Below are 111,413 nucleotides of genomic sequence, written 5' to 3'. Positions count from 1 at the left end.
CAATCATTTCAATATTGTTCTTCATGAACATAACTTCTCCAGTCACCCCACCCATGTAAACTACATGTACTCACGGCAACAGGCTATTTAGAGGTCTATATGTCATTTAACAATCTTATCACAACCATTACTATCCATACACTGTTTACTTCACTGGGAACTACATTCACAAACATGTCATAGAGTCTCACACATGTATGAGAAAAGATGTTTCGTAACATAAGCTACATTTTGTTTGCTCAAAAGTAGTCAAGTGGTTCTGCCAGCATGACAAAATACGGAAAGTACAGTGATAGTATCAAGATTGTGCTGCACATAGCATGCATCAGATATGACATACAGACTGACATAAAAACCTGTCTGAGAGAAGTAATCAAATGTCAAAATTCCAAAACAGTACTCTGTGATGCAAGTCACACCACAAAAATGATAATCTGCAAGATGTTAGCTATTTTCTATCCAATCACAAATTTATTGATTACTTTCCTCCAAATAAGTATTGGAGATGAAAGCCAAAGAACTTGTTAAGAAATGGAAAGCTGAAAAAGTCAGATTTTAGTATAGCAAAAACAAATGCCATGTGAGTAACAATGGAATGGATTTGTCAATGGGTTATAAATGAATGAACATGTAAATGATCATGTTTCGAACCTATTCACTCAGATCTATGGTAGTGAGTCAAAAGTGTAAAAATCCAAAAAGTAACTTATTTTCCACCATTTGCTTGTGATCATGCAGTAAAAGTACAACCTTAAATTCAAAAGTAATATATTTCTTAGTTTTGTGTATATTTCCCTCTTGAATATCCATCTATTAAAGTCCTTGAATCTTCAGCCCAGGAATAGTGTTCAGTTCAACAACAACAAAAAAGAGAAAAGGAAATAGTGTATTTAACACTAAATAATCAAGTAATTATTTGGTCTTCATTTTTTAAGTCTGACCAGTCGAAAGAGTGATACAAAAATGGTAAACAACACTTCAACTTCTCTCAAGAGTACAAAATGAGTTATAAAATCCAACTTAAGAACATTGATGTGTCCACAACTACTTGCTTTGTTGCACTACTGTTGCATGATGTGGGCATGTACGCAAGCTGGAAGTCACTTTCATTACTCACAATATCTAGCCTGTTCCATTGTTTCAAAAGGAAACCTACAAAATAAATGCTTTTCACACATTTAAATAACTATCTACACCTTGCTTGATGAACCATCAAGTCTCATTCAGTCCAAACAGTTATTCAATAGACTTAGAATTACAAAATTGTAATGAAAACATTCCATTTACATGCTGTTAACATAAAATGAAGCCTCCGAAACATCTGGAAAATTAATTCGGTATGCCTTATGTTTTTATGAAAATTATGTATGTTATGAGGAAAGTGATGGGTAAATTGTGTCTTTTTTGGTTGATATACAACTGTACACTGTTTAAACATATTTGTGGGCCAACATCCTCATCTGCCAATATTTCATTGCCGAATGAAGAGGTGAGTAATGTATGACACGTCTGCACTGTTTAGGAAAAATAGGTAAATCGTATAGTAAATCTATATTGGTGAGTAAACAAAGCAGCCAGAAAATGGAATGTGATAAAATATCTTTGGATATGTCATAAATGATCATTGGGTGGGTGAACAATAAATCTAATTTGATTTTATCCAGAGAAAATCACAAAAATGCAGTGTTAACATCCTTTTGAAGCCTCCGAAACCACTTTTTCTCTTTAAAGTGTATTGGCTCAAAAAATTATTGCAATATCATATTTTTTAAATTATTTTTGTTGTCTGTCCATGTCTGTTGATGATTTCATGGCATAATTTGGGGCAGACACTAAAAGAATTTATCAGAAATGTCAAATTAGATGTTTTTGCTGTTTCGGAGGCTTCAATGTGTTTCGGAGGCTTCACGTGTTAACGGAAAATTTGTATTGTCTCCTATTTTCAGAGAGTTTGGCGGATCCTAACTATTTTTGGTTTATTTGGTTAGGGCCCCATATCCTACTTTTTGACATATAGATTGGGTCACTTCTCTTATCTATATTCATATTATTTGACTAAACATTTTGTTTCGGAGGCTTCAAAACTGCTAACGGAAATTTCACTCGATGAAGTAAAATCATCACAAAATTTCAAATAGCCGTAGAATCAAGTAAACTTTGATATAAGTCTAAAGTTTAGCTGTACCTTACTATTTTCAGCATAAAAGAAAGTAACCAAAACACATCCTCTAATCATTACTGTCCATCAAAGTTTGCTAACAATTGTTAACGGAAAAAGAAGCCTCCGAAACCTCAAATTTGAAGACATAGTATTCTAAAATACAGGGCCAGCTACCAACCAAACTAATTTGGTCATTTCAATTGACCATACAACTATGCTTTTAACATAAAAAATTAGATCTCTGCAGTTGCTGTAGAAAATTATTAACATTTCAAAAATTGTATATAAATTTCAATGCAACAAAATGGTCATTTTTAGGGTACATATGTGACTGTCAAAACAAAACGCATCAATACCTGGACCTGACTATGCTACCCAAGGTGGCTACTCATGAGGTGACTCACATGTGAAAAAATCTTTGAGATCTGTAAATCTATGTGTTCAGGGTGGGCCAAAAGGCTAAAAATTGAAAGTTACACCCTTTACCGTAAAACTGACCATATACAAGAAGTAAATTTGTTATTGCTTTCAGCCGGCAGCATAGCTTTCGATGGTTTGTGATATCATTAGAATTAAAACAGTGAGCTCTCCATATCTGACAATTGTAAAGTAGTAGCCCGCCAAAGTTGGATTACCTTTTTTTGATACGCACTGTATAACCTGAAAAAAAAAAAACAGATTTATTGGGTTTTTATCAATTGTACATTATAGCCACTCATATAATGATGTATTGTTTGAGTTAGTCTTCGTACACCACTTAATTACCAACTGCTAATAATAGTCGTAATCTTCGTTGTAATATTAAACTAGAAATGTCGCTATGACGACTGGTATGCCTCCGCCATAATGCATGATTCTCCTAAATGGTCTATAGTACATGTGGACAATGTGTGATTACATTTTCACAAAATTGGCAAAATATTATAATGGCATGTTTGTCACAAATGTGTTGAATGGTCACCTTCCTTGACCTAGGTTTAATTGGATGAATAGGAGAGCATGTATTTCACTTGATCTTTGACCTTTGACCTATCGTAGATTTTTTTTTTTGGGGGGGGGGGTGCACGGGGACCATTTCTGAAGAATTTATGATGTAACCCAGTATGGGCCGACATGAACTACACAGATACTTCCCTTCATTTTGTTATGAAAAAATAAGATAGCCATGTTTCATTTTAAACTCTGAAAGGCCATTTAACAAGTTTTTTATTTCTTAGGGCTTTTAGCATGAGATTCTTCTTTTTTTTCACTTTAATCTTCCAATAAGAGGAAACTGTCACGTAAATGTTTTTTCTTTAACTTTTTAATATCAGATAAGTTGTGATTAATTTCACGTTCTTGGAGGGAATCCAAAAAGACAAGAAACTGTTCATATGGGAAGCTGAATGGATTGAGTTTGGTAACACAGAATAGAAAAAAACATTTTTATTTCATATAAGGAATAGAAAGTGTAATTTTTCTTTCTTTCTTCGCCGATTTCGATGAGATTTGATCAATAGATAGCAGTGATCTACAACAAACCCCACATACAGAACCTAGTATACGCAATTGCGCGCGGAGACATTATAACCCTTAGATATTGCTGTAAAACCTGTTGAACCATATCCCCTTTAATGTCGTGTAACTTTTAAAGGAATTGATGTATTGGAAAGCCGTTTTCACATGATAATAGCTATGTTTGGGGGATAATTATAGGAAAATTCAAATGTTATTTGTAAATGCATATTAAATGTATGGGAAAGAACATTATAACCAAATTCCGGATCTTTTTAGAAAAATGCTAAAAAACATAATTCCTTCCTTAATATTTCATGACAACATCTATTTATCCCATCAAATGGGGTATCAGCTTGTAGGAAATTTAATTCTCTTCAAAATGATACCATTTTTATGGTAATTTGTTATTCCTCACTAAAGTTATTCAAAAATAATCCGTCTCCTAGCAACGGGCGGCGCCCATCTTAGAAATATGCAAATTAGACGCGCGCGCAACCTTTTTTTCCACTGGCGACAACCGGATTCGGAAAATACAGGTTCTGACGATCTTCGAACATATCGTAGAATTTTGTTTTAGGGTGGGTGCACGGGGACCCTTTCTGGCTGCTAGACTAAGTAGACAACATACAATACAATGTACATTATACATGTGTACGCGTGTTGTAACTGTAAGTCGATTTTTTTCGACTTACGCACAAGTCGAAACTCGCCTAAGTCGATGTGTTTTGCTCAGTCCCGAGAAGATCGACTTATGCGAGTTTAACTGTAGTAGACCTAGACTAGGAGAGTGATTGCCATTCAATAACACGCAGAAGATGAGGAGTGAAGCAATACGGACGCTTACAAACCTGATTTTAAGGACGGATTTCGGTGGGTTTTTGACGTAATTAAAAAAAATATGCATACCGATTATTGAATGATTATCATAGATTACGGGGATTTCTTATATTTTAGTTTTCCACGATTAATAATGATATTCATGAAGGAAACGTACACCCACCGCTGAAGAATAACAACGTCTGCGAAGGAGTAGATGTGCAGCCACTGTCGCAAAGCGACAGCGGCTGCGTGTAGTTACAGTACTGTAGGGTATACTTGGGTGACCCGCACCTCGTCATAGTTAATGTTTGTGCATATTTGAATCACATTTCGCCACTGAAATTCTTTGAAATCCAACTCATATACAGGAAAAATGCTGAAAATTCCAATGGAATCACAAGTTTACTGATCGATATCGAAAATTTGCAGCTATCGTCGTCAAACGTGAACGATGCAGAATAGTAGTGCGCTAAGGAAGGGGCCCGCAACTCATCACCACGCTCCCATAGACTTAGCACGTAAAAGACATGCGCGGGTGACCGTGATGCTCCCATAGACATACACGTAAAAGATGCGTGCGGGTGACAGTGATGATACTTATAACACGTATTCGTATTAAAATTTCAGATTTTCGCGAAAACTGTTCAGTTTTCAACACAATTTGCGTGGTTGTGGTAGCCCTGCTAAGTTTTAAGAAGATTTCGTCACTGAATATGAAATCCCACTCACATACAGGAAAAATGCTGAAAGATTCCAATAGAATCACAACTGACACAAGTTCACTGCACTGATCGATACCGGAGATTTGCAGCTATCGTCCTTGGACACGAATGATGCGGAATAGTTGTGCACTAAGTAAGGGGCCTTGCAACTCGTCACCCACGCTCCCATACAGACCAGGGAGGTGTTACAGAGATGGAGTGGCAACTCTTCGTAATTCATCCAATCACATGTTTGGGTTCAAGGCGTTACTATGGGATGTCTAGCATTCCACTGCGCTTTGAAGTCATGCTAGCTCGGCACCGCTCTAGTTGCAGGACGAAGTTCGGAGACGAAGAACGTATTTCACCTTTCGTTGAATTAACTACAACTTGCAGCTTTATTTCCCCGTAAAATTTTAAATAAAATACTCGAATTGATTTAGAATAGTTTAGGAAAGAATTCAATATTATAAACATGTATTTCTAGTTTCTTCGTAATGCGCAAATCGAAATGAAATGAAAATTAGGCCCTCTTAAAAACCTTATATTTTTCTATAATAAGCACATATCCGCATGTTAGTTTTCTATCTTTTTATCTGGGATATTTTGATCTTTCAAATAAATTAATCCGCTAAAGCGTGTACCAGCGTGCTTTTAAACTATTTGCTGTTAAAATTGTCAGTTTTTACACTGCATTTTGATTCGCTGCTCCAATTCAAGGTACACAAATTCATTGTTGCCATCACATTGAAAAAGAGAGCGAATTGCAGTTGGGGCAAGTATTTCTAGATGTGAGAGCGCTAGTCCCGATTATTGATGCTCTCTTTTGTCAAAGCACATGGGTAACACCTGTAGTTGAACACATGGCTAAAGAGAGCAGTAGTTGTCTCTCCTTCTCTAGCACCTCCCTGCATAGACAAAGCATGTAAAAGACATGTGCGGTTGACCATGATGCTCCCGTAGACATAGTCGGGTACCTAAGGGGGGGTCACCGTGCATCCCCCCCAGGACTCCTCGAAACTTACATTTTCAGGATCCTCATGACATACCAAAACATAATCGAGATGTTAACAGGAGCGAAAAGTGGCTGTTCTAGGTGAAATTTAATGTATTCTATTGTTTTTCATAATTTCTTATGTATTTCTTTGTTTTTCAACTTTTTCAACTTTTGTTTTTTCTTTGTTTTTCTATTGGAAATTGTCACTGACCACTTTTCTACCATTATTAGCACAAAACTAATCAATGAAAGTGATTAATTGTAAAAATAATCAGGTTTTCATGACTTTCATGACAGAGCACTGTTTTCCATAGGAAATGTACACAAAAGCACAAAATTGTGCCCGTTTTGGGACGACATTCCGTTACAAAAATGGGCGTGACTTTGCAAAAGTATGCGGGGAAGTTGCAAATATGGTCTCAAAAGTTGCGTGAGACTTGAACAAAACAAAGTCAAGTAAGTTTTGAGGAGTCCTGGGGGTGCACGGTGACCCCCTCCCCCCCTTAGGTACCCTACTATGTAGGCCCTACATGTAAGCACATATTATATATTACATACATACATAAGGACGGGGGGGGGGGGGGATGGGGGGAACCGCCCCCCCCCCCCTCGAAGTTTCGCGCTATAAATCTGTCGCGAGGCTTCTTGACTTTGTTTGGTCAAGTCTCGCACAACTTTTGAGACCAAATTTGCAACATCCGCGTATACTTTTGCGAAGTCACGCCCATTTTTGTAACGGAATGTCGTCCCAAAACGGGCACAATTTTGTGCTTTTGTGTACATTTCCTATGGAAAACAGTGCTCTGTCATGAAAGTCATGAAAACCTGATTATATTTATAATTAATCACTTTCATTGATTAGTTTTGTGCTAATTATGGTAGAAAAGTGGTCAGTGACAATTTCCAATAGAAAACAAAGAAAAAACAAAAGTTGAAAAAGTTGAAAAACAAAGAAATACATAAGAAATTATGAAAAACAATAGAATACATTAAATTTCACCTAGAACAGCCACTTTTTGTTCCTGTTAACATCTTGATTATGTTTTAGTATGTCATGAGGATCCTGAAAATGTAAATTTCGAGGAGTCCTGGGGGGGATGCACGGTGACCCCCCCTTAGGTACCCAAGTAACAAGCATGTAAAAGATGCGTGCGGGTGACCGTGATGATAGTTCATAACACATATTCCTACTGTTAATTTAAGTTTTTCGCAAAAAACTGTTTGGTTTTCACCACAGTTTGCTTGGTTGTGGTACCCCTGCCAAGTTTCAAGCGTTCTGAACACAGTCCCAGGCATAATTTTTTGTTCAGTGCGCTTGTAATAATTTTAAGCAGGATGACGGTATTTGGGCCTCTGGCGAGGTGCGGGCATCTCACTATACACTGCAATTTATCATAGTAAACCATTAACCAACATCAATCCAACCATCACCCAACATCAACCCAACCATCAACCAACATGCATCCAACCAGGCATTAACCAACACCCACCAACGTCCACCCATCCATTAACCAACATTAGTAACATAAATTACTTTATTTAACCATCAACCAATGCCCACTGACGTCTATCCAACAATCAACCAACATTCAACCATTAACCAACCATCAAACTTATTGATACATAATTCAACCAACCATCATCCAACATTCACTCAATTGTTTACCATCTACATGTTACTGACCTTCACACGTATCCATTGTTCCACATTTTAATACCAACCTTCACCCAGCCTTTAATCAACATTTAGCTGACATGTGCCCAACCTTCACTAATCCAGTGGCTTGGTTGTAATTCGGTTCACATACGTTGTAAACAACTGCACAGTTTTATATAGAATATCACAATTTTGTACAAATAAAATACAAGGGGAGATAAGAACAAATTATTTGTATATCTACAGCTAGCTGTATAGGACTAGAACTTACTTTATTAAATTTCTGTTGCAAAATGTGAAAACTAAGAAGATTTTTATTTTTCATCAGAATGATCAGAAGGATTTTTGTTTTTCATCAGAATGATCAGAAGGATTTTTGCATCAAATTTGTGAGAAATGGAGATGCCTCCCAATTCAGCCCCCCCTCCCACAAAAAAAAAAAATCTCTCCAACATAATGGTTTAAACTAAAACATTCTGTAAATAGACAACATCAACAAGAATTTCTTAAATTAAAGCCAGATGATAGCTATTCTGAATAATAATAATAAAAAAAAAAAGCCATGATGTTCTTTCTCCTCTTTCTAGGCTCTTCTTCTGCCAAACAACGATCCATTTAAGGACTACATACACATGGTGTCACTGCAAATCTTTCTCCCTCATTTACTTCACCATGCAATCCTTCAAGCAACACATAACCGAGCTCTACGGGGAGCAAACTCAACGATCTTCTTGCCTACTTCAACGAAAACCCCCTTCTCCCTTCCTTCTCTAAACATAGTCTCATCTCTCTTCGACTTAGCTTTCCTTCGCGGGATTATTCATCCTTTTTCCGTTGATTCTGCATTCCATAGTCCACATTGTTCGGCGACTTCGTTCTTCTCTTGGTTTTATGAATCTTCACTTCTCTCGCCTATGTCCATGATTTTCCAATCTTCGACTTCTCCCTCTTCCTCTTCCCTTTCATTTCATCTTTCTCCTCCTAACGATGTCCGAACATATTACTTGATTCTCACTCTATTCTTCCTTACCACTCTATTCTTCCTTACCACTCTTTCTCTGTTCCTTTTTCTACCGTCTCCACTAGTGCAACTTCAACTTCCAGCCCATTACTGTTTCCCACTCTTCACTTTTTGCCCTCCTTACAGCCCCCACATGTCGCTTCCCTCTTCAATTCTCCTCTTTCTAGGCTCTTCTTCTGCCAAACAACGATCCGGTTAAGGACTACATACACATGGTGTCACTGCAAATCTTTCTCCCTCGATGTTCTTTCTTTTTGTTATTGACACTACATATATGCATTACTGCCTGATCAGACTGTCACTCAGTCTGGTCTGTGCATAGAATGTTATAAAGGCCTATGCACGCTTGTGAATTTAGGCAAGTACTACATTTACTGTCGTGCAACGTTGGCAGACTGTAAATTGTTGGTTGATGATTGAGCTATTGTGGCAGTTTCGACGAACAGATATCAGATGGAATGCATGGGACTGACTGAGTGTGAGATGTAGCTTGTGATTTGACTTTGACGTTGCAATTAACAAATTTCAATATCAGAATTCCATTTTAAGGTTTTAAATTCATGAATATGCTTGAAATACTAATTGTAGACCTCGTTTCTGTGGTTCTAGATCTTGGAACACACTTTGTATAGATCTTTAAAACATTACTTCTCATGAAATGGTTTCTTTATTTACCGGTAACAAGTTTTGCTTCAGTCACATACTTTCAGTGACATTGGGAATTTTGAGCAGCACATTGTTATGTACCGTCTCGTGCTTCTGTACAGTTTTCAGCTTCTAATTGTGTTGAGGTCAATTCTGAAAATTTAAGCTACAACATGTATACTTGTGCTGTATCAATATCTCTCAAAAATTGTTTGCTGATAAGTGATGTATGAATGCTGCAAGGCACGTTCTGATGTTACATAATATGCAAGTTATATTTTGTCTGTTAGCATACTACTAGTATTTGAGCCAGAGTAGATAAACAATGTGTGTTACAAGGTACTGCTACACCATGCTGAAGTAGTGTATGCCATGCATCTTCGTGCTACAATGTATAGAATATGTGTGGGATGCTATGTGTTCATTGCCAGCTGCCTTGATGTAGTAACTTAAACTGATACCCCACTTTTTTTTTATGCCTCCGCCACAAAGTGGTGCCGGAGGCATATGTTTTCGGGTTGTCCGTCCGTCCATCTGTCCGTCCGTCCTTAATGAATTTTGTGGACAGCGTAACTAAAAAACCTTTTGAGGTATCCCAATAAAACTTGGCATGTACAGTATGTGTATTAGGGGGTGAAGTTGTGCCTATCAACTTTTGGGCGCACATGCTAAAGGTCAAAAGGTCAATGTCAAATGTGTAAAATTCACTATTTCCGCCATATCTATGCAATGCCTGAAGATATCTTCTTGAAACTTAGTGTATACATGTATTACGCAATTATAGGGCTTTTTACACTTGCAAAATTTTGCTTAGCCCCGGACCAACGGTGGGGCTAAGGGGGGGGGGGGGGGGGGCCTTAGCTGGCCCTGCAAAATAGCAGGGGTTAGCACCGCAATTGCCGTACCAAGCAAGTGAGTGTAAACAGAACGAAAAAATAATCCTGGGCTAAGCGACGGAGACGAAGTCCGACCCTCAATGACCAATTAGAGACGAGGTAATCAAGTGCTGCCGGTGCGTGCGTGTACGTGTACAGTACACAGCGTAATTATGAATATTCATGTGGTTTGGAAAGTCCGGGGCTAAGAAATACGAGTGTAAAAAGGTCAGTTTTTTCCTTAGCCCCGGACAAGAGATAGTACGGGACTAATTGGCGAGTGTAAAAAGCTGGAAAAATTGGTACGGGACTAACGATAGTCCTGGGTCAGAGAAAGTCCGGGGTTAAGAAACACAAGTGTAAAAAGCCCTTAAGATTCTCTGGTGAAAGTTTGGGGTATTGAGGTCAAAAGTCAAAGGTCAAATGGTCAAGTAAAAATATTAAAATTTCACTTTTTTCTCTATACCTTGAAAATTGTTCAAGGTATCCTCATGGAACATAGTGTATATACATGGACTGACTGGCAGTGATTATCTAGAGAATTTAGGGTTCTTGGGGTCAAAGGTCAAGGGCAACGCGTCAAAATGTTACTTTTTCCCTCGTATTTATTCAATGCCAGCAGGATTATTATTTTTTTTTACACTTGGTGTATGCATGTATAACCCAATAGAGATTCTCTGGGAAGTTTCTTTTTTTTTTTCTTTTTTTGCCTCAAAGGTCAAAAGGTCAAAGATCAAGTAAAAGTGCTGAACTAACTTTTTCCTCCATATCTCGGAAGTGGCTCAAGTCATCTTGAAACTTACTACATATTCAATGCATGTTCTGCCTGACAGTGATTATCTTATGAATTTTAGGGTCAAATGCCAGATGAAAATGGTAACATTTTTTTACTATTCAATACAGAAATTGCACTTTTTCTCCATACCTTGAAAATTACTCAATTGATGCATAAACTTATGAATCGGTCAAAGTCAAATTAAAGTCCTAAAATTCCCAAATACATGCTCTCCTATTCATCCAATTAGACCTAGGTCAAGGAAGGTGAACATTCAACACATTTGTGACAACCTTGTCATTTTAATTATTTTGCCAATTTTGTGAAAATGTAATCACACATTGGCCACATGTACTGTAGACCTATTAGGAGAATCATGCATTATGGCGGAGGCATACCAGTCGCCATAGCGACATTTCTAGTTTTTTTTTTTTGTTTTTTTTTTTGGGGGGGGGGGAGGGGGAGGGAGGGATTTGAGTGAATGCCACAATTAGTTAAACAAATCAGGAAATTTGAGGAGAATCAGACTATTTGTACAAAAGTTATGAATTTTAAAAGTTTTGGTGCCACCATTGCTGGATGAGAAAACTACAACATTTCATGACGTCACATGCATGTACCTTGTATAATGATGCAAAGAAATTTCTAGAGAATTTAAAAGAATTTTTAAAATAAAAAGTACTCTTTCACGTAACTTTGCTACTGATATACAACTGAATAAGGTACAGTATTATTCCCCTGCCTTCTGAAAGAGGTTAGTCCAAAGTGCTCTGTCACATCGGAGAAAAATAAAAATAATGCATGTTGAATTCTCCTCATAGAATATTTTCTTGATATCGTTCTGCAGTGACATAACTTTTAGAACTGTTCATAGTCTTCTCATACAGCGATGATGGTACCAAAACTATAAAAATTCATAACATTAATTTTGAAAGGATAGTCCGATTTTCCTCAAACTTGCGTTCCCTGATGTGTTCTACTAATCTATGAGGGTCTTTCCGTAGGGTTGGGGCACATAGGCAAAATCTCATCACCTGCACATACAAATGCAACTTCTGTAAATATACACTACCCAAAGCTCAATGTTTTTAGTAATTATGGTATGTGTGTATGTATGTTACAACATGTGGTACAGAAATTGAATCTTCTGTTTTTGTTGTTGTTGTTGTGTTCATTTAATGTTTGGTGTCCTACCCTATTTTGGGGGTACCAAGTGTAACACAAATGTATGTTGGGTTCAAAACACTGATACACAGAAGTGCCTTGTGATAGATCATATTAGATCATTGCAAATACACTATTATGAGTTGTCTCACTCACAATAAAAATTCTATTTGGCCATCAGAAAGTTAATATTAAAAAATTACACATGAAGATTGGTGTACCTATGTGATGATTCACATTGATCCTTTGAATGTAGCATCACATAGGTATGCTGGCTATCCCTTCAGAAATGTTGCATTGTTCAGAGCTGCAAAACCTATTAATGAAATCAACCCTGGGCCATAAACATATGTGCCAAAGATGGAAGTGATTGGAAGCTTAATGGTTTCATAATTGCAAGAAGTAGAAGCCATTTTGGGCTTTGGTGTCCGCATCACATAGGTACAAGGAAATGTCAAAAGTCACTTTTTACACCAAAGTCTTCAAAACTGACTAACTTCATACCCCTCAAGGACTGTGGAGTTGGATAAATTTTTAGACTACAATTACCGGACATTTGAAGAACGCTGTAGTTGGGACCAGGGCAAGTTTGAGGGTTTGGTGTCCGCATCACATAGGTATTCTAGTCATTTATTATTGCTTGCTGGATGCCAAATTTCACTATTAAATTCAAAACTATTGCTTTTTAACAATGTTTTATGGTAGGATAGATCAATTGAATACAGAATTATGTGCACAAAAATATTTCTTCTCAGAGTTTGAATACCTATGTGATGCGGACACCGTGTCATAGATTTTTGCATCACATAGGTAAATCCTGTTCATGTTCATTATCGATCACTTTAAACAAATTATTAAAAAATAATACTCAATTTCTAGTCCATTCCTAATGCTTTTCAGTATATAACAGTCAAAGAATAATGTTTTAGCTCAAGAAAACACACACAAACCTCTTTTTATCCAGAAATATGTACCTATGTGATGCAGACACCAACATTTGGTGTCCACATCACATAGGTACATTCATTTGTCAGCCATGGCATGGTTACTGCAGATATTGCATTGAGTGTTTCTCAACTAATTGTTTCTAGCAGTTGCTTCAAACATAATGCATTTTATGGTCAAAATAAGCATATTTAGGCCTCCTTTGAGCTCATTTTAGCTCAAAATAGTACCTATGTGATGTAGACACCATTGTGCCAATGGTGATCCCATCATCCTGACATCCTTGCATTTCAGTTCTATTCCTGACTCTTTGCACTTTGTGACTTGTATTCCGAGTCTTCAAGAACCAATTGCTACTGGAACAGTAGGACTCTGTTAGCTGTGAATTTCTTCAAAAATATCAAATTATACCTATGTGATGTGGACACCGTGTCCACATCACATAGGTATCATCTTCCGTTACTACAAAAAGGACTAATGAGACAGAATTCATCCTTCTCAAAAACTTGCATAATTACATTTTGTTCATTCTGGTCCATTCAAAATGTTTGTAAGGCAAGTTTATGACATTTTTTTTTCTTAGTCAAATTTGACCCTTAATGAACCTAAAGAGCACTAATACTACTCCTATGACAGGTTAACTTCAGTATTTTGTGAAAAATAATGATGTTACTCAGGAAAAGTGCATCTAATGAGGATGCTACATTTAAGAACTTGTATCGCTGAAATGGTTTGATGTTCTAAACTCTTTTAATTGGAATTCTCACGAAAAAATTCCTCAAGAGCTCAAATTTGGTGTCCGCCATCACATAGGTATTCATGATTTTTAACATTTGGCCATAAAATTCTAAAATGACCTTTGTTGTCTAAAATTTTTGTTGAATCTATTGTTATAATGACTAATAGTTTCAAAGAACTTCATTTAACTTGAATAAAATGATGATGAAATTTTGACCTCTATGTTACATTTCGTGCCCCAACCCCATGGAAAGACCCATATATATAATACGCGAAGTTGTTGTTGTTGTCGCGGCCTTATGTATTTCCTGTTTTATTCCGGCGTTGCTGGATTGTCTATCTCCTCCCGAGCCGTCGGCTCCGGGCAGCTGCGACTGGTGCCGTCGGCCGCAGGAGAGTATCCTGCATCGAATAGCGCGGGTTTCGTCCCCTCTCCGCCTCCGTGTCGACGTCGAGGACGAAAAAGAAAAATTAATTAGAAAGAAAAAGAAAAATTAATTAGAAAGAAAAAGACAAATTAATTAGATAGATGCATAATGCATTTTTGTGCGTGACGAAAGAGCCGAGCGTTTTAATATTCACCAATCCTGCGCTGGACTCCTACTTTCTCGATAGTGCATCTTTTAGCTTGCAGAGACAGTGGGATACTAAAGATGATGGGGTGCAGCGAAATCTCTGACATCTTCCGGCGGACACGCACGCACGCACACAATGTACTCCGATCCACAGAACTCTACACACAGAGTGTGTGTAGAGTTCTGTGATGTATACTCTCCGGTACGGTATGCCAGTGTCTGGCCTGCGCCTGTGTATGTATTGACGATGGTCACGCCACACGAAACACTATCTGCGTGAGCGTAATATGGACTCTCATATGGCGGCGCGGTCGTCATACAAGGGCACTTCACTTACAGTGTCAGTGACGTTCGCCATTGGCGATTGTTGAAAAAAACAACGAATGCTGTTATTTTATTGTATTTTGCACAACTGCAGGATACTATGCAGCTCAGGTACGTCATTTAGTTTACTCTCAAGTCGGGTATCATTGTACTCTGACTGTTCAGGACGGCGAAATATCCCCTTTCCATATCAGATTACATGCGCCGCTGTCCATTCATTTACTGCAAAACTGCTGTAAACATGAATATTCATAAGATGAGCGGACGTAGACGAAACCCTCGCTTTGCCGACCGCCTATTTTTGAATTTACAAGTGGAAATAAAATGGGTGATTCTATTGTCAATCAAACCAAGTTTTGATGATAAAAATAAAAAAGAGGGAGCAAATGAAGACACGAATATTCTTCTTTCTCCCATAACGTGGGAAAAAGAATTAAAGAAAAATATACCAGGCCATGAGACCCATGGATTCCCACGGGTGCCTACTTATTAAACCAAGTGACTATGATCTCCCCCTCCCTGTATAATACTGATTATTATCATGATAATATAATAATGATAATAATTATTATTATTATTATTATTATCATTATCATTATCATTATACTAATACTACTACTACTACTACTACTACTACTACTAATAATGTTATTGATAACATAATAACAATAATAATAATAATAATAATAATAATAATAATAATAATAATAATAATAATAATAATAATAATAATAATAATAATAATAATAATAATAATAATAATAATAATAATGTACAGTCTGAAGCAGATAAACGGGTGGTTCTATGATCTATCAAACCAAGGTTTGGTGATAAAAACAAAAAGAAGAGAGCAAATGAAGACGAAAATATTTTAGTTCTCTCAGCACAATAGCAACAAAAACACAACTGGGGTAGTCCTGCTCGGCACAAGATTACGTATGTTAGTGCAGTGAAGCAGTTTTTTGGACAGCTTGCGCAGGACTGTCTTGAGAAAAGCTTTTTATCAAGAGCAGAAAAAGGGGGGAAACAGATTTGTGCAATTCTTAACAAACTAACATTTCCGCCTCCCTATGTTGATCATCCCTATATTATGATTCTACTCTCTCCTCTCCCCTAAACAATAATAATGTTAGTAATAATAATAGCGATAATAACAATAACAATAATACACTGAAATAATGATAATAATACAATGGGCCAATGCAAATGAATGGGGAGGGGGTGCTATGATCCATAACTAAGAGTGGGCGGAAGAGACACAAACAGGTACTGGATTGTTTTAATGTTTAAAATGAAATATCAGTGATAATGAAGCTATTTGAAACGTCTATCAGTCGTAGAGTAACCTTGACATGACGGAAAAAAAAAAGATTTACTATCCTTGACCAATAAACTTTTTCCTTAGTTCCCTTGATTCATCCCCATGTCAATGAATTATATAAAATGACAATAAAACCGAATGACTGTGATCTCCCCTTCCACAAAATTACAATTACAATAATGATGATGATAATAATGATAATAATAATAATCATAAAGATAATAAAAACAATTAACAGTATCAATGAGATAAACGGGCTGTTCTAGATCCATCAAGCCAATTTTTGATTATGAAAACAGAAATGAGGGAGAAAATGAAGACAAAAATATTCTTTGTGTATTTCATCTCTCAAAACGTGGTTGAAGAAATATAAAAGAAAAAAAAAAAACAAAGCCCTGAAACCCGTGAATTCCCATGGGTGCCTTATACTTAATAAAACCTAATGACTATGATCCCCCTCCCCAAATAACAATAATAATCATAATAACAATATAACACTAGGGGCCTAATAAGAATAATAATATATAATAATAATGACGATGTAGGCCTATAGTCTAAAGCAGATAAACGGATGGTTCTATGATATACGTGTATCAAACCAAGTTTTGGTGAGTAAAAACAAAAAGGAGGGAGCAATTGAAGTCGAAAATATTATATTTTTCTCTCATAACGTGGGAAAAGAAATAGGAATGAAAACAAAGCGAGGTCTTGAGACCAGCTGTGGATTTCCTCGGGTGCCTGCATGGATGCAAGAGGGGGGGGGGGGTATAAATAATATCAAAATCATAGTGTCAATAGTATTTCCCCGTTCAGAATGGAAGAATCTGTGGGCAAAACTTTCGGAGAATCTCATAGGCGTTTTTGGTAATTTGTGTGTGTGTGTTGGGGGGGGGGGTGGTCATGGGTAGAAGAGAGGACAAGTAACGAAAAAATGAGAAAACTTTTCTTTTTATTTCATCAATAAAGATGTGCAAATCGTATATAAGAGAAAAAAAAATAAAACCCCTCAGACCCGTGGATTTCCACGGGTGCTGCTAGTATGTGTATATTGCTGCATTCACTCAATGCACGTGATTAGTGATATATCGCTATTTGGGTGACAAAACCTTGTATCTCAAAAATGTCACATAATATCTGTATGTTCAGGAGAGTGAAATAACAGCAGACGAAGCATTACAAATAGGATTGTCTTTCGTTTGATATGCAGTGGTGGCTTCATTTCTGGGATAAGACAAGTAGGGTTTGGGGAGGACATCACTTTATTAAATCTGACAATTACAATGTAGTCCAAAAAAGTAATTTTGACCAAACTTTGACATACATGATCTTGTCACTTCACCGACAATGTATGTTTGGCTTTGGGTGTCATTCCCTTTCAAAAGATTGGATGTTGCATGTTTCTTGTTTTGTCTGTCAAGAGATTGAAAAATTGGGCACTATCAAAATTGTATATATTTTCATATTTTTTTCTCACTTCGCAAATTTCATGATGTGATTTCATCATGGCTTTAACAGCATCCCACTGCCCTGAGCACAATTCATAATCCAGTTTTCTTTTTTGTGATTGTAACTAAATGACTACATTACACATCACGATTGTCAAATCAAAACCCTTGTAAGGATGTGTACAAAATGTAGGGACGTATAGCAGCAATAACTTTCAGAAGAGGGCTAAATTATCGAGCAATGACAGTTTGCATTGTATGTAAGGAACCAAGAAGAGTAGTACAGTTGAACCTCTCGTAACCGGACAAGTCGGGACCGGGGCTCATCCGGATAAGGGATTTGGCCGGATACGGGAGACTCAATGCTTTATACATGTACATGTACATAAATTATACATACACATGTACTGATGTAGCCCATTGTAGTACCACATGTAGTAATGTGTATACTGCAACCTTTCCATTGTTACACTCAGTAACAGACCCCAAAATAGAGGTTCGTGTTTGCAAGAATGAAATCATTTTCTTTTATAAATTCTTGGAATGATTTACCTAAATAATTATTAAGAAATGTATCAAGTAGATCTTGAAAATAAACCGTACTTGGCAAAGTCGGCTGTAGGTCGCCATTGTTAGATTGAGTTGGGAATCCCCCTTTCCTCCCGTAATTATTTAAAAAAATCACGGCGGGATTGCGTCCGTATAATAGAGAGATCCGGATAAAGGGAGGCCGGATAAGAGAGGTTCAACTGTATGTGGTGATGTTGTCTGTTTTGTGAACAGATGTGAAATCTTGAAACTCTATATATTTTTATTTTTTTTTTATGTCTGGTGTTGATAAAACTTCTTCTATGCTGTTTTGTTTGATTTGACTTGATGATACACATCAGTACAGTCTTCCTGAACGTGATCATAAGAAAAGAAATTTCATTTTAAATCAATACCCCATTTATACACAAAGTTGGACTCAAGAGTATTCCTGAAGTGCTTGACACGTGTATGTCCCAGTAAGCAGGGCTGCACACTAACCCATTTTTCCCTGTTGGACCAGTTGGTACCCAGTTTTTTTCATTTTTTTTTACTGGTCCTTTCCTGAAAAGTTACTGGTCCGACAGTGATTTTTACGGGTCTGAACAGTCGGACCAGTGCCAGTGTGCAGCATTGCTGTAAGTTTGTTCACACAGTGGGTCATCACTTGCAGAGAACGTACGTGAAGTGGCTGAGAAAGTCATGTAATACAGCTGTCACGTGCACGGGAACTTTGAACATGATATGCACAGCGCTGTATGCTGCATGCAGCTTCTAGAGAGGTGTTAACAAAGACTTCTTATGCATGACTTCAAGCACTTCAGGAGTGCTCCTTAACATACCATCGAAAAGGGCGTAACTTTTGAGTTTCAGAACCACGTTTTCTGTTCATGTACGTGTTAAAAGTTTAAAGTGCCCCAAATATTAAAATTATTTTCACATGTTGTGGAGATGTAAAACCCTGTGTGTGGAGTCTTCACACGCCTCCCAACATTCAGCAAATTAACTGAGACAGAAGACAACTGCAAACAGGAATGGGAGGTTAGCCGAGTGTGACGGCAAACATATTTCTGAGCAGACAAAAAGGGCATCATGAGCATCATGAGCTGATCTTGTCTATTTCCTGAAATCTTTGTGTAGAGGGGGATCTAGGCTCATTTAGACTTTAGTTTAGATGTCCCAATTGTTGTGGGATTGAGATACTGATGGGTTAAGTTGCCTCCCTTCCCCCCCCCCCCAAAAAAAAAAGGAAATCTAATGTTCAATGTTCATTGTCGTTCACCACTGAATCAAAAAAGGGATGAAGGAAAAGAAATGTCAAAGCATTAAGTAGACAATTTTGATAGTACCCTATGAGGCAGATTGTCCACCTGATGCAGCAGTGTCTGCTTTGGCATGAAGGAAATAACCACTTCTTTGCAATGATGAAATAAATTTATAAGAAATTCTCTTTTGTGAATTTGATGTTCCGTTTATTCCCTCTGCAGGTTTGTCAACATCAATTAGCTCATCATTAAACTCGGGTTTACTTCATAGAAAAAGCAACAATTTCATTTCTATTATTCTAATGAATCAAGATTATCTTCTTTTTTATGTGTCAAATTACATTTTGATTAGTTTTAATCTGCATCGTTCACATGATCAGAATGTGAGCATTTGTTTGCTTGTGATAGGAGTATTCAGTTTGCTCCTTGTCTGTTCTTATCCCACAGACACTGAAGAGACTGAAGACGTCATTTCGGGTGGCTGCAGGTAATCTGAGAAAGGTGCCCGATTCGTCACGGAGACGTGCACCTGTAACATTTACAGGATGAAAATCACACTTCGTTAAGCGACAGACACATAAACAGACAAGCATACAGCTGTACACGCATTCACACGCACTTGCATACACACACACACTGGAACAACAGACCCACACAAACACGCACACTCATACATGATAGGTACACACACTCCAACACAGAGTGGCTGCTCTGCTTGAGTAAAGTTTGCACTGGACAGCTCCAGGGCTCCACAGGAGTACGTTTACCACAAAAGCCTTTGTCGGCCTGAAGTCCAGAAGAGGGAGAAGAGAGAGAGGGTCACCTATTGGGCATGGGAAACCGGTCTGCTCTAAAACGCGTAAGTTTGATGGCAGTTTGGTGGTAAATAGCCAGCAGAGGTATATGCTGCCATTTTTTGTTTGACCAAATGCAATTGCAATCACAGAAATTTTTCCTGTATCTGGAGAGAATTTGCAGTGTGGATAAGTATTACACTACTGTATACGCTGAATATTTCACGAGGTTTTTATTTTTGCGAATTTTGCGAGTTAGGTGCTATTCGCGAAATTAAAGACACGCAAAAATATTGACTCTGATCCCGATGTGAATGCAACGTACGCGTGTTCACTTCTCCGTTCCAGTGCAGGACTCCACGATCATGAATTTAACTACTCGCGAAATTGTCGGGAGTTCCCGATTCGCGAAATATGTGGCGTATACAGTATTCCACAACAAAATCAATCTATTCTCAGTTTTGTTGCAAACTAATAAATGATGCTGTGCCAATACATAGGTAATTTGTGTAAAGGAGAATTCACACTGTATAATCAAATATGTTTCAACCATTTATCTTGTGCTAAAACTATGCAATAATTGCACATAGTGTTTCACCATTAAGATATGAGTCAAATCAGATTACATTTTGATATTATGACATGATGCATTTATAATTTATTACTGTATAGAAAAGGCATATTTGCTGACTAGACATGTATTTGAGAAAAGAACCCTTCTGTTAAAGGTAGTGTTGATGTAATTTCAGGTGAAAAAGATTGATGTCCACCTTTCAGAAGTGGTTGCATTGTGTTTGTTCGTTTTTTTTTTTTTTGTCAGTATGTTAGTTTTTGTTGACCCAGTTACTTCTGTCTCATAGTTTTCTCCATTTTTCACCTATGAAGTATGGACTGCATGCAATCCCTAAAGAAGCAGTAAATTGCAGCTTTCATACTTTGGTGTAATATTGCATAATGAATAGAATTTATCTTAATGAGTGCCGCTAATCCTTACAGGTTGATTTGATAACCCCTTATCCAGGAACTATCAGTTTCAGTAGGCAGTATACAGTAGGTGATTTTAAAGCTAAAGAATATGCATACCAATGTGCAGAGTCTGACTGTGGCTGTAAAATGTTATCAGGCTCCCTTCTTTGTTGGTTTTGTGAGTACGGGCCACAAATTGTCTGCATTGTATGGAGATGGCACCCAAGAGATTTTAACTCATCCAGCCAACTATCAGGTAGTTGATGCGGCCATAATGACTCCACATGCGTTAAACTAATCACTTTTGTATACATAGAGACCACCCATGTAACAATATCAACTCAAATTGAGGTGCATCAGTGCAAAAGGGAGGTGTGAGCACACAGTGTTCACTATCGTAACAACATGCAGTTGTTGAAAATGATAAAAATTCTTGCTTCGAGATTTTTTTTTTTTTTGCAACTGATAGACAAACTGCTCTGCATATCCTTGATGTACATGTAAATAAGCACTGAATTACTGTAAAACGAGGAAAGTTCGCATGCATTTTCATTTTGCAAATTTCGCGAGCGCCAAGATTCGTGAAATTAAAATGCACACTAAAGTTCTTGTCTTCGCTATATGCATTGAATGCCAGTGGCAGTTTGCGAAAATTTCATGCCGCAAAAAAAGGTTGTCAGCTCCAATTCGCAAAAAGATCATGCCGCAAATATATCATGTTTTACAGAAGTCAGTATTTTAGTAGTAGCCGTGATGAAAAAATCACAGGCACACATGCCCAGCTGGATTCAAACCAACAGCCTCCTGATCACCAGTCAGTGGTCCAGTCAGTGGATAGAGGTATTAAAGATGCTTGTCTGGTGATCAGGAGGTGGTTGGTTCAAATCCAGGCAGAGTATGTACACATTGTATGCCCATGATTTTTTGTCATAGCTAAGTAAATACTGCTTAATTTGGTGCTTGTTAACGTAGATGGAAGGCAATTTGTCCAACAGTTGGAACATGCAGAACTTGTCTAGGACCCCGTTTACAGTGCGATGCTTTGCAGCGGCCGAGCCGCGGCCAAGCCCAGCCCCGCTTCAGTGTAAACGCGCAAAAGGCCAAATGCGAGGCCAAAATTGGCCTCGCATTTGGCCTCGCTCTGGAGGTGGTCTCGGCCGTGGCTGAGCCACGGCCGAGCCCGGCTTCTTCTTGGTGTAAACGCAAACTGGGCCAAATGTGCGGCCAATTTTAGTCTGGCTTTCAGACCCTCTGCCTGTACTATTTCGCTATTCACGATATTAACCCCCTCAACGTGGAAAACTAGTATAGTTTAAGGTGGTTTTGTCCTGCAAAGGATTTTTCCTTCGGCAAAGGCCTTTGCCTGAACGGCGATTTCGTCGCCACGGAATCCAGTTGGCAAAGTGTCTGAAAACCACGCTATACCAAATTGCGTTTGTTTACAAGCAGAGCGCCACTACGACAAAATATTGAAAGGTCTGAATTAAAAGCGCGGCCGAGCTCAGCAGTGTATACGGACAAAATTGCGAGGCTCGGCCGCGCAATTGAAGCCGGGCTCGGACCCGCACCATAAACGGGGTCGTAGTGTAGCAATGTACAATTTATACTTTAGCAAGGACTGTAAAGCATCCAACCTATAAGCTGTTGAATAGCCATGTGTACGTGATCTATGCAATGCTCTTTAGGAATCCTCAAAAACTTGATGTCTTTGATATGCAATCTCAGGACTTCTGTATTAATCGGAAGTTGTCCATGATATTAGGTTTGCTAAAATATCTGCTCTATCAGCCATGCCATCTCAAAGGTAACTTTGAATGTCATTGCAGTTGTTTTCAAAATATACATTTACTGCTCTTTCTCGTATGTATCTGTCTGTTTCAGGGAAGAATGTCGGTGCAGTACAGTAGAACTCCCAATGCCAACAACCTGCACGTAAGCAACTTCTGATATACACTTTACTAACTTTTTAGTATTCAGCTTATTGTTACATTCGAAACTCTTTCCTCATTCCCTCCACTTCCCCATCCAGTGTGATAACATGCACTTGCAAATGCAAATACAATGTAGTCAAACATGCACGATACTATTGTTAAATTTTGCATTGAACTGATTTCCTGTAAAAGTGGAAATTGCGCTATGTGGAAATTTTCACACATTTCATGCGACATGAAGCTTGTGCCAAAATAGAAGCATGTAGATTTTTTTGCTAGTGATGTAAAGTATTTCATCTCCTTGAATATGGGGAATAAAAAACATGTGAAATTGATTTTTCCCAAGTGAGTGCAAAAAAGTTGTGCAAATATTTCCACTTTTACAGTATACATGTTTTCATCAGGTACTCATAGGCCCGAATTCACGAAGGTGGTACAAATGAAACCATGGTTTAAACCATGGACAAAAACCATGGAGCGCCAATTGTCGCATGGAATATTTAGTTACGAAATCAGTCATTTCGTTGACGAAATGATTATTTTGTAACAAAAGGACAACATTTTGTAACTAAGTGAACATTTCGTCCACGAAATGATAATTTCGTTAACGAAACGGTCATTTTGTCGACGAAATGACCAATTTCGTAACAAAATATTCCGTGCGACACTTGGCACCCCATGGTTTTTGTCCATGGTTTAAACCATGGTTTCATTTGTACCACCTTCGTGAATTCGGGCCATACAGTGTACTTTCATTTACTCTAGTATGTCAAATGCATGTCACGTCTGTGGGTCTTGTTTGTTGTAACATATATTTTGCTCTGTTCTTGTTCAAATCTTCAATTTTCTCACTGTTGCATAAAACTGCAGAGAACTAAAAATGTGTAATTTTGATGTTTGAATGAAATGGAGATAACGTTTACACTCTGGAAACTAAATCCTTCAGTTACTCTCTGTTGTTTACTCATTAGCAAGGCTCTTTACAAACACAGTGGGTTCCTTGTTGTTTGGCTGCAAGAATTTAGATTATTGAGTAGCAGCAATATTGCACCAAGGATATAATTCAGCCTCAGTTAGTATAGCACAGGTATTCCAACTGCAATGAGGGGCAGGAGTGTCTTGAGAGGGTCCAGAGAATAAAGTGGGGCTAAGAGATCTCAGTGAGTTTGTGTAAAATCAGCCGTACCAGGTACATTACAAAGCTTGTATGTCAGTGTAGTCTTAACATTTTGTCGCCTTGCCCAGAAGTAATCTTGTCAAACATGGATAGCAAATATGTATGCCTTGTCTCGGTATAGACTCTGGTTTCATTGTGCGTGATGTGTTATTTTGTTACATTTTCCTACCAGGAAATTGTGCTACAATAATGTACAAGCAGTATCAACTGGCTTTATTTATGAGCGTCTTTTTTGGGGGGGAGGGGGGGGGGGATGGGGTGGGATGGGGTAGTGCAAGTCCGGGAAGGAAATAGAACATGTAGCTGGCAAACCAATTCACCAAACATGACGAATTTTTGCGTGGATTCCCCTATGGTTCAGGTACAACCATATGGGCATAGACAATTTAGGGGTACAGAATGAAAGATAGCTGTATCGATGAAAAAGATGTACGAGTTTTATATGAGGTATTATACTTTGCAGTAGTGCAAGCAAGGTGAATGGTTTAATATGTGCAGCTATGTGAAACTGTGTATTGTGTGTCACAACAAATGATTTCCTCTTATTTTTTTTTTTCAATTCTGTCATAGTATGGAATGTACAATTGTAATCAATAGCCCATTCCTCCCCCTCCCCCTTTCGCTACAGGTACGTGCATAGATTGCCTCCTACCATTTTCATTGGATGTTTTCATATCTGCATTTCTATGCTGGTCAAAGAGACACGAACAAATGTGTCTGTGTATATTCAAGTAGAAAATTCATTGTTACTGATCAATATCAAATGATATTAGAGCTTGAAGCTGATAGTGAAACACAGTTTGTCTCTACAAATACTAGAAAATTATATCCTTCTTTCATTATGGCACTGGTGTTCTGTTATTGACTCTAGAACTTCATAGATGTGTACATGCGAAGCAAATTTAGAGAACATGAATATGACGACACAACAAAGCAAATCCCCCTTCCTTGTTTTCTTCCAGAGAAACAGGAAGTATACAAGTTTATTAGTTGCACAAACAGTTTATATGATATGCATTATATAAGTAATCTTAAAGCATAATTGGTTTCACATACTTGCATTTGATGCATGCATTTGCTGAACCGCACCAAATGCACATTTTTGTTTGTTTGATTGTGTGTTTGTGTGTTTTTTGTACACAAATTACCAATATCACGGACAACATGCTAGTCTTGAAAACTGTCAGTGAAAATAGTGAGAAATCAGCCAAGTTAGATGTCATATTCTGTAGCAAGCTGCGACCTACAATGAATCTTAATTAGATCATTAATGTCTAGGAACACTGAATGGTGAAATTAATTGTAATTGTGTGCATGTGCACATATAGACATTCAGTGTAATGCAAAAGGCTTAAGATTTGAAGCATAGTTCTCATACGCCTGCAGAAACTGTTGATTTTTTTTTTTCTCTGAAATTGATACATGCATACATGTATGAAGCATGTGAAACAATGCTGTGATAACATGATTTCAGTTGGGTAACGACAAAAGTGTGAAACACTTTGACAGCAAAAAACAAAAGTAAGCTGACCGTATTGCAATCTGAGAACCCAGCTGAGAACATATTTTATCCAATCTTGGTTCCTACATTTACAATGTTTTTTTATGTTTTCAATCTAGTGTAGATTACAAATCAGGCAATGGCAGTATCCATCAATCTTCCATGCTACAGTTAATTGCATGCAGCATGCTGGGAAATATGGTACAATCAACCATCATGTAATATTCTACCTACCCACTACTTAATGGGAAGGGCACTTCATGAATAAAAGTTGGATTTTGACCAATACGATCTAAATTATTCACACTTAATGATCTTAAAATACTCTAAAACAACTCATTATCCAGACAAATTGTGTCAGCCAGACAAGTTTCTTGTTGGTTCCTCTTGATATACAGTAGTGCAATCAAATTCTAGATGGCGGAAGATGAATATTAAGCCCCCGCTGATCTCTGTGATTATACCCCCGCATACACGAAGTGTACAAGGGGTAATATAGGAATCAGAGTGTGGTCGGTCGGGCAGTCGGGCAGTCAGTCAGGCGGTCGGTTGGGCAGTCAGGCGGTCCATTGCAAATCTTGCGCCACAAACTCCTACAGTTTTGGAGCAATTTTGATGAAACTTGGGGTACACGATGACATTAAAGTGTAGATACGAGTGCAAGACATGTTTTTGTGTTTGTCAGAGAAAATGTTGCCATGGTAACCAAAAGTTTCCCAAAACCTTGTGGAGTGAACTACTTCCACAGTATTGAAGCAGTATATTTCAAATTTGGTATGTGTAATGATCTATAGTGTAGTTATGCAAGACACACTTTGTGTTTGTACCCGACAAGGCGTTGCCATGGAAACTGCATATTTTCTGTAGAATTTTGTGGAGTAAACTACTTTTACAATTGTGAAGCAGTCAAACTCACAAGGTACTTACAAGGCACTACATAGACAGACACACACACACACACATTATTAACCTTTTATCAAACCCTGGTTCAATTCTTTTTCATAGGAATTTGGACTGCGGGAGCGGGGATATTAATCACCTTTACTTCTGTAGTTTACCTTTAATGAGGCACATATGTCAGTATTGATTTGAATGTTGCTGCAGCTGTGTATGTATTGATTTAATGCATGAATAAACAGGCCGTCATATTAAAGATATACAGTGAGTCATGTCACATGAGCCCCCTCCCCCTCCCCATCACTCTCCCTCTCCCTTCCCTTTCCCCTTTCCCTTTTCCCATTATCACAAAAAATCCAAAAAATGTTAGCAGTGACTATGAGAACAGTATGCATCACATTGTGTGTGTGTGTGTGTGTGTGTGTGTGTGTGTGTGTGTATTTACCCATGGTGAAAAACGAGGACACACACACAAACTTTACATTTAAACAGATACACAGAGAACCGAGGACGTCCTCGCTTCGCAGACCATTCCAAACGGTCTGCTTTTGCACGTAGGGGTACATGTTTGTAGGTCCTCGATTAGCATTATTGTAATAAGTCCTCGGTTGGATGGTAATATACGAATGAGTCCTCGGTTGACAAGATTCCTACTTACACACAGGTCCTCGGTTTCATGTATGTGGTAAATTCTTGTGTGTATAACAGGTCCTCGGTTTCCACCATACTGTAAATGCGTACATGTGTGTGTGTGTGTGTGTGTGTGTGTTTGTGTGTGTGGTCAAAGCGCACATATGTTTATCATTATCACAATCTGTACTTAAATTCATTTCTTGTGTTCGTCTTAGGAGAATGCATTCTAGTCATTGTCTATTTCAGTGAATTAAAAAAGACAGTTTAATGTCCTATGTTGTGGTGTGATACGAGAATCCTTTTACAGAATTGTTGTGTGATACGAGAATCCTTTTACAGAATTTTTGTAATTTCTTTCTTTGGTTTTCATTTTCAGTTATTAGATTCTCCATAATGCACTGTACACAATCTGAAAATCTGAATCTGAATAGTTGTTCGTGCCACCATTCAATGGGTCAGTCCTAAAAAGTCAATATTACATATAACTTCAAAATGGATGTACTGCATTAATAGTCATTATTGATTGAAATGTGTATTATCCATACATGGTGTTTGATGGCTATCTCTACACATTGAGTCAAGTGTGTAGAGATACTGATGCAATCTTGTAATATATCTATTTGAGAGATAATTCTTGGTTTCGCTTCGATTGTTTTCTTTTTCGTCCAAGTTGAGACACCTCCAGATTAACTTTAATTACTGACATGATATGTTCTTCAGTTCAAACGATCTAATGTTATCTTTTCTCTCTCCATCCACCTCTTCCTGTCTTTTTCCTTTTTTTTTTTCCTCTTTTGTTTTGGTTTCCCTCTCTTTTGCTTATTTTTTCTTGGTCTAGTGCGGTTGTCACATCTTTGCAGCTGTGCTGGTCTATGGCACGATGGCTACTGTGGCAGCGGTGGTCTTTGTGTATTTCTATGCTTCTTCTGGACATCAGTTAGTAACACTCTTCCACTAACCTTTCACTAGTGCTCCTCTCCAAGGCTTCTATTGTTAGTCTTACTTTCTGCCCCGATCCAGTGCCAGAGGAATTATGCTCCTTTGGTCTTGTTTTTATGTTAAGTCTAAAAGGCAAACAAACCCCCCAAAACAGAGGGTGAATGTTTCTAAACATCTGAATGAGGTGTGTATCAATTGTACGTAGGGCAAACATTTCTCCAGGTTAAAGATCACTTTAGCTTTGATCGAAAGATTTCTTCTTTTTTTTCAGTCATAATGTCAGCACTCAGTCTTGGTATATTTTGGCAGGCTGGATGAAAGTACTATATACGCCAAATATGTTGCAAGATTTTTATATTTGCAAATTTTGCGAGTTAGGTGCTATTTGCAAATTTGAAAACATGCGAAAATATTAATTCTCATCCTGACATGAATGTGAAGGATGCATACATTTCTATGGTCAGTACTGTACTCCACAATCTGGAATATAACCACTTGCAAAATTGTTGGGAAGTCCCGACCCGTGAAAGATTAGCCTTGCTAAATATATGCCGTATTGTACAGTTGATCTACAATTGTAGTTACATGTAGTATAGTTTTGATACAATGACAAGAAAGAAAGGTCAAAGCCGAAGGTCACTGAACTGTTGTGCAAAGTTCCATGTCTGGCTAGAGCTTCAGTCAGAAATGTCCAGTGGAGGTACATACAGTAGCAAGAATAGATACTACAAAATTATCTAGATGAGGTGATGTGGGTGAAAGGTCAAATGGCAAAGAAGGTGGTTACAGAACTTTGGCTTTATAACATCATTTTCCAGGTTTGGAAGGAAAAGAATTGCTTGCAACAATCATTCAAATGGCATGATGGAGGTTAAGCTCTAAATTTATGGTTAACAGGTGATTAATTTTGGGCTTTGAGCTTTGATTTCTGTTCAGATTTAAAACAAGTAGACAATGAAGAACACTTTCGTCTAGCATTGCCTGAAAGTGGAAAAAAGGGAAAGATTTATTGCACAGAAGTATTTGATTGTGTTGAGAGTAGAAATGAGAAAAGTAAGAGTATGTCGTATCAAAATGGTTTTGTAACAAAAAGAGAGCTACTTTAGAGTATAAATGTAGGCTGAAGGACCAGCATATTTAATATCAAACCCTCGATAGAGCACATTCAACCTTTCATCAGATCTTGATTACATTCTAACCTCAATGCTAATTGACACTAATCCGCACGGTTCTACATTGGTTGATTTAATTCTTCTATTACACCGATTTTCATGCAACAAATCTCAAGAAAATTTTGCTTGCCTTGGCACACTAAATCAGTTTATGCACTTCTCAGTCTTTCTTATCTCAACTCTTAATCTTCAGATTCATCTTCTGATATATTCTGATTTTTTAGATATAAACAAGCCTGATTTTTCTGCATTTATCCAGACTCTCTCAATTATAACATCCACTTATGCAAATCTTGATGAAGTGGTTGGTGAATATGATATTCTGTGCTTCTGAGTCTTTTTGATAGCACCATGAAAAGCTTTGCAGGATCTATTCATATCCACCCAAGTCGATTGCCAATGCCTCTTTTTTTTTTCTTTTCTTTTTTGTTGTTGTGTCCATTATGGTTCCCGTGCTCTCATGGCGTGGTATAGCTTTCACGGCAAAGGATATCAACTGCAGCACAATCTTTTTTGTAATCCAGTCACATGGAGTGTCAATACATGACTGAAAAACCCCAATCAAAATAACACAAAAGAAAACGATACTGAACAGTAAGGACTAAGATGAATGAGATAAGATTCGGAAATGTTCAGATTCCCCCAATGTGCAAGTTAATTCAAAGTGCATAAGAAGGAAAAAAACAAAACAAAACAATAACCAGATTATGATGAAACTAGTTAGAATGTTTTTGAGAAATAAGAAGGGAAGAATATTTGTTTTCACACACACAAAAAGAAGTTATTAATTTAGGATGATTTATCTTTCTCCTTTTTTCTCAATATGTGAGAATAATGTGATGGATCCATTTCTCAGCTGTGTGACCACGTACCCACCTCACCTCAATCTCCTAAACTGGACACACTGCATACTTGAAAAAGGAAAAGCTGATTTCTGCTGCTTTTGACTGTCTTCCCCCAATGTGGTAAAAAAGAAGAAAACTGATTAAAGAAGTGTCCGCTGTCTTCTTTAGACACTTACCATGATTAATTGTGCTGCTGTTGTCATGTCTATTCTGCATCATGCAATGCAACATGTACACTTGTTGTATTTTCAGGAATCCACTCTTCTGATGCAAAGCAAATATATACGCATACTGTGTACTCAGCTCTAGCATGTGATTTGTGTGTTAGCATTCTATGCCATAGGAAGGATTAGCTTCTCGCACACAGGCTTTGCAGCCAATCTCCTATGCCCATACATTCCAGTCATCCATGCCCATGCCTAGTGAAAATGCCATCATGATGATGTACAAATGCCACAGGTATGGCAGTGCGGCGGACGACCCCTTCAGCGCCAGCAACTACTACCGCAGGAAGGTGAAGGGGGACTCAGGCTCTGGACTGGGGCTGGAGCAGGGGCAGGGGGTGGGACCGGCGTTGGGACCAAGACTCGATCTGTACCACCCAGAGCAGAGCGAGGACCACGCTGCGGAGCTGCAACGGAGGCTCACCGACCTGAGGAACGACTATCGAAATGTCAAGGACCTCAAGGTAGGGATAGGCAACAGGAGCACTGGGAACATATAGGGTGCATGTGGGGAGGTTACATAATGGATCTAGAAAAGCACTTGGAGAGTGCAGACTGCTGCCAAGCAGCTCATTTCCGCCCATATAAACATATGCTGAAAACGGCCTGATGCGCATCCAATACATGCATCTTGAATTCCCTTGTTCTTTGGCCCTATTTGCCATTGAAAAGGAATTGATCCTTCAAAAGATTCACAAAAATCCCTGGATCCAGATGGGTGGTCCGGATCACTACCAAAACTTAATCATCTATTCCAAGTGTCATTATCATCTTTTCCTGTAAATTTCATCCATACCTGTTCACAACTTTTTTGAGCTATTTTGCAAACAGACAGACAAACAAACTGTCAAACCAATGCTGGCAAAAACATGAGTATCCTCTTGAAGAATAGTGGAGGTGATAATCCATCCAAATTTTTGGAAGTGCTACTGAAGGAGGTTATAACCTGCTGGAAAATGGTACAGTCCGAATCCTGAGGTTAGAACATCCTGTACATTTCCAGCAAAACAAGTCATATCTGTTACATGGGTTTATCTGGAGAGTGCTGTGAGAGCAACAATGATATGCATAAACCTTCAACTTGAATTGCCACGGGACCATCAAGACCACAGCATGCTAGCTATGCACGCTCATCGACTACGTGCAGCTTTTATAGTTTATGCCCCCTACATGCATTGTATGAGCATGAGCAAAGAAGGTAAATGCCCTGTTTTTATTACTGGTATGAAATACTTCCCATGTTTGCCATTTGGTGACATGAGACTGTTTTTCCATGATGGGACAACATTTCCAACGTGAACTGCTCTCACATGATTGTGGCTGTCCAATCACTTACTAGTATTTGGCTGTTGCCATACCCTCCTTTATCATTTTATGCTCGAATAATTGCTGGCAGGGGAAGAAATGCGCAGAATGATTTATTTGAAGGGTTTTGATGTATGCCAAACTTTGCAAGTACTTTGTTGATATTAAAGGTAGCAGTGAGACTATGTGAATCCAGTCAAGTTTGGCAACTTATCAGCACTCAATTTTGGGAATTAGTTCTGTATGTGATTAGAGGTTGAGGCTGAAGGTATACATGACACAGACTTCATTATCAGTAGCCATTGGATTTGTGTTTATCATGGAATAATTTAGATTATACAACACCTAAAAAGATTCTCGCTGCCTGATTGGTCAAATACTCATCACATGACATGCAGGTAAAAGTTCAATTGCACGCTGTCGCTGTTGAGCCATGCAATATTGTTTGACCAAAAATGGAAATAATTGCACAGCAGATGTCACCAATTTACATTTTGACTCCCATGTTAAACTTGTGATCAATTAAGTTTTGCACCATCGCACACCTCTGACGTCACAACAAAACATATGTTTTTTGTGTGCACTTAATCAATTACTAAGCGTGTATGCAGTCAGTCATTTTACTGTCAACAACTTCAACTCAATATCTAGAATCAATGTGGACCACACCTGTTGACGTCTAAAGGTGTTGCATAAGACGAATAGTGTATTGTTTTTACTTGAGCAGTGGAACAAGATTTCGCACATTGTGAAAGATGAGGCACACTTTTCAGCACAGCAAATTCTTCTCATCGATTAATGTGCCTCTTTTTTTCACCTTGTGCAAAATCTTGTACCATCGCAGTCATGACCATTTACAATTTGTGTATTGTTTATACATGTTGAATGATTCCATTGCCACAATTAAGAGGAGATTTCAGTCTTGCCTCCAAATTTCAAAGACCACCAATTCTCTTTCAGAGTGTGTATAAATCTCACTGCAAAACCTGCTCCATCGTGGCGAGTTCGGGGCAGCTGCTGCGGAATCGGGCCGGGGAGGAAATAGACTCCGCGGAGTGCGTGATCCGGATGAACAAAGCCCCCGTCGTGGGTTTCGAGGACTACGTCGGACGGAGGACCACGACGAGAATCGTCTGCTTCAATTCCGTGGGCCTGTTGAAGAAGGGCGTGCTGGCTGGGGCTGGTCATACAGATGAGGTTTGCTTAAATTACCTCCCCCGTACCCTTGGCTCTCTAGTTCAATGCTTGTCTTGGGGCATTTGAGACAATTCATATTATTTCACTCGTGTAGTACATAAATTGATAGTGACTTGCGTAGATTTGTAGAATTTATCATGGTCCTTGAGCGGAGAAACCAATACTCTAAAAAACACAAATATAATATGTTACCGTTGCATCACAAAGCCAACAAAAAGTCAACAGGGTAGACTCTGAAAGAGCAGACTCTAAGCTTCAAAGTAACAAATGACTGAACAAAAGTGAACTCTCCTAACCTAACCGGTATTCAAAGATATAAAGAAAGTACACCTGTAAACCTATTTTACTGAGAGAGAAGGCTTTAAAGTTTAGGGTCTATTCAAAAGCTTAATATGATCGGTGGTGCTCAGTGCACGGAATGAAAGAAAAAACAGGAGATAAAACTCTGTAGCAACCACAATGAAGGGATTATGAGATTAAGCTGAAATTAGGTATTCAAAAATTGAAAGTACACCTTCTGCAAACTTGTTTCACTGAGAAAGAAGGCTTTAAAGTTAAGGGTCTATTCAAAAGCTTAATCTCACCAGGTGGTGCTCAATCCAGTGTATGGAACAAACAGGATATAAAACTGTAGCAACCACAATGAAGGGATTATCAGATTGTGCTGAAATTAAGGTATTCAAAAATAGAAAGAAAGTACACCTGCAAACTTGTTTTCCTGAGAAAGAAAGCTTTGAAGTTAAGGGTCTATTCAAAAGCTTAATCTCACCAGCTGATGGAGCTCAATGCAATGAATGGAACAAAAAGCAGGATATAAAATTCTGTAGCAACCACATTGAAGGGATTGTAAGATTAAGCTGAATTTTCTTCACTCATTAAGCACATTTTGTTCAGGACTACCACCAACTTTAAATGCAGTAGCATCATCCTTTCAAAGAGTTATTAGAGTTGAAAATTATGTTTGTACTGTATGTGTATAGTTCTTTTTTTTTTCTAGATTTATTCTTTAGTTTCTTCATTTTCTTTTCTACTGTGGAAAAGGTGGCTGTTAAGTAACACAAATCTTATGCAACTTGTGACAAGTGTAGCATGTTTTAGGGGAAATCTATGTTTAGGAAAAATTGGATGTTCATAAAATTCTCTCATATTTCTCATGCAGAAGCATTGCAAGCTTCAAGTTTATTTATATTCCACAAGTCAGGAGATATGAAATTTGATCAGAGAATGTTAGAAATGTTTTTGTATAGAAAACCACTTGATGTCATCCTATAGACCTTGTGCCTGCAATTATGAATTCTTTACAACATGATGTGCAAATATGTTGACTCTATTTTTTAACGTGCATCACAAAACCAACAAAAAGTTGAATGCCCTTATTTGTGATGAGGACTCAAACTTGGTGAAATGGGTCGACCTAGTCAATCTTGAGTTTTTCATATTTCTGAAAGAGCATTTCTACATTATTCTAACATTTTGGATCTTAAAATGAATGGTAAATTTTGGTTCTAGCAGTTTTTCTGATTTTTGGGTTTGTTTTTTTTTTTTGTGGTAGAATAGTGTGGTTAGGCATGTTTTAGGCCCCTTTTCATTTCTTAAAGATCCTTTACTCGCCCTTCATTTTCAACTCTATTAACTTTTGAAAGGATGTTGTTACTCCTTTGAAAATTGGTATCATTCATAAATAAAGGGGTATTCCAGACAAGTTTCATAATTTCACATCATGTAGTACATGAGTGAGGTGAGGCTGCATGTCATCATCCTTGTTCATTGCAATTTGTTATAAATTTTGAAAACATTCTCATTCCTCATCCCAATCACTGTAAATTCTGAAACTCTGTACTCAGTTTAACTAATTTATAGTTGTTCAAATGTAAAAGTCTGAAAGTCATCCTGAGGTCCCCTTTAATGAAGCATGCTCAATTTCAGCTCAATCTGATAATTCCTTCATTGGTGTTGCTATGGTGGTTAACATCCTGTTTTTGTCCCATTCATCGCATGGTTAGGATGGCTTGGTATTAAAAGTGCTTGAATAGACCTTGTACTTTGGAGCCTCGTTTCTCAGTACAAACTTTTCCACACTGTGTGCATCCTCTCCAAAATTTAGAAAGGTTAGGAGAGTCCATTTGAATTGAGATATACATCATTTTAAAGCTTAAGTCTGTTCTTTCATAATTTGTCCTTAACTGAAAATCCATGTCTGGCGACTTTTTGTTGGTTTTGTGATGCAGGGTCACATTTGTGTCCGTTTCTACAGACGGATTTGGAGCTGCATATTTAGAACAACTATTTATTTCAAGCTTTACAGTAATACATCTTTTTGAAAGAAGGTGGGGGGGGGGGGGTATTGTAAGGCAGCATTCTGAATGTTAAATCAAACAAAATATTTAGCAATCAAACCGTGTACTGTACATGTGATGGACTGAGCTTGTGTTGCTGCCAGACTGTATTAACTATGTATCGTGTCAGCATGTGGAGTCTGAATGTAGCTGGGATCTCAGCCCAATGTGTCACGTTTTGATCCGTGCATGCAGGTTGTCGTATGGGGCACTGAGAATCGAGCGCACGGTAGCTACAGCATGGTGAAACTTAAGATGCTCGCCAAGCAGTACCCTGGCACTCGCTGGTACTCCCTCAAGGACACCGGCGAGCAGAAAGCGAGTGCCATCTTTGAGTCTGAGACGGGCATCTCCAGGTAAAGAGCTTTGAGTCTTCTCACTTCAACATACACGGGTAGGCTGTTACTGTGACACCTTTTTAGTTGTCATATGATCATCAGTTGTTAGCATACATATGTACCATGGCAGTTTGTACAGGGGGCTTCTCAAAACAGCCTTCATATTTGGAATGATCATGAAAGATTCAGGTTACTGGGTTATTAATAAACTTCATAAACAGAATCAAAAGCATTGTCATTGCCATTATTGATTCAGGGTCCACTTCATTTGTAAAGACATCTACTTTTTTGTTTTCATTGTGTAAGACAGTTTCTGTGATGTGAGAGCCACTATATGGCTTTTGCACAGTCATGTTGACCTTTGTATTGATATTCCGTAGGTAATTAGGCTTCACTGATATATATTGCATACTCAGACAATTAAAGTCTGACTTACAGATTCTATGCTATGATTTTTACGAGAAATGTACATATTTTTGAAGTTGATTTGCTAAGTATTTCTAAACGTTCATATTTTCGGGTGATTCATTTTTTGCGCTGAGCGGCTCAAAAACATATTCTTGGGTTCTCGAATTTGCGCTGCACGATTGTCAAGCCATTTATAATGTGCAGAGCAAATTGTGACAATATTTTTGCGGGTTTTAGAATTTGCGCTAGCCAAAAGTAACGCAAAACGCGCAAAAATTAATACACCACAAAAGTTTGTGCATTTAGTGTTTTCATGAGTGTAATTTTTGTTCAGAATGGTCATATCAGCTCAAGTTTTATCTGTGTTTCTCAGGAGCAAGTCCAACACATGGCTGTCGACTGGCCTGTTCACTATGCTGTACGCACTGGAGACTTGTGACAATATCACGGTGTATGGCATGATAGACGAGCATCACTGCGAGTATGTATCCTGTCTGGACTTTCAAATACGAATGATAGAGTTAAAGCAGAGTTTGTAGTGAGAGGAGAGAGAGAAGAGAAATAGATATGAGCCAATGCCATCCTATACGACCTTTAACCCTTTACTATACTTTCTTTTGTTATCTTTTGTTATCCCAAATCTGCACATCTGCTATCATCATGCTGGGTTTGTTTAATCAGCACAAATCTATTACACCAAAGGATATCATTATTGGACCAATATCTGGTAGAATTTATGGCCAGAAAAAGACATTTCAACAAAATATGGATTACACTTCATTTTGACTGTTAACTTATCACCCCTGTCATTTCAGGCACTTCTTGGTATCTTTCTTTCCAGATATTACCAGTAGACATTCCTGTGTGAAGTTTGGGCTCAAATATGACATTTCAAATAAAATACAGGGACCACTCCTATGTTCATGCAAATGATTGTCAATTAATTTGTGTACACACACCAGAAAATGTGTGTATGATGCCAACTCCTTGTGATTGGTCCTGTGTGACTAGGCAGTTGCCAGCAAACTGTCGGTCCAACACATGGTGCCATATGAGTGATTGAGCCTAGAGCACTTGATATTCTGGCTGGACAAGGGTCTTTCTTGTGAACAGAATTCTTACGCAGTGTGTGAATTGCAATTGTTCTTTCTTTGCGTGCAGACACAAGTGAATTCTTTTAACATCAGTCTGTTTCTGTGAAAAGCATAATTGATAAATATTGCCAGAATACCATGTGATAATGGATTTTTACATTCTCTTTGCTTTTTCTGCTGCCTAGTGTCCACGGTGACCAGAATGTCCCCTACCACTACTATGAACAGCTGCCATGGAGCGAGTGCGAGTACATCAATATGCATGAGAAGGAGAAGAAAATAGGGCACCGCTACCTGACAGAAAAGGCCCTCTTCAGGCGGTTCAGCACCATGTTCAACCTCAAGTTCAGCCACCCTGCATGGAACCTGTCTGGCAACCTGTCCACAGACTTTAAGAGCCCCTTTCACGAAAAATACATACGGGAACATCCAGCAAGATGACGATAAGCGTGGTAAGGGGAGAGTGTAGGCAGCTCCAATTAGATTAGGCACTCAAAAAAGTGAAACAGTACTCTGTACATACAGGCGTCTTTTTTTTAAAGGATTTTTTAATTTACCTGGTATTTAGAGTACCTCATATTGGTAGAAGGTATTTGATCTCAAATCATGATATTGCTGAAGTGTGAAATAATGATTTGGTTGTTTAGGTCAATACACTGAAAATGATTCAGTTTGCGTTATTGGCAATTTTTATCACACATGACAGCAGATGTATTGTTCAGCATGAAACACAACATTATGGAAATCCCTCGGGACTTCATTTAGACTTGTGTTAATAATATTTTTTTTTTTCAAAACAATAGCATATTTGTTGGGATTTTAACAATATCCTGTTTTCATGTTACATACCAAAGGTTTTAAAAATGCCATGGTGCATGGTGACAGTGGAAGTATGTGTCCACTCTTGGAAGACCTGTCCATTTCACCTTCACTAGATTATTTGTGAAATCTGCTTAAATTTAAACTCACTACCTGGTATGTGCTCTGGATGTGCAACACATACAGGAAATGTTTCTGTGCTAGTTACGGGCTGGGATTCAATGTGTTGAAACAAAGATCTACATTGACTGAATACATGGAAAAAGAAAGGGGGAGGGGTCATCTTTGTCAAGTGCCTCCACTGTTCTTGAATCAATGAATGATGTGATGTATGACCTTAATTGTTCAATGGCACAATACATGTCACACATTTTCTCTATTGTTTTTCAGGTGTTTTGTTTTTGTTTTTGTTTTCAAAATTGTAAATAAAGCAAATGTTTGCGAGTACTGTGTATTTTGTGTATAGTCTGAAATGGAGATACCTGTGCATCTGAAACACATCCTCATATATTTTTGATAGATATTGCATGAGTTACACTGTACATAATGTCATTTCTTTCTCCAAGCATGTCACATATAGAAGTATTTCAGTGTGATTTTTAACTTTATTTAAAGCACAGTGTATTTGATATGCCAAAGTTTTTATCCTTGTGTTGATGTATTTGTTGTGCTCCGATAGACTCATCTGCTATGTTTTTTCACAACTGCCACTTCTCAAATATTTTAGCATCAGATGGTAATCCTTGGCGTCATATCCTAATATTCAATTTCTTTTGAAATTTTTGATACTCTGCTGAGTGGAGTGAAATATTAAGAATTTGATGATGCGGTAGTTATGAATCAGAAAGAGATTAAAGTAAATCAGAACGATTCATATCCATGGAGTAATTGTTGTAGCCATTTTTCTCTTTGCAATTTCAACTTTTGTCTGAAATCATTTCTCAGTCATATGCAGTGAGTGTCAAAGTCAAGATGTATTCTTATTCATAATTCATATGATATTATGTATGTAGGCATAGTAGTAGTAGTAGTAGTTGAAAATCATGCATATCAAATCAAAATGAAGAAAGAAAACTGTGTCTCGAAAGGAAACTACAGCTTAAATTTCCAAATAATTGCTACATCAAACAAAATGAACAGTTTGCCCTTTGCCCTTGTTTCACCTACAAGCAAACAAACACCAAAACTCTAAATGTCACAACTACAATTATTGTAGTTGTGACATTAGGGTTTTGGTAGTGGTTGTTTGTATGTTTCATTTTTGTAGCCGTAATTTGAAATGGAATACTCCAGTGCATGGAGCACTTTATATATTTTTCACTTCATAACAGAAATATATTCTAATATATGGAACTAACATTAGCATTCTGGTTTTAAAAAAGATATAACATAGAGAGAGAATTTGCCTTGTAATCCTTTCATAATTTTTTCTAGATGTTCATGCTTGAATGGAATATGTCACAAACAAACAAATAAATGTTAACTTACATGTACTTGTCTTTCATTAAATTGTATTGTGCAAATTGTACGAGTATGGTGGATAGTCGGGTCACGAAACACACAGGAAATCAAGAGTCCACTAGACTGGTATCTCCACAATATGATTAAGTTTATACAAGATTTTTTTTTTTTTTTTTTTGTAGTAGTACATGTATATATCGTTTTATAAATTGAATGATGTAGCAACTTCCACTCAGCTTGAGTAACGCATTCCATGCAGTTTAATTCCATTGTACAATGTCCAAATTTCCAGTGGACATTATTAATGCCACGACTCGAGGTATCCTGTCCTCTTGTCTTTATCCCTATACCAACTGCCCACTTTGATGGCAAGTTTGGTGTGTAACGGGTAAATTGTGCTCTTCCCATAATCAATTGCCCTTTGAATTAACCGCACGTTACAATTAAGTCATGTATAGGTGCTTTTCCAGTTAATTATAAGTATCCTGATAATGATAATGAAAACATGTATGTGATTAAGTGCAATTTAGGTACCTGCAATGTACATGGGAAAGTTTATATGATGGCATCATTGTGAAAAATTTGTGAGCCTATCATTGTGTGTATTGTTGAAAGCTCAAAGTTGTGTATAAATTGGTTTGTTTTTCTTCAAATAATTTGATTAGTGATGATTTTGTTTCTTGCCTGAGGGTCATGTGAATGTGATTTCTTATCTAGTTCAAATCTTGAAAATATTGATAATTTGTGATCTTTTTTAATTGTCATTTAAGCTGTATATAAAGGAAACATTAATTGTTGTGATCCTGAGACCCACCATTTAGGTAAATTATTAACCAATGATGATACAATTGCTCAATGTTTTGTGATACTTGTGCACAAGTACAGTACATGTATTTGGACAAAATTACTTCTCATTGTGCCATGACAGCATTTAAAACAAGTCCAGTACAGTGCACTCCCGTTATAATTCGGGGGGGGGGGGGGGGGGGGGGGGGCTTTATTTCTTTGTTAAAACAAAAGAAATAAAAAGAACAAAATGGGGGGGGGGCACGTGCACCCCCTTTTTTATTTTGTAAAAGCGCCTCCCCTGTACCAATTCCTGGATCCGCCCCTGTAATGAACACGGTTTTAATGAAGTATTGAATGCAATGAAGTAAAATTTAGGGCCAAAAATTATCATCTAGATAGTTTATACACTTTATTTGTTTGGATGTAACAAAATTTTAATATAATAACTAAAGAAAACTGCCAGTCCCAAGGACTTTGTTGTAATGGGAGTTCCCTGTACCATTACTGGGCTCTGTTTCTTGTGTGTTTGGCATGGGACAGTGTGACATTGTTAAAAAAAACAAAACAAAACAAAACAAAACAAACAAACAGGCACCTCTTGAAATTTGTGCTGTAATTTGAGATCAAATGCCTACCGTATGCCTACTGTTTCAGAGATCTCTACACACTTTGTTTATAATGTGGTGTGCAAAACTGTGGGGGGGGGGGGAGTTTGGGAGAAACAACTCCAGGGAAAATAAGCTGTAATTTGTAATAACTGCAACGGTAGACAGTAGAGGTATGCTGGAGACAACATTATGTTGTTGCTTAGAATGCAGTCGTGCATTTCCATGGTTTAACTGATTCCTGCATGACATTTATTGATCAATCTAATTTATGACTTAGCCACAGCTCATGAGTTGTCAGTCAATCAGGTTTTGTATCCTGCTTTGTTATAGAGCTTGATATATGTCCTACATACCTGGTACATCATCCATGTTTGTGGAAATTCCATACTTGCCAACTAGTAAGATTTTATCAGATTCAGTAAGATTTTTTACGTTAAAAATAGCAAAATCAGATTTTCTGTCAGAGAAATCAGATTTTTAAAAAATATTTAGATATACCTTTCATGTGTATTTTCTGAAGATTTGACCGAAAGTAAGATTTTTAACTTCAGTTTGCATATAAAATAAGATTTTTACAATCCATGAGTAAGATATTTCATCTTGAAATGTTGGCAGGTATGAAATTCCCCCTCCACAGTATTTTTAGTGCCCTTGCCTTGCTTAGTTGCACCTATTCTCTTTTTTTTTTGGGGGGGGGGGGGATTGGAGAAAATACACAGATCTTTGGAGAATTGATGTGTGGTTCATTCTGTTCCATCATTTGGTCCATGTTCATTTTCAACAACAGTGAAAGGGAAGAACAATAGAGGTGTGTTTTACATTGTGGTGACTTCAAACTTTCTAATAAAAAGTGTATTATTGTTGCGTACATGCATTCAATTTACGCGTACATGTATATCTTCTGATATATGTATATGTACAGTTGCTTTTTGCACATGCATGATATTCATATGGGTACATGTACTTAATGCTTGATTCTGAAATGAAATATACCGAGTTCAATCATTTACAGTTAACTCTATTCAGTCCTTAGGCCCATGGGTAATTAGTGCCATTTCATCCCTTATCATCGTTCTTAATTCTAGTTTTTGAATGCACATGAATAATGTTCACCAAAAGAGATGGCATTGCTCTCTGTTTTGTTGATTCTGTACACAAGTAGAAAATGAGTGGTGCTCATATTTTCTATTATGTACAGTGCACTCCCGTTATAACGAACACGGTTATAACGAAATTCCGGTTACAACGAAATAAAATTTAGGGCCGCAACATTATCAACTCTATGTATTTTTATTGTTTATTCATTCGGTTATAATGAAATTTCGTTATAACGAAAGAAAACTGCCGGTCCTGAGGACTTCGTTATAACGGGAGTCCACTGTAGTTCTTTATAGCCAATTATTATGTAGATATGGGATGAAGCCCAACCTGTTGCACAAATGATGATTTGAAACAATGATTTCATATTGCATCCAGAATTGGCTGCTGTGGCTAAACAACACAAAGGTGTACAGGTATTCATGGTGCTCACGAGACTATCACCAGTCAGAAGTGACCAGTGCAGGGCAAATGATTTCTATACACATGTACCAGGGAGGTGATTTTTACAAACACATTACATGATGGCTGTTGAATTACCGGGTATCAATGTCTTCCTGTTTTGAACAGATAAAGAGACAAAAGTGGTAAGCCAGTCATGCAGAGAGACATAGTAAGAAGAGAAAGAAGAGGAAAATAAGGAGGAGAAGAAAGTTGTAGTTAACAAAGCCATTCATGATGGGATATAATATGTTTCATTTATGTGTATAAAATCTGCAAATATGTTTTTAATGGTGCCAGTGATGCACTGCAAACTGTATGCTATTATTTACGCATGGAGAAATCTGCACATAAATTTGCCATTTTAATCAAGATTTGTGAGTACTGTGTTTCATTGCCATGTAGAACCAGTTTATGAAGCTGTTAAGTGATGCATGTAATAAACAGTGTACTCTCTGATTAATCTGCCTTAACTTCTCATCAGAGCTACATATCAATGTTTATGTGTACCATATACAGTGTATGTTTGTGTGTGTATGGATATATGCCCACGTTTGCATTTACGTGTATCCTATGCATGCATTCAAGTATATACACTGTAGTGTATGACATGTGTGGCTAATCTGTAATACTGTGAACACACATGCCTCTCCATTTGAAAATATGCTGTTATGAATGTGTTAGTGATCATGAATACTATTCCTGTCATTTTGCGAGTAATACATTTGCGTGATTTAGCCCACAAAACAAGCATGTTCGAACTCTCAGTTTTCAGAAGATCATGTTTCCATACAAGCAAGAGATTACCAAGCGGAGGGGTGAAGATATATGGTAGGCGAGTTTTCTTCAATTTTTCACCTGCTGATCTACCTTTTTAACAAACTGGTCAGAAAAAAAAAAAAAATAACCAGCGGGAAATCAAACCAGTCATCTACTGCTTTTTGGGCAGTGACACTACCACCAGGCTACCCCTGGGTGCTGGCAGTGATGTGATGAACTTGGTTCCTTTTCCCCCCGACATGTTTGTTACAAATGTTGATCAGCAGTTGTGATTACACAAATTTTATTTGTAGAGAAGGAGACAAGTTGAAGAAAACCTGTCCCCCTAAAGCATGTTTCTACTCAGATTACTCACTTCAGTGGCACAATGCATTTCTCCTTGTGAAGATGCAAAATGGGGCAGTAAAAAGTGTGAGAACAAGACGAGTGCCGTGACAACACCACTGAGAGTGTTCATGAATATGGTTGCCCAGATCAGAGAGGCGCCTATCTTTCCACCGACCATGCTGACTGGTTCATGAGGACCCACACCCACACAGCAAACACCCTACCCTCGAAACTCACTGATACTCATGCCACTGTATATTCATGACAGTCCAATCTCTTGGGAATTTATACCACATTTAATTAAGTTTCTTTCTTTTCATGAGCTTCATATCAACTTCTGCAGCTTTCCTCGCAGTACAGCGAGCATTCAGTAGGACCATGTACACTGCAAGTGAAAATTGAAAGGAGAAACAAGAAGAAAAATAATATATTGATGAAAGTTGATAGGGCAACTGTGGCCACACCCATCCAAAATATTGCCAGAAAAAAATTGAAGGAAAGAAAAAAAGTGCAGACGATTGGGTACAATTTAACTTGTCATGAAAGCTTACAGTGACATTTTGCAATTGAGAATGGCTCACTGCCACAGAACAAAAGAAAAAAAAAAACAGAAAGAAAGTGACTTCCACTTGATACAGTACTTGTATTTGGATTTCTTGCAATGGTCACATCAAATGGTACCAGTTGTGCATGAGAAGTATGGTGGTACAGTCGTAAAATACTGTAATATAATTTTACCATCAGGAGTGAATGCAAAACCTTTCCTAATATGCACAGGGAGGTTCAGTGATCACATGCTGCACTCCCAGTCCCAGACCCTTCTCATACCATTTTGTTCTTCTGTTTCCCTGGCAACTAAATATTCAGTGGTACATGTACTGGGCTTCAGCTTGTGCCTTTGCTATTACAATTTAATTCATTTTTTCCTCTGCAAAAGGGCAGTAACAGTGTATTTTGTATAACTTTGTTGTTTTTGTTGTCATTGTTTTACAATGGAGGCAATGGTAATTTTCTGTTAGATGTATAATCAGATGGTCATGGAGTATTTGTTATTTTCATGTGAAATAAGTCAAAAAGCAAATAAGACATACAGATACAGTGTATATACTTCAGCAATTGAAAGGTTCTAACTTTTACAGCTGTACTACCAAGTGTGTGTACAGTGCACTCCCGTTATATCGAACACAGTTATTACCAAATTCTGGTTACAATGAAGTAAAAATTCAGGTGGCAACATTATGTGCTCAATTTAAAAAAAATTTTTTATTGTGTATTTGTTCGGTTGTAACGAGAAAAAAAAAAAGTGCTGGTCCCAAGGACTTCATTTTAACAGGAGTCCAGTGTGAAATACATTGAAGGAGTAAATACGACTCAAGCAGACATTAAATATCACTCATTCTGTTCATTTGATTTGAAATGTTAATGACAAAGCCCAAACAAGACATGCAGAAGTGAAATGTCTGAAAAAGTCTAAGAGATCCTTCAGTTTCTTTATACATGTATATTGATAAAGGCACTGTTCAGCAACATCAGACTTTACGATATTGAATGAATGGAATGATAGAATGCTACACTGTCGTAAATAAAAAGAGTAAAGAGAGAATACAGTCCTGATGCAAATTCCTAGGTTCATACACTTGAAGTTTTGTTGTCATGCAAACCTCAATAAAATACCATATTTCAGAAACTATTTAATATCTTTCATATTTCTTTTATTCAGAAGACTGTTGTAGTATCAAATTCAAAGTATACAGTGTACATGTCCTAATCAGAGTAATAAATCCTGTACATTATGTACATGTTAAACCTTGTGCAATGACCATTTGTCGATAACTTAACATTTAGTGTTTCTTTCATGGTTTATCATTGTACATGTAGACATCTTTGACTGATACTGTATACGCTGTTATTTTCACGTACAGATATTTTTGCGCCTGAGGAGGTCATAGACATTTTTGCAAGATGTTTTTGCGAATAGACGCCCACGCAAACGTACAAGTGTAAATGCAGTATTACCCTAGTGCATGGATACATTTTAGCATCTTGTTAATTTGCAACCAACTGTGATTCGCGAAAATTAAACCCTCGCAAAAATAACAGCTTGTACAGTATATAAACGATTAAATAGGTCCCCATTCATGCACATTCTTTTCTAAGAGTAACTGCTCTATGAAAGTATCTTAACCCTATTCTAACTGGGCTATTTCAGACCAAGTTTTTACTGGGGGGGGGGGGGGTCAATTTGACCCCCCCATTAGATCTCGGCCGCCGATCGCGCGATCACCGCGAAATTTTGCCTGAAGATAGAGCTGGATGTCAACTACAAGATTACATCATCATACAATAGAAAAATATTGCCTTTCTATTTTTAATAAATTAATTATGCAAATTTGGGCATGAAATCATATATTCACCTATAACTCCATTAAAAAGACTGGAGAATTGCTAAATTTTTGTGTCAGAATTCCTCAAGACACATCAAACAATTTTTGTGTAAAAAAATAGCTTGATTGAAATTAATTTCTTTTGTTTTTTATTGTTTTGTTAATTTCTTATGTATTTTATTGTTTTTTCAACCTTATGTTTTCTATTGTTTTTTTGCCAAAACTTGTTGCACTTTTTCAGGCTTATCTACACTAGAATTGATTAATTTCGATGGTTAAAAGTTGAAATAATCTAATTTATATCAATTTAACCAAAAACACAATTTGCATTGGATTTGCACACGATATCATGAATTTGAGCTGTTTTTTGGGTGACGTGCGTATGCAAAACATTACGTAACTTCAAAACGATGTACCTGGACGTCGCAAATTAGGTCTCAAAATATGCGGGAGACTTCAATGAAAAAAGTTGTGAAACGACGCGGCAAAAGCTTTGCGCGTTGCGAAATCGTGGTGCGAAACGTCGAGGGGGGGGGGGTCAATTTGACCCCCCCAGTTAGAATATTAAAGGACAAGTTCACCTTCATTAACATAAGGATTGAGAGAATTTAGCAATATTAGTAGAACACATCATTGAAAGTTTGAGGAAAATCAGACAATCCATTCAAAAGTTATGAATTTTTGTGCAGTCACCACTGGATGAGAAGACTACTGCAGTGTATGATGTCACATGCGTACAACAATACTGTATAAGGAAAATATATAGAGAATTTCACAAAATTTCATCTTTTGAAATAAGTACACATTCCCTTGACTCGTTACTGACATGTTATGGGTAATATTATTCCCTTTACCTTTAGAAAGAGGTAAGTCGCATGCTCTTTTATTATGCGAAAAAAGTGAAATTATGTTGAATTTTCTTTACATTTCTTTATACTGTCATACTCATATGACATCACAAGCCTTAGTAGTCTCTTCATCCAGCGGTTCCAACACAAAAATTTTAAAAATTCATAACTTTTGCATCGATTATCCAATTTTCCTCAAACTTTTACTGATGTGCTCTACTAATATTGCTGCATTCTCTCAATCCTTTTGTTTATGAAGGTGAACTTGTCCTTTAATTTTCAGCTTTCTTATTACTTTGAGAGACTCTGCTCAGTCTTCCTCTCCAACAGTTGGTTATTGATGAACTAATTGACTCTGCACACAGGCAATTGAAAACTACACTGTAATTTGCAGTTTTGTAATAAACTCTGCTATTTACAGTATTACAAACATTTGGCAGGACCTACATAGATATAATTATTATCACCTCTTAGGTATGGATCGCAGAGATGCCAAGTTTCTAAACTGGCTGGGAGTGAGAAACTGAAGGAGACGGGGGGGGGGGGGGGGGGGGGGGGGGGGTGGGATTAAGGCGGAGCGGACCCCCCCCCCCCCCCCCCCCCCCTGCCCCTCTGAGTTCTTTTCAAATAAAAAATTGCATTTTGGAGCACACTTTCTATAATACTTGTACAATTTTAGCGTATAATTCTCATCTATTTGTCATGGAAGATAGTTCTGCAAGACATCATTTTGAGCATTTTTTGCCTGAATTTGGGTCAAGGGTGAATGAGTCTAGAATGTATGACTAACATAACTTAAGTAGATGGCAGAAATTTTAGAGACCTCTATGGAGTATTTCTTTAGAAGGAAAATATCCATAACATGTATCCTGTAGCCAGCAGAAATAATTAAGAGAAAGACACCATTTTATGCCTTACTCGCTTCAGCATTAGCAGGCTTCTCATCCACCATTTATTACTGATCTACCTGCTACCTTTTTTCTTTCTGGGAGGCATGAGAAAATGATTGTTGGGTGGGTGAGCATGAGATGGGTTGCTGGGGAGTGAGATTCGCGCCATAGGCTTAAGACTTGGTAGGTCTCCGATTGGATAGGGGTTGGGTAGCTAGGCAATGTCACTTTCTTAAATATAGAGTTTGGTCTTTAGTTTTCATGCCACGTTTTAAATATATCGATTTAACCCAGCTGTATATTTCTTGACGGTCATTGAGCAGACCATAGCCAAGGCTATTTCTATCATATAACACCATCATGTAGTGTTGGTTTTGTTATTTCCATTATTTCTATTCTTTTATTTTTCATTTATTCATTCATTCATTTATTGTTTTTAGACTCGGGCAACTTCTGTACAGTAGTCGGTAGACTCTGTCCGTAAACAGTCAGACCACAGCTTGCTCGCTGGTTGCGCTGGACTGGCTCCTCCATCCGAAACCACATCCTACGTTCTATCTCTGCCTGCATGCACTGCATGCTGTGGTATGTAGGGCCTACTGTGCTGCGGTTTCTTTATAAAGCCCTGTTACACCTTTCTAGGCAAGACTTGCGTGTGACTTCAGGGAATAATTTTGCTACCAAGATGGTCCCCGCAGATGGCCCGCACCTCACGCAAGTCTGATTTCCCTGTGCAACCAAGTTTTGAGCAACTTGAGCATGCTCAAAACTTGTTTCAGGTGAGTCATGGGAGATGGCCTTGAGAGGTCCATGCAGAACAACAGAAGGAGGCCTGTAGTGGCCATAAGTCACAGGCTGTTACCCAGCTTGAAGTACGTAGGTTGCCTGTGGATCTGTTGCTTTGCGCCAGAAAGGCATGTCATCTGTGGGCATTCTATGAGCATAACATCCATGTAGCTGGTCAGTTTTGCGGGCCTGGAGTGAGCTATACGAGCAAAGCAAATTGCGCGTAGCAAAGCAAATTGCGCGTATATTGAGGATCAATTACTGTACTGCCTATCTGCAGGTGAATTAAGGGTTGGCTGCGACCAGGATAGAGTTCATGACATTCTGTGATGTCCTCTGCCTCGCGTTTCTCCGCCACTCAAACTCTAGTTCAACAGAAATCTTGTGAAACTCCTCCCACTCCTCTTCGGAGATATCTTTGACAACCGACTTGAAATACTCCAAGTAGGACGTCCTCTTATCCACTGGCTCCATGAGCTGTTGCTGCAACTGGAGAACCTGTGTCTGGGCGGTGGACAGCTGGCGGGTCACCTCCACCAGACTGGGGGATTCAGCCCTCTTCCTCTTCTTGGCCACAGCTTTGCGTGATGGACTGGGCATGGGGTCATCTACTGAGTTGATACTGTCACGGTTCATTGTGGTGATATGTTTGGCTTGTTCCAAATTGCCAGATTCCATTGCCTTGGTCATGGCAACCTGGGAACACACAGACAGAAGGAACATCAAGTGATATGAAATAATTTGGCAAGAACAGTATTCTGCAATATTGAAGTGGCAATCATTAAACAGAAAATGACTGTTCAGCATTTTCAGAAATAAAAAATAACAAGAAAAGTCTTACCCACTGTATATTCATCTTGACCTCAACACATACAAAAGTGGATTCCAATATGTTGGAATTGGGAGGGGGGTAACACAGGGAGTTCACAAAATAGTTTGACAAAAAAGTATTCTCTCTTTATTAGTTTTTGGTCGTCGAAGGAGGGGGCTGAAGCAGTAGTGTGGCCAGGAATACTTCAATAAGGGGGGGGGGGGGGGGGCAAAGACGTACTAAGCAGTTTTCAAAACTCAAAAAGCCAGTAAGGACATTCATCCCAAGATTCCTGCCTAGCTTACATTTTAATGAGCCAATGTATTAATCAAAGCAAAATGATTTACTCACTCTACGAGTGCCGTAGGGACTCTTCTTGCGCAATATGACCGTATGAGCCAAGAACTCAAAACGCTCCAGCACCCACTGCTCCCGGTAGGTAAATCGGCGGGCTCCATCCCCCAACTTGTCCTTCTTAAGCTTCACGAATTGGTCACGGAGGTTCTTATACCAGCCCTTGAGGAAGTTGCCTGCAGGGACATGACATTGAAAAATATCTTACGCAACAGTGTGTGAAAGATGTAACAATATGAGAGTGTACTGTATTACCAGATGCTTATCTTTTTGTTGTTGTTGCTCTGAATTCATTACTCGGATAATGAAATTTCAAGCAAAATTAACACTCTGGTTTCAATTCACCAAGTCCTGAAAATTATGCAGTTTGCAAAATTATGTAAATTATCCACTCTTATTTTTGGAAAACATGCATGGATTGTAATCCAACTTAACCTTTCTATAAAAAGTTATCTTTTAGCATGGAAACATAACAAATTTAATCCAGATTGCATTCTTTGACTCACTGGGTGTCATTCAAAGGTAATTCAGGTAATAAAAATCTAATTATATAATTCCGGACACGATTTTTCATATTGGAATATAAGTAATCGACAGCTTTCACATCTTTTTCATGCACCAGAATCACTTTTCTCACCCATGACTTTATCACCATACACATTTGTACCGAGTGGATGACAAAGAGAAAAAAGACAAATGAGGCACAAATTTTGTATTGTATGGTGAAGGTGTAGGCCCATAAAACATGAACATTTTGAACAATTTATGCTATATACAAGATTGTAGTCTTGTGATAAATCAAACTTTTTTTCTAAATCTGAGGTGGAATGTGAATATCTCAGCATAATTTCTACATTTTTGTTTTGTTTTGTTATGATTATGTAATGTTTACGGCTTGCCCCGTCTGCATGTTTACATGTCTTGTTGTAAAACCTTGTTTTTAATGTCTGTTTGTCTGTATTTTACTTGTTTCTTTTGTATGTGCACTTGTTTAGTAATCCTTGTTGTCTCTTTGACATTATGTGCAATCAGGGAGGTGGAAAGAGATCTCTTTCCACCTCCCTGGTGCAATTCAGTCTTATGACTGCGAGACATGGATACCTCAATAAAGTACCATTCATCTATCTAGATAGATTATATTCTATGACACGTGCATTGAAAATAATAACGTAATGTAGACATCTAGATCTGTACATATATATATATATTTTTTTTTTTAAACCAGTGTCTTTGTTTTTGTGTATTTGTAAGACTTTCAAGACTAACATTCACTTAACAACTCCTGAAAATATTGCCCTTCGTAACATACTGTAAATGGTTGGGAATGGCCGAGATATTCAAAACAAAGCGATCCTAATAAAAGGTGCATGTGATTCACGACTCCGGAGCACTGTAACCTACTCCAACCAGTAACGTAAGAAAATTCTATGTGTTGGGGTCACCGAAACCCTGGGCACTCTGTTGTAAACGGATTGTATATCGTGGGATTTTGGGAGCCCGAATTCTTCATTGGCGGTTGCTGGTGGGATAGGGACTCACATAAGGATTGCTTTGTGTGCTACAATGTACTTTGTTTTTTGTTAGAAATCTCAGCCACTTTAACACTACTTTCATCAAATAAACTTTGAATTCCTCTTAGATATATATCAAGAATGGAAAGCTCTATCATATAACAAAGTGGTTTCTCAGTTGTCCATCTCACTGTAGCAGCACAATGAGCCATGCTTTCATAATTCTCACTTTACTAAGAACCGTTTTCGTCCACTCTTTGACTTACAAAGTTGTACAGCTGTATATCCGCTTGTGGCCACACTACAACGTAATATAAGCACAACTTTACGACCGCTCAGGCCCACTGTATCGCTCGCACTCATTATATCATCCACCTGAAATTCCTCTCGAACAATGTAACTTCAACTCTGGTCACCCTCCGGTCACCATGGCAATGCGAGATGGACTATCCTTTCCAACCAATCTCCTCCTTCCTTCACTCCACGTCCCGAAGAAGTTTCCTACTGTACACCTGTTACATAATTACAACTACTAGTATTCATTCACAAAATTCAACTTTTCATGCACACACACACTCCTTGAGCAGCTTTTGACGTGAAAGCACAGAAACGTCAAATTGTACACTCACCCAACTTCATCATTGGACATCGAACTTGCGAACTTCTCTCTCTCTCTATCTCTCCTTCCATCTCTAATTTGGCCATCTCGCAGAGCATTCACCATTGTGCCACTTCATCTTATTTACCATATGTTTACTTGAATAATTTTTTGTCTCGTTAAATGTTCTTGTGTACACTCACTCCAACGTATTAGTCAAACGGGAGAAGTGCAATACTAGTAACTGAACTTGTAATCAGAGGACCAATTTCCTGCGACATCATGACATCGACTCCAGGGCAGCTCCGCAAGGCGCAGCCGGAGTATATTTATTCTGTTGTGTATAAAACAGTTAGATACCTCCAACGGCGTAAATCCATACTGAGGAGTGGGGGGGATGGTCACCATCACCACGATTACAAGCCCATAACCGGACCGGCGCAGCCTTTTTTTTTTTTTTTTTTTTTTTTTTTGGGGGGGGGGGAGAAGCTTTGTGCCCCCCTCTCCCCCCCCCCCCACACACACACACTTTACAGGGATCGGATGCCCCACTCTTTTGCATGAAATATAAAGTGGGAGAAAAGCGGCAGCAACAACATAAAGACTTTTTGTTCTTGTTGCTTTTTTTTTTTTTTTTGCTTGTCAGACGACTTTCGGCGGAAAATCAGGCCTTAAAAGTATGACATTTTTTTTTTTTTTTTGGGGGGGGGGAAATATCTGTGAGAGGGAGCGGAACGACCGAACGGGGGAAGGGTGTGTATGGGGGGGGGGGGGGGGGGCATCCCTCTCCCATACACACGAGGAAGATTTTGCATTTTCAGACCTGAAATTCAGCGATCTGGTGCTCACTTGTGGTGAAAATTTTGTTTTCTTTTCTTTAAAAAAAAACAAGAAGAAAATGAAATATTCACAATATATTATTGAATGACAAAATCGTGGTATTTCAGCTCTTGCTGTGCGACATCACTGTGAAGGCCTACTAAATAATGGAGCCTATCATCGGCGCAGACAGGATTTTATCTTAGGAGGAGCGGTTATGTGAGGGAACGAATCAAGCGAGGGGGGAGGGTATGGTAGGGGAGTTTCCCCCTCCTACGGTGAAATCTCTTTGCGTTGAAAATTTTGACATTTTTCAGTCCAAAAACTGCCGTTTGTAGCTATATTCTTCGCTTTGGAAATTAAGGGGGGGGGGGCACACCAGGCGCAACTGCTGTCAATCACTGGCAGCAACATCAGGAGAATGGCATAGCGATTAAATGCGAGCGAGCGGAGCGAGCGAGCATGAAAATTTTAACATTTTACAGTCTAAAAACTGCCATTTGTAGCTATACTTTTTCGCTTTGGAAATTAAGGGGGGCAGCATCAGGCGCAACTGCTGGCAATTACTGGCAGCAACATCAGGAGAATGGCATAGCAGTTAAATGCGAGCGAGCGGGGCGAGTGAGCTTGAAAATTTTGACATTTTACAGTCCAAAGACTGCCGTTTGTGGCTGTATTTTTTCGCTTTGGATATTATGGGGGCACACCGGGCGCAACTGCCGGCAATCGGGCAGCAACATGAGAATGGCATAACGATTAAATGCGAGCGAGCGAAGCGAGTGAGCTTGAAAATTTTGATATTTTACAGTCCCACATGTCCTTTGTGGCTGTACTAGTATTTTTTCGCTTTGGAAATTAAGGGGGGGGGGGGGGCGCACCGGGCGAAAACTGCTGGCAATTACTGGCAGCAACATCAGGAGAATGGCATAATGATTAAATGCGAGCGAGCGAAGCGAATGAGCTTGAAAATTTTGACATTTTCCAGTCCCCAAAACTGTCGTTTGTGGCTATATTTTTCGCTTTGGAAATTAAGGGGGCGCACCGGGCGAAAACTGCTGGCAATTACTGGCAGCAACATCAGGAGAATGGAATAATAATTAAATGCGAGCGAGCGAAGCGAGCGAGCTTCAAAAATTTGACATTTTACAGTCCCCAAACTGCCGTTTGTAGCTATATTTTTCGCTTTGGAAATTAAGGGGGGCGCACCTGCTCACAATCACTGGCAGCAACATCAGGAGAATGGCATAGCGATTAAATGCGAGCGAGCGGAGCGAGCGAGCATGAAAATTTTAACATTTTACAGTCCAAAGACTGCCGTTTGTGGCTGTATTTTTTCGCTTTGGATATTATGGGGGCACACCGGGCGCAACTGCCGGCAATCGGGCAGCAACATGAGAATGGCATAACGATTAAATGCGAGCGAGCGAAGCGAGTGAGCTTGAAAATTTTGATATTTTACAGTCCCACATGTCCTTTGTGGCTGTACTAGTATTTTTTCGCTTTGGAAATTAAGGGGGGGGGGCGCACCGGGCGAAAACTGCTGGCAATTACTGGCAGCAACATCAGGAGAATGGCATAATGATTAAATGCGAGCGAGCGAAGCGAATGAGCTTGAAAATTTTGACATTTTCCAGTCCCCAAAACTGTCGTTTGTGGCTATATTTTTCGCTTTGGAAATTAAGGGGGCGCACCGGGCGAAAACTGCTGGCAATTACTGGCAGCAACATCAGGAGAATGGAATAATAATTAAATGCGAGCGAGCGAAGCGAGCGAGCTTCAAAAATTTGACATTTTACAGTCCCCAAACTGCCGTTTGTAGCTATATTTTTCGCTTTGGAAATTAAGGGGGGCGCACCTGCTCACAATCACTGGCAGCAACATCAGGAGAATGGCATAGCGATTAAATGCGAGCGAGCGGAGCGAGCGAGCATGAAAATTTTAACATTTTACAGTCCAAAGACTGCCGTTTGTGGCTGTATTTTTTCGCTTTGGATATTATGGGGGCACACCGGGCGCAACTGCCGGCAATCGGGCAGCAACATGAGAATGGCATAACGATTAAATGCGAGCGAGCGAAGCGAGTGAGCTTGAAAATTTTGATATTTTACAGTCCCACATGTCCTTTGTGGCTGTACTAGTATTTTTCGCTTTGGAAATTAAGGGGGGGGGGGCGCACCGGGCGAAAACTGCTGGCAATTACTGGCAGCAACATCAGGAGAATGGCATAATGATTAAATGCGAGCGAGCGAAGCGAATGAGCTTGAAAATTTTGACATTTTCCAGTCCCCAAAACTGTCGTTTGTGGCTATATTTTTCGCTTTGGAAATTAAGGGGGCGCACCGGGCGAAAACTGCTGGCAATTACTGGCAGCAACATCAGGAGAATGGAATAATAATTAAATGCGAGCGAGCGAAGCGAGCGAGCTTCAAAAATTTGACATTTTACAGTCCCCAAACTGCCGTTTGTAGCTATATTTTTCGCTTTGGAAATTAAGGGGGGCGCACCTGCTCACAATCACTGGCAGCAACATCAGGAGAATGGCATAGCGATTAAATGCGAGCGAGCGGAGCTAGCGAGCTTGAAAATTTTGACATTTTACAGTCTAAAAACTGCCGTTTGTAGCTATACTTTTTCGCTTTGGAAATTTAGGGGGCACACCGACAACTGCCGGCAATTACTGGCAGCAACATCAGGAGAATGGCATAGCGGTTAAATGCGAGCGAGCGGAGCGAGCGAGCTTGCCGTTTGTGGCTGTATTTTTTCGCTTTGGAAATTAAGGGGGCACACCGGGGGCTACTGCCGGCAATTACTGGCAGCAACATCAGGAGAATGGCATACTGATTAAATGCTCGCGAGCGAAGCGAGTGAGCTTGAAAATTTTGACATTTTCCAGTCCTAAAAACTGTCGTTTGTAGCTATATTTTCGCTTTGGAAATTAAGGGAGGCGCACCGGGTGCACCTGCTGTCAATCACTGGCAGCAACATCTGCAGAATGGCATAGCGGTTAAAGGGGAGGGCTAGTAACTGATCAGTGGGAATCAGTGGGAATGCTGGAGGTTGATTGTTCCAATCCTTGTGGGATTCATTTAAGAGTACATTGTATATCTGCTGTTGTGTGAAAATTATTTGCTTCAGAATGGTCTCATATTCAAGTAATGTGCAGTTTAATGTTTCCAGGTTAGCGTGCCTGGTCAGTGACGGGACATTAATCTGCACATTACTTGAATATGAGACCGTTCTGAAGCAAATGATTTTCACACAACAGTAGATATATAATGTACTCTTAAATTAATCCCACAAGGATTGGAACAATCATCCCTCAGCATTCCCACTGATTCCCACTGATTGGTTACTGGCCATCCCCTTTAAATGCGAGCGAGCGGAGCGAGCGAGCTTTAAAATTTGAACATTTTACACTCCAAAAACTGCCGTTTGTAGCTATATTTTTCGCTTTTGTTTGTCCCACTTTTATTTGAGAACCATCCCCCCCCCCATCGACGCCTCTATACATATTAGGTTGTTTTTGTTAAGTGAAAGATCTGCTGCACATTCGTTGATAGATTAGGGAATATACGTCTATGTCAAAAGTGTACAAAGTTTATCCCTTATCCTGTATAGCGGACCTTTTGCATGTTCATGATTGCAATACAACGATCTGGTGCATAGTTCTGGCGATATTTGGACAATTTTCCATTAAGAAAGTTCGAGATTTGTCCTCATCTCGGGAATTGCTTGGGGGATAAATGATTTGTCTGTCTAAACACTTCCTTTGGGGCGGGGCAAATGCCCCTTTGCCCCCCATAGATTCGACGTCCCTGATCTTCCCTTGGTATGCCCATAGATATATCCTAACTGAGTCATCGGTCACTGTCGTTTCTCAGGAATGATTCAGGAAATGGAGGGGATTCAATTATGGCGATAAAGTTGTTGTTATTGTTTGTTTGTATGTTTTCGTACATATTTTGCAGATGGTCCCCAGTTACTCGCGTCATAGCATGTTTATATGTAGACCTATACTATTTGACGTTGTCAACGCCTGAGCCATACCTTACAGTGTATGTCGATGTTACTTTCTTCGCGAGCGAGCGAAGCGAGCGAGCGCTTGAGAAAATTATACATTTTCCTACAAGATAGAATACTGTTCAGCTCTGTTACCAGTCTGAAGGCCGGCGTACAAGCGTCATGCAATATGCCAAAATTGATACAATCACATTTCTGCTTCCTCCATTTTTTCCCCTCAAAATTCAGGGGGGGATGATTGTACAGGCCATCCCCCCCTCCTCCATTTCAGGGGGGGATATATCCCCCCCATCCCCCCCGGGATTTACGCCCATGGATACCTCACATCAAATTCAGATCTATTAACGTTAGATCTCATAGAAACAATGAATGGTGAGTAACGTTACTTTTAGAAATAGACCCTAGAACTTAAAAAGGATAAAATCTCTACGACATTGAACATCCCTAACATTAGACTACGGGGCCTAGCTAGAAGAGTCTACTACATAGCTAAAAAACCCCTTCATCGCACAAAGTTGAATAACTAAACTCACTCTCAATCAATCATCATCTCCATGGGGCATCAACAGACCTAGAAAAAATATGTTTAGGGCCTCTAGAATCCTATGTAGAATCTAACTACATACACAGCCCTGTCGCTGTACACAAGTGCTTGCTGGCACACGGGGACGCCTAAGTAAAACCGCGACCAGCCCGAACGCGAAGCGTCCCTCCGAAGCTCCCACAGTGTCCTCTCTGTGAAGGAGCGCCGGGGGTTAGGGGACGCCTAACGTTAGCCCGACCAGACGCCGTGCGCGCGAAGCACGGCGTCCCCGTTCTTAACCCCACTCACCACTTCTGTTCAACTCCTTTGCTTTGTCGGTCCACATACTCTCTTTCTTCTTAGCCTGACGGAAGTCACGTTGGGTGGAGTCCCAGAGGATGGGGTTTTCCCGCAGCCATTCAACAAGGTCGTCTTCGACAGCTTCGTTGTTGATCTTCGTTGTTGATCGCCTCGATCTGCGAGACACGGACTCATCTTCATCTGGGACGTCCACATCATCGCCAATGTCAATGATAACATTGTCATTGGCCTCTGCGACCTCTGATGAGTTTGTGGCGTCGAGGTCCTCCTTTTCGGTCTGAACTTCATATAGTTCTAGATGCAGGTCTAATTCATCGTTCCGATGAATTCTAGAAGCGATGCCCTTCCTTCGATGGGACATTTTTATTCCACGAAACTCAAGTTCTAACACCCTCGGTGATTCCTTGCCTTCGGCTGCAACTCTCACGTAGGTAACACGCAGTTTTGACCACAGAGTCGAAAATACGTTGTGATGCGGCAAGTATAGTAGACTACAGTAGGCCTATAGTATTTCACATAGCACAGCGCAACTATTACTGGAACTATACAACTAGTATGGCGTCCGATCCGTATGTCGCCCGTATAAATAACCCGGATGCGGATCAGTTTCAAAGCTCTCACGCGCGAGCGAGCCACGCGTCTGACACGCAGGTCCCACGGAATTCATGTTTATTGTAGAACTTTAGTATTACGCGTCCAGCATGCAAGACGCGCGCGAAACTCGCTCATGCGACGTCCGCCCGCAGAAATTATCCTGCGTGCTGCAATGGGGATATACACACGCAACACCCCGTACCGTACGTGTGTAACCAGTAGCACGTAGCATGCAGTAGTGAGTGTGGTGATGCCAAAGATCGGTAGCACGTAGAGACGACGGCGGATCTAGGAAAGATCAAGATCGTTGGTGATGCCAAACTTCAAGATCGTACACTGAACCTAAAGTTGGAGATGGCTTCCCGCATGACAAACATTTCCCTGAAGTACAATGTTATTGCTGAGAATCTCAAACGGGCTCGCATACCAAATAATGTTGTTTGGAGAGGAAAGAAGGAAAAAGATCCCATGGTGAGTTCTAGGAAATACGTTTTCGTAGTTTTATAAAGAGCTATCTTTGGCTTCACTGTAAAACCCATGCCGAATTAGTCCTATACGTTCAATATTGTGTGGGATGGACGTAGGCTACCGGTAATGTAACGTTAGAAGCCAAGAAGGCAATGCCTAGTTAGCTGGTTGGGCTGGGTCTGGGAGCTAACAATAGCACGATTAGGCCTAACCATGCTAACTGTTACGTGTTAGGGAGTCTGTTTGAATGATTTTACTAACGTTATTACTAATGCAGCAAATGCAGTGCAGATCATGTACTAATGTCACACTGAGCGCTAGTTTAACTGCACCAGGGCCAGGCCAGTGACCCCGCCGCTGCCCAACATACAATGATACTGATAGTAATACAGTAAACACCAACACATAAATTTTTCTGTGGTTAATCTTACTAAAAAACGTATTGAGGTCTAGAACCTAATGAACGACTACGTATATCAGTTCGGGAAACCCACTCACAAGGGGGGCCCCTCCTTATAAGTAACCCGTCCCCCTTATAAGTAACCCTGTCCCCCTTATAAGTAACCCCCGGGGCACCCCTTATAAGGAGTCTCCACGCTGTTTTGCAATGCAACGCGAAAATGAAAGGACTGCGGCAATTCGCTTGATTATGTCCATAAAGCTTCACAAGTTTCCTAGTTACTCACGAAATTTGAGCAAAATCGGTTTGAGGCATCATATCTAAAATCATGGATTTAAATGCGATGTCAAACGACCCATGCGAATGCTGAAATGCGAGCGATTACTGGCGTGAGTGTCGCCAGGCGCGGCGGTGCGGCAATGCTTGAGTGCAGACGTGGCGACTGAGTACGGAGGTCAGTCGCCACGTCTGCACTCAAACATTGCCGCGCCGCCGATTTTGCTCAAATTTCGTGAGTAACTAGGAAACTTGTGAAGCTTTATGGACATAATCAAGCGAATTGCCGCAGTCCTTTCATTTTCGCGTTGCATTGCAAAAAAGCGTGGAGACTCCTTATAAGGGGTGCCCCGGGGGTTACTTATAAGGGGGACGGGGTTACTTATAAGGGGGACGGGTTACTTATAAGGAGGGGCCCCCTTGTGAGTGGGTTTCCCGAACTGATATAAGAATGATATACTGAGTATAGTAAATAGATGGTCTAGATCCAGTTTGTTTTTCTACTCAGTAGATAGTACTAGTGTTAGGGCGTCGGTAGCGCGATGCGCTTTGTCATCCCTTCGAAATTCACGCAAAAGTCGCCAGTTCACAAGTCATCTTTGACCTAGATTTTCTAGGTCTATATGCATCTACAGAACATAAAACTACTTCAAAACATTTTTTACAATAGGAGAAATCTATCATATTATCTTCGAAACTAAATGATATCACGAAAGTCACATTTTGAATGCAAAAGCGCTAGCATTTTCAAATAAACTTACGACTACCAGATACGTTCAGTGCGTGTTGGGCAATGGGCAAACGTAGGGCGCACGTTCGGTCAAAAAGTGGACCCACAATTTTGGCTTAAAATCACCTTTCAGGCATTTTCGCGGGTTTATCCTGGGAACAAATCTCCATAAATTTGGTATCATATGAAAGCTTGTGGTGGTGTCATTCTTCTCGTCCTACGCCGAGTTTAGATATCAAGACGTATTGCTACCTAAATTCAGATTTAAGCCTAAACATCGCTATAACTCGGCTGTTCCGTCCGACTGTGAAACTGGCCATACTTGTGTAGGAGGATTCAATGGTGCTGAATCCAAAAATAGCATTGGTTTTTCGCTTATTCCCCAGGATAAACCCGCGAAATAGCAATTAAGATACCCTTGTCAGCATAGTAACAGCATCAGCGAACTAAGCGAGGCGGGGCCTACAAGTCTAGACACGTAGTTACACGCCATGACTCGTGGTTACGGCGCGCACTTACGCGAAGCTCCATACAGTCGAGTCGGTTTTGCATGCATAGGTACGATGTTCAGCCTCCACACAGCTGCTATAGCGCACCGCCGGTACGTAATGTGAGTACCGGTACATGTGCGCGTCTCCATGTACGCTGTACTAGTATCGCACACGCACCACTACTGTGTTCGCTTTTACTCCGCCGCGCTGTTAGACCTACGTTTGTGATACGTTTGTATGTATGATGGGTCATCGGTCTCGTAAACCCGTGTGTACAAATCGCGTGCGAGTGCAAGTACAAGTGCGTGCCGCGGGATCGAAGCGGGCCTCGCACAGCTGGCTGGGTAGGTGTGTACTAGGTGACAAGGATGCGCGCTTAGCCTTAGAAACACGCGCGCTTTGAATGTGATAAACGCAGTGAATAGCATCGCCCACTGGAGTGCGCTTGACAGTGAATTTCATTACGCTCGCGACCCACTTTTTAGCCAAGGTTTTGACAGCGTGAGGATGAAAAATACCCTGTTTTTATTTGCTCATAACTTCACCATTATTCATGATTATGGTGAGAAATTTTGCACATGAATTATGTTAACTATGGACATTATGGATATGTATGTTTTAGTGTGAAATGACTTGTATTTCTCCAGTTGCAAAAATCTACCAGACACCCTACTAGTGTAGTCGCCACTGAATGATATAGTACAGTCTGTAGACTCTATTTCCTTTATTGACCGAAAGATCGGTCGGTCTGTATCTGGTCGTTGGGGATATGTTCCGTGGAGCAACTGCGTCTGGCTTCACGGATCCCCTCATATAATACAGACCGAAGGCTATGATGCTGGCTCCTGTAGGGATGCTCTGCCAACGGTCACGCACAGACCAAACATTACGATTAAAGCAAGTTACCCATTTTTCAACAGAAAACTTTCTCTTGATATGCTGCTCTCTGTATACAAGCAATCGGCATAGTGTGAATATGTTCAGTGCATGTACTATTTAAAAGCCAAAGGGTCGATCGCATGATGTGAATGTTGTGGGCACAGCGGCCTTTTCTATGGTGTCTTTGAAAAGCTAGAATTTGTTTTTCTCTTTTCCTCGGCAAACCAAGTCTTGCGGTACTTGTAGTAGCTTCAAGTTCGATACAAAGCAGTTGAGCACATGCGCATGTGTTTGCAGCCACTTTATCTTTCTCTTTCTTTTCTATATTTTCTTCTTTCATTTTTAGGTATTCCTGAATTTCCCTTTCCTTCTTTATTATCAATCATTTCTATGTGGGTTTCCTCTTGTGTAACTTTCTCAATTTCCTGTTCAATCTTACTTTCTGCATAATTGTTCTTTGTTTCCTTCATGGCTTATTTTCCCTCCATCTACCTTAGTTTCCTTTTTTTCCTCCCTCTCTAATATCTTGATGCATCCTTTTCTTTATTTCTATTTCAACCTGTATAATTCTTTCGTTCCTTCCTATTCATCTTGGCTCACCCACTTACAAATGTATGATTCATCTCTCATTCTATTATTCTACTAGTGTTTTTTTGTATTCAATTTTTATTTTTTCCTTTGCTTTCCTCTCTTCAAACATAGGTAGATCCATATATATGTTCCTGACTTTCTTTACAACATGTTTATAATGCAAGTTTATCTTCTTTCCTTCCTTCCATTATCTTTTGTGTACCTTCTATTGTGCAAACCATTTGTTTCATTTTTCCCTAGTTTACCTTCTTAGTGTCTTTTCATTCATTTCTTTTCCCGCCTTTTCCTGTCCTTTCTTTTTATATTTTTTCACCCTTGTCTTAAAGAACCACTTTTTTCACAATCTTCTTTCATTCGCACACACACACACACACGCAACACAAAGAACCCCAAGCCTCAATCAGTCGCTACCGCCAGACTCAGACAAGCTGAGGGAAAGGCGGAAAACAGGTTTATCATTTTAAAGATACCATAGAAGAACTTGCTATGATCACTATGAGATCGCTCCATTTAGATCAATCGCAGCGTTGGCTGCTTGTCGTGAATGTGTTCTTACTGTGCTGCGCTTTCTACCTGCTCCTGTACAATTAATTTATCGCAGAGTGAAAGTTCTTGCTGTAATCAACATACTGTAAAAGTGTCAAAATGCTGAAAATTTGATTTGTACTGGACTTGGGTCTCACTCAGATGCAAATATTTGTAGTTGTTGGATATGTAGAGTGAGTTTGTGCATGTTTGGAGTTTAACTGACAAGGCAATGTGGAAGTACACCAGCGCCAAAGTCACGCTGTGACTCATGTCCTGATCATATTGGGTCTGATTGTAAACTCAGAACATAGAATAGAACCAGGAGTTTCATTTATTTATCCCTCCCCCCCCCCCCCTCGATTCGATAAAGTAATCCCGAGTGTAGGTAGATAAACCTTCTACAAGATTGTATTTAATGATACGTGTAGTACTGTATGTATATGCCGTTATCTTCGCGAGGGTTTAATTTTCGCGAATTTCGCAAATTGCAGTTGGATCGCGAATTTAACAACACGCGAAATTGTCTCCGTGCGCTTTGTTAATAGAGCATTAACGTAAGCATCGGCGTCGATTCGTGAAAACAACATCTCACGAAAATGTCTATGACCTCGTCATTCACGAAAATATCTGTATGCGAAAATAACGGCGTATACAGTATGTGTTGAAAATGTCAGTGTGTGCAAATTTTAGGTTGGGGTTGTGGAGTCACAGTTTTAATTTTGTTTATAAATTATGAATATAAGTTTACAGTCTACTTCTGCTTTCACTTGTGTCCTTCACTTCTGAAGATTGTAAGGCAAGTTAACAGTTTGGGTTGGGGCTAGGCCCTGTATGCGTGGGGTAAATTACATATTTTCTATGTATATCATATGATATAGACTTCTACACTTTGTACTTCATGCTGTAGTTTGGTGTACTTCATGCTTCATGCTGTAATCTGGTGGTGCAGCTTAGGTCTTAGATTGAGTTCGAGTTTCAGAATCATTGTCAAATTATACAGTGGACTCCTGTTATAATGAAGTCCTCGGGACCGGCAGTTTTCTTTTGTAATATCAAAATTTTGTCATATGGAACAAATAAACAATGAAAAAACATAGAGCCAATAATTTTGCGACCTGGATTTTTATTTCACTATTACCGGAATATTGTTATAACCATGTTTGTTTTAAACGGAGTGCACTGTACTGTCTGCACAAACTAGATTGTGCTAATCTACTGCCTTTTCAAAAACAAATAACAAAAGCACCTCCTGAGAGTACACCAGCGGAGTACACTGTACTGTATTACTCGTGTCAGTAGGTGATAGCCCCTTGTTGATAGGAGTTTCTCTTTGAATTCAGGCAATCTATCGAGAAGGGGTTGGTTCTCGCTTGCCTGAAGCCTACTTCAAGTGGAACAGAATAGGCATGCAAGGTCCTGCAATACACTGGAAAGACAATGGAGGTAGGTAACAATACTAACATCTGGACAGAATTTTGTTTTGTTTTGTGTGTTTGTTTGTTTGTTTGTTGTTGTTGGGTGTTTTTGGTGTTTTTTTTTTTTTTTTTTTTTTTTTTTTTTTGGGGGGGGGGGGGTTGTTTGTTTGTTTTTGACGGCCTTGTCCTAGCCAAGATCCTGGCAAGCAGTTTTAGCCTTTTGATTGAGCACTGACAATCTATACAATCATAGTGCATTTACAGTGTGGTGCTCTCAGCCAGGAAAGAGCCATATTATTATGCAGTACATTTGGACAAAAACTTTGCTTTGCTGTATTTTATAACCAATGTATGAGTAGATCACTTGCTTCACATTGTTTAAGGCCACAAATATTACAGTATTAATTGACAATACCTTGAGACCTCAAAGTACATGTTGCTTAGAAGTCAGAACTTCACAAAGTACCATTTTGTAGTAAGTGCCCTGATATAATAATAGATTGGATAATAAATTAATATACCGGTAATTATGTTGTGCATGTACGTAGGACTTCAGTCTTAATGATGTCAAGATCATGCTATACAGTTTGTACTGAAGATCCATGCTTGACAACAACACCACAGAACTGTTTGCCTCATTTATGTCACAGTATAATGACTAGAAATATTCTATTTCAGGTCACAGGGAGACATTAGGAAATAACAATTCTGTGGACAGCAACCATGAATATTTAGTAAATGCTATGTCACAGAGCCCCCCCCCCCCCATCCTGATTTCAGAGGAAAGAATTTGAATTTGACCACTCCCAGCTCTTGTTTTAATAGGAGTTTCCTATTTTTCTTGATAATTTTACTACACATGATGAACTGCTCTTTCTTTCCTACTCTAATATAAGCCAAATCCCCCTATTTTTCTGTCAGAAAGGTTGGGAGGTGTGTGTTACATAATGAACCTCATAAACAAACTAGTCCCCACACACACATACACCAAATGATAGATACCTCTGATATTGACAACACTTAAAAACTTAATTCATTCATGACACTAGACAGAGTTGCTGTGAGAGTGTCTCCCAGAGCTTCACCTTGCTGTTGTAATTTTCCCAAAGTGCATAAAAAGGGAATGCTGTCTCTCATGGAATGTAAAGGTAGTAACTACATGTAGTATGTGGAAGGGTAACTAAGCTCAAACTGAGACTGATCTCTGCAGCAGTATAGCTGTTATTACTGTGCATCAGGGATGTATTAAAAAGTGTTTTATTGAACATTGTGTAGACACCACCTTTACTTTATCCTCCTGTTTTTGTTTCATATTTCTTTCTCTTATTCTTCTACCTGTTTCCATTCTCCATCTTCTATGTCATCATTCACATTTGAGTCATTATTGCTTTCCAGTAGTATTGCTTGTATGGTAATTTGTAATTGTTTATCACATATGTGATCCAGTGGACTGGGAGAAGGATCCTTTGACAGGTGACAGAAAGAGAGTTAATCGAGTTCCCATCCAAGTCCACCATCCTCCAGAGTCTCAGTTTGGTCTTTGGGGTGGAGAAGGAGAGATCATTGGCTACAGGAAGTCAAAAGAAACCAAGGGTGTAAGGTATGTTATTTACTGTTTGTAAAGACAAAGGCCAGTAGTCATGCAATACATATCAGGAGCAACAGGCTACATCTGGGCACACAGCACTCCATTTTTAACCATATACCTGTCCATTATGCTGGACATAAATGATATTCCTATAGCCAGTGTAACTGTCTAGATAGCAGTCACCTGCCCTATGCGACAGTTAAACACAAATCCCCCAAGAGAAAAGCCATGTTAACGACCCTTTAGTGTCTATAGTGGCCACCTGTCAGTCTACAATGGCCTTTCTTTTTTTTTTCATCTCCCTTGGGTGGCCGCTACAGACAAGTTTGATGGTATGATGTCGTTTACTTCAGAGACCCTTGAAAGTAATATGTTGGGTGGTTTTGCATCTGAGATTTAAAAAAAAAATGCCTCATAAGAAGGCTAAAAGGGTCTTTGATCAAAAGCTTGGGACCAATTTTTGATTCTATATTGTAGACATGACATAGTGATGGTGGTTGTAATGTTACATTTAACTTTTTTTTTTCTCAAGTCATAGCCACCCAAATACATTGCAAAGTAAAAAGAATTCACTCTCCAATGTGAATATCAAGTTTACAAGAGGCTGTTTACATATCATTCTTTGTGTAGTTTAGTTCTCATCACTTACCCACTAGATTTCTAAGAAGATCTCACATAAAGTGTAGCCCTATAAAACTCGAGAAAACTCGAGAAAACCACAAAGAATAAGAAATAGAACAAAATTGACCTTAAAGGGATCTTGCCGAGACTCTGATCAGCACGCATACACTACGTGTTGCACAACTGGGCCTGGCACTGAGAATGTCCATTGAGTGCATGTGGTTTTGCATGCTATATATACAGTATTCATCGCATAATCGGGCATCTGATAATCGGGAACCTCGCTTAAATGACATACGCTTCCCAGAAACATTTCCAATGCACGTTAATTTCACTGGATAATCGGGCCGGGACCTCTGATAAACGGGACAATTTTTCTTCAAGCGATCTTTGATTTTGTTGATATTTTACACAAAAAATCTACCAAAATACCACAACAATATTTCAAAGATTCCCTATCAGTTGTCGTTTACATCAAACTTACAAAGCAAGCTTCGGACTGGTGTGTTTTGACCTCCGTCCATCCAGTACACGTACATTTCAGCTCACTGCCCGCCTTCGCTTTTCTGTACATGTGTATAATGGCGAGCTAGATCGCTACAACACACACACAGTGCAGTGATCGCGGCAAGTAAACAATCAAACCGTGATGATTGAATGATTGAAGGATTTTTCATTGACGTTCCCACATCAGTTCTGGGTAATCATTTCCCATGGTTGTGGATATGTATTTATACAGAACACCCTACGTGTCCAAGAATTCTACGAATGTTTAAGAAAGTGCTAGCTTTTAATCCACATATTTTGTGTTCAAAGAGAGGTGACATTTAAGAAGAACCCGGTTGCGATTACTCTACATCATTGCGAGAATGCAGGGACAGCTAGAGGGTCGCGCCAAGGGGTAGCGTGGTTGTGTATTCATGTACATGTACAGTAGTGGTACATCAGTATGCATGTGTGTGTGTGTGTGTGTGTGTGTGCACTACATAATGTACATGTCGTATGCCGTTAGTGTATGGTGAGTGCTCATCGCGAAATCGGGCACCCCGCTTAAAGGGGCCGTGTTTGCTACTCCCAACCTGTCCCGATTATGCGATGAATACTGTATATATATATATATATATATATATATATATATATATATATATATATATATACAGTTAAACTCGCCTAAGTCGACATCGCATATGTCGAATAATCGCGCAAGTCGAAGATTTTAAAAAGTCCCGATTTTTCCCCATTGACTTACGTGTATTAATTCACTCACAAGTCGAATTTTTTAAGTCGAATACTCGCCTAAGTCGATGAAATTCCAAGAACAATTTCACGGAAAAACCATTGAATTCTCTGTGCCTAAGTCGAATAAGATTTTATTGTGTAATAAATCACTGTCAAAATCATGAGACGACAGTTTTTATTTACATGCAGTATATACCAAAAGAAACTTTGCGTTAAAAACATTACCGTTTCATTTACGCAAGCGGTTTCACCTTAATCGTTATTAACGCAAACTAACGATCGGGAAAATTAACGTTTGTAATAACGATGAGTAACGATCCCAAGCGCAAATTAACGATGTTTCGTTGACATTAACGATAGTAACGCAAGAACTCACGCGAGATTTTGGTTTCCGTTACCCAGACCTGGTGAAAGGACGACGTATCGCCTCTGCCGAGTGTAGCGATCTATGCCTTACTTAGCGGAGTCTTTTCGCGAATCGTATCACGATTTCGCGAATGGTTAATATGCGACCGGGGTCGCCAAAAACGCACGCCGTGCCAACAACAACAACAACAACAAAAAGCCGGATGTTTGCCTTCAGTTTTGGAAATGAACAGCGGTAACAATCGGCTCCATAAGATGCTAGAATAAATGTCAGATGTTTGCTCTTAATTTTGGAAATGAATAACGGTAATATTCAAAGTGGATAAAGCGTCTTGCTGAAGGGCAAATATCGGGCACACCGCTCCAGCTCTCAGCTCCTACGTAGACAACATACATGTACATTATACACGTGTATGCGTGGTGTAACCGTAAGTCGATTTTATTTCGACTTATGCACAAGTCGAAACTCGCCTAAGTCGATGTGTTTTGCTCAGTCCCGAGAAGATCGACTTATGCGAGTTTAACTGTATGTATATATATATATATATATTTATATAACGACTGAAGAGATCCTTGTCATTTGATTGGTTGTTTGACATTGATTATTCGGCCTATTTCACTATGACGTCATCATCCGTGCAATTGTGGTTCCATTTACCGTGCAATTTTGGATCCATACGATCTGCTCCATTGCATGCTCACTGCGAGCCTGGCTTACTACGTGTATACGCTTGTGTGCGTGTTGCAGTGTATGTATGCGACAGCGCGCTACTGATACATGTAATAGCGTAAAGGCTAAAGCACTCAGTGAGCGCTCTCGCGATCTCAGATTCTCTCGTTTCTAAATTAATAAAACATGAAAGGACAAGGATTTCTTTCAGGCGTTATATAAAACAAATAATAAATGTTTTTCATTCGTGCAATGGACAGAATATTTCATTCGGTGAAAGATGAAATGTTCGATCCATTCAACTTGGCTGCGCCTCGTTGAATGGATCATTTCATCTTTCACCTCATGAAATATTCTGTCCATTGCACTCATAAACATTCATTATTTGTATAATATATGCTATATATATATCATATATATATATATATATATATATATATATTATATATAAATCATGATAAATGAATTTGAGATACAAATGTACCAGACACACTATTTATTCTGTCTGTTATTATGTTTATTACATTTACAGTATGTTTATAAAGTTCATATGTGATGGTGCATCTCAAAACGAACGAAAAGTCGCACCCATTGATTTTCCGTGAGGGCTCAAAAAAGGTGAAGTAGGTCAACTGAGTCAATCTTGAGTTTTTCATATTTTCTGAAAGATCTATCCTTCTACGTTATTCTTTTTTTAGTTTGGGGTCATAACATGAATGGGAAAGTGTGTTTTCAGCAGTTTTTTCTACAACCCTTTTTTGGGGGAGAGTAGAATGATCAGGTATGTCTAAGAGACCCCTTTCCATATCTTGAAATCCTTTGCACACTCTTCACTTTCAAGTCTAATAACATTTGAAAGGATAACGCTACTGCTTTGAAAGTTGGCATTAATCATGGACAGAATGTGGTAATAGAGCATGCTCAATTTCACTTTAATCTGATAATCCCTTCATTGTTGCTCCTCTAGTGGTTTACATCCTATGTTTTGTCCCTTTTTTGGCACAGCTAGCACGGCTTGGCAAAGATTTAGCACTTGAATAGACACTGTATTTCAGAGCCTCTTTTCTCAGTTCACACTTTTCCAGAGTGTGTGCTTTCTTTCCAGTATTCAGATAGGTTAGGGGAGTCCATTTACATTGAGTTATATATCATTTTAAAGCTTAGAGTCTGCTCTTTCAGAATCTGCCCTTAACTAAAAATCTATGTCTGGTGACTTTTTGAGGGTTTTGTGATGCAGGGTCACATACAGAGTTTGAACAAATAATTCAATGGATTTCTTCATGAATAATACTATTTTTCATTCATTACTCAAGCTCATGTTTTGAGTGTCTCTTCTTTAACTTTTATGAACATCTCAAGGGTGAAGAAGGTATGGAAGCCTTTCATCACCAAGAGGAAATTCTACAGTGAGATCCTGGACAAGGAATTTGAACTGGAGACCACTAACAGGGTGCTAGACTTGATTGATGATGCTTTTGGCTTTGATTTCTATATCCTGAAGGTGAGATTTTTAAAGCCTCAAATAAAGTGGCTTGATTATTAGTCATTAAGTGTGATTATAGTATTCTTTATATGTATATATAATATCAGTCCAAATTAACAGTAGCCTTTCCATTTAAAAAGACAAAAAAAAAGTTAGTAACTAAATTGTAGATCAGGCTAGAGAGATTTCATAATTTGTAAATATTAAAGTCCAGCTGACAAATGAATGACAAGAATCATTGACTTTTTAACACTGGACTACAAGAGTCATAGTTTGTCTATCTTTGTATGCACTTGTTTCTCTTATCATACAGTTTCAAGATGTTTTTACAGCTTTTAACTTTTGAAAGGAAAGGAAAAACTGCCTGGCCTTCTGCTATCATTTTTGGCAACAAATTTCATGTGACAAAACAATATTGAATAGACTCCAGTGTTTTCATGCAGTGAAGTAGTGGATTGAAATTGATTTGTTCAAAATCAAGAATGGTGATAAGTACTCTTGTACTGGAGGACAGGTTGACCTTTGCATGAAGTAATCTATAACAATATTGTCAACTGCATGATATGCAGTGACCACAGAAAAATAAGCAACAAGAGCTTGTCTGCCCCAAGTGTTTCAGTTGTTGCCATGGCGATTACACAATCACTTGGACTTCTAATGATGGCAAATCCGTGTATGGCATTAGGCCCAAGACGTGTGCAAAATGTTGATACATGAATTCTCCTTGGATCCCCCCCCCCCCCTTCATCCTCTTCCAGACTCCAGCAGAGGAGCTTCACTCTCTAGTTGGGATGATTATCAAGAGACATATACTGCTGAGGCTGACCAGCCCTGAGGATATGTACCCAGATGACCTAGCAAAGAAGGAGAAGATCTTGAAGAAGTACCAGAAATTTGTCATACCAGTGAGTGTTCAGAGTTACATACATGCACTAAAGCGTGTCCTCTGCTCGCTCGCTTGGGCAAAGCGTGGTGCAGTGGCATAACATTGGGAAATTGCATGCGTGTAAGGGTGGAAATGAGTTGCTGGCTTGGCAGAGGTCTGTGCTCTCCGAGTGCTTTTCTAGTATTGTCATGTTATCTGATATAATTCATGAGTTCTGTGACTCTCTGTGCAGTAATCCTCAAGAAGACTGCTGAGGCCATCATCTGATTGATAAGACTTATGCATCAATGTAAAATATTGATATGTGAATATGAGATATATGTATGAATACAAAGTACTCATGTGAAATGAAATTTAAGGGGAATGAAAGGTCGAGGACGAAAATGTCATTCTTCAGCCATAGTTCCAGCCCGAAAAGTCATATGGAAATATCAAGGTCAAAGGTTATGTTCAGTGAGTGCCTGAGTGGTGTGGAATGTGTTGACCACATGAAATTGAAAGGTTAGGCAAGGAAATCCTAATAAGCTGTATATGGATGGCACTTGAATCATTATGTCAGCTGTATATTTTATGCAGTGGTATTTCAGCTTTAGCTGATATTCTGTGGAATAAACCAGTCCGATACAATGTTTCCTAATTATTACTTTTCTGACCTTCAGAAGGAAGAAGCCGAGTGGGTTGGACTCACTCCTGCAGAAGCCTTCGCTAAGCAGAGAGAGATCGAGAGATTAGCTAATCCCATCAGGCCGCTGAAGGATGTTTATACCGAGGAACTGGTAGCAAAACTCAGAGGTACGTTTAAGTCTTCACCTGACCTCGATTGAGGCATTTGAACTGTGAATACCGGCATATTATTTCGTTGCTGTTTGCTGTTCCATGAATTTGAATCATGGATGAGTGGTGAAGTCTACCTTTATTCCCAGAGCATGTATTTATAAGTATTTTATTAACCAGGTTTTTTTAACCATTCCTGTCTCTCTTTCTCTTTCTCTCTCTTTACTTGTATAGAGCAACAAGGAGATGGTCTCTACACTTTCAGTAAAGAAGATGAAGAGAAGTGAGTATAAGTTGTGGGTGCATACCATCATATTGTTCTCAGTCTTTTAACTTCAAATCATTGCCAAGGGTAGGTGTGTATACGAATATGTGATAAATTATGTCTGTTCAAGTTGATTAAATCAGAAAATGTTTGCTGCTGTATCAACTTTGCTCTCTTTTAAAAACAAACATTGAAATCCTTCAAAATATTAAGATAGAATGTCAAATCAATAAAACTTTCGCAAAAAGAGAAAAAGGATGTTCTTCAAGTCAGCAGTCTTTAATGAAGCAAATATTTGCATAAATAATGCACGAGTAGTAATTACCATGTGCATAACATCTCTTAATTTTGTGAATGTAGGGATTTTGATTATTGTGCTAGTAATCAAAGTCATGTCTCACATACAATGTACATTTTACAACCCTATCATTTTATTTTATATATTTTTTTCAATTGGGTTCCTTTGAGTCTTTATCCCACAAGGATATACGCTATTATGTGGCAGAAATTCATTACATTGCACTCCCATTATAACGAACATGGCTATAAGGAAATTCTGGTTACAACGAAGTAAAAATTCAGACCATAATATTACCCGCTCTATGTTTTTTAGTGTTTATTTGTTTGGTTATAACAAAATTTTAATATAATGAAAGAAAACTGCCGGTCCTGAGGACTTTGTTATAACGGGAGTCCACTGTATTTCAGACTCCAGTCATTATGTGTTTGTCCATCATTTTCATTCACAGAGCGAAGCCGTTTCTACAGAGGCTGTTAGGTGGGTCAGGGAAGGATGAAGGTACGAGAGTATGACCTCGGCAGGATCCGTGACATTAGTGACATTGTTTTAAGAAATCAAGAGAATAAGAACTGGGACTACTCTGCGGAGTGTGCTGGAAATCGCAAGCATCAGTCTCACTAATGACTTTATGATGTGAGATGTGTGAGCCAGGCTGTATGTACCTGGAAAATTCTGTGTGACAGCCGATTGACTTGTGACGAGTGATGCTACGGTCTCTGACAGCCGAGCCAAGCTGGACAACATTTCCATGCCTGTGGAAGATGATGCGGCAGTTGTCTGGATGGCCTGCTTACATCTGGTCTGTTTATCAAGGGATAGAGAGAGGGCCCTGCCATGCTTTATAAACCATCACCATGCCATACAATATACAAGAGCATTCGTTGTGCAGCTCAAACTTGGGAAGCAATTCTGTTGTAGCATGTTACTGAACGGAGACTAGTCCCAGGTTTTATACTCCGGCAGGTGTCTATGGAAAATGTGTGTCACAGCAAAATCAGTGCTTCCCCGACTGTTTAAACCATAACTTTGTGCATAATGGTTATAGTAAGGGCTGGAGTCCAACTGCAATCGCACAGATGGGCCTTTATACATTTCTACAGTAATCCTTTTTAGAAATTAACTGCATCTATCGTGTACCTTTGACATTCAATTATGATAACATGGAAATTGCTTGAAAGTATCGAGTAGTAAAGCCCAACCAAAAACAAATGTAATTTCTCAGTTCCTCTGTGGATTCTTCTCACAGATGCAAAAAAGGACCATGTAAAATGGTATTACAGTACAAAGCACACCTGCGTCTAGTCTTCTGGGCTGTAGCTCTTAATGCAGTAGGTCTGGCAATCTTGACAATTTGCAGATGCGAAATGAAAGTCATTCAAAGAGAGGAAACTTGAGTGCCCAGTTCTGTGCCAGAATGTCAATTTTTCGGCTGTTAAAGGGATAGTTTAGTATTGGTGGAGATGAGAATTTTGCTTTTAACTTTTTTTGAGATACCAGGAAACCACTTATGAAATACATTGTAGTACAGGATACCATTCTAGGAGGAATTCAAAGTTTATTTGATGAAAATCGGTTTTGGTATGGTTGAGGCACCCAAAAACAAGGTAAAACAAAGCAATCGTAATAAATGCTGGGTCCCACCTTTTATAAGGATCGCTCTTTTTTGAATATCTCAGCCATTTCAAAACCAATTTTCATCAAATTAACGCTGACTTCCTCTTAAAATTACATGTACATACTCTTTCATATTTCATAACAAGTTTTTCATTATCTCACCAAAAAATGTTAGAAATCTGAAATTAGGTCTCAACCGAAACTGTGCATGTGGGTTTGTCAAGATTAGTTGTTTCTGTCAAGGGAGATACTTTGGATTGGTCACTTAATTAAATTGTATGGTGTATGATCAATTGCACTCGATTAATACTGTAAGTGATGCTGTAGTTGTGAAATGTGGCATTTTCAACGCCCACCCAGAAGACAGTAGGTACAGTGTAACTTGCCATGACGTAAAAAGAAGCACTGCACCTTTTCTTCTGCCCCATGTTCATAAAAGTGGTTCACATTGCAAAGTGAGTCTTTACAACTTCATCAAGTTATACACGTATTGTTGGTTTGCAAGATTAGGCAGGCTTTTTCTTTTCTTTACGAGATGATCTCTGTGAGGTAGGAAGAACCGTAAACAGTGTGTACAGTATGAGCTTTCTGTCACAGCTTCCAAATTCTGTATGAATTTGAAAGGAGGAACAAAATACATTTGGGAATAAACTATTGTTTATCTGAGCATCAAACAATCAGATGTTATGGACTACTCTAGGGCCTACTTTTAAGTTCACTGTACTACTAGTTGATGAATTATGAGGTTAATGTCATAAATTTGTGTACATGGTGTTAAAATGGGCAATACTGATGTGTCCCTATAGAGACAGAAATAAAAGGAGACTGGATAAAAGCAAAAATACATGAAGTCCAATGCTGTATCTGTCAGTGTAGTTACATGAACTTTATTTCATAATAAGACCATTACAATATCACTGAACATTACACGCACAGGTTGTACACTTATACCCTTTTAAAAACAAATTGCCATCGTGAATTGATCTGTCACTATCAATTGTTAAGGAGTCCTCAATTTTGTCAGACTTCCAACCATTCACAATGGGTGATTTCAAGTTCGGTGCTAGTGCCAGTGCTAGCCGCCAAATAACCGGAAATACGTCGTAATTTTGAGCTCCAACACCGACGGTCAGATTAACGAGGCGATACCGATCAAAATTATCGATCACCAGCACTAGGTGTTGGAATCACAGCACCGCGAGCTCTGCGGGAATTGCACGACGAAAAAAGTGATGGCGTGTGATTACAGTCAAATATTAAAAGATGTAGCCAAAACTGCTTCAAGTTTAAGACATATCATAGTAAGGAAGACGGATTAAAATGCCATAAATTTCATCCATTCCCCAAAATACAACTACTGTATCTTAATTTTGCTCCCAGGCTCAGATTTATATAGCCATGTCTGGAGTGTTTGTGTACATTTACGTGGGCAACCACTGCATTAGCATAGACTTTGCACGTAAAACGTGCATTATGGAAGTGAATACGGGTCTTGCATGGCAACGCTAACACCAGCACCAAACTTGAAATGAAGAAAATGATAATCCCTAGGGGCTAGTGTTAGTCAATGGGGAAAAACCACATAAATCGCTCAGACAAATGGCGGAGCTCGGTTCAGCAGACGACGTTCAACACCGAACCCAGCACCAACTACGGGAAATACGTCATAATTTTGAGGTCAACTCCCAACACTGAAGTGATTTCAAGTTCGGTTTTATCGCCGGTGCTAGTGCTGAGATAGCACTAGCACTAGCACTAGCACCGAACTTGAAATCACCCAATGGCTCTTGGATGCAGACTGACATGAACAATTTAAACTGTGCACACAGGCAAAACGTGTGTACTCTTTGGCATTCTTAAGACAAATGTCTGAGATGAGTTACTGGGAGTAGATTTGTTATTCACTTGAGAACAGGATGGAAACAAATAACAAGGGAAATTGCAACAATCTTCATTATGGGTGCCTGCATCAATCCAGTTAGTCCATTTACTCCATTCACGTTTCTAACAATGAAGAAACAAATTACACGCACATTTAATCACCCTATTAATTGTGCAATGTGTACAACTACCAGAACTACAGAATTCCCAAGCAATGTTTTGCATTTGCATATGAGGTTTAAAGTTTATGAACGATGGAATGAATTTGGTCTTAACAATTGTTCATTGGCATTCTCAATCAACAAACTACGTGTATAATTTGTCCTTGGAGGGGGAGTAAAACCATTGGTCCACTGGTTGCTTGATTAAAGACATTCTTGACTTTCTTAGTGGCCACATCTAAGATTATTCACAATTCAATTCAAATTCATTTCAATTTCTTGTTCTGTGACACATGTTGTATTGCAAACATACAATTTTAGAACATAATATCATAATTGCTATGGTATACAGCTGTAGAAGCACATGAACCCTGATAGAAGTACTGTATGAACAGTGGCTGTAAAAGCACTTGATCAGACTAGACTCCTGACTATGAGCTGTAAAAGATAAACTGCAAAGTAATTCAGGACTCCAGAGCAAACAAGTGATAAAAAAACCCCACTAAATCACTCTAACTGAACAGGTATCAGCCTTAACATTCTTGGGATAAATACCCACCCTGGCAGGTGCGTAACCATGTGAATTGGGTACCTGGGACCCAAAGAATGATATTCAAGAGGACATGCATACAGTGTACCGGTACATTCATACAACACATAATATAGTTTGCATGGTGGTATTTGCTTTGGTTTAACATTAACTTTACTTTCATGTGTAACTGCACAGAAGGTATTCATGCAAATTTGTGTGCTACAGTCAAACCCTCCAATATAGCTACCAATCGATGGAAGTACAGTACTAATAGTGGCTGTTATAGACAGGTGGCCACTATAGCCAGGTGGGTAGCCAAACAGACTTTATCACATAATGTGTGATAAATTGTACACGTCACACATTTGTATTCTGTATGCATGGCATGCAAAAAGTTATGAGAAATTACTACATTTGTATGGGTAATTGCAAATCTGAAATACAACATGTAGATACAATTGTAGGTGCAAAAGAAGAGCGAGCTGTTTTTAGTTCCTTATACTCTAATTTGATATCTTAGCTGATCCTAAAAAGGCCATGAAAGTATACCCAACAAACAGAAGGAACAGTAACTGTATGTGTAAGCCGTCTGATTGAGAGTTTGAGGTGACTGCTTATGAAGGCAGGTGGCCAATTTAGACCACTTTGACTGTACATTGTATTATATTCCTATGTGCCATTTTAATATGCCATGTTTTGCATGAATGTGTTGGTAGCTACAAAACGCATCATGCACAGGTATCCTTATCCTTTTCTTACTCGAGGCCACCAGCACTTCATGAACAAAGTAAACAGATACAGAAATACATATATAGACAACGTAACTTGTCCCCCTCTGCGTGGGGAAATTTCTGCCCACAAAACTTCAAATTGACTTGGTACATGTACCTTTTTTTCTTTAACCCTGATACAATGTCATAACAAAGTTTGAACATATTTACAGTCAATGCACAGACCTCATGATTCTTGTGTTCCACAGAGTACGTACAAAGCCTATATAAGCAAATACAAGTACATGTACATAATAATGTACCAGGGAGGTGGTGGAGCAACTCCCACCTCCATGCATGTATCTAGTAGAGCAAAGCCTCATAACGCTGCTAAACTGTTCAGTGATTCTAGTGTTAAGTTGTCAATCAATTGCAATAAATACAACTTGATGCAAGACTCATTAATTTGACTAAATATATGCAGTACCTGCTGCCATATGGGATACGAACAATTACAGGCTTTCTGGCGGAAGCTTCGTAGTCTAGTGGATAGGATGCCTGTCTAGCAAGCGGGAGGTTGTGGGTTCGAGTCCAACCAGAGTATGTGTGTCCATTATTTTTATTGCGACTATAGTTTTTAATAACACTGAATAGTCGGTGCTTATTTTCAGCGATGAAGTTCAATTGTCTGTGGAACTGTGATGTGCATACATGTGATAATGTACCAGGGTGAGGGTAGGCCTATGTCTGTGTATGAATGGGTGCATGTATATATGTGCATGTATGTATGTACCCAAGGGGTATGTAAATATGTGTTGATGTATATACGTATAGAAGGGTTCACAGATTACCGTAACTATCGATTATTGGACATGTTTCTATAAAAGTTGCATAGAGTTCACTCAAAAAAGGGATGCAAAATAAAAAAACAAAAATAAAAAACTTTAAGGTTCAGTTTGCTGAATCTCAAAATCTGATTCACTCTTAGCACTAAAAACATAAAGGTCAATATTCAACACAATATGATACCCGTGTCTAGTTATCTTTGCCATCAGTTGGTCTCAAGTAAATTTGGTTCTTGGTTAATAGTATGCCCTTATAAAAGGTGTATTCTGTGCATCACTGTGAGCAAAATGATGAAACACCATTTCTCCCTAGCCAGCAGAATTGTCACAAGAGATTGGACTGTATAACCCTCTTAAAACGTCAATGGCATGCAGCCTTCGTCCAATGTAAGACACACGATAACTGCATGATGCACTACTGTTGCAAAAGAAAGAGTTCTGCAATAAAGCTACAATGTACACTGTATTGTTTCCATCCTGATTTGTAAAGAGTACAAAGATAGCTTGCATAAAGAAAAGAAAGAGAGCAGGACTGGTCTTTAATACAGGTCTTGGGGATAATTGTATTCCAAATATAAAGACAAGTATGTAATATTGCAATGTAAATGATATCACACCATCATTACTCAGAAAATCCATATTTTACCAGTACAGGGAGGCACACTCTGTGTGCAGTCTTGCACAAGGCACCATTTAAAGAATGAGGTTATTACTGTCCAGTCCTGTTACATGGACAATGGTCAAATGTTCCTGATCCAAACCAAAGTGGACAATCTCAGGACGTGAAGTGAAAATCATCCAACAACAGACATCACAAGGACAGAGGGCAGCACTGCAGCTGCTGTACAGCATATATGTGATAAATACTGCTTACAAATGTACATGTGTTAAATATTGTGTTATAACTGGAGTACAGTTTGGAATGATATGGTGGTATAAAAAACAACACCACAATAATATCATTATACATAGCAAGTAGGAATAAGTTGGTTGTCATGGACACCTTTTCTGTAGTGATACATCTAAAGTACACATACCTGATGCTATAAACATCACGTACATTGTTTAACACATACAGCACATGACTTTAATGTTACTGCATTACACAATGATTTGGCTACATGCAATTGTCTACTTCTGCATCTATCCCTTCCACAGCACTCACAATGTTATACAGTGTACACATTTGGGCTGTCTGAAGTATCACAAACTCGAAAGTCCTGCATGTGTTTTATTCCCATGCATGCAAATAACCTCACATCACATACCAATCACATCAATGCAGTCCACTCCTCATTGCTTAGAAGCTGTTTATGGGAGAAAATAGAGAAAAGAGCTTATCAAGTACATAACAAATGAGTTGCATCATGAGGCTACAACAAAATGCATTGCATACTACATGAATTGCATTGTGCATATCTTACAAGCATCAGCCCGAGCACACATATATATATATATATTTTCTTTCCTTCCAAGTTCATTCTTACATGTCAAATAATGGCCAGCCTCTTTATCTTCAAGCCAGTCTGGCTGTGATAGTGATTGTTGGTATTTGAGAGAATAAATACACCAAATAACTGCTCTACAAATGCAGATTGATATACCCTTATTCATACAATCTTGCTTATGACCTGATAATTGCAGTGTAAACCATGCAACTCTGGAATATATGGTAAATGCCATTTAGGCATAAATACAACTGGGCTACTAAAGCAAACTTTATAAAAATATATAAACTACAGCAACCTGATACCCAGTGTTTTGCACAAATCTACAGAGTGGTTCAGTATACCGGTATTTTGACTCTACTTTCAGAACACTAGAATATTCAAATCTGAAACCTTTCGAAGTCCATCTCAATTTGCTTTCATATCAAGATGTACTCTTGTTGGTGCAGTGCTTGTACACTTGTATGAGTCAATTGTCCAAATCAAGGTTGGTGGATCACAAATCTTTTTGGACAGTCATTTGTAATACACTATGTGCACACAACTTGATCTATCGATATTTCTCTCTTCTTCTTCTTCTTCTTCTTCTTTTTTTTTCTTTTGACCACCAGTTATGGCACATTCAAGGATAGAATAAAAGTTCATCTCAACTGATTAAAAGGAAAAAAAAAAAGAATACAAACAAAGAATATCACATGCAGTCTGCTAGGTCATTTATAATTCCTAGCATAAGGATATCAGATGTGATAGTCAGTGAAAACCAGATAACTTCACACACACACCATCATTCTCTTTCAGTTACCACATACCTATCTATTCAAGTGCAGTGGAGAAGTCGAAGCTTATCTTAATTATCTTTCTGTCACGAACTACCCTGTATTACTAAGCAACATTAAATGCATAGCATTCAGAACCTGTCAATTCCATGAATGCATATCCTTTACTTGAACATCCATTCAACACTGATTTCATCTGTTTCAATTTAATACATATTATACCTGTACTAACTTGCCACGGTGGTTTATCACAATACACATCCCAACTATAAAACATTGATGAAACAGCCTAGCAGCTCCAGAACAACTTCACACCATATCTCCATGTGGTACGACATGATACAATATGCACAGAACAAAACGGATTACGTGATAATTCTATACACACTCGCAAGCCTACTGTACATTGTACAACTTGTCATTCTAGTATAGATAAGGTGATCATGAGATGCCTTACAAGCATATTTTTTGAAAAAAGAAAGTCAGCACCAGAGTGAGAGCGGCACTAAAGGCTGTGAGGTCTGGGCCCCGTTGCTAGAAACTTTGCGTTTAAACGCAACTTGCAACTGATTTTCACTGACCATTCTGATTGGCTCAGGGTCTGCCCTATTAAGAAGACATGCATGCAACAATGATTTTGATTGGCAAGTGACAATCAGTTGCAAGTTGCGTTTAAACGCAAAGTTTCTAGCAACGGGGCCCTGGTCCTACAACATGTACCACAGCCGTTGATCTGATCCACTGGGGTACAGACCTACGCTCGGTCTTCCCATCACTGGGCGGGGGTCAGAGTAGTCCTAGATAGCTCTGCCCCAACCTTGGTCTTGGAAAGTTTTCATCTTGGCCTAGAAAGAAGCATTGTGACATTCAGTCTCAAACAGTCATGAAAAAATGAAACACAGGGGATCTAGACCTTATGCAATAAGGTCTGCATCCAAAACAAATACATGGAAGCAATCTTTAAAATATCAGCACAATGCCTCTGCATGTTAGTTCTATCTGCATGTATGTGCAGAGATATAACAGGCATTAAAGTATATCTCCTCCATTTTGTCAAGCAAAACTTACCCGTCAAAAGCAGCCTGTTTCTTCACACATTTCCCCATCTTCACATTTTGGCACATCTATTATGATATCTTAATACAATTCATTGAAGTTAACTACTGAAATTACAGAGAAAAGTTGTACAAATTATTCAGTCAGTTTCCATTGTTACACTTTCTATACAAAGACACTGCATACTCCATCCTCCCAAGCTATGTCTTGTGGCAATCCTTGTGAAATGCAAAATGAATAAACAAATAAACAATCATTTATCCAGTATGTAATCATCTTAATTCCCCCTCCCTAACTTTGTTTTCTAGAATTGGATACTATTAATTCTTTGTGCATCATGAACATAACCCTGTTGTGACACATTAATGCACTGCATGGATGGAGGTAGTCAGAGACATGCTTATGACTAGCCCTATGCACTGGCCACTTTGCATATTTAGTTGTTTGCTTTACCAAAGTGTGTGCCTCAGGAGCACTCTGCAGAATGCTGAGCGCTAAACATACTGCTGATGGATCCCACAGCTCTTGTGAAGTTCATCAGAGCAATGTGTCTGCCTTACTGTGTTTGAGTGCAAAGTAAAACAAAAGGTGATAAACAGGCAACTCTACACAGTGATCAACTCAATCACCCATCCGAATGAGGCTTACAAAGAGGAACAAAGGGTGGCAATTGGAAGTTCCTCACCTATGTTTACTACAAAACCACCGTGAGAACCTTTGGATAACAATATGATACATGAGGAAGTGATGTGGATTTCTACCATTGCAGCAGCTTAGGGTGACGAGAGTCTAGCTTTACCTCACATTCAATGTCTGCATAATCATGTACTAGTAATAATTTATGTAGGTGGCTATCAAGATATTTTATAAAACTTGAAGGTAGACAACTATTTTTAAGTTGCACCTTTACCTTACTTGAAAATAAAATTCAGACAGCATGAATACAAAAATGGAAAACTTGCCATTTTTTTTCATATCAAATTCCCTCTATTCTATTTGCCTTTTTGCCCTTAATGACTTTTTGCATCAAATGCCTGATCAGACTTCCTTTGCAAACATGTCATGCATAGTACTTGTTGGAAATGAAATTTACTTTGATGACCAAGAGGTGTACAAAAGTGTCATAAAGAAATACCGTAACTATGGACAGCACATGATTCTTTGACCTCTCCCACTGGCAAGCATCTATCACTCTCACACAAGTGCCTACCTAAAGAAACATTGATGTCACAATATCACATAATTGACAAAAAGAGGGAATTTTACAACGAAAATGCACTCGAACTCAAGAGCAGCACATGGACACCAGTGTCAATCAATGTCTGATACAGGTTAGCATGACAATGCTTGCTACAGTGCTTCTGCATGTACACATTTAGAGCAACAAACATGCATAACAAAACCTTAGAAACTGAGCTTCACGGTGTACAACATGACAACAAATACCATCAAAGTCAGGGGCGGGGAAAGCCCCTTCATTTCTCTTCGGGCAGGTGAGATGTACACTCGTGTTATCACAAGTATTACGTAATCATTATAAAACAATGCATACAGAGTGTCTGTGAAAAATACCTAGTTACTACCAGGATATCGACACATGGAATTCTTAAACGTGATTTTAGCTGCATTGAGACACCAAGGAGCTAGAGTATTTTTCAACACTGTGACATCCCACAAAATTTCAGAAATAGTCCATTGCAAATACAGCATTTACGGTTCAAATCTCTCTCTCTCTCTCTTTTTCAACAGCACACATCAAGATGAAGAGAATGAGTTGATCTCTATCTACACAAGTCAACAGTATATAACTGTGACAATATTTTCTGCTCTCACCAACATGAGTCACTATACGAGAAAGACAGCTGGCTTTAAATAGCCAGACAGAGACACACTACTTGTATGGTTTATCTCTCTATTTCCATGCCTTCACATTGGACTTCCTCTCTCCTTATCCCAAAGAGTTGATTGTATATTTCAAATGAAACCAAGTAATCCATTCCATTTTGACACCACTGCAAATATGTCTGAAACTTGTGCTTAAGTGGTACTTGGTATTAAGAAATCTAAATTTGTTTGTTTGATTTTCTTTTCCTGTGTGAACCACAAAGAAACAGTCACATGACCAGATAGCCTCCAGCACCATATATAGATGATTTTGCACAACCTTGTGTGGAAATAAAATTCCACATTTAACCCTAACTTACCTGGGCTATTTAGCGAGCTTGAATTCCTGGGGGGGGGGGGGGGGCCATTATGGCCCCCCCTTCAGATCTTGGCCGTTGGTCGCGTGATCGCCGCAAAATTTTGCATTAACATAAAGCCGGATGTAATCTACAAGACTGTTAAGTTAAATTTTCAAAAAATTTGCATTTTCTATTTTGAATTAATTAATTATTCAAATATATGCAAAAAAACTCATTTTCGTCTGTAATTGGCTTATAAAAGCTTATGGAATGCTGATTTTTGGTGTAAATATTCCTAGTGACATTCCAAACATTTGTGCATAAAAAAAAAGTAGTATCAAAATTAATTTCTTATGTTTTTTATTGTTTTATCAATTTTTAATGTATTTCTTTGTTTTTTCGAACTTTTGTTTTTGTTGTTTTTTTCAGCAGAATTTGTCAAACACATATTTTGAAGCATAATTATACTAAAACAAATTGATTTCAGCCATTAAAATAAAAAATATGAATCTTTACATGAATTAATTGAAAAAAACACAATTTGTATTGACTTTGTACACAAAATCACGTTTTTGAGCAATTTTGGGGTTGACGAAAATTTTTTGAAGGGGCGTGGCTTCGGAACGGTATGCCCAGGCGCGACAAATTTGGTCTCAAAAGTTGCGCGAGACTTGAAAGTAAAAAGTCAGCGAGCGGCGCAGTCAAAAAATTTTGCGCGCCGGAATGGTCGCGGAATTCGTCGAGGGGGGGGCCATTATGGCCCCCCCCCCAGGTAAGTTAGGGTTAATAGCACAACTGATAAAGGAGAGTTTACATACACGTCGTATAAAATTACAAAAGGACTCCCATTAATGCAGCAGTGGGTCCCCCTGTGCATGTCCACAAGGTTTGTCTAACCGACGCCACACAACATCAAACAATTCCTCACACATTGACAATGCTTTGAGTTTTCAAAGACAAGACCAGCCTCATTATAAATACATTAGATTTCTGCCACTTTCGTCAGTTGGATACCAGTGGGTGCACAGTCTGCCTTCCCTATGTAGCCGGCACCTGGACGACACAGGCTCCAGCTCTGCCCGGGTTTAGAGGAGCAGCCTTTGGAAGAAATCAGACAGAATTTGACATTAGACAGAATTACTTGACAAATCAAAATAATGAGTACAAACTGAAAGGAGTGGGTGGGGCGGGGTGAGAACGGCAACCTTTGTTTGCCTGAAGCATGTATGTTGGTTGCTCATATTTATATTATATTGGATGGCTATGAATGGGATACCAGGGAATATTGCACGAGTTAGGGCCAATATTGCACGAATCGAAGATGAGTGCAATATTGACTCTAACGAGTGCAATATTCCTTGGTATTCCATGAATCAAGGCCATCCAATGTAATTATTATCATCTATACAATCAAGTAGAGCAACCATGAACTGCACAAAATTACCCGGCTTCTACTCGTCTTTGAAGTTGACTCGGCAGTCCCATCCCAGCGCTGAAAAGGGGGAGCCCCTAAAACTGCGTATTGAAACAAACAACTAGCAAGATGTTTGCGCGCTTGTGAAAAATGTAACAAAATGACGCGCACTAGTAGCAAGTATTTGCGCATTCAGCAAGCGCTCACGCAATAAACGAGACAGAATTGAATATCGTGTGATCTTGAACAGCAAGTAGCAACGGTAGCCTATGGGGAATTAATACGTTGGTCTATGCGATTCGTTCAATATGCTCCGATATTGAACGGTAAAAATTGAGTTGACTACAATACGCATTTTTAATGCGCCGCTAAAACGTCCTATATAGATGATAATTTCAGATATATGCACTATATCATATCTTTGTAGTTTCATCATTGATCAATTCAGTGGTTTCTGGTGATGACATCACAAAGATTTGACAAGATTGCATCTAAATACTAAGTATATTTCAGCACATTGAAAATGATGCTGTGTCAACACAATAGATCAATACAAAGTTACTTCTCCACTGCAGTTAATTTTGACCACATATCTTTCATCCATTAAGAAGTCATGAATGCTTCTGGCAAGTTTTGTAATATTTAATGTGTCCTTGATGTGAAAACTGTTTAAAATGTGCAATAAAGATCTTGAGTGATTGAACATACACACACATAAAATCAATAGTCTTCAGTACAACACTTTTCATAAAACTTTTAAAGTCGTCAGACTCAATGCCATCGTTTATCTGATGTAGGTATATACATAACATGCAATGACTACAGACTGAATATGGAATCTTGCTGTTATTTCTGCTTCGTACTCACTGGACTCCATTCACCCGTTTGTGGATCAAAGCACTCAACGGCACTGAGATATGTCTGTCCATCGTAGCCCCCAACTGCAAAGACTCGATCTCCCAGCACTGCTACGCCCACAGCGTCCCGGCAGAGGCTCATCGGGGAAACTAAGCACCATGTGTCTGACCTCGGGTCATACCTAGATGAAATGAAATCCTTCTTCTATTAGGAGATGGACTGAACAAACTTTTACACTGCAACTTGAGACTATTATTAGTGATGCTGTAAGGAATGCAAATCAGCAAATTATAATTTTACCCAATGTACATGTACAAACAAATAAATCCTTATTGGTATGTTGTTCATTTGGTTGTTAAAACATTTGTTTGAAAAATGAATGACAGGAACCTTTCAAAATTTTCAATGAGGAGAGTCTGAAACTGAAAGCAGTGATTAAAAATGTGATATTTGCATGGTCTGAAATGTTGATATCATGTTCTTACTTTTTAAACATGCCTGCTTCCACTGCTTTGCACGAGGTGACTAGCTGTACTTCCTTTTACACACAGGTAGCAGCTAACGCAATCAAGCCCATTTTGCATTTGTGCAAAATGTACGTATGCACAATATACAGTACCTCCCTGTTTGGCATTAACTGGAACCAGGCGGCAAAATCGGAGCTGAAAGTTATTCTATTTTGAACAGTCAAAAAATCCTATAGACCACATATCATACAGAGTTGGAATCAATGCTTAACAATGTATTTAACAATTTTTACTCTTATAATCAATTCAAAGAAGTACTTTGTGACTTAGCACGGTTCTGAAACTGAAAATTTGCACTATTAACCAACGAAACAGAACTTGACACCCCCCCCCCCCCCAAAAAAAAAAAAAAAAAAAAAAAAATATCCAGCACCTATACCTCTCCACACAATCAAACTGCTTTGATGACGGCTGGTTGGCTGGGGAGTCATGTCCCCCGATGGCGTATAGACAGCCATTGCAGACGGCCACCCCCAGACCACCGCGACGCTTGGACATGGGGGCACACAGGGACCATCGGTTGGTGTGGGGGTCATAGACCTCCATGGACCTCAAGCATGCACTTCCGTCACGTCCACCTACAGCATACAATCTGTTGGCCATTCATCACATGGGGAAGGAGAACAAAATATGACTCCCAGCTGATTCATTAAACTTGACAGCCACTACACACACACCTAATGAATTACTGTTGAAACATACAGTATTGTGAGCTTTTGATGGATGATAGATGTTCAAGAACTCTAATCACACTCCTTTTGAGGACTATATACACATGATGTTTAATAGAATACCACAAACCTCTCTTCCTCATTTACATCACCGGGCAAACTTCCAAACAACACATAACCCTCGTCACAGTGTTAGTGTTATTATGAAATACAAAGGAAGAAAGCTTTGCAAAAGGCTGACATATGTGGATCAGAAAAGATTCACCAAACTGCACTTACAAATAACACCATCTAATAAAATTTGTTGGTACTGCTTTATTGCCTGGTTGTCTTAACCAGTGAACAAGTTTTATTTAACCCTATTCTAACTGGGGGGGTCAAATTGACCCCCCCCCCCCGACGTTTCGCCCACGATTTCGCAGCGCGCAAAGATTTTGCCGCGACGTTTCACGACTTTTTTCATTGAAGTCTCCCGCATATTTAGAGACCAAATTTGCGACGTCCGGGTACACCATTTTGAAGTTACATAATATTTTGCATATGCATGTCAACCAAAAAAAGCTCAAATTCATGATAACGTGTGCAAATCCAATGCAAATTGTGTTTTTTGGTTAAATTGATATAAATTAGATTATTTCAACTTTTAACCATTGAAATTAATCAATTCTAGTGTAGATAAGCCTGAAAAAGTGCCTGCAACAAATTTTGGCAAAAAAAAAGAAAGAAAACAAAAGGTCGAGAAAACAATAAAATACATAAGAAATTAACAAAACAATAAAAAACAAAAGAAATTGATTTCGATTGTGCTATTTTTTCCACGAAAATTGTTTGATGTGTCTTGAGGAATTCTGACACAAAAATTTAGCAATCCTCCAGTCTTTTTAATGGAGTTATAGGTGAAAATATGATTTCATGCACAAATTTGCATAATCAATTTATTAAAAATAGAAAGGCAATATTTTTCTATTGTATGACCATGTAATCTTGTAGTTGACATCCAGCTCTATTTTCAGGCAAAATTTCGTGGCGATCGCGCGATCGGGGGCCGAGATCTGAAGGGGGGGGGGGGTCAAATTGACCCCCCTCAGTAAAAACTTGGTCTCAAATAGCCCAGTTAGAATAGGGTTACTGGCATCATTGATACACTCATTTGTTAAAGGGATGGTACAGTATTGGTGGAGATGAGAATTGGGCTTTTAAATTTTTGCAAGATACAAAGGAAACACATATGATATAGTACAGAGCGTACCATTTTAAGAGGAATTCAAAGTTTATTTGATGAAAATCGGATTAGGAATGACTGAAACATCCAAAAACAAAGTAAAACAAAGCAATCATAATAAAGTGTGGGTCCCACACTTTATTAGAATTGCTATTTTATGGATATCTCAGTCATTTCAAAACCAGTTTTCATCAAATAAAAGTTGAATTCCTCATAGAATTATATGCTCTTTCATACTTCATAAGAGGTTTCTCATTATCTCACCAAAAATGTTAGAAACCTGAAATTAGGTCTCGACCAAAACTATATGATCCCTTTAACCTATAAATCCTCAAAAAGAAACAGGAGACAAAAACTCTGTACCTAAAGTAGATTAAAACTTACTTTTAAAACCCACATCATTCTTTTGGGGCACTGTGATGCTGGTTTATAACACTACTTAAAAAGGGGGGGGGGGAAGAAAGAGCTGAGAAATCCTCACATTGAAAACTATCAATGCACTAATTTATCATAAATTACCTTATTTCATTACTGGAAATATAATGAATTCAGCAAATTTTATCAGTGTCAAACTACCAGCGAACAGTAATTTATAAAGCACTCTCATATGATACCTGAAACGATTTTTATACACTGACAAAAGATATCAAGTATGGTATTCATTTTCTAAATCAAGCCAACATATTGTTTGGTAATGGTAGACAAAAACTCTCTGATATTTTTTTCCATTCTTTTGGTTATCTGGTTATCACACCTGCCACTTGCCTTCAGACTAGAAATGAAAAGGAATAACTGTGAAATACGCATCTCTTGTAAAAATCACCTTCAGACAATTTAAGCAGGACAGTGAGATATATAATCCAATGCTCATATGAAGATAACTATTTTTTTTCCAACAAAGATTGTCCTGCTTTCAGTGAAAAAGAAAAGAAAAGTGTTAGAAAAGAAAAGAAAGAGGATGGCTGATGCCCATGAAACTCACTTTCTATCAAGGACTGCCACACCAACGGTGCTTCTGGGCGTCGACATTGGAGCTACGTAACTCCACTGCTTGCTGTGGGGGTCATACCTCTCTACTGATGCCAGGTAACTCCATCCGTCATGTCCCCCCACCGCATACATGGGACCTTCCAGTACGCCGACACCTGTAGCAATCAAAGAGTAGATGGGAGTTACGATGATTTATAATATGACAAAGGACTTCTGAATATATATGCATATATTACACAATGAATAGTTTTAAAACAGCTTGAATAGTTTTAATACAGCTGTTTCTGAATTAAAGTAAATGTACTGTGATTGTGATGCTACATGTTTTTCCAGCAAGAAAAAAAACAAACAAATATAAAAACAAAAAACGATTGTGATCTCTGAAGTCACCTAGCAGAGCTTTGTTCTTGTATTTTTTTCAATCTGAGATGCATGACTAATTTTAGAATTTCTATTCAGACATTATATTTCAGGCTTTTATTATGATAGCATAACAGGCTGTCTATAGTATTTTTTTAGTTCATTCTCTTCACTATTAATCTTTGATCTCCACACAGAAGGCTCTAGAATGCATTTACCACTGTTTCCAATTAAATGAGACAAACTGTAAGACAATACCAACAAGCAATAACTTTTGGTGGGCCCTTCCCCTGTGAACTAAATATTGAGTGTGGTACTGTGCAAGTCAATAAACATCAGAACTTGCTCACTGCATCATAGATCTAACTGTCTCTCTGTTTTGAAGACACTGCTCCAAGTCTATTCATTTCTGCATAATCATGACAGATACTTTCGGTCTGTATCTGCCAATCACTACAGGAGGTCAAGCATGTGAATCACATCATGACACCTGTGTATACAGAAAGCAACATATAATGAGAATTCATGAAGTCTATATTACAGGCCTGATAAACTTTGATTATCTGTAAGATATCCTCTGACTACAGAACATTACCAGTCCATTTTAGAGTTGGTCAATCCAAAGATGATGTACCAGTAATAGCAATTTGTATTTATTTTTTCCCCCTCACAATAATGGCAGACTTCTGACACTACTCACCAAGTCCATGTCTATGGGTGCCCATAGGGGGCAGCATATTCCACGTCTTTGATGCCGGGTAATAGCACTCCACGGTATTAAGCGTCTTCAAGCCATCGCGGCCACCCACCACATAAAGCTTGTCGTTGATGACGGCAACACCAAACTGGAGTCTCCGCCCGCTCATGTGACCAACGTGAGTCCAGACATTGGTACGCAGCTCATACTTTTCTATGCTTGTTGCACCTGTATGGAACATCCATGACATAGAAATGACGGTAATTCGAGATCATCATTGAAACACATTATCTGCTTTAAAAAAATGAAAACCAAAATCATACACACGCACACGCACACAAACACACAAAACATCATTACAACAAATCAAGAAAAAAAAACCCATATATATATATATATATATATGCATATACTACCTATGGTAGAATGACACAGGAAAAAAAAAAGCTTATACTGCTCCGTTACCTTTGGTACTGTCCATCCCTCCCACAGCATAGAGGGCGCCAACAGTGGACTTCCTCGGCTTTGTCCGTGCGCTCTGCATCAAGGGTCTCCTCTCTGGGAGGAGGTGGTACTTCATGGCATCCATGATGAGTCGCTGGCACTTTTCATCTCCCTTGAAGAGAGAGTTTGTGTCTACAGCATCACTAAGAAACTGAAAAGAGACAGTTTCCTCAGTAATGCATTGATAGGCCTATATTTGCTGTACAAACAACACAACAGAGATGTCAAAGTCACATCAAGACAGCGGACTGAACCACTTCATAATTGAATGCAGACACCATATAATTTCTGTTCCTGAAGAATGTACAATGAAAAAAAAAAGACAGAAAAGAAGTTCTCTGTTGACAATTTGGCTGACACTTAATAGAATGTAAAAACTGGCTCATCAGATTTATTAGTATGAAAGAAAGAAACATCATCTCCGGAATGGAGTTAAGCATCTCTCATATCCTTTAGAAATTGCCTAGCACTATAAGTACACAGGAGAATGATAATTTAATGAATTCAATAAATGTTATTTTTAACCGTGCAGTATGATGGACCTCTATTCAAACATTTCCTGCAAAATAATTGATCTATCAGTAACCAAACACATCTATACCATGCTTACTTCATATCTTTCATTCCCAGCAATATCAAAGTTTGCATAGAAAGTGGAGTACGTCATCAAATTCTCAAACATTACCGTACCTGTGGAGATAGGAGTGGAAGCCTGATGTGTTCAAGCAGCTTGGAGATGTCGCTTTTGCGACACGCAGTTTCATTGGCAGCCCAGGCCAGCAGGGCATAGTACACTGTCTCCTCATTGGGAACGTTGAGGTCATCGCTGGAGAAGAGGTTGCACACTTCCTCCCAACCCAGCATCATGAACTCTTGGTTCTGGGTGACCTCCACAAAGTGCTCCTGTCAGGAAACAAAAAAGTAATGTATTATCAATATTATTGTTATTAAGAAATTGCCTCTGTTGGTGTGAAGGGAACGAGGTTCGACACAAATTGTGATCAACAGCATGGTCTCAATTTCCTAACACTTGTCAATTGATATTTACACAATAGAGAGTGCATTCATAATTTGTGTAGTATGGTTGTGTAGTAACTTGAGGAGCAGAAAGAGTGTAAGATTTTGTTTGTGTAAGCAAGTCACACATGGTTTGAACTCTTAACCCTGAATGTACTAATGGGTAGATACATGACATTGCTGTTTACATGTGTTCACCATAAATCATGAAATAGAAATTTAGTGTACCTGGCAGAGGACTCATACATGTATATTCTGATTCAATATGACAGTTATTTTACTCATATTGCAACGATAAGCACTGCTCATTGACTATGATAAGCCTGTATAAAATACTACTAATTAGTATCACAAAATGAAAGGTATAATTACTTTTATCATATTTTGTATATGTATTTTCTTTGAAAAAATGTTGTTCATGAAATAGTTGCAGACACCAATAAATGAAAGGAAATGAAATAGTTACTTTGCTGCACTGTACTACCAACAGAGAAATCGATCAAATAACAAGAGGATGGATCTGTGATAAACTAACGTAAAACTCAAAGTATTTCTCACCATGGTATAATTGTGTGCTGCCCGGAGGAGATCCGAACAGCTCTGCCTGTCTGCAAACGAGCGGATTCCGAGGCAGTTGGAGGGGTGGAGCTGTTTGACTAGAAAGCCGCAGCAGGCCTCCACAACCTCAGACAGCTGCAATATACTGGCTGTTGCTAGCAGCTTCTCCACATTAGTCTCTTTCAAAACAACTTCACCTGTAAGTAAAATACAAGTTACACAACTACTGATTATTCCAGAGCTTGGCAAGTTTCTCTTTTATATCACACAACTACAATTTGTACACCTAACATGTGTATGGCACGAAAGTCACTCATTCAGTAATAAGTAGCTTACATATTGTTGAGGGTACCATAAACGTCGTATTATTTTTCATTTCATTTTATGCATTTATTGTACCCCTATGTGCTGTAGTTAACCAAACAGTCCTGCTTTAACAAGAAACTTAGGTTAACTGGACATAACCCAGCGCACATACAGCTCTACCAGGTAATTCTAATTTACAACATAACACTTTCCTTTAGACCCCAGCCTTATTTCCTGGGACCTGAAAAGTTCTGCCTAAAACTGCCATTTGATCAAATTCAACTTGTTTCCTCTTTTGTCAAATCTCTGATTCTAAGAATTAGATGTTCAGGATTATAATAGTGATGGAAGTTACTGTCTGGTACATAGACTGGATATTGTGTTAGAGAATAGGAATTCCAGTTGAACATGGATTAGGCAAAGGATTAGAGAATTGATGTTTCAGACGTATTTTAGATAAAAAGGAGAATAAACCTAATTAGACTTGAACTGTGATATAAATCCAATCCTCTATCAAAATGCCCAGTCCCAGAATAACAATGCCGCTTTATATGTTAATATGATGTTAAAATAAAACAAAACAAAATAAACATAATAAATGTACCTGTGTAGATATACTGAATGCAGGCCTTCAGAGCCGCTGGGTCCATCCCCCACAGCTGGATCTCTGTCTCGTGGGACTCGCGTAGATTGTTGGTGAACATTGCAGCAAAGTAATCTGACACCGAGCTCAGGACGAGCCGATGTGCGGGGATCCGAACATCACCCACAATAAGGACAACGTCGGTGAGTTGTCGCCTGTGTCAAAAAGGAATTGAGACAGAGGGTTTATACTTTATTGCATGTGACAATTTGTATCTCCTCTTTGATTTAAAAGAGTCTTTAACCTTTAATTTTTCTTCATGCAACTCTATTCTGAGCTTTATCAAGCATTATTGATTAAATCATTCTCATGGCCTCATGTCTTTAACCATCTAAAGATAGACCACACTAATGAAGGCCTTCATTTCTTGTTCCTCAACCAAGATATACTGATACGACTGGTTGGCCAGAAGCTCGATTATATTGCACTCCCCCTACCTCCACCCCACCCCCCCCCCCCCAAAAAAAAAAAAAAAACTAGAAAAGCACTCTGAGAGCGCAGACCTCAGCCAGGCAATTACTTTCCGATGATCTTGCTCTTCCATAGAGATCAGTGATTTCCACCCACTGAAAAATTGCCCGATTTCCCAATATAGAAGCCTTTGTTACGTCATAAACTCTCAGCTGCAAGGCGTGCCTCGACCCAGCAGAAACTAGAACACGCACTTTAGTGCGCGCAGGCAAACCTCAAATACGCGCAGCCTGAATTCCCAAGTTCATTGACCCTACCTGCCAAAATGTCAAAAACCTTCATAAATTCCCCCAAAATTATCGGATCATTACCAAAAGTTAATCGTTTGTTACTTGTGTCATTCTCAACCTTTCCTGCAAGTTTCATTCCAATCCGTTAACTACTTTTTGAGTTATTTTGCACACGGACAAACTAACTAACTAACTAACTAACGAATTATAAACAAACCAACGGTAACGAAAACATAACCTCCTCCCTTGGCGGAGGTAATAAATGGAGTTAGATCATTTTTACTTGTCAATCACCTTTTATCTATAATAAGTCATACATTATATACATATCTGAATACAGGCTGTTATCAGTGCAAAAAGCAATCTGAAGCAGAGGGAGTGGGTCTCAATACAGTGACAGCCTTGCCATATGGAGGGGGTTCCAAATTGACAGGCCTGCTCGGCTGTGAAACCAATACCAGAACTCACTGTTGAGCATCCAGTATACAAAAGTACAAGTACACACTAGTTAACTGTATTGAACAATAAGCTAATATACAGAAGAGGGCCATTTTGATAGAGTGCCTAATATTTAAAGTGTGTCTCTGAAGGTGACTATCAAATAAAAATACTATATTGCAACACAAGTTCAGAGAAAGCAGCATGCAGAGGAAAAGAAATACAAGTCAAACTAATGCCAAACTAACTATTCAAAGTGAATGACATCTTGACTGCCAAAATCCTCAAATTAGGCTATCAATTACAGTGTATACTTTGGACATACAACAAGGGATGTAGCATACAAGGAAATCTAAATAATGTTTAGATTTGCTTATGCCTTCATACCTCATCATCTGTCCATGAAACCTTTTGCTTTACCTCACTTCCTTGCTCTTTAGGGACAGTAAGAAACTATCAAGAAATATAATCTAAGCTGTCTTGGTTTAATTCAAGCTCCTGTATAAAAGCATGGTATAGGGAAACCCTATGAATATTAAGACGGGGGGCTGTTGGCATGGTGATATGCTCTTTCCTCGAACAGTGTTCTAAAGGTTGGTAGAGCATCCCTTTGAGACGGCCCACCTGTGAAGATAGCCTTGCATCTTCTTGAATGTCCTCTCAGCATGGTTGATAGAGAAGAAGTGTTCGCCCTCCGTGGGGCTCTCCTCCACACTCTCCCCCCACGGGCCTGCCGAGGAGAGGGAGTGGGATGAGCCGTTGAGGCTGATACTCCGTCTCGTCGCCAGCTTGGGATCGGAGTTTGTGTCCTACATGTATGCTGTGACAATCACAATGAATTAAAAAAATGAACGTGAAACAAACATCAAAATTAAACAGATGAAAGACAGAGAAAATGAAAGTGAAGGGGGTAGGTAGAGAACAAAGGGTTGAATTTATTACGCATGAACTGTATGGAAGTTTTGTTTTTATAGAATAGTGCTTGACCTTGGCCACAGAGAAATGTTATCAATATCAATCATGTCTTTCCCATCTGCACCTGCGCCAAGACAGTTAATGGGGTATCTACCAAGGCTATAGCCCGTAGCATATGAAGCAAGATATCAAGCATCCTCACAGAATTTGTTTTGCACAACAGTTGTCAACACAAGATAAAGTACATGCATGACAAGCATACAGACCATTTAAAGGAGAATCAAACCCAAATATAACATGACATGTGGATTAAGGGAATGCAGCAATTTAGTAGGAGAACATACTTCAGTTGACAGTGAAGTTTACAGAAAATCTGTTAAAAAGTTACAAATTTTTAAATTAAAGAGTACACTTTGCTGCCACCATTGCTGGATGACATTCAGAACACTAACGTAAACAACATTAGTCAACAATTTGTGATGTCATACATGGACAATAATAAAGAGAAAATATAAAGACAATTCAACATTTTCCTAACGTTAGCATTTATGAAAGATCAAGGATTCACTTGATTTACATCTTCAAGAAAACAGGGGAAATAATTTTACCGGTACCATTTAGGTCTACCCTTAACATATTAATTTAATAATTATTATGACAGTTAACAAGTCGATGGAATGTGCACTTTTAATAAAAAAATACTTTTGTGGAATTCCCTTTTTTTCTTTACACACATATTACACTGCACGGGTGGGTAGACATGACATCACAAGATATGTCTAAACTCAACAGTTAACGTTAGGGTTGTGGTACTTTAGGCACTGCCAGTAGGCCCTAGTGCCATCTCGGTTGACACTGTGGTAGCTGTGATGTGACGAGTGCAGTGCAGTGGTGCGGCTGTGAGCACTTGTGCTGTGTGTGTATGTACACAGCCTGAAGTGTTCTGTTAGTTAGTTGTCAGTTGTTGCGCGTCTTTGAAACACATTATTGCCCGTCTATTTTATATCTTACATTATATATAACTTATGCATGCTGCAGAATGTCCGCTCGCTACTAACATAGCTTATTATAGCCACACTTACACGAACAAATACACATCCACAGAATATTTAGTAAGAATAGTTACCCACCTTGTTGGATTTGCCTTTGATTCTTCCTGTGTTCAGCTGGTCTGGATGTGTACAGTTCATGGGTAGGTCAACATAACCTTTGACCCATATGAGTCATATGGCTTGATCGATCATTGAATGACGATCGATCCTGCATTTCCTGTTTGGGGTACTGTGGTACTAGTACTCAGGGAAGTGCCACCTCCCTGATATACTGTATCAGTGCATGGCTTGGGGAGGGTCAATCATACTTGATGCAAAGATCTCCCTGGTTTAGCACACTAGCATACAAATAAAATCTCTTTGAGCTAGTGGTACTAGTAGTCTGTATACAGCTAATTCAAATTTGTGATTTTCCTTGATTTCTATATAAATCATTGTTTTAACATATAGATATACACGTACATAGGCATATGCTAGATGATATATCATGTAAATAATTTCATATACTCTTCTGTTTTCTCTTAGATAATTTTGAATAATATTTATTGATTTATCCTTTGTACAGTGAATTTTTGAAAGTAAAATAATAATGGCTGCTTGTATTTTCTCCATATATAGCTTAATTACCTATATATAGACTGATTGGAGCTAGAGAGTGCACATTGAAAGTCATTTTGAACTTCCATTTCCTCCACACCTATAAAGTGATGTCATTAGATAATTAACTTTCAAACGGGAACATTTAAAAAAAATTGTGTACATGATCTATTGAATTTCTAACACTCCCTTGAACAAGAGAACACGGGATTACTTTTAGATGTAATATACAAACACACACAGATGTACAGGCTTAATTTTGCAAAAAGAAAGAAAGAAAAAAAAAAGATTAAAAAGCTAGACTGGGTAGTGGGTTGTCATGCCAACAGTATAGTCGTACACTTGGAACAGTTATGACAGAAGTAGAGAAAAAAAAAATAAAAACTCAAATAAAAAAATATTCACCTATCAAGGTGCAGAAATGTGTTATGACAAGGTACAAGTAGATGCAATCATTGGGGAAAAAGACACCCTACATTCTGTAATTTATGTGTCAACTACTGTTAGTATTCACAACTTTCTTCAGTTATTTTGATGTGAGGATAAAAGAAACAGAATCACATTTATAGATCTACTTTGTTGATTGCTGTCTGATTGCTCATATACGTGGCTGATATAATCTACCTGCTTGTTGATGAGCTGATCATGAAAACAAAAAAGAAGAAAAAAAAAGCCATGGAAAGTTTGGTAGCTACTGGTCCACATACACACACGCACTAGCCCTGAAGAGTTATCACTCATTTCACAAACTTATGCATCATTACATAGAGACATACTCACACGCACACAAAAACATGGAAACACATACACATGCACGCACGCACACACACACACACACACACACACACACACACACACACGAATAAATCTGTAATAACAACCCCACCTTCATGATGTGTGTGCAGACTTTGCTGATGTTCAAATACAAATTCTGTGGTACAGTCCTGTCTAAAAAACAGCAGTCTCGATGTATCCACCTACCCACAAATAGATAGGTAATAAACATTTGATGTGTGACACTGTCATTCCGCATTTATAGCAAATACTTGCAATACAACTTGAAAAAAAAGACAAAGAATTCTTACAACAAAATATATGTCACCTTCTCTTTATTTATGCTCCATTATGGCATGGATCACAAAGTCACCATATACATGTAATACATAATATCAGTTATATACATTTTTTTTTTCCTGAAAGATACTGTGATATAACTCATATAAGAGATGTATTCTTACAGTGAACATTAATGGGTACATTTAATAATATTCACACATGAAACAACAATCTTCTTCCTACTTCCAACTTTAAGTACCTGTTTCTTTTGTAATTGTTATGTGCTATAAATGTACATTCTGCATACGCTTAAGAAGGATGATTTCATAAATGTTATTTTGCTAAATCCTGATGAGTATATTCCTGATCTTCCTGCTGAGCTGTATATGATTGTTTAGAAAAAGAAATACATTTTACAAGTATTGCTAGATTAAATCCAAGGTGACATATTTCAGAAGGCAAATGAGTTTTGAGAAACAATTTATGCATACATACATTTATTATCATCATGATTTTTACACTCATTGGCCCAAATAAACAAAGGTAGCTTTACTGTGACTGAAATAGCACAAAATAAGCATATTTTGCACATGCACATGTTGGCGTAATCAGTATCTCACATGCATTTATGCAGCCATAATTTTCACAATCCAAGTCCAGATTTCAACTTCCTTTGTGAATTTGAACCAATGAGTGAGACAATCATGAAACCAAAAACACTCATTTAGTCTTTAGAAACGATGACAGCACTTTGGCGTTACACATTCAGAAAGACAGGAATTGTAAACAAACACCATAATATTGTTGACAAGCAATGGGCAGTAACTTCATAGACATAGTGATAGCTCTCTTCTTGTTCTTAGTGTTCCTGGAAAAAATTGTAATACAGCCATTGTCATTACCCCTTGAAGGGTTACAAAATACCAAGAAACTGGCCAGTGGCAGTACAAAGCTAATTGTCCTATTTACACCATATTGCACTAAACAAATTGAACTACAGTAAGAGATAGAATTAAAAAAAACCCCTACAAAACAAAACAAAACAAAAAACAGCTGGCAGATTTACAGATACAGCTGTACATTCTGTAGGTGCCTTCCCTACACAGCCTACAAATTAAGCAACATGCATGTACCAAAAAAAAATAATAATAATAATACGTTGTAATACAAAAATAAAGCAATATGCAGACTGATATTGTTAAAAGGATATTGGTGATTACAATGGTGACAATGACCATTGATAATTGAGCAGATGACTATTACAATATCAGAAATAATGGAAGGGTCAATGACCTTGAATACAAAATAAACTTGCACATGCCAGGGTTGCCAGCACTCACACACCATATTCAGGGACATCCCCCTGCACCCCTCCAGCCATGCCCCCATCCCTCCCTCACACCCCTCCCCCCCCCCCCCCAATTTGGCAGACAACCATACACGAATGCTTGTTCCAGATTCTTACAAATACCCCCTTGAAGGATGGAAAGAGGTTAGGACCTCCTATTAGAGGCTTTTGGAAGGGAAGCCAGCAATATTACCATAACTGTACTAGCCAGCTTCTAGCACCTGGTGCTAGTGTACTTACAAGCAGCATGACAAACATGTACGTGCAGCACATGTGGCGAAATGTCCTACGAAAAGAAGGCTAGCCTGGCATGCTTTGCCGCAAAACATGCACAATAAGCACATTCAGGAGCATCGGGCAAACACCAGAGAGCCACATTTCCCCAACTTTGGAATTTTTAGGGGTCTAAAACTAACCCTATCATAGGGACCCTATTTCAGGACTGTTAGAGAAAGATTTGAAAAATATCCCTAATTAAAAAAAAAAAAAAAAAAAAAATAATATATATATATATATATATATATATATATATATATACATATATGGATATGTATATATATATATATATATATATATATATATATATATATATATATATACATATATGGATATGTATGTATATATATATATATATATATATATATATATATATATATCGTCGCTGGGGTGACAAAACCTCGTATCTCAAAATTGTCAAATGTTCAGGAGAGCGAAAAAACATGGCGGCCAAAGCACTATAGTGAATGGGAAAGCCTTCTCTTTGACATGTCATGGTGGCTTCATTTTTGGAGTAAGACAGTTAGGATTTGGCCAAGACATCACTTGACCCATTATTAGACCATTAAGCTGAAAAAAAAAATTTTGGGGGACATTTTTGAGATACGAGGTCTTGTCACCTCAGCGACGAGATATATATATATATATATATATATATATATATATATATATATATATATATATATATATATATATATAAATATCTATATATATATATATATATATATATATATATATATATATATATATATATATATATATATAAATATCTATATATATATATATATATATATATATATATATATATATATATATATATATATAAATATATATATATATATATTTCTCTTTTTTTGGGGAAAAAAAAAACACACCTAAAAAGACCCCCTTTTTCAACAGTTTGAGGGAAACAATGATTTGGGGGGATTTTCCTTAAAAATTCAGCCCCTGAAATATACCCCTTTTCCTAACAAAAAAATCAGGAACGTGCATGCATTACTGATGACCACCTGATGGGGATGATCAGGGAGATGCTTGTGTGTGTTACTAGCATCTCTCAATAGGCAAAGATAATTCCTAAATAAGGGAGACTTTGAATAATCTCTAGTTAGAGCACAGATATACATTTGCATACTATTTCACAGGAGCTTCCTGCAAAATCAGTCAGACTTGGCAGCTGAGACATACACATCAGATCAGATTGCAGGGGCAACCAATGACATTCATGTGAACAGAAAGCAGTACACACGTACTATAAAAGCTATTATTTTCATGTACATATTTGAGTGAGATATTGTTTTTGTGATTTCACACCAAGGCTATCGTACATGCACTAATGATTGTCTGTTCAAACCGCCACTTTACTGTACATACACTTATTAGTACAGACTGAGTGCATAAAGATACACAGTACAATTGTACATGCTCTAGTGATCGCGACTAGACCAGGGCACCGTTTCATGGAAGTTGTCAGCCCTGACAAGTCATCAGGTCCTGACAAGTTCAGTAAAATCCTTGATTTTCATTGGCTGAGAAGCTCTGGTCTCTGACTGTTACTAATGGTAACTGTCAGAGACTGACAACTTGTCAGGGCTGACAACTCTCATGAAACGGTGCCCAAGAGAAAACATACAAAGATAGGCACACCCTTTTTGCAATGCACTAGTGCATTGATACTTTCGTGCCGCAAAATTTAATGTGATCAACATCAAGTGGTGATCTTTTCGCATGTTATTTCATTCATGTCCCAACAGTGATTTGCGAAATTCGCAAAAAACAAACCCTCACGAAAATAATATGTTTTACAATATCATGCACAAACTAAAAACAGACTAAGAAGAGTTGCCTGCTAGTAGTACATTCCAACTTGAAGTTGTCCATATTAAAATTCACAGCATGCTGCAGCTTCTGTTTGCTGACTTGTAGGATGATTCAAACCAATCACAGGCACCAGTTAGCTCTGTCTGACTTTCGCCTCGTCGTCCTTCTTGTCATTGAGGTCCCTGACCACCTCCTTCCCCGTATCCTTGGCCGTTCGCTTGGCCAGGGCCTTGACGCCGAGATTGTTCAGGTTGTGGGCCGACACCCCGATGTTTGCCACTGTCTTCAGGGAACTGTCTGTGATGCGGCCCGCATCTGTCCCATACCTACATGAACACGAAACGGGTTGGGTTAGGGGTGAAGGGAGGGACTACTACTCTGATACATAGATGTACTTCTGGTCAGAGATGAACATGCCAACCTTTTAGACTACTTATAAAAGTCAATTTAATTCCAGCATCTATTGATTCTCTCGGTAGAGATGAATGTCATCATCTATGATGATCAAAGCAAAAAGCATTACATCTGAAAAGGGATGTTGCATATGATGCACAAATATAAAATCAAAACCATCATCCCCTGATAAAAAGATGATTTGTTCTTGAAATCAACTTTAGCATTACAAGTATTGAGAGAATGATGTCTTATGGATACTGCTTTGGAATCATAAGCACAAGATTATGGGAACTCTTGCCTCCTGCATGCATGCATGTACAGAAGACATGATTTACACATTAAGTCCTTCCTGATCCACGTGTAAACACTGTATGTTTGTACCTGGCAGTACTGCTGCAATAATAATGATGGCAGGGCCTCTCTGTGAGTACTCACACTTAAAATGCTACCCTGTTACATTAAAAATTGTCATTTTTTCCCCACAGTTCCTGTGCATATACTATGTAATGGATCATCATATTTTGGTAGTTTAGAGAGACTATCTAAATTAGTAAAACTAATGGTTGCAGAATACAAATCAAAATTTTACATCCCAGCAACAAAGGTATAGAGTTTGATAAACTTCTTTTGGACATATTTTTTTTTGGAGAACCCCCCCCCCCCCTACTAAAACACAAAATAAGAGATTTCCATTAAGAGATATGACACTAATGTCTTACTTATGCTGGACAGTCTCCACTGTAGCATGAGATATGCTCTTGGCAAGTTGCACAGCAGCCGCTTCCAAACCTCTGTACACTTGTCCAAATCCTGCAGTTGAAAGGTGAGGAAAATTCAGGTTATGGAGCTCAGTTTGTGCCTCCCAATAAAAATAGTATTAAGAAAACTGATTGTTTGTTTGTACTTATAAGTTGGTTTTACTCAAAGCATCGAACACATTGGTATGTAAACAAGAGCAGGAAAGTGGCATTAGTACATTTCCAATAGTCCACAAAGTGTACTGGCATGGTGCACTACGGATCTTGCATTAGATACTGAAACACGAGTAAAACACTGGTGTGATGTCATACACATAGTTTGGGACAACTACTTCCAAAATGTCAAATTCCCTTTGTTACTCTTGTGATTCTACAGGCACTGACATTAACCACTATCCAGCATGGACAGTCTCTGTTAAAAAAAAAAAAAAAAAAAAAAAAAAAAAATCCTGCCTCAAGCACTGCCTCAGACAACACACTGGTGCAGGCAGGGAATTTACAGAGTTTTGACTGAAGTACACTGGAGTACAACTGTGAAATAATTGCCGTGATTTTTCCTCACTTGATAGAACTACTGGTAGTCTAATTCACTGCATCTTGCTCTACATGCACCTACATTTTGTACAATTGCACCTCCTCGCTAACACTGTCAATGGTCCAGCAAGTTTAGAAAATGCCATTTACTATACAGGAAATGAGATGCTGTACAAACTGCAGGACAAGTGGCCCGAATTTGAGTGACGTAAATATTTCAGATATCAAATTGGGTTTTGAATTTAGTGCACAATAGATTACGCAGATTAAAAGTGAGACAGCATCTCTCTATAATAAATGTTTGTTTTTATTGTGGGAGATATACAAAAACTACACTAGGGCTTCACTCTAATCACACAGTTATGGATCTGCACATCAAGGACATAAAAATAAGGCATGCACCCAAGATTCCAAAGTCAGTTCCCCACAGCTGATGTGTTAAATTGAATATCAAATCAGGAATCACATTTCTGCAAGATAAAGCACACAGATAGAATTTCAGACAGCTTCTGTCCCAAATAAACACTTCTTGTGGTTGTTTTGCGACAGATATCATGCTGGGGGTTCCAACTGTCCCATAATTACTCATGGATTTACACATTAGGGATGAGAAATATGATTAATGTCCAAGATTTTATCATACACAAATTTTCTTGTTGAAAGACAGTTTTGTGTATTTATCAGAGTAGCTATGATACACAGCCTTTGTCTTTGCAGAGTTGGGCAAAAGAGTGAAATTGTGTGTATTGGCCTTGAACATTACTTTACAAACCACTTTTTTCCTAAAAGCAAATTCTTTACAAATCACTCATTTGCAGACTAACATTCAAAGACTCTGCTTGCTGTACATGAACTTTAATATTAATTGATATGTTATGGGAGTCATGAATAATGCCACAAGTTGTATGCTTTGCTAAATGTGACAGTAGGGATGGAAACTTAACCACGAACACACACACACATACACATAAACAAATAAATGAACCCTAAAATGTACCTTTGATTCCACTGGCAGTGACATCCACCACCCCATCTAGCATGGCCTTTCGCTTGCCGTCCACCTCATCCTCCCCTGTGGTCAACAGCTTGTTGGCCTGCTTGCTGATGACAGGGCCCAGCTCCTCGGCAATGCGTTTGGTCATGTAGCACACCCCGTCTAACACCACGGCACTGACCTTTAACGATACATCATTATGTGAAAAAAGAATCAATTTGGGTCAAAATATCACTGAGAAGCAAATCATCGCTGGGGTGACAAGACCTTGTATCTAAAATTTTGGTGAAAATGACTTTTTTTTCATTAATGGTCAGATAATAAATTAAGTGATATCCTGTCCAAGTCCAAGCTGTCTTACTCCCAAAATGAAGCCACCATGGCATGTCAAAGGAAAGTCAATCCCATTTGATATTATAGTGCTTTGGCTGCCATGTTTTTGTTTTTTTTGTTGCTCTTCTGAACATTTGCCATTTTGTAGAAACGAGGTCTTGTCGCCCCAGCGACGATATGTACTTTGACAAAATACTTGTAGTTCTTCAATCTCTCACTTGTGCAATCATAGCTACACGCAAGCATTCCTGGGCTTTGTTCTTTGTTGTTATCAATGTAAGCTATAATAAATGTGCTATAACTGGGCTCACCTGCATACTAAATACTTTTACAAATTGAAATCAAGTATGTTAATCAATCTCATCCCTCCACTCCCTCCCCTGCCCCCCCCCCAAAAAAAAAAATATATATGGAAAATATATCAATAATTCTTGTATACTTACCTTTACTGCTACACCAGAAGCCTTCTTTGCATACAGCATGCCTGTTTGGTATTTTTCATCTATCTCCTTGGGTTGTTCATCAGGTTTTATATTTTCTTTCAACTTTTTGGCACCTGACCCTACCAGCCGACTTCCCAGCTCAGCTCCTTTTACCACACCCCATGATATCCACTCAGCACCTGTTTAATAAAAACACAAAAAAAAAGAAGATAGATTTTCATCACACACTGCGATGGACAGTCTTTGGGTTTCTTCAGCACAGCATAGTTCTTATAAGTGCAGATGGATCACAAAAATTCTTCACAATTTACAAATACAACTAAACAGATATTTATTCTGCAGGTTCAAAGATGTTATCTCCGCAGTTATTAACTGAATATGATTATACTCAATCAACATTTTCTGTCCAACATTATTCCCATGACTATGTAATACTAATGTTCTGTTTGATATGGGTGACTGATGCCAAAGTTTCATAGATTGAAATGCATAACATTACAAAAACTGAGGTTGCATTTGCATTCAAGTGTCTGCAAATATTATGCTTGAGATCATTGTAAATTTAGCAGGACAAAATAAGTACAAGTACCAGTGGTGTTGGGTGTGCCACCTTGTATGGCTCATAAAAAAGGGGCATTTAAAGAACAAGTTTACCCAAATGAAATATATGTGAGAATTGAATGAATGCACCAATATCAGTAGAACACATCAGTGAAAGTTTGAGGAAAATCAAGCAATCCATTCAAAAGTTATAAAATTCTAAACTGAAGTTTCAGCACCACCAAGACTACTAACAGTTTGTGATGTCACTTATGGAGAACAATGTGGAGAAAATATAAAGAGAAGATATGCCAAAATTTCATTTTTTATGAAAAGTGCACATTCCCTTAAAGGACACGTCCGGATGATTTTCAAATTTTTACATTTGAACATATATAAATTAGTTATACTGGGTACAGAGTTTCAGGATTTATGATGATTGGGAGGAAAAATAAGAATGTTTTCGAAGTTTATAACAAATTGCAATGAACAAGGATGATGACATGGCAGCCTCACCATAAGAATGCATGAGATGTGGCTCAAGGAAGCAGCTCAAAAGAAGAAGGCATGCATAGATTACACACAGGTGAGCTTGCAAGCATGCGGTATTGTAATGGAATGACACTGCTACATTTCTGAGATATGTGAGGCTCCTATGTCATCATGTTCAGTGTTCAGTGTAATTTGTTTAAGGTTTTTGAAAGTACTGTTTCTCTGCTCAAGAACCACAATAAATTCTACAAATCTATACATGAAGCTGTTGATTTATGTACTACATGATGTGAAATTATGAAAATCGTCCGGAATGCCCCTTTAAGTTGTTACTGATATATTATTAAGGATAACATTATTTCCCTTGCCTTCTAAAAGAGGTAAGTAAAGTACTCTTTTATTATGGTAGAAAAATGATAATATGTTGATTTTTTTTTTCTCAACATTGTTCTCTGTATGTGATGTCACAAACTGAGCCTTCTCATCCAGTGATGGCTGCACAAAAGCTTTAAGAATCCATAACTTTTGAACAAATTGTCTGATTTTTCTCAAACTTTCCCAGATGTGTTCTATTTATTGCTGCATTAACTCAATTCACACATACATTTGGATTGACTTGTCCTTTATGAGGGTCACAGAGCACTTGTATTGTGAAAATGCAAGGTTATTTCTAAGTTGCATGCATGGAAACATTTCAAAGGTGTGTTTTAACACACAAACATGGGCAATGCACACACTCTATAATGTGTGTGTTGGGGGGGGGGGGTGCTATTAAGAACTTTTACACCAATAGCACTCTCCAAACACTGACCAATTTCAATTCCCTTGGCAATCTTCCGGCCAACGATGCGCGCTGTGTGTTCTTCCCCCTCCACCGCTCCTGTTGGGACTTCCTCACCATCCATCTGTGATGAAGGTGTCCTATCTTGTTCTACAGTGCGCCCTTCAGGTACCCTGTCACTGATTTGAGGTAGGGGTGCACTGTCACGAGGTACCCGATTCCTGTCCTGCGGCACCTGTTCAGATGCTGCTTCTTCTACTTCTGGCATTTGCTCTTCTTTCATGGCTGTGAGTTGCTCAATGAGTTGTTGAAATTTTGCCTTTTGAGATCTGTAATACAAATGATAAAATAAACTGTGATGAGCAAGTCAAAGAGTATTTCTGAGAGTTTTCGTTGACTGCATTGTACTGATACAGGTACTGCATTTTAGCAATATGATGGCAAAAACAGGCAATTGGAACAAAGATCTGGAGGTTGCTGAATGTGAGTGAACTATGCAAAACATGTCAAATTTATTAAACTCGTTCCCTACAAACAAACAAAGGCTTGCAGAATCATGTCAAAATATCAGTGACATCTGCTGTTTCCTGAAAAGCATGACATATATTTCAAAATAACCTCTCCTTCAATAGTTCTCTTTCCATTTTCAAACAATAACATAAAATGAAAAAAAGAGAATACTACTGGAAGTGAAAATCAATATGAGTTCCTTTAATATCCAGCTTTCTTTAAACAAACAAACAAACATACAAGTCATAAACATGTCATCAAACAAAAGAATACAACTAGAAAGCACCTTGGAAAACTTACTTGCTGACATGCTTTGCAAATATGACACCTACACTGGCCCCTTGATCTGGTGAGCTGACATCAGGGAACATAAAGACACCGTCAGCAGCCTTCAGTGATGGGGAGCGCCCTGGTAGGAGTGGGTATAGCCACTCTCCCACCTGGAGAAATGCTGGAGGCTGATTCTGTCCGAGCCTCTCACCATCTGGAAAAGTGTAGACCCTGAGTTGGCCAGGGGAGCTAGGGGCACTCACATGACCAGAGGAATTGATGAAGAATAACTGGACACCATGGGGGATGTGCAGCACTTCCCTGGCATCAGTCGTGGACTCAGCATACGAGGGCAGGCTGCCGACGGTATCATCCTCCTCATAGATACTGAGAATGGAGTCACTCCCGCAAGCCCCATGTGACTCTGCTGAACACACACTAGATTGTGCATCCCTCTCAAGCGATTCCAACCTGGCCTTCATTTGTAGGGCCGTCTTCTTCATCTTCTTCTGCATGCTTCTTGCATGGTCCCACTCTGAACCCGTGCGCTGTGGTCCGGTGCAGTCTATCTCCATGGCTTTAGCAATGCTCTTCAGGCCAATGCTGTAGAAGCGGATAGCCTCCTTCCTGTTTGACTGCTCATCAAACTTGAGAGCCATCCGGATGTCAGCGTATGCTTTGTCATGGTGCTTTCTCAGTGTTTTCAGAGTTTCTTCACCCGATTCTACGTTTCCATCATCACTGTGCAATGGAGGATAAATATTTCTTTGTGCCTCAGCCATCGATAGTTATTGCCCTGCAAAGATATTAAATACAAGAAAATCCTGTCCGTGGCATTAAAATGAAATGATATTACAAAAATCTATCATCCCAACTCTTTTCATTTCTTTTGGAAAGACTTCCTTTTGGGACAGCCATCCCAGTCACACATCTAAACTAGACTTGGAATTTGTCAAGACTGACAAATTAGGTGATCCGATTTTTTTTTAATCAATGATTCGAGTCCTGATCGCAATAGGCATGACCATATAGGTTTCATCTGTGTTTAGAGACATTGGCCATGTGATATTTGGATTCTCATTTAGAAAAGAGAGTCAGGTCTGCTATCTTTGTTACCAAATTCGGTATACACTATAACGAAGATACAGAATGAAGTATATTTGACCATTGACCCAACTTTGCACAGCCAAGATGGCATCTGAGCAAAAAGTGGTTATTTTGTGAAATGATTCTTGTAACATGGCCTTTGCGTGTGCAAAATATGGGAAAGATAGGACATGTATTCACCAAGATACAGGTTAAAACATTTATGACCTTTGACCCTAATTTACATACCCAAGATGGTGTCTGATCAAGTAGTTGTTATTTTATGAAATAATGTACGTGACATAAATTAAACATGTGCAAAATATGGGGATGATAGGGGCTGTTTTTCTTGAGTTATTGCAAAGAAAGTTGCAGAGAGAAAGAAATATCTCAATACATCGAAGATAAGTTTGATGTCAACCAAGTTTTTTGACGTGATCTCGGCGTCGTATGAAAAAATGGAGAATCACTGATGATAGCCCAAAGTCTCAGCTACAATATATTAAAATCTGGGAGAAATTTACAGAAGAGTAAGTGAGGTAGTGCTCGATAAAGACCGTCATGTCAATTTTCATTTCCAGAAAAATTCCCTCCCATAGAGATAACACGTAAACTGGTTAAATTTGACAAGGTTACATTATATCCACTTTCAAGTGGTGAAGACATCATCCGATTAAAACTTTGATTAACAAAACTTAAAGAGTATTACATTGGCTACAACATACTAATATCTGGAAGAAATTCACCGAAGGGTAATTGAGCTAGTCGTCGATAAAGACAATCATGTCAATTTTCACATCTAGAAAAATTCCCTCCCATAGAGATAACACGTCATAATGAAGATAAAGAAAGAAGTACATATGACCTTTGACCCTACTTTGCACAGACAAGATGGCGTCTGAGCAAAAAGTGGTTATTTTGTGAAATGATTCTTGTAACATGGTCTTTACGTATGCAAAAGATGGGAAAGATAAGACATGTATTCACCAAGATACAGGATGAAACATTTTTGACCTTTGACCCTAATTTACATACCCAAGAAGGTGCCCGATCAAGTAGTTGTTATTTTATGAAATAATGTACGTGACATAAACTAAACATGTGCAAAATATAGGGCTGATAGAGCTTGTTTTTCTTGAGTTATTGCAAAGAAAGTTGCAGAAAGAAAGGAATATGAAAATACATGGAAGATAAGCTTTAATTTCAACCAAGTTTTTGGGCATGATGCCGACTGCGTATGAAAAAACGAAGGGCACACTTACGATAGCCCAAAGTCTCAGCTACAACATACTAAAATATGGGAGAAATTCACCGAAGCATAAGTGAGCTAGTGCTCGATAAAGATAGTCATGTCAGTTTTCATTTCCAGAAAAACTGCACTCCCATAGAGATAACACGTAAACTGGTCAAATTTAACAATGTTACTTTTAATCCCTTTTTACGAGGTGATGCCGTCATCCAATCAAATTGTTGTTATTATATATCTGAAAGAGCATTTAATAAGCTACAACATATTGAAATTTGGGCGAAAATCAACTAAGAATAAGTGAGATATACTTGAATGAACTTGAAATTTGATGACGTCATTTTGAAAATTTACTTTTTTAACTTTATTAAGAAATTTGATATATTTTAATCATTTTTCCAGCATTGCCAACCCATGAAATGACTTGTACAACTCATCAGCTTTCAGAATATGTAAAGAAAATGGGGGGTCACCGTCCATCCTGACGAGTAAAATCGGATTTAAAATTGGCGTTTTTTTGGCATCGTTGCACTGTATATCGCCATTGACGCGCGCGCGGAATTTCAACTTTGACGGGCCCGTATGACGTCATATTGAGTCGGATTGACTTAAAACTTGGTAGAAATATTCCTTGACATTTTAGGCATACGATAAGTGTGAAAAAACGGGAAATTTCCATTGCATATGAGCTGTGTGTGCGAATATGTGCGCGCGCGTACGCGTCCGTCCAATTTTTTCAATTTTTCAAAAAATGCTCCAAATGGTCTGAAACGTGTGCAAAAAAAATTTGAGCTCGATTTGAGCATACAAATTTTTCAACGCGCGCGTACGCGCACGTTTTAAGAGAAAATATGAATTTTGAGAATATGAGTAGAATCCGCATAACTTGAAATATATGTGACGTAAATTTCATTGAAAAATTCCATTCCATTGATGAGATATGATTGAGAATGTGTTTTCATATAATGACGTCATAGTGACGTCACGGTCGACTGATCACAATGATTTTATTAGACCCGTCGTCTTTGGGACATGATACATATATGGTATAATTTTGACATTGATAGGAAGAATACTTTCTGAGCTAATCGATACACAAACTTTGTCCAGAAATAAAGAAAGAAGAAGAAGAAGAAGAAGAACCACCAACAAAGAATCCGTACAGATACAGAAGGTGATCCGAGAGGATACTCGGATCACCTAATAAGTGCAGATCTATACAACTCTACCTAGCTACTAACTATACACAGCCCAGTCGCTGTACATGGTACGTCGCGACAGGGCTGTACGCGCGCGACCACCAACCACTAGGAGAGCGACGTAATCGTATTACGATAGCTTTGAATTTTGATACTTAACATCCTTTTTGTCACCTCAAACTCAACGAGTATACTTTTCAATATTTACTCTACATCTGATGCTATCAGTATTCAAATGTACGCAATGAAACTTACCGAAATTGATCATCATATCCAGCATGTCCACACGGTACACAATCTTTCACGCCAGGCCTAACTATACACAGCCCAGTCGCTGTACATAGCGTACGTCGCGACGTACCGACGGTCAGGAATTGCGCCAGAAAGTGTCATTTATTTGTTCCACGGACTTATCGCAAGTGGTCTCCATGGACCCAGTGTGGCGAACTATTCTTCTGTAATAGAAACATGCATTTAACGTGAGTAAAGTATTCTGTTTAAAGGAGAAAAGTATACATTTTCCTAAGTTTTGTAGTGCTAGTTGTGTTGAGGTTCCTCACTTTGAGGCTGCATGCCGCGCTCGTCAGACGCTGTTTTCGCATAGCGTAACAGCGTCTGGTCGGGCTACCTAGCTACTACTAGTACTACCTGACTACTGCTAGCCTATAACCTTGCTTGCGATACACACGGA

At 38.6% G+C, this 111,413-nt stretch overlaps 5 protein-coding genes across 5 annotated transcripts in view; 2 read left to right on the top strand and 3 right to left on the bottom strand.

The window, feature by feature from the left end:
* The first annotated feature begins 19,945 nt into the window (after window positions 1-19,945).
* Window positions 19,946-37,928, top strand: LOC140235161 (alpha-N-acetyl-neuraminyl-2,3-beta-galactosyl-1,3-N-acetyl-galactosaminide alpha-2,6-sialyltransferase-like). Its single transcript, XM_072315198.1, has 8 exons — window positions 19,946-20,312; window positions 23,095-23,145; window positions 28,191-28,288; window positions 30,768-30,996; window positions 32,798-33,034; window positions 35,566-35,726; window positions 36,490-36,597; window positions 37,396-37,928. Exons 1-8 carry the CDS (start codon window positions 20,286-20,288, stop codon window positions 37,649-37,651), a joined length of 1,167 nt encoding a protein of 388 aa, XP_072171299.1. The 5' UTR covers window positions 19,946-20,285; the 3' UTR covers window positions 37,652-37,928.
* A 9,477-nt stretch (window positions 37,929-47,405) lies between these two features.
* On the bottom strand, window positions 47,406-57,841 carry LOC140234860 (uncharacterized). The gene is made up of 3 exons (XM_072314907.1): window positions 57,387-57,841; window positions 49,604-49,782; window positions 47,406-49,137 (listed from the first exon to the last, which is right to left on the bottom strand). Exons 1-3 carry the CDS (start codon window positions 57,757-57,759, stop codon window positions 48,727-48,729), a joined length of 963 nt encoding a protein of 320 aa, XP_072171008.1. The 5' UTR covers window positions 57,760-57,841; the 3' UTR covers window positions 47,406-48,726.
* Window positions 57,842-58,322: 481 nt separating this feature from the next.
* LOC140235517 (large ribosomal subunit protein bL28m-like) lies at window positions 58,323-74,441 on the top strand. The gene is made up of 8 exons (XM_072315541.1): window positions 58,323-58,463; window positions 63,696-63,798; window positions 65,217-65,370; window positions 69,614-69,755; window positions 70,496-70,642; window positions 71,283-71,415; window positions 71,632-71,680; window positions 72,412-74,441. Exons 1-8 carry the CDS (start codon window positions 58,347-58,349, stop codon window positions 72,473-72,475), a joined length of 909 nt encoding a protein of 302 aa, XP_072171642.1. The 5' UTR covers window positions 58,323-58,346; the 3' UTR covers window positions 72,476-74,441.
* A 9,527-nt stretch (window positions 74,442-83,968) lies between these two features.
* On the bottom strand, window positions 83,969-94,891 carry LOC140234731 (kelch-like protein 5). The gene is made up of 10 exons (XM_072314767.1): window positions 94,700-94,891; window positions 92,898-93,091; window positions 91,988-92,184; window positions 91,103-91,315; window positions 90,374-90,563; window positions 89,912-90,136; window positions 88,844-89,006; window positions 86,348-86,560; window positions 85,451-85,622; window positions 83,969-84,267 (listed from the first exon to the last, which is right to left on the bottom strand). The coding sequence occupies exons 1-10, from the start codon at window positions 94,717-94,719 to the stop codon at window positions 84,208-84,210; spliced, it is 1,647 nt and encodes a 548-aa protein (XP_072170868.1). The 5' UTR covers window positions 94,720-94,891; the 3' UTR covers window positions 83,969-84,207.
* Window positions 94,892-100,925: 6,034 nt separating this feature from the next.
* Window positions 100,926-111,413, bottom strand: part of LOC140235031 (spartin-like) — a 12,266-nt gene continuing 1,778 nt past the window's right edge. Inside the window, exons 2-7 of the mRNA XM_072315070.1 lie at window positions 107,222-107,987; window positions 106,442-106,740; window positions 104,599-104,777; window positions 103,826-104,003; window positions 102,256-102,346; window positions 100,926-101,466 (exon numbers count right to left, since the gene is read on the bottom strand). Of these exons, the coding sequence (XP_072171171.1) occupies window positions 101,274-101,466; window positions 102,256-102,346; window positions 103,826-104,003; window positions 104,599-104,777; window positions 106,442-106,740; window positions 107,222-107,973 (1,692 nt within the window). The 5' untranslated portion in view covers window positions 107,974-107,987 and the 3' untranslated portion in view covers window positions 100,926-101,273. The remainder of the gene's footprint in view (window positions 101,467-102,255; window positions 102,347-103,825; window positions 104,004-104,598; window positions 104,778-106,441; window positions 106,741-107,221; window positions 107,988-111,413) is intronic.

Source organism: Diadema setosum, chromosome 11 (assembly GCF_964275005.1).
Source record: "Diadema setosum chromosome 11, eeDiaSeto1, whole genome shotgun sequence".
NCBI classification, from domain to species: Eukaryota; Metazoa; Echinodermata; class Echinoidea; order Diadematoida; family Diadematidae; genus Diadema; species Diadema setosum.
The sequence above is the reverse complement of the archived record's forward strand: the minus strand, read 5'-3'. Positions and strand labels throughout refer to the sequence as shown.

Bases quoted from the DNA above. Each gene is read 5' to 3' on its own strand.
- LOC140235161 (XM_072315198.1), top strand. From the start codon at position 20,286: ATGGGAAACCGGTCTGCTCTAAAACGC. The intron at 20,313-23,094 runs GTAAGTTTGATG...TGTCTGTTTCAG, and splicing joins ACCGGTCTGCTCTAAAACGC to GGAAGAATGTCGGTGCAGTA. The intron at 35,727-36,489 runs GTAAAGAGCTTT...TGTGTTTCTCAG, and splicing joins TCTGAGACGGGCATCTCCAG to GAGCAAGTCCAACACATGGC.
- LOC140234860 (XM_072314907.1), bottom strand. From the start codon at position 57,759: ATGTCCCATCGAAGGAAGGGCATCGCTTCTAGAATTCATCGGAACGAT. The intron at 49,783-57,386 runs GTGAGTGGGGTT...ATGTCCCTGCAG, and splicing joins AAAGGAGTTGAACAGAAGTG to GCAACTTCCTCAAGGGCTGG. The intron at 49,138-49,603 runs GTGAGTAAATCA...GTGTGTTCCCAG, and splicing joins GTCCCTACGGCACTCGTAGA to GTTGCCATGACCAAGGCAAT.
- LOC140235517 (XM_072315541.1), top strand. From the start codon at position 58,347: ATGGCTTCCCGCATGACAAACATTTCCCTGAAGTACAATGTTATTGCT. The intron at 63,799-65,216 runs GTAGGTAACAAT...TATGTGATCCAG, and splicing joins ACACTGGAAAGACAATGGAG to TGGACTGGGAGAAGGATCCT. The intron at 71,416-71,631 runs GTACGTTTAAGT...TTACTTGTATAG, and splicing joins ACTGGTAGCAAAACTCAGAG to AGCAACAAGGAGATGGTCTC.
- LOC140234731 (XM_072314767.1), bottom strand. From the start codon at position 94,719: ATGCAAGGCTATCTTCACAG. The intron at 93,092-94,699 runs GTGGGCCGTCTC...TTTTTGACACAG, and splicing joins ATGCAAGGCTATCTTCACAG to GCGACAACTCACCGACGTTG. The intron at 84,268-85,450 runs GTGAGTACGAAG...TTTCTTCCAAAG, and splicing joins AAACGGGTGAATGGAGTCCA to GCTGCTCCTCTAAACCCGGG.